General features: G+C 48.8%; 3 protein-coding genes across 3 annotated transcripts; 2 read left to right on the top strand and 1 right to left on the bottom strand.

The window, feature by feature from the left end:
* Nucleotides 1-11,885: 11,885 nt before the first annotated feature.
* Nucleotides 11,886-54,660, bottom strand: NDUFA10 (NADH:ubiquinone oxidoreductase subunit A10). The gene is made up of 10 exons (XM_068407499.1): nt 54,526-54,660; nt 53,236-53,404; nt 52,413-52,628; nt 51,089-51,175; nt 48,735-48,856; nt 46,011-46,090; nt 41,656-41,710; nt 34,740-34,825; nt 26,555-26,663; nt 11,886-12,341 (listed from the first exon to the last, which is right to left on the bottom strand). Exons 1-10 carry the CDS (start codon nt 54,604-54,606, stop codon nt 12,273-12,275), a joined length of 1,074 nt encoding a protein of 357 aa, XP_068263600.1. The 5' UTR covers nt 54,607-54,660; the 3' UTR covers nt 11,886-12,272.
* Nucleotides 54,661-60,940: 6,280 nt separating this feature from the next.
* Nucleotides 60,941-89,702, top strand: LOC137666976 (aryl hydrocarbon receptor-like). Its single transcript, XM_068407301.1, is given in 11 exon segments — nt 60,941-60,981; nt 64,823-65,010; nt 79,344-79,462; nt 83,180-83,269; nt 85,159-85,273; nt 85,775-85,905; nt 86,045-86,235; nt 86,996-87,105; nt 87,478-87,619; nt 88,050-89,653; nt 89,656-89,702. Coding segments are annotated over 11 exon segments (2,778 nt in total).
* Nucleotides 89,703-93,678: 3,976 nt separating this feature from the next.
* On the top strand, nt 93,679-121,567 carry LOC137666979 (aryl hydrocarbon receptor-like). The gene is made up of 11 exons (XM_068407314.1): nt 93,679-93,719; nt 93,811-93,998; nt 106,866-106,972; nt 112,277-112,366; nt 115,303-115,426; nt 115,710-115,840; nt 116,640-116,842; nt 116,973-117,082; nt 117,421-117,562; nt 118,261-119,878; nt 121,412-121,567. The coding sequence occupies exons 1-11, from the start codon at nt 93,679-93,681 to the stop codon at nt 121,565-121,567; spliced, it is 2,910 nt and encodes a 969-aa protein (XP_068263415.1).
* Nucleotides 121,568-142,404: the final 20,837 nt, after the last annotated feature.

Raw genomic sequence — 142,404 nt, forward strand, 5'->3', positions numbered from 1 at the left:
TGTACCCAGCTTGATTCTTCAAATCTCTGTTCCGTTGCTGGGCAGATCTTGGCTCCTCAGCTCTCCACCTTCCCTGCAAGGAGCTGCAGCCAGCATTCAAACCAGGTGCTGGGCTCAGGTGCAAGGGCACCTGCAGCTCCAGCCCATGTCCCAGCCTCTCTGGATGACACCATCAGGTGTGGCTTGAGGTCATGGCCTGGTTCAGTCCTTCCCTTTACTGCAGTTAAGGCAATAAACGGGTCTACAGCAGTAACGTGGTTGATTATCAAAATCAGCACTGGAAGAGGTGTGAAAACATGTGAAGATGTGAACACACAGCACCGGTCAGGGTAACACCAGGGCTTGGAAAGACCAACCCTTCTTTTTCCCAATCCCATTTCATATCAAGGGTTTGACCTTTTGCGTGAGGTGCAACGACTGCTGAGATCCTAAGGCATGCCCGGATTTTTTTAAATAAAACTACAGTCGGACAGAGGTTTGCACTGGGAACTTGTAATAGAGCGCATGTTGTTTCCCTTTCAAACTGCAGAGGGAGAACACACGGAAAGGTTTAGAGCAGAGGCTTGGCCCTGGAAGAGCTGGTGCAATAAAACATTACCTGCAAAAAATCACATGCTGATAAGAGCCCACAAATCCCTCCAATTATTGAAGCTTTCTTATGAGTACTTACAGTACATTAACGCTTTTTCTGGGGTGCCAGCGACGCAGACCCTGGGTACCCGAGAGCACAGCCTGGAGAGGAGAGGGGACGCTGCCGGAGCTTTCCTCGCTGCGTCAAGCCATCCCAGGCCGAGGGGCCAGCGGGGGCTTTTTGAGCTGTGTTACCTCAGCTTCCCTGCACTGCAGAGGAGACGGGGAAGCAAGAGCGAGGGGAGGTCACGTACACCAGCTCTGAATCACTGCAGGTTTGATTTTCTTGTTTTGGTTTTTGTTTTTTTTTTTTTAAAGCTGGTCAGCTAAATGTTTTGAGAAGACATATTAAAGCCGTGGCTGCTTTCTCCAGGGAGCTATCAGGATGATTTTATTTGGCCAGAGCACGGTAACAGGGTCAGGCTGTCAGCTTCTATTAAGACTTGGATGTGCGTCACTGAACGGAAAGCGCTTGGCTATATTGCTTCTCATTAGATTGCTTTATGATAAATCTCATCATTAACTTACTACACTTGGCCGATCCGAAGGTTATAAAGCCTGGCTCTGCAGCCACCCCAGCGGGCTGCAAACTGAACGCCTTCCCCAGGGAAGGGTGGCCTCACCGCGGTGGTGCCCGGCTCGCGACGGCAAACGTCTTGGCAAAGCTGCACTGACAGTGAGGCACTGCCCTCCCTGTTCCCTTGTCCCCATGGGATGTATCCGCCCCACACTTTCACCCAGGGGGATGTTTTGGGTAACTAAGGGGTACTCAGGTGCTTGACAGCTCGGCCACACATCACTGCTTCACACCTCCTTCCGCAGCCCCTCGCACAAGCCGTGCCTCGGCTCCCGCACCACTCCCAGGGCATCGCCGAAACCAGAGGTGAAAGCTTCCCTGTGTTTAAGTCGGGCTGAGCAGGTGGCTCTCACCCAGGTTTAAAACTAAGACCTGGCTTTTGGGGCAGCACAAGGCATCAGGTCAGTCCCATGAACAGACCTGGTTATTTGGCGCTTGCCGGTTACCTTGTGTCCCCAGCAGCAAGAAGGCCGCGGTGCACCCCGAGCTCACAGCATGGAGGAGCAGCACAGTGCGACACAGCCCTGGAAATGCAGCGGCAGAGTCGTCGGCCTGAATTCCCCCAGCCTGTGGATTTGACTTCTCCCCTCCAGCTCCACAGATCAAGCTCCTCGTGTCTCCTCCTACAGCACATCCAGGCATTGAAACCCCACTGCAGCTGGTACCCAGGGGTGTAAATGGGGCTGCTGGGGACCCACGCTGGGACTGACCCATTCCAGCACAGCAAGCACTTGCTGCTGCGTAAGAAAAAGGCAATGAGACCAGGGTCTCATCTGATCTGGGCTGGTGGCTTTCTCCCCAGGAATTTGGGCAGAAGGTCTGCCTCATGCTTTAACGCATCCGAATCAGGGACTCGCATCCCCCCCTTCATCTAAAGTAACAGAGTGACTCTTAGAACTCCTCTGACCACATCCTTGGTGGGTGTATGGATGGGCAGAGAGGTCCAGACTGGCCACAACTCTTCCCTCCTCTCCCAAGGGCACACGAGAGCACAGCCAGCCTTTCCCTGAGGAAACCTCTGAGCAGAGACAAGGGTGACTCAGCTCCCGCAGGGACAGGCAAGGGACCAAGCCACGAGGCTGCTGGAGGGACTGCGCCACCACCACGCAGCAAACGTGCAGCTCCCCAGCCCTCGGCTCCTCCAGCAGGCTCGGGGGGGTAAAACACACCCCCGGACAACACTGCAGAGCTGGGAGGCTTGCTCCACATGCCTTTTGATTTTGGTTTTGGCCAAGGCGGAGGCCCTCCCTGCCTCTGCAGTTCCTCTGGATGCTGAGCTTAATCCGCTCAGGCCAGGTCCCAGGGTGTCTGCCTCACATCCCATCGGCAACGAGGGCTTAGCATGAGCACTTCCCACCTTCATTTGTTTTTATGATCTCATGAATTTATCAAAGACAATTAAGCCACCCCTGGTTGAGGCATCCCAGATGAGCTGCTGGAGTCGTCCTGCTCTTCCAGAGCAGCTTCTCTGGGACAGGGAGGGCTCCTCCACACAGGGCTCAGCACCGTCAGCCCAGGCTGAAACCCAGCAGCAGCTTGGTGTGTTGCAGGAGCCTGTGCCCCATTCCCCAGCCTGGGCTGCACAGGACACCAGGCTGTGCCATCGCCAGGGTCCCTGCTGGCAAGAGACAAAAGATGCAAAGGCAAAGCAAATGCAAACAAGTGCTGAGTGTATTGCGCAAGGTACTTAGGGAGCTGCAGCAGGAGGGGTCCTGCTGGGAAACGCAGCCATTCGTTGTCATGTCTCTAAAGGGCATCAGTGGCTCTCTCCTGAACCAGCCAACCGCTTTCTAACATGCACAATTACAGGATAAGGCAGCTTAGCTGAATTTCCTCTCCTAACAAGCTGGGTGAAGTTTCACAGCCCTGGATTAACTTGCACACAGCAGCTTGGGAAGACCTGGGGACAGTAGCACACACCCGAAGCCTGAGAGGTGGTCGCAAGGGCCCAGAGGTAACACACAGCATGGGGCACGCAACCCTCCGGCTGCAGCAGACAGTAGAGCGAGTCCTTCCCACCTGCAAGCCCAACATCTCAGATACATCTGAGCAGAGAAGACACCCAGAGTGGAGCCACAGGCTCTCTGGGGATGCTACGGTAGTTTCCCATGCCTCAGGGCTCTCCCTTTTAGGGGTTAATTACAGTCACAGCTAACAACCTCTGTCTTTGTTTACACTGGAGGCTGGCACACCCTCCACCATTGGGAACGGGGCTGGTTTGGGCCACACCATCACATCTAAAACCACACACAGAGCTGCAGCCACAGAGAGAAGGAGCAGCCTCCCTGCTCCCCTCCCAGACAACAAAAGGGCTGGTAACGCAGTTCAAAGTTCTCCCTGGTACAAAAATGGTCTTTGAGGGTAATTTGTTTCAGCTCGAAAGCAGCTGAAGTTAATTGCACAGCAATGAAATATCACACTTTAATATTACTTAACACCCCTTGCCCGGGCTGCCATGAAATGCTGCTCTGTTTGAGATCCGGACCCAAGTGCTTTGTGATCTCCAGATAACGTGCTAGCTAAACAAGGGAGAGGCAGGTAATGAGATGCATGACCCGTCAGAGCCCGGGAGAAGGGGTGACAGAGCACGGGGCTGTGTGGGGGCACCCATCATGCACAGCCTTCGAGCTGGGTGGTGGCTGGGGCATTCGGTGCATCTGCTCTCGTGAGACCCCACCTGCAGTGCTGCGTCCAGCTCTGGGGCCCCCAACATAGGAAGGACATGGAGCTGTTGGAGCGAGTCCAGAGGAGGCCACAAAGATGATCAGAGGGGTGGAGCACCTCTCCTATGAAGACAGGCTGAGAGAGTTTGGCTTGTTCAGCCTGGAGAAGAGAAGGCTCCGGGGAGACCTTCTAGCAGCCTTCCAGTACCTGAAGGGGCTACAGGAAAGCAGGAGAGGGACTTTTTACAAGGGCATGGAGTGATAGGACGAAGGGGAACAGTTTTAAACTGAAAGAGGAGAGATTTAGATTAGATATTAGGAAGAAATTATTTCCTGTGAGGGTGGTGAGACACTGGCACAGGTTGCCCAGAGAAGCTGTGGATGCCCCCTCCCTGGCAGTGTTCAAGGCCAGGTTGGATGGGGCTTTGAGCAACCTGGTCTAGTGGAAGGTGTCCCTGCCTGTGGCAGGAGGGTTGGAACTAGCTAGTCTTTAAGGTCCCTTCCAACCCAAACCATTCTGTGATTCCATGATCCTCAACCCATGCTGGGTCTCTTCCAGTCCCTCATGCTTTCCCCGGGGAGAACCCATGCAGCCTCTAGCCCCATGCTTAAATCTCAACTCGTGGTTGAAATTCAGGCATCTCCTTGCCACCGATACATAGGGTGGCATACTTACACAAGTGATGCTCTATGTGGTCCATGAGTAATGCTGCTGTCTGGCCCAGCAGTCGTCATGGGAAGTCCCCTGGCCGCAGTCTGGCATGCCTGTCAGCACTTGGCCAGGTGAGCTCTTTACTCACCTGTTTCTTGAGCAAGAGCTTGAGCACCCTGCCCAAGGGCATTGCAGATGTGTCCCTCCATCCTCTGCAGGCCCAGGAAAGTCTGCTGAGAGGGATGCAGAGCAGAAGCCTTATCCTGTCTGAAGCTCAAGCTCAGGCAGGGTCTGTAAGGCAGGCAAGTGCATGGGGGCTTGCAAACAAGAGTTGCCCTGCTCACTGGTCACCCCAGAGAAGATAGTTGCCCTGATGCCACTTGGGCACTTTCTCCTGTTGCCCCGCTTGGAGATGACATGGAATAAGGCAATGGGGAACACCAGGCTTGTGGACACAGAGGCCAAAGCACTTGCAAAGTGAACCTGTGTAGCCCACGCAAGGGACAGGGCTGGCCCAAGGATTACCACAGACACCACATGACACATGGCACCTTAGAGCCAGGAGGATGAGACATCCCAGGGTTGTTCTTAGTGTCGTAGCCAAAGCAGAGCTAAAAGGGCAGAGTTAAGTGTGCTCAGAGCCTTGGCTGCCCCAGTCTACCCCACAGCAGTCTGCAGCCCCGGTCTGAAGCTCCACTCCCCCCCAAGCAGGCTAAAGCCCCTTGTTTGCTGCCATCACCCTCCAATGCTGCACAGAGGAACAGGCTGCATTGCCACCTAATGGGATGTGCTGGGAAAGCCCTGTGCATCCTACTGGGAGCCAGCAAGATGGGTATAATGGAGACTCTGCAAGACATGGAGTTGCTTACCCAGCTCCCCTGCACCGGCAGAGACCTTCTGGTCAGGACGCCCTCGACGCTGTAATATAAAACAGTGCAGGGGGCACAAATAAAAGAGGACGGGAGGATGTGAGCGGGTTTGTGTACGCAGAGCTGTACCAGGGAACACCAGCGTGAGGCACCCGCTTGTGACCCAGCAGTATCGCAACCCAGATCTGAGCACGCAGGGAAAAGGTTTATTGGGTATCAAAGTCATTTTCCCTTCACTGCCTCCACAGCTTGTAAAAGCTCTTGCCAGCAGAGCATGTTTAATATTAAGCTCTTGGAGGGAGCGCATACGTTGTCCAGTTAAACATCCCTCCTTGCCAAAATACTGCATGCAGACTCCAAGGGGAAAACCAGACGTGCAGGGTCTCCAGCAACAGATGCTGAGTCCGTGGGTAAGCAACAGGGCTGTGCTTCACCCGATCTCACAGGCCCAAAGGGAACCCCAAGGTTATGTGGGAGCAGCCCCAGGACTCACCAACCTGGCCTTACTTTGCACAGGGAAAACGCTGGGCTATCCATGGGACCGGCGGCAGGATTTGGGAGCTGCTCTTCTCAGAGATGCTCAGGGATACGTGCAGGTCATCAGAGAGCTGTCAGGCATGCTAGCACGCATGAGGAAGCCATACCCACAAAACTGAACACACAGTCTGCCTCCCCACTGCTCTCCATCACCACCTGGAGAGCATCATGGCACCGATCTATCCCAATACAGCACTGACCTTGCATGGTCCTTCACAGAGAGCTGCTGGAAGCAGCAAGGGTCCCATCTCTTGAATTAATATACTGGACAAAGTCACCTGAAAGCAATGCTTGAGCTGAATGCCCTGCCCAAAGGGTCTGCTCATCTCCCTTGTCCTGCCTGGGGACCCAGTGGCTGGTCTGTATCACCAGCTTCCAACCCAGCATAACCCAGATCGTGGTCAGGAAGAAGCAGTTAGAGCATCAGCTTTGATGCCTCACTCCAGCTTAGCCCCTCACCTCCCTTCCGCTCTGTCAAGCTGGAGTATCTCTTTCTCATTCATGCTCAGAGCAAGCACCCTGGGGAGAAGTTTGTGAGACCTCTCAGACTGTGGTGGCTTTGATTTCCCATTCTCATTGAAGGTACAGACCCTGCCCACACCAGCCTGACTTCCAGGACCATTTCAGCTGGCAGAACAAGCTCGGCTCATCCACCTCACCTCCCAGAGTGCACTACACAACAGAGGGAGTGGACCGAGTGAATCAAGGCTGGAGCAAAGATTAAAGGCTGTGCCATGATTTTGACCATGGTCCTACCACACACAACATAGGCCAGAAGTCCTAATCCCAGCTAACAACCCCACACCTCACTTCTACCCTGTCCTATATGCATAAGTTGCCCTCAGCCAACACCCCCCAAAAGATGCCATAAATGCTGATAACCTGTCAAGATCTCTCTCACCCCAGTTCTCAGCAATGGCCCCAGCAGCAGGCAGCTCTTTCAGAGCAGAAGGTCAAAACCATGTCTAGGTATCAACATTAATCCTCAAAGGAAAACAGACCAGTTGAATAGCTGCAGCTTTAAGTGTTGCAACCAGGACCAGGACTTTAAGTAGGAAACAGCTTCTGCAGCAGCCAAGGCTTCTAGGAAGGTAAAGCCAGGACAGACAGACTCCACAGTCCTCTCTCAGCCACTGAGGACAACAGGAGCCTGAGTTTTACCCACATCCAAAGATAAATGCAGCAAAGGACTTTGTCAAGTTCCTCCTTTCCTCATACTTCAGACACTTGGCTCTTCCCCTGTAAGCAGAAACCAGCACCCAAAAGCAGCAAATGGAGTCTCTGCTGTAATGGCAAGCCCCACCCTGCTCGGCGGCAGCTCCCACCGTTTCTGAGCACCCTCAGCTCTCACGGGATGACGAAAATCAACCTTGTCTCCCAAAACACCCAGAGACAATGGCAGGCACCAGCAAATGGGCACAGCCTGAGGGCCAACACAGGCCATGCCAGGGCTGAACAGGTCATGTCTGCTTTATCTTAGCACTCTTTGGTTCAATTTTTTGCACTCATCAGCTCCCTTTACACAACAGAAACTCTACCATGAAATTTATATGTAAGAATTTGATTCCCAAGAAGGAAATACGCTTCCACACAAAGTAGCAATCTGCTTGGACCAGCCTTCTTGTAAGCAAGAAGAACCAGCAAAGAGCAAACCTGTACCTCAGTGGCTCAGTAAATCACGCATACATCCCACCTCTCGAAATGCAGAGTGGCATTGCTGTGCTATTCTGGCACCGCAATGCAGCCCAACCCAGTCCCCACGAGCACTGAAAGGAGGACACCTGCAGCAGTGAGATAAGGAACCCAGAGAAACCCAAACTCTTGCTCTGCCACAACTTTTAGCCCACGGCTGGAGAAGCATGCTCCCATTCGGCATGCCTGCGACCCCACACCCAGCCAGCTCCACCAGCCATCCCTCCTTGGCCGCACACTCACGTTTCTCCACCTTACGCCTGTGTTCAGCCTTTATCCCCCATGCAGCACCGCTGTCTGGGATTGTGTCTCCAGGCCATGCTCCGTGATCCAGAAGCAGGTGGAGGAATGAGGTGCGGTGTCTGCCTCTCCCAGAGGGAACCGCAGCCGCTGCCACGAATTTCAATGCCCGGCTATCTTTGAAGACGCTCGGTACCCACTAAGCTAATTGAGATGAAGTTTTCTCAGGCAGGCAAGATCTAGGTATCGTTCGTACTGGGAGTTTTTGTTTGGGAGGGTGGAGAACACTGGCAGGAATCATAGTCAGGAGTGGTCCCATCAGATAGAAGCAGCTAGGCTGGGCTCCAGCACCTGCAGAGGAATTAGCCAGCACCGGCAGGCAACATGCTTGTTTTGATCTTGCTGTGAATATGTATTTGGCAAATAAAGACTTAAAACTGGGAACCTGCAAGTTTCATGCCATCCCACCACCTGCGATGCTCACACAATGACGCTATCTGAGCAACAGCTATGTAAAGAATGCTGCTCTCTTATCAGGGTTAAAAGGGTCAGAGCAAATAAAGTGCTTCTCACTGAGTGACTGCAAGGGGAAATAATTTCCCTTTTTCAGGAAAGCTCTCTAGCATGAGCTCCTTTCTCTAGCCTGAGAGATTATCTCCAACCCACAACACCAAAACTGGAGAAAAGCACTAACCTGCATGGCCAAGACTTTACTCAGCAAGACTGAGACACAGCACCTCCTCACCAGTGCAGCAGAAAGACAAGCTGGACCACAGAGCTGCACCTTTCTGTCAGGGAAACCCAGACCCTACTTCCCTTCAGCCCTGAGGAAAGCATCAGAGAACACAGTTTTGAATGCCTACCCCAGCTTTCAATCAGTGTTTTATGAGACACTCATTTCACTTACAAGCTAAGCAGGGTCATGGGAAGCAACACTGGCAGTTTTGACCAACACAGGTGGAAGCTCCTAGGGCCATGCACCTCCGAGAAGCTTACCCAAGATCACATGCAAGTCAACAGGACAGGAACATATAGAAGAGTCAATCTTTTTCACTGACCTTCGGACCTCCCTTTCCTCCAAGACCTCCTCAAATGCAGATGGCTTTTGAGGTTCTCCATAAATGCTCTGCTTGCACTAAAACTGAGCAGGCACATTTCTGGAGAGCAGCCTGTCAAGTTACTGTGTGCCACCCCACCTCCCCTCTGCTCTGGTTGCTTCCGTTAACTTTTGCACGAATGATTCATTTTGCCCAGTCTTTTGTAAACAGCATTCAAAGCCAGCTGGAATTTGTTGTGCACCTAAATTACACTTGCTCAGCAGGCTCTTCCACAGAAGGGATTCATTTCAAATCTTTGCTTGTGGTGGGGGCACAGCAATGTGCATCCTCTCATTCACTGCAGCAGCTCTTTCCTTTCACAGAACTGAAGCAGCACGGTTAACGTCAAAACCTCACTGCTATTAAAACATGAAAGTTACACCTTGAAGGAGGAAGGGGAAGAAGAAACTCACTGGATCTCTTAATCATAGCCCTGGGCCAAATGTCACTGCTGAAGAGCACAAGGTGGGTAGGGGGCAGGTGAGGAGTCAATACCTCAAGCTGAAGTGCAAAACATCAAGAAGCTCAGACACATGCAGGTATCTTCAGCAAAGAGGCTGACCTTGTCACACCCCAGACTGTTTCAGCTGTCCCCCAGCTGACAAGGAAGCTATTAACGAACACATTGGGAAAACACAAACACTCACCAGTCAACCACAGCAAAGACCAGAGGGTGATGGTTAAGAGACCAAACCTGAAATGCGGTAAGCCGAGTTTTCAGAGTGGGACAAGTGTTGGCATGAAATCACAGGCTCCCGAGGCTGAGAGGCAATCTTCACCACCTCATCTGAGGCTGCAGCGTGTCAAGCCCTCATTTTGGTGGCAGGACCCACTCCCACCTCCTCTTTCTTTTCGCCCCTCTTGTGCAACCAAAAAGTGAACCCAAGGGGGAGTTAGTCACTGGACTGACCAACTGCAGACACTGGGAGAGGCGGTGGTTCTGCCCATAAAATGCAGCCAATGGCTATAAATCAAACACCACCATTCCCAGTAAAGCAGGCAGAATCAAGCATGGGACATGACAGGCAAGTGGCAAACTTCCCTGTGCATTAACATAGGCAATGGGAACTCAGGATAAGAGGACAGACTGCAGATGATATCCCATGCGCACCTACGCAGAAGCGTGGAGAAGACTTGAGCCATTTTATCTTTTCCAATCTACCAAAGAACTGGAGATAGATTCATCCAACTGGCACAGCACAGTCTTCAAAAGCCAAAATCTTTACAGCTGGTTTGCTAAGAGATGTTTTCTTGAGGTGTTGGGAGTGGGAAGGAGGGAAGAGAAAAACACAGCTAACGCTCCTTCCTACAGCAAGGGGAGAGAAAGTTATTTCCTTCACAGATTTAGTTTATAAAAACAGTTTTACTTTTAAAGCAGAGTTAAAACCTGGATAAAAAAAAAGTATGCCCAACAGGCATTTTGTCGTACCACACTGCTTGCCATTCAAGCCAACGCTGCTTTTCCTGACTGGAATTAAACTCCTTTACATCCAATGCTCAGCGCAGGTCTCTGTGCGCTGCTGGAGAAGGCAGGGAAGGCTCTTAAAATGCTCTGCACCCCACTGTGCCCCACTACAGCAAAGCTGAACACAACAGCTTCACCAGCACTATACACAGCACAGAAGGCCTTTCTAGGAGATCCAACATCACATTGCATGCACATTGGCAAGTGAATTACAGCACCTGGAGAACACAGCAATACGGAGACAGAGAACACCTGTGAAAACAGATCTGGACTACTCCAAAGGGAACCTAAAGCCACAGCAGATGTTCTTTTCATCTTCATACTCATTACTCACTGCTGTGAGACTGCACTCTGGACAGGTAAAGAAAAGCTAACACTAACTGCTCAGGATCTCGTTGCATAGAAGACAACAGTGGCCCAGGGTGGCAGGTCCTCAGGCATGAGAGTACTAAAGATACACCTTCCTGGGAGAGTCATGGGGTAAGGAATCACATGGCTGAGCTGCAACACAGGTAGGTCCAGTATCCCCATAACCAGCCTCTGGAAGGTAAAAACAGACAAAGATCTTGCAATGGTTCAAAAAAAAACCACACAGACTTTCAGGACTGACTACACCATTTCTGCTGTGTTTCACACAAGTCCAAGGCACGGTGCTGGCCTTGCACCCCAGCACTTGTTCATCATGGTGAAGCCACCAGCTGCATCAGTGCAGGACGGCGCAGTGGCAGCAGAGTCAGTCCTTCTGCGACCAGAGATGAAACTCTAAAGCCATAAAACATGGAAACAAAGAGCTAAGAGATCAGTGAGAAGAGCCACATTTCTATCCCACTGCTCATTTATTTCGGTATCTAACCAGGCCCCCAAGGGTCTTGTTAAAGGAGTCTTCATACTAGTTTTGAAACAGGAAGGGGGCATGGGCAAGACTTGGCTGCTTAATTCAAAGGCATTGCCCTGAATACTGGAATGCCTGGCAGCACTTTTACTCAGTGATTGAAGTAGTTAGCCCCTTGCTGGAAATGCAGAATTACTGCAGACTAAATCTGGACAGCATTGCTTGAACCAATGCCAAGGTGCCTCATTTCTGTGACTAACTAATACCAGATGAATCATTTCTTTAAAAAACTCCAACTTGGACTTTCAGGGACTTGCAAAAATAATAATTATGTTTGTGTTTTATACCAAACAAACATTTTGATCCACAGCGCCCATTCAAAGGAAGAAGCTATAAGTACAACTGCTGGCAATTATTGTGGATATTTTTTTATAATTTTAAGCACAGATATTTTGCTGTTTAAATTGAGAACAACACTGATTTCCTTCTCTCACTGAACTTTGTTATGCTTGCCTGCTTTGATGCTGATGTCCAGTAAGAGGCTTTCAGAGCATGATGCAAGCACGGTTTTTTTAGCATGTGCACTCTTCTAATGAAACTAATAAAACACCATGTGTGACAGAGCAAGAAATTAACTTTGTGAGAGCCAGGAGGATACAGGTTTAATTTCTCTTGATTCAGCAAAACAACAATAATCCTGTATAATAATATGCCACAGTCTTGATGAAGAGAAAGCTCAGCACTGATCTTAAGTCTGCCCCTGTAATATCAGATGGCTTTGCTATCACACATTGACTATCAAACATCCAAAGACAAAGCACCCTGAATTCATCAGCGAAGAACAAACCAGAATAAAGTGATTTCCCTTCTAGGAGTCCATTCTCTTATGCTGTAAGATGATTTAACCAGCATTTTCTTCGCACTACATGGTTGATGGGGAGCAGGCACACTGAGCTCTGCTGCTTCTCCACTCAAGTTCTGTGGTCCGTTGCAGTTAGGACTCCAAAGGGAGCAGTTTTCATTTCAGCCAGATCCACTTGTCACCAACATCAGCATTGTAGCCTTGCCTAAAATTGCGACCAGGAAGCTAGAGAAAGCAGAAAGTTCAGTCAGAAACACTTCTCTTTTTTCACTCTTTATGGAAATTTTTAGATTTTTCTATGAAGTGCCTCGTGCTATCTGCAGAAGTGCAATATGAAATATGTTTTTACAACATCATGATTAAAACTTTTAGAAAAATCAGTCCCTTTGAAAAGATTGAGCTGTGCAGCTGGAGGGAGGACCCACAAAAAACACTACGCCATAATATATAAAACTGATGCCAATAATCTCAACAGCACATTCCACCTGGATTCATCCAACTCTTCTCCCCTACACACCCTTGTTCCCACCCAGTTTTAGTAAGAGACAACCCCTCTAACCATAGCACGTAGTAGAGGAATTGAATCAGTCAGTAGAATCTCATGCCAAAACAGGCACACATTATTAAATACATGAAATATTTCATGCATGAAATACTGACTTATTACTACATTAAATTAAACCATTCTAACAAAATTGCATATTTCGTCTTAAAGAGCTGAACTTAACTTCGTTAAAGCAAAAACAATATCCACCTGTCTTCATAAGCAAAGCCAGAAACCACCACTCACTGGAAAAAATGAAGTTTCTTGAACCCCCTACCCAAATTTCACCGGTACACCGGGACCTAAGCAACAGCCTTCACTTGCTGCCTCTGAACCTCACTGATCTTTCAGACTGCAACTCTTCTGCACAGACCCCTTAATGGTGCTGGGAGCAGCCTCCACCTAGGCGGCTCAGACACATAGGTTAGCCTGACCGACCTTTCTGTACATGTGGTTCCCAAACCAGGACTCGAGGAGCCACAGTGGTGCCGCACGAAGTCAACCCTGTGTACAGTTCATTGCACATTGCTATACAGAAGATGGCAGAGGGCTGGGGACCGCAGCAGGAAGCCTTTCCTTCTGACAGCATCTCAAGAGCTTGGACTGGTTGTACAGGTCACAAGAGGATCACGCAAGGAGCTGTTTGAGCCTAGTGAACCAAGAAATGCATTGCAGAGGGAAAGGCTGGATGGACTGGAGCGCTTGAAGGGGAACATCAGATGTACTACAAAAGCTGGAGGGTCTGTACCCTCACCAGGAAAGCAAATTGTCACCGAGATAACAGGAAACGGAGGTGAATAGCAGTAGGCTAAACAGAGTCTTGGCATTTGGGAGTTCAAGGAATTGCATCTAGACCTAGAGATGAGAATCTGTTACCTTCAAGTCTGTGAAAAGACATGGGAGACTGAAGCACACAACCCCCTTTCAGGTAGTCCATCTAACCCACAACCAAAGCCTTCCACAGGGTTCAGGAGGAAGAGGACACGTACAGCTGTGCAGATCGTGCATCAGGATGGAAAGCCCAGCCTGTCCCTCTCAGCCTGCTGCCACGTGCAGCCACATTGCAAAAGCACTCAGGCAGCATTACAGACACAGAAATTCATCAGCCAAGCCGTCCTACTTTCAGCTTTAAAGATTTGGGAAAAGAGGCTGTTTAAGTAGCAGCCATTTTAAGGGATTACAGATGCAGCACACGGGACTACAAGAGAAAGCCTGCCAGTACAGTTAAAATAGCAAACTCCCCTTGCACAGCATACGTGCTCTCTCTGCAGGCGAGGAAAGCGCTCCTCCAGGCGAAGCGGGCTGCCTCAGGTCAGCAAAAGCACGCCTATGTGACAGAAGACTCGCCACAAGCGTGCAACGATGCTGTCATCAAAATCATCTCCTACCAGCTCGCTTTGCAAAAGCGGCACGAGTTTTCAGTGCAGTTTCAGCCTGAATAAACATAAACCAGGCTCTGTACCCGGCAAGATAACTAAGCCACGGGAACAAAACCTGCCAGTGACAGGATCAGTGCATAAAGTAGCTACTTTGGGAATTACTCTGAACTTAGTGATCCTACAGAGGAAACAGGAGGAGATAACATTTCAACCTCAGAGCCTCAGGTGTTAAAGCAGTCCCCTTCGGAAAGTACCATGACCTGAAATGCCAGAGATGGTTAGGTCCCAGCTCCAAAAGCAGAGTCTCTTTCCAGAACCTCTCTTCCTATCTCCAGGAATGAAAAACAGACAGAACACAGCATTCACCTTCGAGATACAATACGGGAATCAAGAAGCAAACCATCATGAAAAAGCTAATGAGTTTTGTGAGAAAGTCTGAAGCAAGCAGAGATACTATAACAAAACCCTTCCTTTAAAAATAAGCTATCCGCTGGCAGCCTTTACAAGCTGGTTTCACACAAGACCCCTGACTTGTCCTGAAGATTTTTCCTTTCAAAAAACTGTAAGATCATCCTGTTTGAGAGCGCTGCCCCTGCAGAGAGAAGCAAGACCCAGTCTTGATGAAATCTATACTCGGGTCACAAAAACAGCTATTTAATCCAGGATGAAGCCTGTTGTTTTGAGGAAGGGCAGGGGGTTCTTTTTCTTTTTCTTTTTTTTTTTTCATTTGAAGGTCAGAAAATAAGACGCTTCTTTCCCTAAAACATCAAGGTAACAGAAGACTTCTAATTCCTTCGTGAGACATTCCCCACCCCGCGTTGTCACAAGCCATTACAAGCCGTTCTTGATTAGGTTTTTTAAGGTTTTTCATTTAAAGCTGTCTTTAATACCTTGTCGAAATATCAGAAGAAACCACGCAGTCCTGTTAAGAGTTACTCCTGCTGAGCAAGGCGGAGATGCAAGTTGAAAATAAATGATTACTATCTCTGCCCTGCAAATTTACAGTGGTGAGCAAGGGAGGACATCAGACCTGCTGTGACCAGCCTGTATCTATTAATTCTAGCACAAAAACAACTCTCCCTGGTCCTCTCCAGGCAGCACATAATTGGCCCTTTGATACTTCAGGAGATTCCCAGATAACTAGATTATTAAAGCAACAGGAGCTCTCTGGGAAAACACAGGAGTTTACAGTTTCGTTTCTGGGTAAATCTGCCCTCTTTAAAAGATGCAATATCAATCCCAACAGAATTCAAGTTCATTGTCCAAAACAAATCCCCCATGAGCCTTTAGTTAAATACATGCAATACATCAAAGTGAATTTTATAATAAGTATTCATCCATACTCGGTCATTCACAGGGGGCCTTGGCAAAAGCAGTCGAGTTTTGGGATACGTTACAGCCAGGCTTTCAAAATAGCCCCCCAAAAAAATGGGAAGAGGAAAGCACAGTAAACAAATCCCATATTATATAGCAAGCAGAATGATGTGAATTTATGTTCTGCGCGCTGTCTGCACCAGGTATAGGTAATACAGACAACTTCCCAAGAATGGGCTCTTCAAAGCTCCCTTTTTACAGCCGTGTCTGTGGGACAAAAGGTGCACAGCTAGGAACAAGGTAGGGCTGTCCCAGAGGGGAGGAAGCGAGTGATCTTTCAACACTTGGAAAAATACTGGAACAGGAGTCACTCCTGTCCTTGCAGTCTTCTGCCTCCCCTCCAGTTCTTCACGTGCCCACCTCCTGCCAGAACAAGCATTTGCTCAATGTCACAAGGAGCCTGGATTGAAACGGCCAAATAAAGTGTTGCAGCGACGTTACACAGCGTGGCTGAATGGACTGAACAGCGTGATGCCGACAAGAAGACATCCTACAGCACCCATCCTCTCATCTCTCTGCTGCACGGTCCAAGCCAGCTCTTCAGCTTTGCTGGATCATTCCACAAGCTCAATCAACCCCCTCGCCCAGCAAGAAGCTATTCATTACAGAATCACATAATGAACCAGGCTGGAAGAAACCTCTGGGATCATCAAGTCCAACCATTGCCCTGACACCACCATGTCAACTAGACCATGGCACTAAGTGCCATGTCCAGTCTTTTCTTAAACACATCCAGAGATGGTGACTCCACCACCTCCATGGGCAGCCCATTCCAATGTCTAATGACCCTTTCTGAGAAGAAATTCTTCCTAATGTCCAACCTGAACCTCCCCTGGCGAAGCCTGAGGCTATGGCCTCTTGTCCTATCGCTAGTTGCCTGGGAGAAGAGGCCGACTCCCACTCCACTACAACCTCCCTTCAGGTAGTTGTAGACTGCAATAAGGTCACAACTTCCTTCTGGCTGGGTTAGTTTTTGGTGACTCTGCAAGCTCAGTCAGCCAAACACGTACCAGACCACTGCAAAGAGCAGTGGGAGCACCAGGGAAGATCTGGGGATGCGGGGCAGATGGTAGGATGTGCTTTGGTGACCACAAATGGTTAAGTTGGTGCTCCAAACAGCACCCAGCTGAAGTTCCCAGCCTGTTGTGCCCACAGCTGCTCAGCCAGCACAAGGGCAGGGATGGGAACAAGCAGCCAGCCCTGAGGCTGCTGGTATTGCAGCCAGAAGAGGTAAACCATCCAGCCTAGAAAAGAGATGATGGAAGGGAGATAGGACGAAGCTCTGCATAACTTGCCAGTAGCTGGGAGAACACAGAGAGGGACTGAATATTCACTGTCTCGTGTCATCAAATTAAGCCAATGGCTTGAAGGACTCCTTGCTGAAGGATACTCCTGACAGAAAATCTAGAGGGTCTTGATGGGAACCCAGGCAAGTACTTAGAAGTGACTTGCAGTTTCCACAAGACTTGTGCATTACAAGGAAGTTTCCCAGTCAGAACTATATTAAAATCAGTGAGGCCACATCATTTGCAAGTGGCTGGCACATTCACGGGAACGCTCCACATGAGTTACCTTCAAATCACACTTGAGTAAGACCAAAGAAAAGGTGTGACTTAATGGCCATATTAAAAATAGTAGTGCACCTTATTATGCATGATTAATTATTAACAACACATTTCCACAGGCACATAAGAGCAGCGGCATACAGGCCCTTCAAACCCTCTTAGGTCCTCCAGTGACATTGGCCCAAAGACACCTACGGAGCCACAAACAGGTCTGTCCAGCACCAAGTGGCAGAGAACGCAGTTGACCATCACACCAAAGCTGAACCACCTTTCCCAGGAAAGTGAGAAAAGCCGTGTCATTATCACAGCAGCCATCTAGACACAGACCTGGCAACACAAGAATTAAGTCTCTGCCCTCAAGAGCTTACAACTGAAGCAGCACTGGCCAAGCAAACGGGAACAGAGATCCCACTAGACAAGCCCAACAGCTCACATGTGTCCCTGCAGCAGGAGGGAAATTCAAGCTCCTGCGAGGTCACTGCCAAGTAACACATTTTTCCACTCCGTGGAAACGGATGAGACAGAATCAAGTCTTAAGTCTGCTGCATTACACTGTGCAGAACTGAAAAGTTGGCAGCAAGGATTATCTCAAGAAGTACACGATAAAATCCACCACACAGAGCATGAAAGTAATGAAATGAGCTGGACCCAAAGGTAGAGCCGGCTCAAAAGAATGAGACTGCTCAACTTAAAAAGAGCATCAGTAAAAAGATGAAAACAAGATCATCTCATCAGTTAATTTAAGAAGTCTGCCACAGAAGTGTCTGTCAAAACTATAAACATGATGAAAAGCCCTATAAAGTGGTATAGGCTGCAGAGTAGCAACAAACAGCTTCAGCCAGCTGTTTGCTATACACTGCGGCTGCATTTCATAGCTCCTCAAAATAATTTCAAACCAGACATGTACAGGTAGAACTCTGGAGAGTTTTAACAATCTGAAAAGGTCTACATCCATCAGTTTAGAGTCTGTCTTGTTTTCCAACGTGTCAGGAGCAAAAAGAAGTACCATTTTTTCCCCTTCTATTCCTGTGCTGTTTTCTACTAATGGCTGGGCTTCACAGCTAAAATAGGTCTATAAATAGCATGTTTTGAGCAGCGCTGATCAAAGAGCACTTAAAAACAGAGTCATTACTCCGCAAGCATGGGCTCATTCATCAATATCCAAACCTTTTCATTTAGTGGCTGTTTATAACAAGCATAATAATAGCACCTTCCATCACTGCTGTTAGCAAAGACTCATGCTTTTTCCAGCAGAAATTCTGACTTCCAGTTTATTGGCAGTGTTTGTTATTGGCACACAGCTAAAATCTGAGGTAATCAAGGAACGTGTAGCTTCATATGTTGGCTGTGTTCTGGAAGGGTTTGGTTTCTATGTTCCAGCAACAGATAAAAGAGGGGAGGGGGATGCCAATACCTCCATACACACATCAAGGTGCATATGGTTTGGTTTCCAAAGGATTGGCATAGACAGATATTTGTTTACAGCTCGATTCCTGCCATTCTTGACTCAAACAAAATTATTAATGCTGTTAACATTCATTATAGCCCAAGTAACAAGAGTACTCAAAGGCTTTACCAAATTGAGGTTAAAACAATTCCAATTTCCTGAAGTTGTTCAATGAATGTTGTCCTACCCTTCATTCATTCCTTAAAAAGATAGACAAGACAGTAGAAATCTTTTGGAAAGAGAAGCGTCCATAAGGAGGACACAGCATATTTCTCTAAGACAGAAGTATTTTTTAATTCAAACAACATAACCGAGTTTAAGCAGGAATCTGATTTTGTAAAAATTAACATGACTTGCAACTTGAACAACTACAAACATAAAGAATCTAATGTATATCTCTAGCCTTCCTTTTGCAGGACAGCCAAAAATAAATAAGCAGAGTATGGCTCAATATTTTGTTGCAGCTCTTCTCCACAGTGCCTACTAATAATACCTACTTTAGTTTTTCTCAGCAAAGAACATGTTAGAAATGCCAGTTACCCACTACAGAGTGCAAACCTACCACAGGAAAAAGCCAAGTAACTACATCCAAGCTGGATAAAGCGTTACACTAACTGTAGACTTGCTTTTCTAACTGGATACATAAAAAGCAAAAAGCCTCTTACAACAGCTCTCCTTATGTTATGTTACCCAAAGTAGCAGCAGGTCTTAGCAATGCCAGTTCTACATTAAAAAGCCCAGAGGCACTTCTCAGCAGAAAAAATGCTATCAGGAAACAAGGAAAACAACATACTAATGCCATCCCACCCAAAATTGTACCACCACACCTGCACAGTTAAACACCTCAAGCTGACACTATTTCACAGTTTAAGACCCATGGAGATATCACCTGAGAAGCTGGAGCAAAGCAGGGAGAGCCAGAAATAGATCCAAGTATCCTTCTTACAGATTTTTCAAAATCTTTTCCTGATCTAGAGCATGATTTTCAAGACAAGATACCACGATGAAACTGTCCTCTGAGGGTTGGAGGTTTTTTTTTAATTAAAGTTTCCTAGGAGATGCAGAAGAGCAGAGTAGGAGCAACTTTTCTCCACTTTGTTTAATCACTAACAAAAGATCTGTCTTCCGAGCTATTTTCCTTGGGTTATAAACCCGTTTCCTTGGGTTTATTTTTGGTTTTTATTTAATAGAGGTCCACTCTGGAGATCACATTCCTACATGGGTATGAGACTGAGAAGGGTTTGGTAGAGGGAGGACGTGCTCCCACAAAAAAAATAGTGTTTTCTTTCATAGGGCTCAGTGGCAGACTCAGTGGCAGACTCAAGTTTGAAATGGATTATTTTAATGCCAATGGGATTTTACTGTCTTTTTGATTTACACAGACACCTAGTGCCTGGGAATGCATGGTTTGTTATCTAAAACAAAACAGATGCAACTACCAAGACCAAGATTTGAGATAGTCCCGAGGTCTTTCAGGTTCCTTCCTCCCAATATCTGGGATAGATATACATGCCAGTTGCCCATGGTATTTTTCAAGGGAAGCAGGAAGATACACATTTCTAAAGCAGAAGAGGGGCTGAACAAACCTCTCATGCTCTCTCCATACATACAAGAGTGGAGGAGGAGTGGTGAGACTGGAAGATAAGCAGATCGCATGCCTATACCCACCTCTTCCCAGGTACTCTTCAGGAACAACTTCATCATTCCTAGGTTTTAGTTATTCTTCAGGTTCTTCTGGTCTTAGCGATATTTAGCTAGGCAACATCTTGCTACTTTAGAAAGGAATAAAAATATTTTTGCAGAGATAAAGCAGAAAACCTTCAATTAAGCCTTTCCTAATTTATTGTGTGTCTGTTTTCATTCCTTCCTGGACTCAAGAGCAGACAGGGCTGGGCATTACAGCTGTCAAACACTTCCACTAAAATAAGAATTAGGAAAGGAGACCTTGATCCTAACGAAAAAAAAAAAAAAAAGAAAACTTCATCAAGCCAAGAAAAAAATAGCAGGAGAAAGAAACCAGAAGACTGTATCAAAGACAGCCACTATGGTAACAATCACAAACATGGAGAACAAAGATATCCTAACCTCCCTACTTCTGCAAAGGCAAGAGTACTATGGAAGACAATTGATGGCTTAGATAAGGCTTATTGCAGCAGTTGTACTTTATATATATACAAGGGTAATGTCCTCCGTGCATACAAGTAGAATTGGTCAAAGGGGTTTTTTTTAGAAGCCTGTAGCTTTTCTTGTAACCCAAAATCTGCAGCCAAAGGCCAAGACGTTGAGGACCCCACCACACAGTATCACCACTTTAAACCTCAACGCATCATTTTGACACAAACACTCCCTGTTGTTGATCCAGACTCTGGCTTCCTGAAAGCTCAAGTTTTCCTTTTGTAGTTCAGGGTATTTTAAATGGGGGATTTGTGTGTAAGCCAGGAGTGCTCTGCGCTCTAAGAGAAGATGGGAAAGCTAAAGCACTTCCTAACCCTCCCATTTGCCAGCAGCCATCTTCAGCATCTTGCAACCACAGCTGCCAAGAAAGGTCAGGGCTGCACTTCACATGCAACCTGGGCCACATCAAACCTGGAGAAAGTCTTCATGTTCTCCCTTTTGGCCTAGTTATGATCTTCACATTATAAACATGTGTTCTTACAATACTCTTGGGGTTTTTTGGGTTGGGGTGAGGCCGAGTTGACTAATGTTGCAGGCTCACCTCCCCATCACTCAACAGCTCGCTGTGTTATAGCTGTTTTCCTGCAACTACCTAAATAACTAACTGGAGGCAAGGCAGACATCCCACATTTGAGGATTTCCCCTCCCAAGGTTGCATCCTTATGAAAAAGAGGGAAATAAAGAGCCTGGGGGAAAAGTGTGGGACCCCCCACCCCTCCAACCTGCTGCCTCTTCTCCACTTGCTGCTCCAGAAGACTGCAGGGGATTGCCAGTCACACACCACCATTCAGAAGGCAGAAGGGAGGAAGATGAGGAGAAAGATATGAAGATGCAGCTTGACAAGGCAGCTGAGCTGGTGCAACTGCTGTGGAAATGCAGCCATTCCACCCCAGCCACACACTGCTACTTCCCCTTCCACAGCTCCAGCATTCACCTAACCCCAGCAACCCGTTCAGTTTGGCAATCTAGCATAAGACTAGTCCAGGAATAAAAAAGTAAATCCCTGCTGGGTTAACAAACTGAAGGGACTTGTCAGAGACACAATTATGGGAGCTGGATTGCACCTTGTAGCAGTAGCTAGATCTTAGACTAGCTCAAGCTTTCCTTGCCTCATGGTCAGCATACCCATATTCCAAAACCAATCTTCCACCAAGGGAAAAAGGTGGGGAAAAAGAAAATGAGAGCCTTCTCCTACCTTTCAGTGTCATATTTATTTGCTTTCTCGGTAAGTTAAACTTTAGGCAGAAAAATCTGAGCCACCCATTTTGTCTCTCCTTAATACGGAGCTGCACTGACAAGGATGGACAAAGCAGAATCAATACTGCTGCCAAATAAGCCTCTGCTTTCCTCACGTGGTGAATGTGGCACATGTGCAAAGTTTATCTCACCGCAGAAAGTGACACTGCACAATTAGATGGTTCGAAGGAGGACAATGAGAACCACCAAGGAACAGAGCCAAGGGATGGAGGCTAAAGTGTGCCAGGATCAGCAAACAGCCAGTGCACGGTGAAGAAAAGCAGTAAGAAGGTAAAGAAAGAAAGGGAAGCATGTGGCCCACCATTTCAATGCAAGAGCAAAAGGACACTTGACAGATGACAACTAAAACTGATCTAAGAAAGCCTTACACACAGACACATGCACTCACGGGAGCTGGAAGTCATATTGGGGTAGGAAGCATCTTTGAATGTAGTGCAAGAGTATGGAATAACTTCTTCAAAGAATTCATCACGCATTGTCTGCTTCAAGGGTAAGGTACACATCCCTGACTTCTTTTTTTCTAATTGTCTAAGTTAGGCTAACAAAAGATAAAACATTTTGATATGGGATTTGCTTTAGTACAAAAGGAACTTCTAAGTGCCTAGGTCTGTCTTGTCTGAAGAAGAATCTGTGTACCCAAGCATTTGGTCATTTTCTTTAATATACACCCCAGTACATATACTTAAAGAATCCCACCAAACTATAAAGAAGATAGGATACTCCTCCCAACGCACAATCTTAGCTCCCCCTGCAGAAAGGATGGGAAAAAAAAAAAAACACAAAACAAACAAATCCTAAAGCATGAGATACAAGTCACAGTTTTTAGCATACTAGTGAAAATAGCCCTCTTCATGATTTCTTAGACTTGTGTTTAAAGACATTGGGGCAAGCCACTGGACACACAGAGGAGCTGGGCTACATAAAGCAGAGTGGGGGTGAGTGGGCTAGCACACATCCTTTCTGCTAGGGCTGATGACATGAGAAAGGAAACGAGATTGTCACCATTTTGCTTTTGCCTGTTCAAGTCAAGGAATTCTCCACTCCAGTGCCCAAGTGAACACCAGCAAGCACTGGACTCCAAGCTCTGGTATACTTTGTGATAAGCAAGCCCACTAATTTTTTTTGTATTTTTAAGCAGAAAGTTTGTATAAATGAAATACTGATCATTTCCTTATGATCTGCAGCAAAGGAAGAAGTTGCAAAGACTATTTTAAAGTTATCCAGCTTTGTTTTCATAGGTAAAGATGTAGGTGATGAATATAAATCTTAGACAGCTGCACTTTTATGGATACAGAAAAGAGCATGCACATAAAAGAAGCCTTTTTTCACCACCCCTAAGAGATTCAGCAGGACTTGCCAACAGCATTCAAGAGTGTGAAGTACATAAGTACATTATTTAAACACACTGATTCCATTAAACAGAACCATTTGTTTTCGTCCTCTCTGCAAACACATCTGTCTAAGTGCTCCAGCTTCACGGGGCACACATGGAGTTTGGAGCATTATCCGTGGGGATGATTGTGCGCGGTTGGAAGAAAGCAGAGAGATGCAGCAGTTGTTAAGAAATAAAAAAAGAGTAGTCAAGTCTTTACTAGTCTGACAGTTCCTAAAATAATGTTGCTTCACTTAAGAATGAACATGCTTATCTCTGATCTACAGAACCTGACTAAAAGGTTACTTTTCTCTTGCCAGGAAAGCATCTTTAGAAATTTATGAATGCCTGAACAGAATGGCTGAACCCTGCCAGATGACTTTATGGTAAGAGAAGGCTGCAGAAAGCCACCTCCTCACATGTGAAAAGAACATTTAGAGAAGAAATTTAGAGGATATACATTAAAAAAGCAAGTTTCTAGTATCTAGAGCTGTATGTGGCTACCTCATTATTCTGTGGAAAGGCACACATACCGAAGTCTTGGACTCTGAAGAGTGTTTCCTCCTCTTCCTTCTCAGTTCCTTCTAGTATTTTGGACAAAAACCAGCTTCTGCCTGGAATTTGTAAATCCCTGAAAGCCACTATTACTAAGCAGCATGAATTGTGCGCATGCAACTCTGAAAAGCACAGCAGTTAGTTGCATATTGGTGTGATCAAGGATTTATGACTAGTTATAGGATTGCCGAGGAAAAAAATCCCCTACGCAAATCATTGTATTTATGTGGTAAACATCATTACACTAACTTTAAAAGCACGTATTTCCCACAAGGAAAAGTTAAAGTTCTGTAATTATACCATAATTAAGTCTTTACTTACAAGTTATGTGAGCCTAAAAATCTTTATCTGTCTTCAAATGCAAAAGTGGTAGCACAGCTGTAGCCATCCATGCATAGCCATGGGCAAGTAAAGGGTTTACTATTCCCTCTTGTTAGACCCAGCAACCTCATAGCCAGGATTTTGTAGGTCTAGAGGCTCATCTGCTTTTTTTTTGCCCGTGCTGGTTGGTCTCAAGCTGTATTACTTCTGAATATAAGCCTTGCCTTACAAAGAAATTCACACCTTCATTTGCTAAACAAAGTTGGAGGGGAAAAAAACATGGATCTTCAAAGTTTCAACACAAAAAATTAAATTCTTCGAACATAAAACAGGGGGTGGGCCTGGCTTTGTGCTTCCCTTTCCAGTAGCTACGGGGAAGTAGGAAAACTCAGCATCTTTTGCATTGTGCACCATCCCTACAGACTCCCCCTATACCTGAAGGATTGCAAGTGTCTAAGCATTCAGAAGAGAAAGAGAGTAGCTAGCATTGCCTGAATTTAACAGAACGCTTCATGAAATGTACAACTCCTCCTTATTCCAAAGGACATTATCACTTTCCACAGTACGTTCCTGACTCAGGGCCTAGAAGCATGCCTACAGAAGGGAGATTATATTTTGGCAATGTTTTTTTGCACTGACAGTGGCTCAGCTTCTGCTGTCAACTAACTGGCATCGAGCAGAGCAATCCAAGAGCCCAACTTTCCTTCCCAGGTATTCACATTCCTACTGCTAAGCATCCCCTTGCTACATCTGCAAGGCAAGTCACAATTTTTCCTAGAAGCCAGCTATTTGATGAGCCAGGGCATCCTGAGTTTCTTGCCAGTAGAAAGAGGAATGTGCTGTTGTACAGTTAGAGGGAAAAAAAAAAAAAAAAAGAGGCTTTCAGAAGTATTACCTCTGGTTCTCAGCACGCAGAACTGAGGTCACATCTAGCTGTGTGTCAGGCAGCCTCAGTAATTCCCAGCTCCACTGCAAAGTGACATTTCAGCCAAAAAAACGCTATCATCTTTGGGAAGAAAGGCACCATCAGTACAGATGGCTGTTGCATGCTGGCAACAAGTCATGCAGCAGAACCTTCTGAAATATGTGCTGCACACGCACAGACGTCTCTTGAAATGAAGGACTCCAAAAATCCTTAGTCTGAGCTTGAAGTTTTGGACTTAAAAATGTAAGCGATACCAAGAAGCACAAAATTCTGATAGCAATTTCTCAGATGGACCAGGGAGCTTTCAAACCCATTAGACAACCTCAAGGAGTACTGAGATGCTTTCTGCTGCTTTAACCTTTAGCTTTAGCCCCTTTTACAAGCTGGAAAGGCTACATCTCAAATGAGGCAGAACAGTGTGAATCCAGGAGCCTCTCCACTGCATAGTTAGCTGAGGAGGAACAAATTATGTTGAATATTCACAGGGACTTCTGAACTGACTATTCCAGAACAAAACGTTGGTAGTCCAGTTTCCAAAAAAGTCCACAAACCTGTATCTTACATTTTATTTTCAGTAAAGGACTGTAGACTAACAGAAACAGAAAAATGAGTGTAAACCATGCAAATCATGGTTTACAACAATTTATATAGATCTTCCTTCGCCTTCAGTGATAGCTTAAAAAAAAAAAAAAAAAAACACAACTGCAGCAACAGAGAAGATTTCAACCCAATTTGAAAATATACCATCCCCTGCAACTTCAGTTTGTCCAATCAGTATGAATTGTCATCATTTCCACAATTTCTCTAATGAGAATTTACAATACCTGGGCCTTAGGAAAACACCACATGATTCGAGAGGACCCCATGCCAGCTAAATAACAATAAGCCATAGGGCAAAGTGCTAAGTCAATTGGAAGCCGTTGTCTCCAGAATCAGAAAGGCAAGCAGCTAATTAAAACATTGTGTGGGAGCCTGCATGAGGTGTAAGAGAGCGCTGGGCCACAACAGGCTTTGGATGTGTGCCTGCGTACAGAAACACACTATTTAAAGCAACAAGAGTTTGGAGAAGCAATGTCACATTCGGACCTCCTCAGCCTACTCCAGAAAAAACACCCTCTCCCTCAGCGTTTTATAAGCGGTCTTCTTTATAGAAGTCACCATGGGTTTCTAATTTTCTTGTTTGACTGAAAGGATTATTTTATATTTCAGCGGGCAGAGACTAATCAGGGCAGGAGAAACAAAAACAAATGAAAGCCACTTATCCTTTAGTCCACATCTAAAGATCAAAAAAGAAAATCAGCTTACGAAACAAATAATTTGCTTCTTTATTGCTCTTGTGAGGAAGCTAGACTTCAAAAAACCTGGGGATATGGGCAAAATCCAGAACTTACTCTTAGAAATGTATATCCCTGTGCACAAAATTGACACCCAGGCTGTGCACAGGACAGTGATGAACGCGCTTACACCTTGGCAGGGACGGCTGCCTGGCTATCATACAACTGCTCCCCTTCCAGTACTACTTACCGATCGATACTCATAATAGATTTTATCATATTCACTGCCTCCAATCGTGATTTCTGGAATGAAGCGAGGGATGGCTACAGGGTCCAGCACTCCACCTTTGTCCTGAACACTGAAAGAACAGAAAGAAGGAAAGGAAAAAGGAGCAGTTAGTCCACATCCTGCCCCAAAGACAGCAACATCAATTCTGTGTTTGACCACACACTAAAGAGTTGCTTCTCTGTTAAATAATACTTCCACAGGTTTTGGCTGTTTTCTGGTTATGATGATACATGGTCCTTTTCCTCACACAGCTACTGTGTTTTTCCCCCCTCACCCTTGCCTCCAGTTTGTTCCTGCTCCAGCTTCTCCCTGCTTGTCTATTCCCTCCCCCAGGTTTCTCCTCCCTGGAGATGCTTTGTCATTCCTGGGAGCCTTCTCCATAAGGCACCTCTACTTTCTTGCTTTCCTGTATAAGCAAGGTAAAACCAGTTGTTTTATTGAATCCCACACACGGTCCTACCGTATCAACTTCATTTAATTGCCTCCTGTTCAATTAGTTTGCACAAATGAACCCTCACAAGGATTAAAGGTGGTGGTCTTCCCTAAATTCCCATCCTAAATGGATCAACACTGAGGCAATCACAGCATTTGGAAGCAGGCAGTGCCTCCAGCATCCTGCCTGGGAGCAACCAGGGGAAGGCTGCTGCAGCAGCTGTAACGACAGGTATCAGGATCCACCAGAAATACGTGCTGCATGGCGCCCGCACTTTCAAATACCCCAGATTCAAAATGCCTGAGAAACTGCTAGAAAGCCACCTTCTGCATACTGGTGTTATACATAGACCAACAGTGCCACCTATATGTATCTGGGGAAAAATACATCCGTTTGCAGTGGATGGTGTCCAGATTCTAAATACACCACTTGAAATTCTGCAAATTGTGTTGTTTTCAGTGAATTGCATTTCTTTACAAATATTTACATATACATAAAGCATATGCCCTGAGCAAAGCAAAGTTAATCATGTTTAAGCAGTTAATTTTTTTCCCTAAATCACAAATTTGGGGGCCTTACCTCACAGCACTGAACAGTTTCAACAAGTAAACTAGTCTGCTAATGTATCCTGACATGCATACTGTAAATTATCCTACTACAGACAAATTAGTAAGGAAATACAATAATCTAGTAAAAGCTGAGATAGGAGATGGTAAGGATAAATGCCCTTTTACAAGGCCAGGATGAACACCAAAGATGCTTCCTATAAAATACTACATTATCTATCTTCACATACATTAAATGGCTATTTCACATGCTGGAAGCCAGGAAAACGAGCCCTCCTTTGCCTCCTCACCAACACAGCAAGAGCTCTTTTCATGACATGCTAGCACTGGCACTCCTGCGAGCTGCTCCCAGCCTTCCCACTCCAGGACAGCTTGGAATAACAGAGCTAGGATGGAAAGAGCTTGCCCAAAATGGCGATCTGATGATGCAACCAGTTTCATTTCTGAACCCCAGCACACTTCAGAAAGAGCAGCTTTGCACCTGCTAAGTCTCCTCTCTTGGGGTTCTGCTGAGAAGGAATCAGGTCTAATACCCACTGTTAATTTAACCTGGAAATAAATAAACATACCCCAGCAGAAAGCAGCCCTTCAGGTACCAGCTCTTCATTCCTTAAGTACAGTCCATCCTGCAACCACACTTGTTTGTAATCAGTACTGACGCTATGAGCTTTAATCTGCATTTTCATTGTGCAGAGAGCAGAGACAGCAAGCTAAGAATTTTGATTTGAACAGAACCACATGCAGGCAATGTTTAAAGACCTTGCTGAGCTCAGGCTTAACAGCACAGGCTGTGGAAGATCCACTCATCTATCAGTGCATAAACATCTCTGTCCCACCTTCCACAGAAATGGGAGAGTCCGCTCCCTGCCAAGTAGCAGCAGATGTTCTGGACCTTACAAGTCTGCAGAAGAAAACAGGTAAAATTTGTCCAGGCACATATGAAGTGTAACTTGACACACACAAACCAAATCTAGTAGTCAACCGGTCTGCAGTTAACCCATTCCTTCATGAATCTCAGCCCAACGGCAACTGTAGAGGACAATTCCCAGGCACAATTTATTTTAATGGCCAAAATGGAAAAACTGCTGCTCTTAAAACTTTCCTCTCACAACCACTGCCTCCAAAGAAACCACTGCACAACAACAAAACGCAAACCTAATGCTACCAAAGATGGCTTCTCCAGGTTCAGCTCTGCTCTGTACCTTAAGAAATAACTTTGAACACTAACTAAAAGCACCACCCAAAGACACCTGCCACAACAATGTCTTTAACCACAAAACCACATTCGCTTGCCAGAACTAATTCACTGCTCAGCAGGAAGCATTTAAAGGCACCTTTTATGTTCCCTTAGTTTTCCCTCTCTCCCCCAGCACAAAATTATCACTATTTATTATTTTCTGGCACTTAACCATCTGTTCTTGAAGCAGCCCTCATCATGCAGTAGCACAGCTTCCCACAGCGTGCGTTACCTACCCATAAGATTATGTGACAATTCAAACTTAACTGAGAGCATGTAAGTGACTGTGTGGTCTTAATACTGTAGGAACATCAGATTTTTAGCTCACCACCACTGCAATTGTCCATAATCCTATTAGCTCTTCCCGTTGCTACATCGGAATCACACTCATCGGTACGTTACAGCAACAGGTAGCTCGTCTCTTCTCCAAAAGCACCTATTACACACCTACTTCACACTACATCCAGCACAACGTGCACAAGCAGGTACCTAGGAACCAGGACTGACACATTCCTGCCTCTTTTCATAGGAGGAAGTCCTGTTTCCCTTACAGGCACCTTACAACAAGGATAAACAAATTTTTCAGGGAATCTGCAGAAACCTGATGACACATAATTTAGCTTTTTTTTTTCATTTATGTATAAAACGAAGTTCCAAGATTGCCTACCACAATGAACATTAGAAAATCATTCACATATTTGCTAAAGGTGCAAGGCAGGGTAAAGGAAGTAGACTGTTTGGAAAAAAAAATAAACCAGTCAACCAAACAAAAAACCCAGTTCGCACAGCCTGAGCCATGATTTCTCAATAACTGATGTTGGCATAGTCAGAAAAACTGAAGTGACAATACACAGTACTAGAAAACCAGACTCCCTAACTAAAAGCATTCACTGGTGTAAGAGGCTTAGAGACAGCAACACAAAAGCATATCAAGGTTAAATTCTGTGTTTATACATGAAAGTAACGTGAGAAATAGCAGGTGGATCCCACTGGAAAACAGATTTTCTTGCACACCTGGAAACCAGCTTCTCACCGACCAGTTATTGTGTTTCAGGTTTGAATCTGAGTGAGTGGGTGGCATCCACGCCTCTTGCTATTCACACCCTTATTACCTCGGCCAGGGCTCCTCAACCCTTGCTGAGGTTGGCTTCCCTGTCTCCTGTGGGTAGGGTACAACACGTGAGAGTGAGCCAGTGAGCATGCGATACGCTTGTGGATTTTGCCCATGCTTGTGAGAGCAGGGGAAAGGAGAAATGCTCCTGACTCACGCCACAGGCACACAGAGCTGGGTGGGAGAGATGGTTCCTGCATCCAACTCTTACCGTACCAGGACAATCATAGGCTGTGTGTCCCCCACATGTCTTTCCTTGCCTGTCATTTCTTCCTTGCCCATCTTCTGGACTCCAGAAGTTAGCAAAGGCAGGGCAATGACGTACAGACCTCCTTCTGCCAAAGGGACTCGGACTCCACCGTTTGGTTAGGCAGAACACGCATGCCATGCCCAAGATGAACCATGGCCGCTCCCTTGACGAATAACAAACACTCACCATGAAGACCAAGTAAGAAAAAAGAGCTTTCCAAGAAAAGCACGTCTGCAAGAGAAGGTGAGAAGGTGCAACAGCAGCTCTTCAAATCTATAAAAAGCCACTGCAAAGAGAAAGTTACAAAGAACTGTTTCAACTGAAGCAAGAGAGAAGGTAAGGTGCTAAAGGAAACAGTTTTTAATAGTGCCAGAAGTTTTACAATGAATGGCTTATGAGATTTTGGAGTCTCCATGACAAGAAGTTTCAAAAACGAGTCCAATACACCTCTTGCAAGCACTTCTAGTCCTGCTATTTGAAATCAGACAAGACAAACATTCAAACATGGACACTTCTTCCCTTTGCGAACCATGCTTGATTATACTGTGAACTGTGCTGAAGGGTCACTCTCCCTCACTCCCGTGTTCCTTGTTGCAACATTTCATTTAACTGGAGCAAAATGTACAAAAAGGAAATAGAAGCCAAGTTCTGGCATTAGCAATAGCTCAAAGAAGCTAAACAAATGTTAAGAAAATTTAGAAATTACTTGTTACTGCACATACAAGGCCCTTCAGTAACAACCTCAAAACACATGTATGATGTCCCGCCAAATACAATACTGGAGGACTTACTACACAGGGTTTGTGGCACACCAATAGTTATTAATCCACAAAATTGAACAGATGAGAGTGGCAGACTATTTCATGGCCTGATTGTTTCCAAATGGGAAAAGATCCCTTTTTCATAAAGATAAAACAAATGCCAATACTTATCTATTTTTAAATGAAATTAGTGGTGGCTTAAGAAAGCCAAAAACTTGCCCATACAAAATATGTTCTGCTATAGCAAATTCTGAAGGAGTTGCGGGGATGTAACAGATTTAACTGTGGACTTGCCTGATGAAACAAGTCAAAAGCTCCCCCCACCAGCTGGTAAAGTAGCACATTACACAAAATACATCTCTTCATTCCAAAACATTATTTATTTTGCTACGCATGTAGACAGTGACACGATTTCATTGGGAAGGGCAGAGATAAAGACGTGCTTGAGAGCACAGTGGCAACAGAGGAACTCCTTGAGATATTTCAAAGACCCAGCAGAGTAGTTTCTGTTGGACACAGCGCTTGGAGAGGAAGGAAAGACATGGAAAGCAGCCTCTGGAAGATCCCTCCAGCTTACATACACACAAATACATACATTTTTAACCTTTTACCAAGACATGCCTCAGTCCCACAACCACACTACTCTCTATTAGGGCAAAGGAGAGAGTACTTGAGGGCAAGGCAGGGAGATAAAAGGTATCATTATGCAACTGATTTTATATGGGTGTGGCTGTTTTGATTACCTTATTTATTTGCATTACCAAAGTAGTCAGAGGCCCTGCTGAGGTTTCTGTGCATTAGACCCTATGTATGTGCAATCGATCCCCTTCACCCAGACACGCTGGTACAAGCTCAAGGCGGAAGAGGCGAAACTGCCAACAGCCCAGCCAGCCCCGAAGCAGGATGACGACTGCAATGCCCTGCCTCCCGCTGCGCTGCCCCTCTGACCCCTGGGCAGCATCAGATCTGAAACAGTCCAAGTCAGAATGAGCGGGCTGTGCAAAATGCTGGGAGATCAGCGAAGGAAGATGGAAAAACAGACCAATACCTGCTGCAGCCTTCCAGAAACAGCCACGAGAGGGCAGCATGTGCCAGCCTATGGAACAGGCAGCCCACAGGAACGCGCTAAAAATCTTTTTCCAAAAGGAAAAATTAATGTAGGCATGAGACACCTGCAAATCTGCAGAAGGCTGGCTAGCACAAGCTCTTTTCTACTTGGGCATTGGAAAAAGTGAGGAAAGCATCAGCTTTAACGTTCATGAACTAGCACCTGAGTTTGGCATTCGATGCTACGGGATGCAATTCCAACACTGAAGACACGCAGCAGACTCCCTGCAGTGTTTGTTCAGTCCTTACACATTTGTCCCCTGGCTGGCACTGGGCCTGACGTGTTTTCATGATGAAGTTTGTGCAAGCTGTGACGGGAGACTCATGTCTGTCCTGCACTTCTGGAGTTACCATGAGAAAAGATTATGTCCAAACTTACACATTTTTATAAAGTTATAAAGGTGCTCTTCCCAGGCTGCCCAACATATTGCCCATGATTTCCTCATTGGGCTTAGCAAGGCAAGAGCACAAAATTGGCACAGGATCTGTTGTTACATGTTTGATCAATGTCCTAATACTCCAGCACCAAGCGACAATTCAAAGCAAACACCAAGCACATTCATCTGATGTCTGAATATGAATGTTATCTTGACAATGCTATGCTGACAGCAAGGGGAAACAGCAAAACTCAAACCATAAGAACATTTAAATTAGCAGTTTGTTGCCTTGTAAGATCTTAAAACAACCACATGCTGTCAATAGAAGAACTAATTTCATATTATCTACAACGACAAGAGCCTTGTACAGGAGACCCTCTCACCTTCCCCCAAGCTTCAGTGAAAAATTGAGTCCTTAACAACGCAATTTATTCCCTTCTACAGCTGCAAAGCAGAACTTGCATACAATATCTTAACACACTGCTCTTTAATTGTATGCTTTCCTTTAACTTCCTCCTACACTCTGCAATTATAATCCTTTCTTAAACACCTGTATTAGTGTGAAGCTATAAGAAAACAAGTAACTGTATTTTCTCTTTCAAAGGAAATCTGATTTTGATAGTTTTGCAGGGTCTAAGTCACCAGATGCTATCCTTTAATTACTACACGAAGAAACTTCTTAGATACTTAAAGGGCACCCAAATCATGACTTGTTTCTCTTAGACGCCACCCAACACTGCTCTTCTGCGATCTACCTTCACCCCTTTATAGAAGTGCCATAGTAAAGGAACCTTATCTCTAATTTTAGGAGACATTTGAAGTAACAGCACAGAAAAGTAAAAGGCAAAGAATATCAGAAACCTGCAAAAAAGTTTAACTTGCTACTCCAATGCCTGTCACAATAAAGACAGATATTGAGAGGCAGATAGTCAATTTTAAAAAAAAACCTGTTTCTATTAAGCTGTGAGATAACCAGAAATCAATATGAAAAGAATATAATTCTTAAATTTTGTTTGAAAAAAATGTAGTAACTATACTGCACTTGCCACCTGCACATTCAGTCTAAAGATGAAGTTCCAGCAAAATGGGAAGCCTGTCTCACTTGAGTGCAAGGTTATCTCTATTAATAGTCTCACAAGTGTAGATATGTTCTTTATATGGGGTTATCCACAGAAAATTTTGTTCATCAACATGACTTCAGAGTGGCACTCCTGTCGCTTCATCTGTAACACATGGATAAAAGTGTATAGGTCTGACCTCACTTCTTCACATGCACATCAATGGTTTGCTTCAACGTATTTTGGAGTTCAGAGGGCTACCTCTCTTCAGCATTGCTCTGGGGACACAGGCAGTCCCACCAGTAGCACTCCGCGGTGGAATTGGAGGACAGGTACTCATGGAGTACTTGCAAAGAATTATTATAATCAAATTTGATTCTATTCCAGCAAGGCACTTTCCACTATCTGAGTTTGATCTCTTCACATCCAACTAGACAGACAAAGATCTTTAACAAAAAAAAAAACAAAACAAAAACAAGCCACCCTTAAACTGCTGTACTTTACAATTCACCTTGTTATTATGAAGAATAAACAACAGAACTGCAAAGCTTCATTCCATGAATTAGGATTAAAGCTTCTATCTAGGATTATTTACTGTGAGTCAGGGGAAAGAAGGAAAAAAGGACTTATTGAGCAGCCACCAAAGTTTGCTTGATTCCTTTTTCCCCCCCCTCTCTGTTCAGCCAGCTTCTTGACTGATGGAAAGATATTTAAAAGCAGGCAGCATAAGAAATTAGCCTAGTTTTAGAAAAAAAAACACTCTAAACACAGCCAATCTAAACAGCACCACATACAAAACTTGCTACAAGGTTGCCCTGTCAACAAGCTTTATTTGAAGGATGTCAGGCTGCCAGGGCAGCAGAGAAAACACCACACCGACTGCATCAACACTCTCTTTTAAAATAAAATGCTTTTTTGTGATCACCCAGCAACAGACGTGCTCACAAAAATACCTTCCTAAGGACCACAGGTCACAGCACTTAGGAAATGCCTGGAGAGTTCTTGTGCTTCATTAATGGAACAGGATCTATTCATCTGGAATCTCTCGTCTAATCAATTAGCAGCAGCAGCAAAATGCCACACCGTATTACAGTGCCAAGCACCAATATTACAAAAGCCTGCTATCACTGCTGACTTCTGACCAAAAAAACAAGTCAGAGTGCAAATATAAACACACCTTTGAGAACTCAAAGCTTTAACCATTTTCCCTGAGATCTGATGTTAAGATGGAAGACAGCATACTTACTAAAGTCTTAAATGATGGTAAGAAACATCATCCTGCTCCAGCCATGGCCCCTTGTCAAACTTCAGGTACTCGATGTCTTCAATTACCTGGAATCAGAAGATAAAAATCACACTAAGAGGTGGTCTGATCAGAACCTCCAAAATTAATGAACGCACCCCCCAAATCAGTGAAATAATTAAAATATATTATTAAACAAGTCACCCAGCAAAAAGGCTTCACTGCTAAAGCTGTATTAACAATGCAAATGTTTAGAGCTAACATATCATCTCCCACTTGTATTTCTGGAGGTCGTAGCCCTGCCGTAAGCACTGGGCAGACGTGTGGGGGCCAGTTCTGAAGTTCCTGGTCCTTTCAGCCTTAGTGAGCAGAGGCCGGCAGGGAATAAATCAACTGAGAGGTGCCTTGTTTCCAAATTCTTACCTGATCCAAAATACTCTTCCTCAACCTGCCATTGGGGCTGAAAGGAAGCAAAGAAGGTACAACCCCAACTCTAAGGCAGAATGAGGAGGAAATGAAAATAAGTCTAAATTTAACCCTCTTTTGTTGCAAACATAAACCATCCTACTACATAGGAAGCCTGTTTTGTTTGGTTGTTTTGTGGGTTTTTTTTTTTTTTCCAAAAAGACTCAGTGGCATACTGAGACAGGCTGAGGAGCAATTGTGGTAATTGCTTCTCAGTGTTGCTGTGTGTGGTTCACATCACAGAAATCAAGGCATGTTTCAGACTGGAAAAAACTCACACGTGAAGTAGCCGTACTGACCGAAGTCCAAAGGCTCATCGGTCATCAGGACCTACCTGTGCATGAATGCACCCCGAGCAGAAAGGAAAGGTAAAACTCACAGCTCAGCACCCAGAACCATTCAAACAAGTAACACCAGCTCAGCAAATCATTCCTTCAGCATGCTCAAACTTATCAGTCCCATATTTGAGCTTCAGTTACAGCCTGGCTCCACCGGAAAACACATCTTTGCTGGTCCACTGGGGAATCGCTTAACACGGTTAATTGCCTGAGGTCATCACGCATGACTGACTAGGTCTGAAGGAAACCTGAACTAGTGTCGGGAGGATGCTCTTAAGGTGCATGATGAGGTAGAGATAGTACCTTGAAGCAACTTGGGAAAGAATGGATTGTTACAGCTCCAAACATCACTTTTCAGAGGCCTTTTGCAGAAGGAAAGGATAAAGCTATGAGGTCAGGATCAAAATCCTGATGACACAAGTCGATCCATTGACAACAAGTAAGCCGATGCCAGTAATAAAGTGGGTGATAGAATAATAAATGAAAAACACTTCTATTCTTTACTGTACATTAAAACCACTATAATTATTCCCTGCAATCACAGCAAACACTAAAACCCATCTTTTAGCACTTAAAAGGCAATAAAAGTGCTATTACAAAGTAGTTTCGACTACAAAGGTCCACTCTATTACCAGTATTATGTTTTTATGGTAAGAAATAATGGCTTAGCAATGACTACATGACCATTTTCCTTGAGGCATTTATTTCTTAAAGACTACTTTTGCTGATAAAGACTTAAAAAATATGGTTGACATGACATCACCGAATCATATTTAAACCTTCAAGCAAGTTTAGTTGCTCTTTAACCATTTTTGATGTCTTACAAAGAGACAAAGCTGGCAAGCCAGATCCTGTAGCTGAGAGCATAGGAAACCTACTTTTCACATAAAGAAAAAAGGCAATGACAAATCCACCTGTTGATGGAAAAATGTTTGTCTTCAAAAAACACTACGGAAAACTGCACCACAGACATTTAGAAGTTTTCAAAATTGTACTTAAAAACTGCTTCTTCCTACCAAACTTCCGTAACATAACTCCCCAAGATAAGCATTCAATGATGTAAAGAGGAAGAAAGGTGTATGGTAAGTTAGTTCAAATATCCATTATTTATTTTAATTATTTAATTTTAAAACTGAACCTCCACCATACTTCCCATTAGCCATGCAAAAGCAATTACTTCTCTACTCCACAGCAAAGTTTTGGAAACTCACCACTGTGGCTGATGACAGGACTAATAATAGAGTTGCTAACAATAGGGGCTCAGAATATGTTGCAGGGGGGAAAGAAGTCTGTACCCAAATTAGTTTTGCACACTTATTATCATATCAGAAGATATCTCTCTCAGCAGCTCATTAACAATGGTATCAGCCTCCCAACCAGGCTAGAACAGCTTCTTAATTTATAAGGAATGCTCTGGCATCCCCTGGGAATTAGAAGCAAATGAATGATTTAAATCTGATGGCAGCACAACTTGTAATCAAGTCCAGGAGAGATCAGGTCTTAATATATTGCAGAGCATGGCAAGATTTAGAAAAAACTGTTCCAGTAATGAGACCCCTTTCTGTAATCTGTGCAACTAAGCCAATAGGAAGAGCTTACAATTTCTAAGCTTGTTTCACAGTGATCTGGCGAGTACTGTTGCTGGAAGAGCTGGAGGAGCGGCAGGCAGCAGGAAGTGGTGACACTGTTCTTATTCATATCATTTATGGGAACAAAAACACCAAACCCCAATAGGCTGCTCTGTGAAGCATCTTCACCATCTTCTCCAGTTTAGGCAAGCTGGTGATGCTGAATAAAACTGATATCTAAATACAAAACACTATCCACAAGCACAGAGGAATTGGAACAATTTTGGTTAAGTTTTTAAGCTATTTACTTTCTACCCCCACCTCTTCTTTAATATCCAGGGCTTTTAAATTTTTAAACACATAGCTAACTTTTTATTCCCAGTTTCATCCTCATGTAAAAGTAGTCTGAAACACCCTAACAAATCTCATTTCAGCACTTATTACTCCTTTAGCCACTCCAACCAAAGTTAATTACAATATGAAACCCCAACTGATCTTTTTAAAACACACTTCAGAAGCAAAAGTCATTTCTATGTTGGGTATGTCTGCTATGAGCAAATAAAAACCCATTAAACTATAAGGTCATAAAAAAACTAAGCTCCCAAATCACACAGCAAATAATCTGTACATAGAAGCTAGCTAACAGTTAAACACTGCTATCAACAGGATACACCTGTGTAAACAAGCACCCCAAATCCCTCCTGCCAACCCTTATTTCCAAATTTCAACTATTTCATTCCAAAGGTAAACTGAATCTGAACAGAAGGGAAAAAAACAACTTTATTCTTTGAAGCGGAAAGAGTACCAATCTCTATAGCTAACATCTAACAAGGAAAACGATACCATCTTGTACTTTGACTTCAAAATAATAATCCTTCCTCTAGTCCAGATTTGTCCAACCAAATTAAGAACTACATCAGTGCACGCTGATGACCCTACGTACAGCAATGACACAAGATTGCTGAGCTTGGCAGACTCTCTACTTGAACAATAAGAGCTTTAGACTGACTTTAAACCCTGATTTAAAGGATTAAAATAAAATCTCTAGCAATGGGGTTTACTACCAAAACATCTAGGGAGGAAACAAACTGCTTTATTCTAACCAGTTCAAGACATGCTCAGAGAGAAGGGGAGAAAACAAGCAAATAACCCCCCTATTCCAGCTTTCTCTTATTTCTTCTACCAAACATCCGTGGCTACATTCTTGAAACACTACAGTTCTCAAGTCTTACACTTTCTTTTATGTTATCTGGAAAAAAATAACTATAATTGTTCAATATTCCCATCCACGCCCTGACCTCTGGTTTTTATTCATTCCAGCTTCTTCCCATTTCATTATTTTTGTCCCTCAAGAAAAAAATAATAAGCTAAAAACAGGACAGAGAACATATTACTCCTGGGATGTTGATCCTTCTTGCCCCAGAGGATGCTTCTCACTGCAAAGCTGAATATTCACTCTGGCTGCAGGTGTGTGAACTGTGACAAGGAGCACCTACCAGCTGCTATGTGCCTTACCTACCACAGAAGCAAGGGCACCCCTACCCTGCTAGCACTGAAGTAATACTTTTATTTTTTATGCACATGAGAACAAGGCTGCGCTCTCCATTTTTCCACAGGGGTACTCACAAGACTGAAACCTCAGAGAGACAAGGAATATTTGGAAACAGTAATTTCAGAACTAAGATAAAACTTGAAGGTTTACACTCTTCTGTCATTTTCTCCCTTCCTGAAGAAGGCACAGAAGGATTCATGTCAGGATTGTCAGCTGGTAAAGGTCACAGGTAGCTATCTGCATAAACACAGTTGATCTCAGAACAAAGGGAAAGGCCTTTTTTTTTTTTTCAGCTTCCAAAAACATCTCATTTTCAGAGATTTTAGAAATTTTGCACTACAAATGCAAGCAGTTGCCTCCAAGAGTGATTTCACAGTGAGCTTCTATTTATCTGCAGTCATAGCCCTTTTTGTGGGTATAAACCCAAACTGCCTCAAAAATCTACTGGTTAATAATTATAACCTCTATAATCAAGTGTATGAGTGTTCAGAAATCCAGCCACAACAGGGCAGGACCCAAAAACATAGCACACAACCATATTCTCATAAAGGGAACTAAAAGGCCTACAAACACAGCAATGGAGCTAATGCAGGTTCAATTTTTAGGACTAGGAAAGTCCTTATCAATATTTTCTGCTTCACAAAGCTTTTGCATGGGAACACAAGGATATTAGGTGCAGGCTATTGTCATGCACAACACCAATGAAAATCCACACTTAATTCCTCCAAAGTCAGGCTTAAGAGAGGACAGTTTACTGCAGACTTCAACTGAAACAGATTCATCACTAACTCCAACAGCAGGAACCTAGCTCAAAGATCCAGGAGATTTTCCAGCCCCTTGCTGCCAAGATTGCTCTCAGCAACCACTAGTTTGGAAAAAAACTTCCCCCCAGTTTTATGGCTGACCATGACATTACAAGGTGTGGAATATCTCTTCAGTCAGTCCGGATCAGGTGTCCTGGCTGTGTCCCCTCCCAAACCTCTTGCATATCCTCAGCCTAATCACAGGGGGTGGAATGAGAAACAGAGACAGCCTTGATGCTGTGCAAGCACTGCTCAGCAATACCTAAAATACCGGTGCATTATCAACACTGTTTTGGTCAGGTGTAAAGCACAGCACCACATGGGCACTTGCAAAGAAAATTAACTTGATCCCAGTCAAACCCAGCCCATCAGTGAGTGAGCACAGCAGTAAGAGGTTGCCTCCTGCAACACTTCGAAATGTTCAAATATGCCTTTTTTTTTTTTTTTTTTTTTTTAAGAGCTCCATAAAGGCAGTAAGCAGTCAGAAACCTCCCTTGCTATGAATGCCAAGGTTGGGCTTAAGGATCTTTAGTTAAGCACTGACCTGGAGGCTTAGCTAGGAAAGTTTCTAAGACAAGTCCCATAGCAAGATGGAAGCACCCTTATGAAACTACACACAAACCTCTGCAGTAAGGTGGCCTGCTACCTGCTGAATATCGTACATAGCACAGGTGGGTGGACGGGTGCTGGTATACTGAAACAAATGTTGTTTTCCTTTTGCATCTGATTTGGGAAAGCCTGTTATGCTTTCCCAAACTTCTCCCTTTCACCAAACTAGTAAGTTTTCCATCTCAAAGTAATCACCCTGCCACTTCTCTCTTCCCAGCTGATGTAGGAATTAATCACATACTGCTGTGTAAAGGTCTGGACCTATTTCCTAAAGCAAAAAGCAATACAACCATCCTCATACTTCTTTTCCCCTCTAACAGAGAAAATGAGAGCATTAAGTAGACTCTAGAAGGATTATCAGAGCTTTCAAAGAAGAAACACAGAGGATGAAAATATTAAAATCAGCAAGACATGTCTGAAAAGGTATTTTTAGTGCAGCCGAGATCCTTATTGCTATTACAGAATTCAAGTGAGCTTTGAGGGATTCACCATGTAACTTTCATCCCTAGAACTGAAATGAGCCCACTACAAACCTGCCCAGAATTACAAAAAACTTGTTGCTCTTTTCAGCAGGGGACAGCAGCTACAGAGAAAAGTTAACAATGTGGAAGGAAAAGGTTTCTGTTATCTCTCTAGTAACCCTCCATGAGCAAGAATGTCTTCTGAAATAAGGGAAATATATTACACCCACTCCAAAACATAACATAGTTGAGCAGGAGGAAGCAGTGATCTCATGTTAATCCTGTCATATAACAGAGGGCTTATTTCTAGCAGTGAGAAGGCAATTTATCTGGCTTGGTCCAGGGCTAACATATTCTCCAAATGGTTTTGCCGGATAAGAATTGCAGTTTAGACACCACGTTCTAGCTCATACAGATGAATAACCCAGGATTATAAAGCTTAGAACTGCTCTGGTTATCCAGCTATTTGCTATAACCAAATAATGACTAGCTTTTAGAAAACAACAGCAATTTTATCACATCTGTGCACCAACCTGGATTACAGGAAGCTGCACAACAGCAAAAGCCAACAGAGACAGACCTTACACTAGCAGACAGTCTCAGCTGAATGCTGGGGGTGACTGACCTTTTGGTTAATACCATTAGTTCCCAAACTGAGCTATGCAGAGCCTTGCCCATCCCACCAGCCACTTCAAACAGCAATGCTAACTGAACAGCCAAACATGGCAGAGCCCAGCAGGGACTCAGAAATGCTGGTTCCACCTCCCTCACAGGATTTCCTTGGAAAAACAAACCAAATTTGGAAATACCCAGCGTTAAGTTACATCAGACAACAGACACTACAAAATTATTAGTGATAATCATGTGGTTTATAGGGGGCTTTGCTTGCTCAGACAGGCAGGTATCTTGGCAAAAGGGATGGAGGTGGGATTTCCACTCTCCTTGCAAAACAACACTCACTCATCAAAATACAATAGTACAGACCCAGCCCAGATCTTTGCCGTAGCAACAAACACTAAATGCATTAAGTAGTTAACTACGTTTGTTACCTAGGACAACATGTTCTCTTTACATTTCAGTCTTGGAAGTTTAAAAAAGAATATCAATATACGCAAACTCTTACCTTCTCCACATCCTCTGCCTCGTTTGCTGTGTACTGCAGAACTTCACTGGTCTCACTGCAAAGAGAAAAAATTGAATTCCCCTGATACAATTGTTCTACTCACCCTCTCTCCCATGCTCCAAAATGAAACAGAAAGAAAGTTCAAAGGCACAAACAGAACCAGAAGCGTTAAAATTTTTTAGAATACTTACGGAGTTCTTACAATAGAATTCTTATTAGACATGCAAGTTGTTTCTTTCCTGGTTCAAAATTGTTTTTAAAGAGCAAATGGCCCGTGGTATCTACATAGTTTCAGTCAAAAAAAAAAAAAAATCCCACGTATGAATTTGTTTCCATTCCACTAATGTGGATACTTGCCCCAATTAAAATTGCCCAATCTGTTTGAAGCCATGTGACGTTTTCAACCAGTCTAACCCAAAAACCTCAGTAGACTCTCCTTTTTACTAGTACATTAATACCTGTGGGTAATTTTTAAGAGAAGACTACATTCATTCATCATTATTTACTAAGACTGAGCTAACTGAACCAATACAATGCAGGCAGCAGGATCTGTAGGTATAAAAACATTTAAAACAGGTAATAGCATCCTGGTTACAAGATTGTTTTCTTATTCATACAGCAGCCTTCACAGGAAAGTCACTTGCACAGCAGGGCCACGATAGGAGTTCCTATATGAACGTGTTTCACTACTACATATGCGAGGCCATAACATTTGTTCCCAAACTTGCCCCAGCTGCCCTGGAAGACCTTTCCTTTAGCTAACAAATACTTAAGAGAAAACAAAACGGGTGCCCAACATGACCAGTATATCAAACAACACATAGCAAAGCTGAAGAGCATGGAGAAGAAATTGCAGACTTTTTGCTTAGCACAACCACTTCCAAGTTTAATCGGGATTAAGGCGAGCAATCTAAGTTGCTCTATGTAATCACATTATTAAAATAACTTATAACTGCTGTAGTCCAAACTAGTTCCTAGTCTGCATTAACACTGGTCAGTCAAAACAGCTCTGGTAAAAAAAGCTCATTTATAAAATGCCTTTTATTCTTACAAACCCCCAAGCTCTTGCAGTCAGCCATTCAACTGCTGCTCCCAGTAGGGGAACTACTTAAAGAGTTTGTTTTCAACTTGAGAACAAATCAAAAAGCCTCACACAACAATTCAGTCACAGAAAGAAAATAAATGGCCTCCTTTCAAAGGGAGCTGCTGGGACAGCATAGCGCACACACACTCACATCTCCAGTATCAACTGTCAGTAACCAATGGTAGAGGTCAGACCTCACCAGAGTCTTATACTGGCAATTGCATTAACAATGCAGATCAAATCACTTGATACTCTGCAGATTATTAGGGCTTTCATTAAAAGAAAACAGCTGCTCAGTGGAAGCACTATTGGATATGAAAGGGAACATTAGCAATCTTAAGGCTTTGGTCCAGGAAAAGAAAAACCAAATGAAAAACAAAAGCTGTCTGTTCAAAATCACGAGGTAGTACCTGCCACAGCAGCAGGCTCACAAATCACTATCAAAAGAAATATTAAAAGATGTTCATAAACATGTCAGACTAGAGAGGAAGCACCAATTTTAAGATAGCCAAATATCCACTATAAAGTACAACTCTTCAAGTAGCATCAAGTTGCTCCCATTAAATGGGACAAGGTAACAGGAATTTTGCTAAGTAACTGTCTCCGTTTAGCCTGCACCCAGGGCTAAACAGTAACCAGTTGTTCTATCACTCAAGACCCCTCCTCAGCTGAGAAAGGGAATTAGGAAAAGGAGGGAGACTCGTGGGCTAAAATTTAAACAGATTTAATAAAATAAGAAAACCAATACCGATACTAATACAAAAGACACAAAATTATACTTAGCTCAGAGTAGTGGCAAGTCCCTCCAGGGATAGTAACCATTGAGAAAAGAATAGAGGAGAAAAAGAAAGAGGAGAGCAGAGCAAAGAGCCCCCCATCCCCACAAGCTTTCCCATTTATAGTGACCCTGATGTTAATGTTATAGCATACACCTGTGGGCCAGCCTGAGTCAGCTGCCCTGGATTTAACTGCTAATGGCCATCCCACAGCTGGCCACAAACTGGAACAACACGTAACAGAAAATTGATTCTATAAATTTTATCCCTGCAAAACCAGGAAAGTAATAAACTAGACTATTTTCCTGCTGCATTTCAAGAAAATCAAGGGAACAAGCAAACATAAAGCTTGAACATGGAAAGTACACAAGAGTTTGTTCAACAGTCTATAACTCTTTTTAGCCTGTTTGAACCACATTTCGGTCATCCTCAAGAACTGGGGAATCAAATACGTCTTAGTCTGCCTAGAGACTAACAGCCAGGCATGAATATAGTTCACTACATCACCCTGCAAGCCAGCAAACAGTTACAGACAGTTGAAGCTTCTGTATATTTATCCAATATACAAGCCACGAGCGAGGTCCAGAGATGCGCAAAGCTGAAGTTTCACACATTCACAACTCCTCCACACCAAGGAGACAGAGATGTCCTTCAGACCCGAGCACAAAGATTGATCTGACAAGCTACTGTAAGCCCATCCGCTGATGAGGATGCCAACCAGAGGGTGTTTGCTTAACAAGTGTACTGACCATGTACAGACAAAGGGGAAAGAGTTGAAATCACAGCAGGACCAGGTCTAGGATTGAGCCTCACTAAACACCACGATATATTTCAGGGGCTTGATTCAATCCAAAGAAGCAGCAGCATTTTTCTCCTCACCAATAAATTTGAAACAGTTCTGCCCTCAGGGGGATGACAGTCCCAAGACTTCCCATCCTCCCTCTCCATCCTCAGCTCCCCGTTTCCTCCTGGAGAGCTGTGTGCTGGCAGCTAACCTGGCAGGGACGCACCAGGAGGCAGCTGACCATACATCGCACCAACAGCTTCTGCCCTGTATGAATGACAAGCTCAATATGAAGTTATTCAGTTCAATTGCTGACAGCGCAATTACACTGATTTACCCTGGGAGATGGAGCAAGAAAGCAAGGGGAAACAAGCAGGCTACATATACCTGAAGGTCTACTTTGACTTAAATGTAACTCAATAATCAGCTTCATGCACACACCGAACCTTGCATGGTTTTGACATAAAGTAGGCCAGGCTCTGTGACCTTTAAGAGTTTCCCTTCCAGAAAGCTATTTGTTTGTGAGGGACCAAGACTGCTTACATTCACGTGCTTTTTGTTTTTAGGACAATTTGATTTTTGATAGGGCTCTATTATAAGAATTGGGATGCTGGCAAACTAGAATGGTCTCATCTGAAGTTTACAGCGCACACATTCTTGCTTCCCAGATAGAGAAAGGCAGGGGAACCCAGAGAAGAGCAACTAGAGAAAGGCAGGGGAACCCAGAGAAGAGCACCTTTAGTCTCTCAGAGCAGGCAGCAAGGCAGTCTTTATTTACCAGCACCAAGAAGTCCATCAAATCGTTTTCAAATGTGGAAGGCTATCAGGTGTGTGCCTCATGAGATGGCGAAACAGAACTAGAAAAGGAAACAGTCCCTTACCTGAAAGCCTTTCTCCCCTTCCTCCATACCACTATCAAGAAACCAACCAAAGCTATAACAACTGAAAGGAGTTTTTAGATGAGAAAATTTCAAACTCTCCAAAAAGGCCTGAGAAAAGCTTATATTGCATCACGCTCTCCTCAGGTCATGCAAACAAACACACAGCTTTAGCTGTGGCATTTTGGACATCACTCCAAGAAAGCACTCCAACCACTGTTGCAAGCTAGCAGAAAGAGAAGCAAAGGTGTCAACGCCAACCACATACAGAATACTGTCAGAAAGGGAGACAGAGCTTGTTGTTGCAAAGCAAACAGACCAGATTCCTGGCTTCGCTCCTGAACTGTTAACTATGAAAAAGTTTGTGCTTCCTTGTATCTGACTCCATGACAGCAAAGTTGCAATGCCCCAAGACAGCAGGATGGAAAAACATGATGCAGATCAGGGCTCATTAACTTTGCAACATATTAGGCAGGTCAATTAATGCAATCCAATGAATTTACTATTGTACAACACTTGATCCACTCTGAATCTGTTAAGAGTCAAAAAACATTGCTTCATAAAGCTCACACCTAAAAAGACTTTCTTTTTAATATTCCAATATTCTAACACTGGCATCAGGCTTCTCAGATGCCAGAGGTAACTACACACAAGTATACAGTTATTATGCCATGAGTGCAATACCCCATCATTAGGGCATAATATTGTACCACGTAGCACAAGGAAGATTTCCCACATGACATGATTTTATTTGCTTAAACTGGCAGCGATTTTAGGATTTGCGTACATTTTTACTCAAAGGCTCAATAGACATACCAGTTTTATTTGCTAACCTGATCTCTGGTAAGAAGGTTTTCTTGTAAGCATCCTCAATGTTCTGGAGATACAAAGGAGACACCTTTTTCTCATATGGCTAAAAACAAACAGAAAACAATGTTGTGAAATGAGTTTTCTTTCTTTTCCCATCAGCACAGATTCCAGCCTAAGCAGAAGACACTGCCACACCATCTGCCAAGAGCTCACTCTTGTATTAGCAGTCAAACATCCAAGTGAACCACGTTACACATTAATGCAAGTCTCAAGAATTAAGACATTTCAAGTGTTTAGAATCTCTTATGTGGCATTCAATATCTAGAGTACCCTAAGGAACAAGTCAGTCTGCATTAATCACTGCTTTGCCCTGTACTATTATGTCCATGGTTTTAATGATTAGCCATATGAGTAAGATTCTTCTGATACGCCACTGAATCTAACAGAAAGGGAAAGGCAGGTTAAACAGAAGAATGTAAAAGCAAAAGCTTTCTTCCAATTTATTTGTTTGTTACAGGAATCACCTCATTTTCCCTGAGTTCGCATAAACTAAGAGAACCATACATCTACAGCATCAAAAAGATTAACTTTCCAAGGAGTGATCAATCCTAGCTACCTGCACCTTCAAGGCCGTTATATATAGTCATCCAGAAAATAGGAGAAGATTGCTTGAGTCTGCCTTTTCAACGAGAGGGCCAACGTGCATCCATTTCCAGTTTCAGACAAGTGCATGGACAACCAGCCACTTCAACTACGCACGCCAATAATCTTTCTTTGAAATTTCACGGATATCATACCTGCTGTTAAACAGTTCAGCTTCTGCACAGTGTACTTTAATGCCACACTTGCAAAATGCCAGGAATTTCTCTAATCTACAATGTGTTCTTTCAGTTCAATCCTAAAACTAAATTACATTTCCTGCTTGAAATACTCATCCAAGATGCCCATCATGTTGGAAAGATCTGTCTCTGCTTGTTGGGCCCGCTGGAGGGCTCTTCTTTTTCCAGTGCCCCGCGCAACAACAGCGCACTGAACACCAATCAAACACTCCATCAAGAAGGCAGAATTCCCAAAAATACCATCCCCAAACAAGCACTACAGTGTTCACCAGTGCCACTGACTCAAGAAGTTACAAGTTACACCAGCAATTTCTGCCTAAAGGTCTCAAAAAATGCCACCGACCTTTATGCTCACGAAGGCAAAGAAATCACGAGTTCCCACGACACATTAAGAAGTTTCTAATTCTGTCACTGAAGTTGCTAAAACAAAAAAGCTATGGTTTTCCCACACAAGAGTATCTTGTTCAGTAAAGCGCAGGGGCACATTCAGTCACAGCCCAAACTGCTGGAGGGCAGAAGGGGAGAGTCATTCTACCAGCACACTAAGCAATTCAGGCCACGCAGATCACAAAGCAGCGAGGGCAGCCTTCCATTTATGGCTTTGAAGCCACTTCCCTTCAGCAATCATCAGCCTCCCTCTTAAATGAGCAGGGAACTGCAAAACGGAACGCTCCTAGCTCACCCTAGCATACTAACATACACACATGCTTCGAGACAAGCAGGCATCGCCAAGCATTTAAGAGACCTGAGAATTTTTTCTAATAAGTCAAAGCTTTCTTTTAATCTATCAGGCTGTCCACAGTTAAATATTTCACTTGACTACAATTTCCCATAGCCTTTGAACAAGGTACAAGCTAAACATCATTTAATCCTCATAAAACATCTGAGAACAGTTATAAGCACATGTCCAAATATCATGGGGTGAAGGGCGGCGGTGGGGAACACCAAACCAAAAAACTTATTCAGATTAGTCATTATACAAAACACCCTCAGCTTTTCTCATCCAAAACTATTTCAATAACCCAGTAATCCAGTATGCTAATACAATGAGCAGGGTAATTTGAAGACAATATTACAGAAGTTAATTTATTTTCTTTTTTATCAGTTGTCTCCATCCAATATCATGACTTAAAAAAAGACATTTTGGAGAGAAACTATGCAACCCTCAAAAGGTTTTGAGAACAAAAGTGAGGATGTCCCACAAGTGGCAATGATCAACAACAGGTAGGAGTCATATATCATGACCTCAGACTAGACTGAAGTTGCCATAGTGACAAGACACAACTGTATTTCTTATTAACTTTATATTAAATTAGCCAGAAAGCACCCTGTATTTTGTATCTTGTGGAGTACCTATACAAAATTAGTTTTAAGTTTCAAATTGGTGGTTTTGCTGTGTTAACACAAAAGCACCAAGCAGTAATTTTCTTAATTTCATAAAGCTGACGGAACTTGCTGATCACAAGTGACCCACACATTAACATCAACACAGGTTTGAAAAAGCTGTCAGCTGGGGAAGCTGGAGACAGGGACCACAGCTGGGGTTTCCGGCACTCAGGAAGTACAGATAATCTTAGAGTATATTGCAAGAAGGATATTACCTAGTCGCAACTCCTGAAATGACAGCTACAAAGGCTGGTTTTTAAGAGCAGGTGAATTTTATAGGACTTCTCATTACAGAAATGACAGCATGCTGATGCAGTCAAAAAAAGCTGGGGTTTTTTTTGTTTTGTTTTAGAGCAAGCGTACCAGAATACCCGCAGTCATCACCAGCACAGTTCTTACACTTAAGAGGACAAGAAGCTTTTCTGAAACAGAATTTTGCATCAAACCCCACAGGAATCACACACAAGGGCATGATTACAACAGACATTAGTAGGTAGTAACAGTGGCAAGAGATAAAATTACCTCTCCCTTCTCCTGAATCCTCTTCTGCACCTCTGGGACGGGTACATCTATATAAATGACCAAGTGAGGCGGCAGGAATTCACAAATGCTGATCTCTTTGATCTCCTTGTAGTGATCAAGACCTGCATAAAAACAAAACCAAGTACACTGGAGAGCTAAAGGCAGCCCAGCTGAACACATACGCACTTTCCAAGTGAGGACAAGTGCAATAGGAACAGCATTAAAATTATAACCTATCAGGTAATGAATCTGCAATCATTTCTTGAGTGTTTTTCCTGTGTTTGCTAAACACATTCTCTCTGCAAATAAATCCCATCCCCCACTTCTGTATCTGTAGTCTCCTCTTCTTGTTTGATATAGCAAGTTTAGGGTAGGCTTTACCTCAAATAGGATTCAGAAGTTTTTAGGATAAATAATCTTCCAGAAACAAAAAGTAAAACACAATTAAACTAAGAAGTGGCACACACTGAGGTATAAGAGTCTAACATCAGCTTAACAAAGGGGAGGATTTATTTCTGACTTAAGTTTACCGAAATCTAGGTTTTTCCTCCATTGTTTAGAGACTGTCTCTCAAAACACCAGAGAGACTGTAACACTCAGGTCACCTGAGATGACCACTGGCTGGGGCTGCCTTCTGCTACAGCCTCATACACGAAATAAATGGCCCCATCCTAAGATGATAGCATGGCAAAGGTGGTAATGGAAAAAAGTCACGTGCTTCAAGACGACTTTGCAAGTACTCTGTCTCCCACCACGGGAGGAAACCCAAGGATCGGGCAGGCATTTGCCTTGCCTCTGATGCATACACAAAATCATGCTGGTTTAAAGAAAGTATTTTAAGAGGTCACCAACCCAGCAGTGTCCCTCCTCACCACATTGGAGGCATACTCTGCACTACTGTGATTCAATAGCTCTGTGCTCTACAGCAGACCTTCTCTCCAAAATCACGACAAACAGACTCCACTTCAGAGGACAGGACTAGAGGACCTCACCTTCCCATACAAAGAAATGTATCTGACAAGAGTTGATCAGCTTCGTACAACTGGGTACCACATCAATAACCTAAAGCATTTTTGGGGTAATAGCTGGGTGATTCAGAAGCCAGACATGTTCAGGGAAAGCATCTATTCAACATTTAAGTGGCATGAAGAGCACTGGCTCCATTTAACCTAGCTCAAGTGCAAGCTTTCCTCAATAAGGCTCACCAGCTTAGCTAGAAATGCAGTGCCACCAGGACCCCCAGGTCCTCCTCCGCAAAACTTTCTAGACAGTTCTCTCCCAGCGTATACAAGTTCCTGCAGTTACTCCTTCCCAGGTGCAGGACTTTGCATTCCCTTTTGTTGAACTTCACGAGGTTACCATCCAACCATTTCTCCAGCCTGTCCAGGTTCCCCTGAACAGCACCAAAAACATATGGTGTGTCAACCATTCCCCTCCCAGTTTTGCATCATCTGCAAATCTGCTGAGGCTGCACTCTGTCCTGTCATTCATGTTTTAAACCCAGTTTAAACCTGTTTTGGCCTCAGTATCCTCCCCTGGGATACACCACTAGTTACTGGCTTTTGCACTGCTGATCACAACCCTTTGAGCCCAGCAGTTCAGCCACATATCTAATCCATACTTCATCAGTTTGTCAATGAGGAGGTTATGAGAGACAGCACTGAAAGCCTTGCTTAAGATAAACAATATCCATTGCTCTCTGCTCATCCAACTGAGCTAGCCTTCTATGAGGAGCTCACTATCAGGTGTTTAAACACGATTTCCTTTTCATAAAACTATGACAACTATTCTCAATCACCTTGACATCTTCCTATGTTTGGAAATGGCTTCCAGGAGGATCTGCTCCATCACCCTCCTGCACATCAAACTGAGGCTGACTGGTCTGTAGCTTCCTGGATCTTCCTTCTTGAAGACAAGAGCAACGTTTGTGCTCTTTGAGATTCAAAAAGAAAGCCAGTCATTTAAGGCAAGTAGGCCAAACCTTGTTGACCTATTATCTACCTCCCACCCAACGCTTTAAGATCATGGTCTGCCTGAAGAACATCTGGTCACCTTCAGCATGCTCACCCACATTTCCAGGGAACTACAGGAGTCTGTGGCTGACAGGACACAAGCAATAAACAGAATACATGTTCTTTAACATACAAGTAGAAGCAAAACTGGGAAGTCTCATGGCTTGAGGTTGGTGCTTGATGCATGGAACAGCAAGGTGCTAAGCACTTTATAAACAACTCTGAAAATTTAAAGGAGTCCATCTTCAAGCAGGCTTTTTTTTTTTCTTTTTTAAAAACTAAACTACCACACTTCTGACAGATTACAGCAAAATAACTTCCTTTTGCACACAAGTAACTTACATCGCTTGTGGATGTAGCCTTGTTTAAACATCGCATCCAGAAACACAAAGTCGCTGTAGGGAGAGCGCTCCATCACCACACCTTGTCCTGCAATCAAAAGTAGGTTCAGGTCAACAAGGCTCAAAGAGATGGTCAATTTTCTGACTGCTTTTCTAGAAATCTTAAATAAAACAAAAGAGCGAGTTTTTGGCTCACACAAACACACTGCATATGTATGCTGAACACACCTGTCTCGCCCATACATATATTCTCCTCATGTGCCTATCACTACAGTAGCTAAGCACTACTATATTTAAGAAGTACATTTACATTTGTGTCTGGTACTTTCTGGGATTCACACCTTTTCATCTTTTTTGGAAAAGACTTGTTAAAACACAAGTAACAGGTAAATCAGTGTTGGTACAGGGAATATTTTCTCACCGGAAGACACTCAAATTATAACAATACCACCACAAAACAGTAATGACATCAAAAAGAATGAACAAAAGACACCATCAGGAACTAAGTCTAGCGAGAGTTTTAAAAAGGCTGTACAACTCACTGCTGTCTTGGTATGTTTAAAATGTCTTTTTGAAAGTAATCATTGGGGATTGCCAAATTAAAACTAATGAAATGGGTAACTGGTACATATTTCCTTTGCTAGAAATGATGTAAGATACTGATCTAACACAAAATATGCAAGGTATTTTTGTTGGAGTGAGACCAGAGGAGGCCACAAAGATGATCAGAGGGCTGGACCACCTCTCCTATGGATGCAGGCTGAGAGTGTTGGGGTTGTTCAGCCTGGAGAAGAGAAGGCTCCGGGGAGACCTTCTAGCAGCCTTCCAGTAGCTGAAGGGGCTACAGGAGAGGGACTTTTTACAAGGCCATGGAGTGATAGGACAAGGGGTAATGGTTTTAACCTGAAAAAGGAGAGATTTAGATTAGATATGAGGAAGAAATTCTTTCCTGTGAGGGTGGTGAGACACTGGAACAGGTTGCCCAGAGAAGCTGTAGATGCCCCCTCCCTGGCAGTGTTCAAGGCCAGGCTGGATGGGGCTTTGAGCAACCTGGTCTCGTGAAACGTGTCCCTGCCTGTGGCAGGGGGTTGGAACTAGGTGATCTTCAAGGTCCCTTCCAACCCAAACCGTCCTATGATTCTACAATTTTTCTAAATGAACTGTCAATCTTTGCTCGCTAAGGAGGGAAAATATAAAAAGCTTAACCATGTAACAGCCTTTCATTTCAAAATGCGGATACTAGCAAAGCACTTCAGAACAGCTTACTCACAACTTACACTCATAAGTCAATTTAGAAATGACATTTATTTACTGTGAAATCTAACCTGTGGCCAGCAGATGCTCCAAAGCATCAGCGTACTGTAAAACACGGTTACCAAACAGCCAAGCCTGCAGTCGATAAGAGTGTCCATCAGGGCATTTCGGATCAGTGTAAAATCTCTCTAGGTTACAGAAACCATTAAATTTCTCATCCAGCAGCGTTCCGTCTCCTGTGATTCTGTCTAGGTAATGGATGTCTGCTTCTGGGAAATATTTCATTCCTGACAAAAAAGAAATCCACAACGGAATACCAATCAAAATAGTAAGTTTTGCTCGTTTACAGTAAACTTCTATTCAGCTCACTTAAATATATAACTACTTTAAACAGCTCTTGAAAACAACACAAAATCCTTGGTCAATCACATCAGAGGGCAGAAAAACCCTAATTTGAGGTATTGCCACCTTTCACCTCCCCAGTGAGAGCTGAGTTATCATTCTAGGCAGAATCTTTTTGCCACCAATCCTCTAATCACCTTGACATGCTGCATACACTCATGCAGAAAATCTGACCTCTCGATTTGCAGTGACTCCACCGCAGCTAGGAGCTCAGTGAGCAAACCGACTTCATTACAAGCGAAGTTTCATTCACAACAAATCATACATACAAAAGCATCCCAGAGATCTGACAAGCGTCCCATCATCATTTCAAACCTCACCAACATTTTATTCTCCCCTTATAAGCCCTCCACATTAACTGAGGCATTGCCTAACTAATAAGTCGCTAGTCAAGAATTGCTGGTTTGGTGAACCAACTTTCTTTACACAAGAATCACAATTACACTATTAAATTCTAGTAACTCTTGCAGAAATAGGGAAAATAAGATGTACCTAGTTTTTCTGCTATTTGTTGTGCAAGCTTGCCCTTCCCCGAAGATAAGTTTCCCTCCACTGTAAAGATTTTGCTGTATTCAGTGAACTTTTTTGTAGCTCTGTCTCCCAACATATAAGCCAGCCAACCATACTGCAAATTCCGCTCAGGGCTGATATGAATTCTTGCCTGAAAGAAAAAACACCAGAAAATTAGCATATTTTAGCTTTCTTAGCTGAATTCAGCATGCCCAAAGAACAGCTTTTTCAGACCTTCTGCACACACAGGAGGATACACATTCATACATCTAATAGAAGGAATCTTCATAGTGGTTAGCACCACCATTTCAGCTCAGCAACTGAAGAAGTATTTAGGCTGAGCAGCTGTTTATGAAAAGCAAGATTGAGAAGGCAGAAACCATGGAACAACTCTCAGCGTGTTTAAAGCTTGAAGCAGGACTGCTCTTCCGGAACTCTGCTCTGAACCTACACAATGACTGAAACTTCCCAGACCTCCTGAAGGCCACAGACACATGACGTGCCCTGCGTTCCCAAGGGAGATCCTAGAGTAGGCTTTTGTTTGTCATTTTTGTTTGTTTGGTGGTGGGTAGAGACTAACACTAAACCCTCTCCCAGTCTCTCGGGACCTTCTCTCAGTCTCTAAGGAGAGTTACAGCTTCATTTCTGCACAACACAGTTCCTGGACAAAGGTGGAAAGAAATACCCACCTGGCCTGTAAAGCTGAAGGCAGTACCTTACTGAGCCCTGCTCAGCAAAGCCACCCAGAGACCCTCGTAAAAACTGAATAAGCCTTATTTTGAGCAATGCAGTGACCTCACTTACACACCAGATTTTATTTTTATTTAATGATCCTCTGCTTGCACCGAGATCACGTTCACATGCTGAAGATCACTGGGTCATCACACTCTGGTCTCAGGTATTTACTTGTGCCTCTACCTTACACCTCGCCCCCTCCCCCAAGCCCCTGCATTCGCCCATTGGGACTGTCCCCTTCCAAGGAGCCTCCCACCCCACGACCTCCCCTGCCCCAAGGCCATCCCAGCGCTCCCCGGAGCCACGCCCCCCCCGAGCACAGGAACGCTGCTGGGGGCGAGCAGAAGCCGGCTGGGGGTGCCAGCTACCAGCACCGCCCGCACAAGCGGCCAGCCCCCGCCGCGGGGAGGCCGGGGCGGCCCGGGCACTCCAAGGTGAGCCCGCCCGGCCGCGCTGAGGGGCGGCCGCCGCAGCCAGGGGAACCGCGGCTGGGCGTAGGGACCTCCCCCGCCTATCCCCAGCCTCGGCCCCGCTCACCGCCGGCACCACGGCGCTCCCCAGACGGCCCCGAGCGGCGGCGGCCGCGGCCGGGCCCAGCTTAGCAAACCACAAGGACATGGCGGCGCCGAGGAGACGCGCCCGGCCCCGCCGCGACGGGCGCGCAGAGATGACGTCACGGCCGGCCGTCACGCCCCTCTAGGCCGCGCCCACTCCACTCGCTGGTCACGCCCCTCTATTCGCTGGCCACGCCGCCGCCGAGCCGCGCGGGCTCTGCCTGCAGCAGGCGGGGAAGTGGGCGGGGAAGTGGGCAGGCAGGCAGGCGGGCAGGGAAGCAGGCAGGCAGGCGGGCAGGCTGCCTGCACAGGCTCTGCCCGCAGCCCCCCGCAGGAGCTGGTAGCTGCGTGACCGTCTGTCGCCGCTTGTCTCCTCCGGCACCTTGCGCCGGTACTGCCAGCCCCTGGTAGTCCAGCCGGGGCAGGCAGGAGGGCAGGCAGGCAGCAGGCAGGCAGGAGCGCATTGCCTCGCATGCCGTGGGGAGGGAGCTCCAGGGGCGAGGGGGGAGCCTTGCTCCTCTGGCAACAGGTTTTCCCTGGGGGGTCCTGGTACAGGCAGGGCTGGCAGGAGGGCAGGCAGCACCAGGAGCAAGGGAATCCTGGCCTCTCCCACTCGCGGCAAACCTGGGCTTCCTCGCGGCTAGAAAGTCACTTCTTTGGCAAATGTTGTCCCCTCGGGAAGTCCCAAGGTGCTGGGAGGAGAACCAGTGGTGGGATGATGACACTGCTGCACTGATGTCCCTGGTGTCTCCTCAGGCGTTGACCCCTCGGCTGATATAGACCGGAGGACTTATGCTAAAGCCCCTCACGCTCCCCCTGCCCACCAGGTCCATGAGTCAGGAGGAGTGGGATGTCCAGGGCTTGAGCTTTGGGGAAGGAAGCTGCTTATTTCTGGTTCTTCTGCCATGACAGGATGCGTCTGGACACCAGCCACCTTGTGTCCATCGTGTCACTTTCCATCAGCTGCTGTGTAGTCGGATGTGAAGGATGCAGCTCGTGTGCCCCCTCTGCCTCCTCACCGCTGGCCGGGGACTTCAAAGGCAGCCCCGATTCCTGTCCCCCCTCCTACCTGGCAGGGGGTAGGCAAGACTGCCACTCCCTGTTCCAGACTGGTGGGTACCTGGCTGTTACAACGAAGGCCTCAGTGTCCGGCTATCCACACCATTCAAGATTTGCAAAGCCAAAGAGGTGGAAATCAAGATCTACCTCCTTCTCCAGCTCTATGGGAGCCGGTGAGCTGAGACAGTTTCCAGTTCCCCATCTGAAATACTTCCTACCACATGCTTTGGGCCTTTGGTGAGTTACCAATGAGGTGGCAAAGAGAAGAGATGGGGGATAACTCACCAACGTGTGCTTCTGCAGTCAAGATGTGCTCAGCCTGTTTGCACAAACCCCACAGCAGGCTCAGGGCTCAGGTGACAGCAGCCGAGGACATGTGCATGCACCGGAGCTCGCTGGCTGCAGCTCAGGCCAACCCTGCCACTCCTGTCTGCAATTGGGTTGGAAGGTGCTGGAGAAAAGGGGATACCTTAATCAGACACATAGGGCAGGAGAAGACACTTCTGGGAAACCACCCTGATGCCCCCACAGCGGGCAGACCTCTGCGGTGGCGAACCTCGCTACTGCTCGTGGAGGTTTTGCTGGTCCTTGCCACAAGATGGGGCTGGGTAATGCTGAAGGAAAGCTGCTTTCTCCCTGCCTGCCACCACGGCTTGTCCCACAGAGCCGTGTTATGAGCGCCAACAGGTCCCCATCTTGCCCAGGGCTCGCTGGAGACTCTGGGAAAGGCTGCTGACACTGCTAACATCTCGAGGTATCACATTCAAAGCATCTTCTCTGTAGAAGCGGCTCCTGTCCCCGTACCGCTGCAATGCACGGTTGCTGGAAAGCACGTGGGCGGTTTTACTTCCCCTTCTTTTTTGGTTTTGCGCTCCACGTTTGCCAACAGGAACTCTGGAGAAACCGCTCTGCTCCAGGAAGCGTTGAGAGCAAATTTGCTTTGCGTCTGGAAAGATCCATCTGCCCAGCCAGCCTGACCTCCCATGTTGGTGAAGGAGTGGAAAACAGCAGAGAAACCTCTGAAGGAACCAGAGACTCTGGCTTTCTAACGCTCAGCTCTTGACTGAGCTTTGAGATCTTGGAAATGCCTCATTGAAACAAATGAGGAGGAAGAAGAAGAATCAAGGAGATGCCAGGGTGGGAAGGGATGGCTGTGCCCCATACCAGGTGTCTCCTATGTGCTTAGGACCACGGTCCCTGGGCTGGGGTTTCTTTCATTTGCTGGAAAAGAAACTCCTCCAGAAAAAGGAGCAAGTGGAGGCTTAGTGGTGCCTTGTGCTGCCTTGCAGAGCACATCCACTGCCGCTCTGGGCCAGCTTGGAGAGCTGGGTGGGCAGAAAACCATTGCTCTCACCTGCAGGGTTAGTCCCTGCAATGCTCTACTGACATGGCAGGACTCAGGGCTGCTCCCTAACCTGTGACCGGTCTCTGCCCAACTTCTTCCTCCGTAATCAGATTTCTTCATCTATTTATTTCCTGGTTCCAACCGTCACATAATTCCCAGCCTGTTGTCTCCGTGGGGACTCATATCAGCTGTGGGTGAGCAGGGCAGCTCCTTGTTGGTGCTGCCAGGGAGGTGGCCATGCTTCCAGCCCTGTCCTGAGCATCATCTGGCAGCTGCTGTGGGGCCTGTGCCAGGGTCCCTCTTGGCTCCCAGCTCATCATCTTGTTGCCTCCACCATGAGCCCTGGCCCTAAGATGCTGCAGGGTCTTACCCCCATGACTCCCCTGGATCTTGCCCCCCTTTAGTCCCCCAAACCCTGCCTACCTGTGACACTGGGCTCCATAACTACCGCCGGCCCTGGGGCTCCTCAGTGTTGACTCCCACCCCCTCCCCACACAGCCTCTGGGGCATCTTCATGACTTCCCGTCTCTATCACAGCTCTAAGCCCCCATGCCATGTCCCTGCCCTGGCTCCGTGTCACCCTGACATAGCCTTGTGGTGACCTGTGGCACCCACAGCACTTCATAAGGGACACCTCCCTCCATGAGGGATGTTGGTGGACCATCTGCCAGGGCTCTGCAAGCACCAGCAGGTCTTAGTGGCCCTGGACAACCTCACCCTCTGCTCACGGCTCTGTAGGCTCCATTTAATGTCAGCCCCAAGCACCTCGGCTTAGTCTTAGGCTGTACCTTTACCTGTGTCTATCTCTGTCCCTTTCTAACCTCCCTGCTCATAGGTGGACCTTGGACCTACGCTGCAGATAGCCTTATCCCCAGTCCTGTCTCCTAGACGGACCTTGGATCTACACTGTAACCTTGTCTCTTGTTCAGCCTTCATCTCCTGCTCCTCCTGGGCTCCCTCAGGCTGAACCACACTCAGCTCACCTTGCCCGGAGCTGTCACCAGAGGCTGCCCATGCTGCCACCACCTCCTCCCTTGGGTGCTCCTTTAGGGAGGGCATCCATGGCTCATCCTGCCCCCAGCTCTTGTTGCTGTTTGGCAGGGAGCTGGGGTGGAAGGGGATGCTGTCACTCTGCTGAGCACTGAGTCTTGAGCACAGCAAATGTTCAATTACACACTGGACCTGTTTCTATACTAGAGATGAGTTGTTTCTTTCCTTTTCAGCTTGAGCATCTCCATGGCTTCTGAACTGGACAAGAGAGTTTCCTTTCTACCATCTCTTGCTGTCCTTAAGGCCATCACAGTCAGACTTACCTCTAGGGATACTCTGGCCAAAAACCTGTGCCCTGCTGAGAGCCAGTAACAGATTTTGGACCCTCCTAGCTATCTGCTGGAGATGATGAGTATCACTAAAGACAAGGCAGCTCTACCAGTTTTTGCTGCCCTGATTAGGTTTAGTCACTTTCCTCACAGAGCACAACAGCGAGCATCTCTGCCTTCACACATCGCTGATTCCCAGCCCCGTGTTTGCAGGAGAGGTGGATACACGCAGACTGGTATAAACCCACAGATGTTCATTTCTGTCTTTTGCTTTGATCGAGACTCACAGCTGAGTTCCACAGTTGGTAAAATCTGGACCCAGGGATGTCCACAGCAAACTTCCCCATGGCTGCAGAGCAAGCAGCTGATCTCCACGTGAACTAACTTGTCTCAGTGAGCCAGTTTTGCAGCAAGGAGATTATTTTCTTCTGCCTGGGCTGCCATCTCTTTCAATATCTGTACACTCAGTTGTCCAAGTTCCCGCTGCACTCTGCTTTGAGTGCTTGACTGACATCTCAAATCTTTCCTGCCTGCAGGTGAGCCCACACGAACAGGCAGGGACTGCCCCAGTGACACCCTGTGTTGTTCACTCACAGGATTGTGTGCTTCAGATAACCTCCCTGCTCACCCACTTGGATGCCTCGTGCCTTTCCTGTGGCAGGTGGGAGGCTGGACTGGAAACCTGAAGAGATCCCTTCCCACCAAGACCTCCATGATTCTGTGTACAGATGAGCAATCCGAGGCAGGTGAGCAGGGAGAAAACAGGTACAGTTGTATGGTTTTGCTTCTTGTTCAGTGATTTTGGGACCTGGAGCTCAGGTATGACAGTCAGAGCCCTCTTCCTGCTGCATTCGGTAGTGCCAGAGACATCCTCGAGGGGTTCCTGTTTTTTTAGGCTTGAAACATGTGCAGTGCCCCAAACTTGATGCTGCCTTGCAGAAGATGCCTTACGAAGCCTGTTTGCTTAAAGCGGCTCGAGGTCTTGCATCTTGTTGGATGCCAGGAAAGTCCTCAGGGGAAGTATCAAATTTGCTTGCCCTGTCCTTAGTCTTCCTGGGGCTTCTGCTTGTGCTGAATACAGGACAGACTCGCCTCCCACCGTACCACCACTCTGTGCCATGGCACAGAGCTCCCTATACCACCAACGCAGCCATGAAGGTACATGGTTGGTTACCATGTTTTCCTCCCACTGGGACACGAACAGGCTTGATTTTTAAGACAAAGGATTTATGGTAAAAAACAAACCATGGTTAGATGTGATGTCTATGTGTCTGTTTTAACAGTCTGTGTTCATGGCTGCCTGCCTCTGTCACCCCTGTTTTCACAAAAGCAGCTGAAGGTGGCTCTTGGGTGGAAGAGCAGAAGCTTTGGGCACCATTAACACAAGGAAATGCAAAGCATTCCTGGATGGGGCCCAGCAGGGAGATCAGGCTCTGGGAGGTGGGGAGGCTTATCTTGCAAAGCCCTGGAGTCATGGCACGCAGGGGTACCTGCAGGGTTAGGAAAAAGGGAGGCTTATTCCATGGAGCGCAACAATGAAGGATTTCATTGCACCTTTCTGCTCAGTTTTTCATTTCTCACTGGTGACTGCATGACAAAACACCTCGATGTTGAAACAGAGCAGTAATTCAGGTGCCTCCAGTTCCGTGTTGCCTCTCTGGCTGTAGCTGTGGGGCAGGACCACATCTCCCAGGCTACAGCGGCCTGGCTGCTCTGGGAGGGGCTGGGGGTGGCGAGCGTGCCACAGGAGGGACAACACAGCCACCAAGCATGATGCGTGGAGACCAGCAACGTGAGCCTGTGGGTGAACGTTATCCTGCAGGCATTGCAGCGGGAGAGGAGCATGGACACTGGTCTGGAAGTGTCATCTTTTGCAGAAAAAAGAGGTGGCCCGTAGACATGGTGGGTCCCAGGACTTGGGACCCCCCCCATCCCAGTCGACATCACGGGCCTGAAGTTACTCAACTTTTGAGTTGCTGAAACTTTGCATTTACACCTGTAAATTTATGCATCGTTTAATTTATGTAAGATTAAATGTAATGTAAAGGACTTGGTGTCCCCCCTGCGCATGGCGGCTAACGGGCACAGTGGCCCATAGGCACAGTGAGCTGTGCACATGGTGGCTTTTGGGGCACAGTGGCTCCCTGAGCACAGCGATTGTCTGAGCATGGTGGCCCGTGGGCATAGTAGCTCCCTGGGCAGTATGGCCTGTGGGCATGGCGTTTCGCAGGATTTGGTGGCCCCTTGAGGACAGTGGCCCCTGGGCACAGCGTTTCCCAGGATTTGGTGGCCCCTTGAGGACAGTGGCCCCTGGGCACAGCATTTCCCAGTATTTGGTGGCCCCTTGAGGACGGTGGCCCCTCAGCACAGCGTTTCCCAGGATTTGGTGTCTCCCTGGGGACAGTGACCCTCAGGGCACGGCGGTTCCTGCCCGGGGTGGCCGCTGTCCCCTGTGCACAGCAGCTCCGGGACACGACAAGCCTGTGACCAGGCGCCTCGGATCCACCATCCCCCGGGGGCCGGTCCCAGGTCCCCGGGGGGGCGGCGGAGGGTCCGGGGCGGAGAAGGGGCCGGGGCCGCCCCGCCGCCATCTTCCCTTAAAGCCCGCCCGCGGGCGCGGCCGCCCGCTGCCCGCCCGGTGCCCGGCCGGTGCTCGGCGCTGCCGGTACTCAGGGATGTACGCCGGGAGGAAGAGGAAGAAGCCGGTGCCGAAGAGGTGGGTACAGCCGTGGGGGAATATTGGGCGTGCTCCGGGGGGGGTGTTTTCCCCGGTAACACCTGGTGGGCGCTGGGGAGGGGGAGGAAGGTGGGGTGGGGGTGTGGGACCGGGAGGGGGGGCAGAAAACGGGTCTGTGACAGGCAAAAAGTGGGTGTAGGGAAGTGCCTTAAGCTGCTCTGGTGTGAGCGTTGGAGAAGCAGAAGAGAGAGGGAGGCAGCGTGCTTGGGCTGCTCTGTTTTAATTAGGGTTAATTGGAGCTAAGGCTTTGTAGGCTCTGGCATGCTGGAGGAAAAATAAAAATCCTAATGATGAGTGTGCTGCATCCCCAGCGTTCCCATGCGGGAGCTCGGTGGGAAGTTGGAGATGCTCAGCTGTCCTCTGGTGTGAGTCGCAAGCTGGCTTACATTTCAGTGCCTGCTTCAATCAAACATTTGCTGTTGCCCAAAAGATCCCTATTCCGCAATAATTAATTAGCCTGCTGCCTAATAGCTGTTGCATAATGCCCCCCCACCCCGATGTGTCACCTACTTTGGGACCCCTGTGCCTCCATCCCTGCTCCAAAGTCACATCAGCCTGTTGACCTCAGGTTACCAGGTGTATAGGAAATAAAGGTATATCTATTTCTGGGAGCCGGTGAGGGGAGATGGATGAGCTGAGCCTAAACCTGGGATGGAAGAGGGAACATCGACGTTATAAATGTATGGTGAGATGTTAAGCTGAGCCTGGGATGAAGGAGGGAGCATCAAGGTTATAAATGTATGGTGAGAAGGTGAGCCAGAGGCTCTCTTGTGTGTTTATTAGGGACTCCTAAAGTGTGAAGATGTGAAGGGTCACTGCTCTACCTCAAACCTTTTTCCTGCTCACCTCAGAGCAGCGATTCTAGCCCTGTGGTGGGGCTGGTGTGGCCAGACTGAGGGTTTGGGCTGGATTCATGTGGCTCAGGGTGAGGGAGAAAGTATTTCTTTGGAGCAGAGGGGACTTCGATCCCTTGTGCTGCAGGGTCAGCCTTGGGAATGAAAAGAAATTATTTTTCCTCTGTAACTGGGCAGGTCTTGCAGCAGGGTCCAGCTGGGAGAGGCCAGGCAGAGCAGGGCTGTGGGCAGCAGGATGTGCGGCCAGCTGGGTAGGGAGGGAAGGATTGGGGTTAGGGAGTTGTCTGGTCCCTCTGCAGTTTGCTCAGGGCTTTTTACCTCTTAAAAAAATTAATAAAAATTAGGAGATGATATATCAGCTCAGGCAACTTCAGCTGTTGTTAATAGTTAATATCCCTTGGTACTTGCCAACTTGCAAAAGCGGTGAACTTCCTGCTGGGTTCCCTGTTCAAAGGGCAGCTGGGGAAAAACAACGCTGTGGCAGCGGCACAGCCTTTGCCCTGCCGGGAGCAGAGCTTTCCCTGCACCTCTGCTCCGACCTGTCTACGCAGGGGCCAGCAGCTTTTCTCAGCAGCTTCACCGTGAGCTCTGTGGCACGGCCGTGCTGAGCTTTGCGCTGTATCTGCGACTGTGCCGCACTAGGGCTCTTGCAAACAGGATGGGGGCTCAGGCGTCTTTAAAATGCCTTTTCCGTGCTTGTTGCGTAGGTGTTGAGCTGCTTTGTTGAACTCCAGAGTTGTCCATGGGTAGCAGCGCTCCCTGGGACAGCCTCGCATGGTGCCCGGGGCCGGCAGAGACTGCCAGAGCTTTGCCCTGCGATGTGGATAGAGACAGACCTAAGGGCAGGGAATTTAAAGAGATTTTAAACATCTAGACCAAGCTTCACTTTTTCCTGGAGGGGGGAAATGTTTCCTGCGGTGCTCACCTGTGCAGATTCTCTGGTGACTAATAATGAGGTTGTGCTCAAGCCAACGCCTCTCCCTTGGTGGGTGTGATGGGGGCTGGTGGTTTTCCTGGCCCTGCCCGCACAGAGCTTGAGGGAGCTTCATAACTGCCTGGCAGAGAGCGAACAGATTTGTCAGTGATGAGCAACTGGAAGCTGTTTTGCTGGGGCATCCCTAAGGTTGGAGAACTGGGAAGCCTCTGGCCCTGGGAGTTCCTAGGCACAGGGTGCAGCGTTTGCCCATGGAAACTGGCTGCCAAAAGAGCAGCCCGGCATCACCAGAGCCGTTTTCCTCTTGTTCATCCCCCCCTCGGGGCATGCAGGAGCAGAGATGTTGGGGTGTCCTCCTTTAGCCCTCTGGTGCTTTGCTGCTGGCTGTGTCACCCCACGTGTCTCAGCCAGAGCATTTTCAGTGCTTGGCCAGACTATCCAAGAGACCGTGTTACACCTCTGCATTTTGCCCCCTCCCATAAGGGGCAGCCCGTCTTGCTCATCTCCTTTTTCCTTTTCTCTTCTTTTCAGGCTAGATTTGGATAGTGAGTGAGTGGGCAGAGGACTTTAGAGGATAACTGATGAAACTCAGGATCATTTTTTTTCACCTTTTTTTTTTCTTTTTTTTTTTTTCTCCCCCCTTGACTTTGTCTCTGATTGAAAACTATTTCATCTTATTCCTTCCTGACGAGTGACTGATTTCAAAAGTGTTCGTTAAGCTGCTGGCTAATGGAGTATGTAAAAGCACCCATGCCAGTGTGTTTTGCCCAGCTTGTACGGACAAGTTTGGCGATGAGTTGTACCCAGCCTCTCTGAGAAGCAGGGTATATCCCTCCTGATGCTTCTGTTACAAAACAGCGTGATTGAGCTTTTCTGGATAAATGCTCCAATTTTCTGTCAGTGCTTAGAAGACCCCTTGGTAGCTCTCTGCAATGAAAATTCAACAGGCACCTCACTGCATCTCATTTAATCCTCATTTCCTCTCTTGTCAGACATGTGAGTGGTCCTGCCAGATGAGATTTGAGAGCGGTAGCACAGGGGAGATCTTAAATTGCTGCTAAATACTGGCAGATCCTGTTATCCGAAGCTGCTGTACGAAGCAAGGATGCCTCCGGAGAGGGAGTTTGTGGTTAGACAAATTACATCAAAACAATATGGGTTGCATGTTAGGGGATGCAGTCTAACTGAATACAGAGCCAGGGGGCCTGAAGGGTTTTTCTTCAAGCTAGAAAATTCAAATTGGCATGAAAAACCACAGGAGACAAGGTGACATCCAAGACTCATTAAAGTCATTAACTAACCTCTTGCTGCTGTGGCTGGGACTTCGGCTGTAGCTTGTGAAACAACTGCAGCTGATGGAGACAGGTCCCCATATATCTTTTGGGCCCTTCCCACTTTCCATTCTTGCTATTTGTTAGCATGCTCATTGCCAAGGGCTCCTTGATTCTGGGCAGGCAGAACAGCTGATCTGAATCCTCTGAGCAGCTCAGGGTAGTGCTTGCCATGGTGAGGACCTGGTGTGAGCATGTGGAGCATGGCCAGGGAGAGAGCTGCTGCATGGGAAGGGTATGGGATGAGGAAGAAGAGGAGAAAGGATGGACAGAGCAGAGTGTGGGTGGAAAAGTCTAACCAGACCTCCAAGAGATGCTCTGATGGCTTGTAGGTCTCTGCCCTTTGGTGTCTGTTTCCCTGCCAGGGCTCAGTGGTGGGAGCAAGGATGGGAGCCAAGCTGTAGTATCCAGCTGAGCGGTCTCAGCCAGGCTGCACATTAAGGTGCCCATCTGAGGATCACCCCACACTTCAGCTGGAGAACATCATGCCTAGGGCTGAACAAGGTGGCCAGCTGGGATGGCCATGTCTCCTCCAGCTATTGCCTTAAGGGCTTGCTGGAGCTTGCTCTTGCTGCAGCATGGCCTTACCTTGGCCACCTGATGTTTTACTGTTGTTGTGGCTGCACTAAAGTCGACACTGGGTTTGGGAAAAGCCTGGCGGACAGGCCCAGTTTGATTAAACTTTCCTTTGCTTCTTCCAGCCCCAAACCACCACCCCCTGAGGGCGTGAAGTCCAACCCCTCCAAGCGGCATAGAGACAGACTCAACCAGGAGCTGAACAAGCTGACTGGCTTGCTGCCCTTCCCCGAAGATGTGCGCACCAGGCTTGACAAACTCTCCATTCTCCGGCTCGCTGTCGGATACCTGAAGGTGAAGAGCTACTTGATGGGTGAGTGTCTGTGTCGCAAAGGAATGAAAAAGCTCCTGGGGTCAATCTCCACTGTGTGGCTTGCATCTGACCCTGAGCTGTATTTGCCTTGGGATGGAGAGTTGTGACTCCTGAAGGTTGGATGATGATGATGATTTGTGATATCAGATCCTTGTTTGTTAATGCATTGGTGTTGGATCTGTAGCTGAGATACTCACCTGAAAATGCTCTGGAAAACTGGGGAGGATAGTGCCACGTCTCCAGAAACGTGGAGGAGTGGTGGTTGCTGGGAGGTACTATGCCCATGGGACATCTACCCCTCAGGCCTTTTGCAGCCATAACACAGATTTTATCCATGTCCTCTCTGGAAGGAATCCCCTTCATTTTTGGATGCTATAGACCCAAATCTAATCATCTCCGGTCAGTTATGGGTGCTCGGTGTCTGAGAAAAGCAAGATCCTTGGGAAAGTGAGACCACCTAGTTCGGTCTTGGAAACTGAGTCACGGAGATGGAGAGGAGGCAGGTGAGTGATTTGGGAGGGGCGGGGGGGAGGTCAGGAGCAGCGCAGGGAGCAGAGGACCTTGGCCCCATCACTTGCGGAGGGGCTGTCTGACAGAGAAATGGCGCTGTGGGTGGAGTGGAGCAGCTTGGGTGCCTGCCCAGCAGCTGACACCTCCTGCAAAGCTCCTCCATCTCTCATTAGCAGCCATGCCACCCCTCCTTTATGTCCAAAAACTCTCCTGTGTCCCACTCTCACCAGCCTGTGGTCAAGGGAGCAATAGGTAAAACAGTGTGTGTCTTGCTCAACAGCTATGTTTCCCTCATTTGATTTGATCTGCGGTTTATAATTCAATTAAATTGAAAATCCCCAGGCTCTGTGGGCTGCTGTGTGTCTCCTGGGCAGGCAGGGGTAGGAGGTGTGACACAGGCCTGCGCTGTTCGTTGGGGATGGCAGGTTAGACAAGGCTGCTCCTAAGGGCCCTTGTTCAGTTTGGCATCTCTTCAGCTCATTTTTCTCCTCTTTCTTCCCTGGGCCGGGGGGGATCTCATATGTTGGTGGTTTGCTGCTGCGCTTGCCACCCTGGCCCTGCCAGGCTCAGCTGTGGTGGGTCTATTATTACTTCTCTAATGAGTGTTTCTATGAGATTGAGGGTGATGTCTCATACCCAGGGACCCCAGCTCATTTTTGCAGGGTGGAGGGTTGAGCTGATGTGCCTGGAAAACTGATCACCTTGTGTTTGCCTCTCTGCAGCCCTGCTGCTGTGGAGACCCTGGTACAGCGCAGCAACTGCAGTGGGAGAGCGATTGTGGCTGGACATCGCTGCTTCTTTGCTTCTGCTCTTGGCACCAGGGGCTTTTTGGTGTGTTTCTGCCTCCATGTGTGTGTAGCTGCCTTCCTCCTGCTCACAGATCACAGCTGCGATTGCCCTCTGGATTTCCAGCAGTCGTTGAAGTATCTGAGAGTTCGTGCTGGTGAAAATGCTTGTGCTGAGGGCTCCAGGTTTATAATCATAGAATCACAGAATGGTTTGGGTTGGAAGGGACCTTAAAGATCATCTAGTTCCAAACCCCCTGCCACAGGCAGGGACACCTTCCACTAGACTAGGTTGCTCAGAGCCCCTTCCAACCTGGCCTTGAACACTGCCAGGGAGGGGGCACTCACAGCTTCTCTGGGCAACCTGTGCCAGTGTCTCACCACCCTCACAGGAAACAATTTCTTCCTAATATCTAATCTATCTTATTCTGCAGATCTTGGGTTTGAGGAGCAGGGATCCTTTGTACATGCTGCCCATCACCTGATGTAGTGCTGCCTTTATGAGCAAGAAAAATACTGCAAAGAGGAGGCCAGCTGAGCTACCCTGGGTGCACAGACCTGCTAGCCACCCTCTTGCCCCAGCCATAGCCCAGGGAAGTTTTGTGCTGATGTGCTCATGCCGTACCCTGCTGAGGAGCCTCTCCCAGGCTTAGGAGTTGTGGATGGTTCAGCTTCTGCTCCTGAAGCTGTAGCTTACACATGGGGCTGCAACAGTGGGATGTCTCTGGCAGAGCTGGTCGCTCAGGTGGGAACCAGAGCAGCTCCCTCCTGCTCCTCCAACTCTGTTGGAGTGTTGGCAGTGTTGGAGCATCACAACAGTGTGTTGCCATTGCAAAGGACTCGAGGGTGGTTGGTGGACCACCCAGTGTGGCTGTGAGTGTGATGGACCCTCATCTTGCTCTGGAGATGCTGCCTGTTTGGCCCCAGGCACTGGCCTCACCTCTCATGATGTTAACTGTTCCCTGAGCACCTCCTGCATGTCTTCGTCAGCGTTGCTGACTGCTGAAGGCTTTGCTGAGCCTGTACTGGTACCCAGGAGGTTCTTCCTTGGAGCAGGACCCCAAAGGACATGATGGGGGTGTGAAGAGGCACCTTGCCGCAGAGGGAAAACATCTTGTGCTGGCTGCCTTTGCACAAGAGGGGTGATTGCTGCGTGCACAGCATTGGATGTGCTTTGGATGCTGTTGGGCTCCTCAAAGGCAAGGCTGGACTGAGAGCAAGCCTTGCTGAGTGTCTCTTCCTCCATCATCTGCTTTTTGGGGGACAAACCTGGGAAATAGGATTCTCTCCCTGCCTATGAGATGCAGGGTGGGTAGCTGGGTAGGCAGCCTAGTGCCGTGATGGCAAGATGTGATGCTTTGGGGATGCGACAGGTCCTTCTCTCCGAGGTGGTGCTGGCACAGCATTAACCTGCATGGCTTTCTCCATGGACGTTCAAAGAAAGGCAGCAATCAGCCCTCCTTACTGATACGGCCAGACTCTGAGGCACCCAACACGTGTATGGGCTAAGAGGGGAAATGGAGCTGGAGGGGTAGTCACCACGTGCCCGTGCGTGCCAGCAGGACACAAACTGCAGGCTGCAGTGCAAATAAAGCCTGGAAGGCTGCCAGGGATTGCTTTCATAACCCACTTACAAAAGCAGTTGCTTCACCCCACGGAGCAGTGCTTGAGGGCTGGGGTGACTCCTGCAGCTGAGGGAGGCATGGACTGGTGTGGGTGCGTGGTGTGGAGCGGGGTCAGGATGTATGGATGGGGACATGTTTCATCTCCAGTGCCTTGGGCTTGATGGAATGGCTGATGGAGCCTGGTGAAGGCAGAGCATGTGGAGGCCAGGAAGCCATCAGCATCTTTCTATACTTAGAGGCTCCTATCATGTCTTCTTTCCCCCCCTGACTGAATAAACTTGGCTCCCTTAGCTTTTGCCCCATGCCCAGTCCCTTGGGGCTCTCCCAGGGCCCTCTCCAGCTGGGGATGCTGGTCCCCAGGAGGAGACCCCTATGCCAAGCTCTCCAGCTGAGACCCCTGCCTCCAAGCAAGAGCTGTTCTCACTGGATGCACTCAGCATGTGCTTCCCAGCGTGAGAGCTGCTTTGGCAAAGCAATCGTCATGGAACAGGCTTGTGCTCCGTGGCAGCCTTGCCCCTCCTTGGACGCCTGTTCTGCCAGGCCAATTACTCCCATTTGGCTGCCACGCCTGTGATTTCCAACTCCCTCCCCTTGCTTTGCCCTGAAGTTCATCTTGTTTGACTTTAGATCATCCCACCGTTGCATCAAGGTCGACCTCAGTTCGAGCCCTGCCTGATGAAGACCTGTGTCATCTGCAAGTCACGGCAGCCTGTTCATGGTGTATCACATCAAGCGTTTCGGAGTGGGGAGATGGTGAAAGCCCTTGTGCTGTGCTTTCTGGTTCAGTTTTGCTGTCGTCTGCTTTCTGCTTCATGCAGGCTCCTCTCCTGCACCAGGAGAGCATGGCATTGCTTGGTGAGCATTGCTTGGTGAGCATCCCTGTCCTCTGCTGCCTCAACCTCTCTCCATCAGCAGCCCAAGCCCATTGTCTTGTCTCTGGATGCTTTAATTGGTGCCATATTGATAAAGAGTTCCTATTTTTAAGCATTTCTATTGAGTCCAGGCACTTCCCTTTCTCCTAGACAATGGGTTAGAGTCTACATGGAGCCAAACTACGTGGTTATAACCAGTCTGGCAGGGAGGTGGATGCCAATGGGTGACCCTGGATGTATGTCTGCCCAGGCTATGTCACAGGTGAGAAGTGAAAATCCCATGTACTGCTAGAGGTGGTTCTTGCAAGAAACACAGCACGTGCCAAAAAGCCGACCCGAGGCTCTGCCTCCTCTTGGCTTCATGTCTTTGGAGCAGATGTTCAAGTCTTGGGGGCAGGAGACAGACAGATTGTTTGTGAAAGGCAGGAGGAATTAGCTGCTTCCCACTGTTCGGTGTCCTCTGCTACCTCTTCCTCTCGTCAGGCCTCCTGTACAGCCTACCTGGGAGTGCTGCTGGGAGTAGAGACGAACCAAACTGGGTTTGGCTTTTTATTGCTGGTGGTGGGTTTCTTGGCTTTTTTTTTTTTAATTTTCAGTTCAAATGTTTGGGGAGAGACAGATGAGAGATGGACGATGCTGCTTCTGAACCTCTGGTCCTCATCAACATGTCTGGTATTTCCTCCTGCTGCCCCTGATACGGCTTCTGCTGGTTTGGAAACTATCTCAGGAAGACTCTGTGGAGGTGGCAGGTCTTTGGCTGGTTTCTTCTTGGGGGGGGGGGGTGGTGGTGGAAGGACCCACACACCTTCCTCTCCAGATGGAGAGTTAAACTGTCCTGCAGAGCGTGCAACACCCACTTGAGTTATCAGTGAAACTTCACTGGTATCTGGCCTAGGTTGAGCCAGCTAGGCTTTGTGCTGGTGTCCAGAAGCTCACTTTGGATGTGCCAGGTTTGCATGCAGGCTGAGCTTGTCTAACTGCAGCCCTCAGTCAGAGCTGTTGAGTTATCCCATTTTGACTTGCCGCAAGGCCACCTGAAGCAGGAAAACCAGCACACAGGCTTCCCTGGATGGCTTCAGAGACCTGTGTAGATCCAGCATGAGGGTTTTGCTGGTAACTTCCCAGGAACCTCAGGCTTTCCTGAAGCCCTCCTCACTGATGCCAGTGGACAAGGCTGCAGTAACCAGCAGGCTCGTAAAAATGCATGTGGCACCTGTAAAGCTGGCCCAGGTCAATATAATCATCTGCCATGCAGATGCCATGGACAAGCAGCAGCTGGTGGAGAAGGATCTGCTTTAGAAGTGTTTTAAGAGACCTCTTCTAAGCAAGACAGAAATGTTATCAACTTCTGTGGACAGACAGAAAGCTCAGCAGGGATGGTTAGTGTTTTCTGACAAGCTCTACAGCTTTTCTGATCTTTTTCTGATCTTGTGCTGGTTTTGGGGTTGACTACTCTTCATGGAAAAAATGACCAATTCCTGGTGTTTCCACCAGTTTGCGTCTCAGACTGAGCATGGCTCTGATTCTGTGATTCTGTGTGACTTGGAGGGAAGGAGCCCAGCTCCCCTTTTGCATGTTGGATTTAGAGCTGGGTTTGCACAGATTTTTGTGCATACTGTAGATGTTTGCACAGTAACTTGTAAGGTTGCTTCAACAAAGCAGACAGGATTTGTGATGGGTTCATGTTAAAGGCTTGGTGACCTAGAGGTGAGTTTTGCAGCACCATGCAACTGAATCGGTCATCCTTCTGGAAACCATGCTCTGTGGTGGCCTCTAAATCTGTCTGCAGGCTTGGGTTTATACACAGTGTCCAAACTCTCTTTTCTTAAAGGAAATTGCAAGTGGGCTCAGGGCGATGCCCAGGTGATGCTTGTTTTCTTGTGCTGCATTTCTCATGCTCATTCCAGCCATAGGACTGAGCTTCCCTGTGTTGTCTGCAACTTGCCTGGCTTCTTCCACGAGCAGAAATGTGAGGAAGGTGTTTCCAACCTTTTCATCTTCTCTGATATTTCTGATACATGGATGCTATGTGCCTGTGGCTTGGACAGACCCATAGTGGATTTGGATGCTGGTACCATGCCTGCTTACATGGTGGATATAGGGAAAGGGACTTGTCTCACGTCATCTGGGTGGGATCAGACCCAGGTCATCCAGGGCCCATACCAGAGCTCTGCCTGCCCCATGTAGTGGGCTGGTGCCAAGCAGGCTGTGTTGGCTGGGGTACCCCTTCCCGCTGGTGTTTACCCATCGCCATCAACAAACTCGAAGCAGAAAAGGAATCAATGGCCAAGCTGTCCAGGAAATTTGCTCCCAAAGCTCGGGCTTTCTAGTGCCTGCCTGGTGTCAAACTTGCATGTCCCCTCCTGGATATCGCTGTGTTACTCCTCCATAATGCTGTTTTTAGCTCACCATCACCTTTCTCGGGGTGTGACGGAGAGCTAGTCGGGGGGGCACAGCAAGAGCAGTGGCCAAGGCCACAAGAGCCATGGGTCAGCAGCAGATGCACAGGAGCTTCTGCATCCTCCCCTTTCCCACCTGGGGAGGATCATGGTTATCATGATTTATGCTTGGGGTCTTCAGTTGTATGAACAGGCAGCAGGACTGCAGCTCGAAACTCACAAGGATTTGATTTTCTGAAAGGTGAAAGAAAGTGCTTTTGGGATTTGAACTTGGTTCTGGAGCACAAGGCTGTTTGGAAACCAGGAGATGCTGTTGCAGGGTAGTGGTGTGCTGGATCATCTTTTAAATCTGCTTTGCTTTTAAATGTTCTCTCTGTTCTGTCTGTGCTTTAACGAGAAACCAGAAGAACTTGTAGTTTGGTGCAAATTACAAGCTTCAGGCATTGAGAGGAAAGCTCGCGAAGCTCCATGCCTCTGTAGGCTCGTTTGGGGCACACAACATCTGCTGTAACTTGTCTGTCCCCTGCTGCAAGCGCTACAGATATTGCACAGCTCCCTTCTGCCTGTTATCACAGTCTTCCCTGTGCAAATTTAAAAAATTTGGCTTGGGAGTTTGGAGTCGGGTGTTCAGGGAAATCGTCTGGACTGGCCATGCTTGTCAGCTCCTGAACCACTGCCTCCCCTGGGGTCGGGTGGGACTGGACTTGGAGATTGGTAGCTAAAATCTTGGCATACTTTATCCAAGTCCTTCTACAGTAGAAAAGCTGGTGGGATTGGTCTCCCCACTCTCCTAGGAATAGCGTGGCAGTTGCACAAATCACTGCTGGTGAAGCTGATGGCAGCCCTGTCTCAGGTTTGGCATATGGCAGGTGTGTGTCTCGAGCCATAGTGGCTCGCAGGTGCTGTGTGCCAAGTGCCAGCAGGATAGGATGGTGGTGGCTGTGTCCCCTGGATCTGACTCTTCCCCATGGCCAGGAGGAGAAATAGACCCAGAAATCCAGATTTCCCTCTTCCTTTGCTTTGCAGCATGCGCTTGTCCCCAGCTTGTGGCTGATGCATACCCTGTGCAGTTGGCTGTACCTCAGATGGGGACCTGCAGTAGTTGAGCAGTCCTGTGTTTACTCTTCTGAACTAGACAAAGCACCTCCATGCTCCCAGGGTCAGAGCCTGCTTTGAGCATCAGGAAAGTTTCAGTCTTGCCCAAGGTTATATGGGTAAAACATAGAAAGTTGGAGGTTCAGGGCTTGGTCTCTTCCAAACTTTGCTCATCAGATCCAGCCTTTGAGTGCTGGTAGATAGTGATCACAACTCTGATGCTATCAAAACCTGCCTTAAAGGCACTTAAACGTTTTGTCACTTGTATAAAAAATGGCTGAACATCACTGCCAGACCTGCGCTGAGCTTCTGTCTGCAAACCGATTTGCAGTGGTTGCTACTTGGACCTGTGTCTGATGGTCTCACAGATAAATCTGGAGTGACTTTGCTGATCCCTGTCTCTTTGAGAGTAAGTGCCCAAGGAGAAAAGCTTGTCTCTACATTCGCAGTGCTTCTGGCTGCTGTGATGCTCTGGGCTCTGTATGGTGTGACAGGAGCTCCACTTGCTGCAAACAGTGAGACCTCATGAAAGCTTGGATGGATTTATTTAGTGCTGAGTGGCTTGGAAAACCTCCAGCTAGCTGGAGATCTTTGCTGGGGTTCGTTTCCTAGGGTTCATGTAACAAAAGAAGCAGATGCTGGGGGTTGCAGATGTGGCTCTGCCAAGGGTGAGAGCAGCAAGAAAAAGGGACTTAAAATGCTCTGCGAGTTGGAGGGGGTGCGCTTAGGGTATGTGCTGCCATGGCCTCTTCCTAGATTACGGTCACCCAGGTGGTGAGGTCTGCAATAGAGAGAACCAGTGGAAAACCCTCTCCTGGTACAAGACCATGCTTTGGAAGTTGGCAAAGCCTGAGATGACTAACAGCTCATAACAAATGGTGAATAGTGGGGTACCTCCCTGTAACCCACTGGCCCACACCCAGCCCAGTGTCAGCCTGGGGCAGGAGATCCTATTTTCCACGTGTGCATTTTTGAGAACGTGTGGTCCACATATGTGTCCTTTCTCTATTTCATCTCCTGCCAAACCTCCACCAAACACCCACTCTGGGGCATAAGGGAGGGCAGGATAGTGTCCTTCAGGGGCTGTGACCCGACCGACACGTGGCAAGCCTGTCTCCTTTGCAGGCTTCACTCTGCACCTTGCGAGCACGGCTGGAGACCTAGAGGTATGCCTACAAGGTTATTGGGCATTTTGACTTGGTGGAGAGAAGTGGTTAAGGCTGCAGGCAGGAGCTGCCCAGGTAGGACCAGCTTCAGGGGCTGTTCTTTATGCTGGTGCACCAGAGGTGGCAGGTCATAGGCTGTGAAGTGGAGTCAGTGTTGCAGCTGACATACATGTATGTGGATTTATTTTTGGACTGCAACATATTTAGGATGAACCTGGGGAAGGTCTTGCATAATGCAGTCTTTCCCCTGGGCACCTTGGGCTCTCCAGACAGCCATGATGGGATCTTCTGCTTGGTCTGTGCTGAGCAAGACCTCATCTGTGCCAGGTTTGAGTGGTCCTGGCTGCCACCTATCAGCCATGATGACAGCCTCTTAGCTCCACAGCAAGGCCTAGACCTGCTGTTTGCAGGCAAGCATTTGAGCACCAGCAGGTACCAGCACAAGAGATGGATCCTATGAGGATGTGCTGGGTGGCATGGTCCTGCCACCACAGGAGCTGGAGTTCCGGTGGGTCTCCGTTCACCTGCCCATGGAGGAGTGCAGGATGAATCCTCCCAGGTCTGTGCTTCCCACCAGCAGTCTGACGTTCACTGTCCCTGCGCTGGTGCAGTTAGGAAGGTTAGATCCAAGATCCCCATCTGCCATCTGTGCCAGGGACTTCTCATGGTCCTGGGAAGCCTGCTCTGGCTGACCCTGCTCGAGCAGGGGCTTGGTCTAGGAGATCTTGTCAGGTCCCTTTCCACCTCTGCTGCTGTGCAACTCTTCAATGCTCTGCTGTGGGGCAGCTGGCAGCAGGTTTCACCAGGTAATCTCACTGCAGTCAGCATTAAGTTAGGGGGGTTTTTTTTGTGTTCATCTCCTTGTTGTTTGCTGTTACCACGGGCCAGAGCTGGAGAGGTCTGGACCTGAAGTAACTGATGCAGTGGAAGGAATGAAGCTGGAACTAGATGATCTTTAAGGTCCTTTCCAACCCAAACCATTCTGTGATTCTAAGCTTAGATCCCACCCTGGGCAAGATCCTGCAGGACCGCATGGGAGCGTTTGCAGCAGATTGGAGAGGTTGGCGTGGGCTTCAGGGCTGCCAGTGCTCCCCTGGGCATTTCTGTGCTCCTCGGAAAAATGCCAGGGGACTTTTTCTAGTAGGTTTATATTCTGTGGTTTTGGCATTTGCCTGTTTTGCTTGCATGGCATGAGCCTGCTCTGCTTGGCATGATGCCTTTGTTAAACAGCTGAGGCAAAGGTTGGGGCTAATTTGACAGGATTTGGGACTGGGTCCAAGAGCAAGACGGTTGTGCATGGCTTGGTGTTGCTGGAAGAGCTGGGAGCTCCTAGTTTCTTGATGCCAGGCATCTCTGCAGTCTGTTCGAAGAGAAGTGCTTGCTGTGGGTGAAGTCTGTCACCTTCCACTGGTGTAACTCAGTCCATGACAGCAGAACTGACTCCAGGATCTTTTACCAATAACGTTTTTTCCAGTGACAAAACTATGCCAGAGGCAAGGGATGTGTTAGCCTCCATGGCTGCGTCTGTGTGTTTTTCTTCATTAATGTGATGAGCAAAAAGTGAAGAGATTAGATTGCTTTGCTCCTTTTTCTTTCTTACTCATGCTTGAGGTCTTTCCTCCATGTTGCAGGGCTTAGACACCTCCTTGCAGAGGCAAGAAAGCCAACCCATGGGGATGCTCTTGGGGATGTACAGGAGACATCCTGATTCATTAACACTGAAAATGTTACTGATCCTGGCCGATATCTCCCCTGGCTTCCTTTTGAATGAAAGCCTTCCAGTCTTTGGGGATCACATGAGCAGCAGGAAGCCTCTTCCAGTGCTTGGCTGGTGTAGGGGTTCAGGACAGAGCTGGATTTCCCCCTCCTGTCTTAAACATTGCACACATGTATCCCAGCACTTTGAAAATATAAATGATCCCCAAATTGCTTCAGCAAATGCCTAGAATTTGTCTAGTAACTGCAGATCACTTTTGTCGTGGTCTTTTTCATCTTGCATTAGTTCCCATTAATGCTCAAAGATGAACAGCAGGAGACTGAAAAAGCTGGGCACAAACAGCAGATGTGCATTGTCCTTATATCTGTAGTTATTAATTTTACTGTGGGTATATTATAGCTTGTAGACACGTTGGACCTGTTTCTTTTAATCCTATTAATTTCATGGTCTCAGCTGCTTCATGTGGAAGTGACTCTCAAGATGTAATGGTCCATTACAATGAGTATCTTAATGAGGGGGTAAATTAGCCAGCTTTTATGGCTTGCCACCTGCTTTTTCCTGCCTTGCAGCACACAGGGATCTCCTCTTCTTCCTGCTGTCAGTTATTTTCAGTGCATCTTAGCCATCAGCCCTTTGGAGAAAAGACTTCATCAGGCTGAGGGACCTGGGCCTCTCAGTGGGCTTCCAGGGGATGGCATCTCCCCATCACGTAGCCTGCTCTGCTGGGGTGGAGAACCCTGGCTGTCAGTCCTCCCCACTCCTGGTAGCGCTGGCTTCAGCTTGACCTTGCCACAAGCTTGGCTCCAGAGCTACACCACATCCTGGACATGTTCTCTGCATCACCTTTGCCCAGCTGTGTCAGGGAGCCAGACGGAGGGGAAGGATGCTCCAAGCCACCACCCCGTGTCATCAGGAGACGGAGCCAGTGTTGTCTGTCATGGGCTGATCATCCCACAAGTTGTTTCTGGTGAGTGTGGATTTATGTGCTGGTGAAATCCCTCAGAGACAAATAACTTATCTCAAGCAAATGGGGGATGTTTCAAGAGCGATCCCTCCCTCCCATGAGGTTACCCATTGAGGTGGGGTTTTTTTCTGCACTTTGGTTAAAAGGATTTTTTTCCTTTCTGAGTCAAAAAGTGACTGGGAATAGCCTCTGTGCCCCTGGTGGTGGTTACATGGGCCTGGAGTCCTCTCTCTGGGTGTGCTCAGGCATCTCTTGGGACTGTTCCCAACTCCTGCAGTTCTTGGCAAGTTGAGTGAGGATGAGTTCAGAGACCAGTTTGGAGGGGGAGAGTCACAGGGACGCTTTGCTCCTGACTTCTTGATTGAGGAAGACACTCAGTCATGACACATTTGAACATGAAGAGAGTCATCACCTGAAAATGGGTGCAGGAGGTCTCCAGAGCATCTAGACCGCTGAGGAATGGCTGTGCCTTCTGAGAGCGGCCTCAGCCCTGCCTGTCTGCTGGATGCTCACTCCACTGCTGGCCATCCCCAACAGGGTGGCTGTCTCGTGAAGCAGAGAATCCCTCTGCAAGAACAAGACCAGGCCACAGGTGTTGAAGTGATGATGAAAGTAAGGAGAGCTCATATCACACATTCCTGGGTTATTTTGGTGGGAGAGGGCCTTGTGTTTTGCCTCATGCACTGGCCTCAGCATCTCCTTAGCCTCTGGCCATGGATGGTGAGGACTGGGTTGGATGTGAACACCAGCTGCTCTACACCAATACTTAGAAGCACCATGCCCTGCAGTTAGGACCTTGAAACCCCAGTGCAGTGATGCTTGGTGGCAAAGCAGTTGGAAGACACCATCTCTTTGGGTTTCCTACCCTCCCTCCGTGCTCCAGGCCTTCTCCCCAAGCCAGGTCATCATAGTGTGTCCCACAGGAGATAGATTCTGCAGGATTTTCTAGCTCAGCTGTGTAGAAAGGGACCACTCTGTGTTTCAGAGTAGATGAAGTGAGCATCTCAGATGGGAGATTAAAAGCCCCTTCCTAAGATTGGTGGGAGAGTTGGAAGAAATAATTTTGCTGAAAAGCACAAAATGAGCAAATTCGTGTTGGATTCTGTAAGCCCACACCAGCTCTCCCCAGCTCATTGCAGCTCTCCCTGCAGATGCTGCTGATGGACACTGGAAGAGAGCTGGAGACCACGTGCTCTTGGGACGTGCACCCTCTCAAAACGCTCTCTTGCCCTTTTGGAGCTTTGTTTTGGAAGAACTTGATTTCTCTTTGAATTTCCTTGCCAGCTTGCCTCATTTCAATGCTTTGTAGAGGAGTCAGCCTTTCAAAAGAATTCAAATTTAAAAAAAGAATCGATGTTTCAGTTTGAAACTATTCTGCTCCATCATGTGCAAATCAAAGCCATACCCATGGTCCAGATGGGCTTTGGATGTTTTTCTTTGGGGATCACTTGGCGATTGTGCGAGGAGGCTTTTTGCTTGGTGGCTGCGTCAAACCTGCCCTTTGAAGCTCCTGGGAATATGCCTTTTCCTTGACTGATGAGCAAACTGAGCGCAGTGACTGCTTTCCTGGTGTTGAACCTCATCTTTACCAGAGGTCTTTCATCCCCTGGGCCGGCTGATCCACCTCTTGCTGATGCGGGAATTGTCTATGCAGAGGGTCATCTCCTGCAGAACTGGGAATGTGAGCTTACGTTGGGGACAATGCAGGTTTGTGGCGTGGGCTGAAGTGACCCAGAGGGGAGCTGCCAGGGAGGGGAAGGCATGTCCCGTGGGACTTGCCCACAAGCTGGGCTTTCCTCCAGCGAGTGAGGATGCAGGATGGAAAGGGGAGAAGATGCAACTGCTGCCTGAGCATCTCCAAGGAGCACTTGAGGTTTGGGGGAGGCTGAAGTAGCCCAGTTCTATCAGCGACAGAGATTGAGGCTAATTCTGCTTAATGGGCTCAGAGCATCCTCTCTGCTTTTACTTAAACCTGTGTGACTGCAATGATGTGGCTCCTCCGTGTCACCTTATGCAAGACCTTTACATCACTTTATGCTAATTACCTTTAACCATGCGCCTGGTCGCTGAAAGCACGCATGGGCGGGTGCTTGTTGTCACTCAGGCTTCACGTGTAAATAGATCTGAGCCATGTTCTGACCTCAAAGTGGTTATTAATGCAAAAATGCGGGTCTGTCAGGAAAAATGCATGCGAGCCCTGGCCGACCTCAGGATGCTACAGGAGCTCATGGCGGTGGCAGAGCTGGGGCGATTCCTACGCAGGGGCTGCTTTCAGGTTTTCCTGTGGCATTTCAGTTAAGTTGGCAAAAAAACCTGCCTTGAACATTGTCCTTTGGTTGGAAGCCGAGTTTGAACTGAGTTTTTCCAGGATAATTCCCCAACAGATGAAGTACCGTGCTGGGGATGTCCCTGGGAGCTGCCGTCCTTGTTCGTGTTCCCTGAACAACTGGTTTTCTCTGTGTCTCATGATGCTGGAGGTCCTGCAATCAGGGCAGGAGGTTTCACAGCAGCTGCACCCACGGGTGTTGCCTTGAAGGCATCTAGCGAGGAAGTGTAAGGCAGCATGTGAATCAGCCTGGGGAGGTCATGGCAGCAGGTCCTGGGATCAGAGAACTGCTCAGGTGTCTCACCGGGAGCACTGTGGCTCTCACCACCAGCCCTCTGATCTGCTTCTGAGCAGCTAAAGGCCGAAGGGAGAAAAAAATATGGGTGCTTTGATGGCATCTCAGATGGTTTGGGAAGGTTTGCCCCTGTCTTTTGTCAGCCCTGAATGGCAAGAAAGCAGACATTGTGGCACTGAGGTGGCTTGAAGCCAACTCCAGCTCTACAAGGCTCTACCGTGAAGACTTCTTGCTGTGTTGGGTAGTGTTTCCTAGCCTGGGTGGCCCAAAAATGCTCATCTCCCCTCTGTCCTTCGTGTCTCTGCCTCAGACCTTGGGAGAAGCAAGGTTTCCCAGAAATGGGACCAGGCAGGGGCTATTATCTCTTGGAGGAAGCATTGGGCGAGTTAGGGCTGGCTCTGTAAAGGGTCTCTGCTCCAGCTCCCACTAGTCTGATCTTCCTCTGAGCTGGGTCCAAATGCGTCAGGTAGCGTGGTGCAGCCATGCACGAGCAGCACTGGGGTGGGGAGGAGGAAGAGGAGGAGGGAGAGGCTCCTGGCTTGCCCCTTCCATGCTGATTTCTTGCCCTCTCACTTGCAGCTGCAGCTACAGATGTTGCCGACTGCGTGCTGGATCAGCCCAGAGCCCCAGGAGGGAATGGACGGACGGAGCCGCAGGTTGACAAGGAGCTGTTTCCTGAGGGGGAACTGCTGCTCCAGGTATCGTGCTGTAGCTCAGTCATTCAGGGTCTTCCCTTGGCTCCTGCCATCCACCGGGCACGATGGCTGGTCCCTGTCTGCTGAACCATACAGCTATGGGGCATGGGGTCTCATCTGTGGAGCAAGAGGAGACCCTGCCTTGCCAGGAGCTGCTTCGCTGTGATTTCTGCAGGCACTGAGCACCCTGGGACAGGGACCAGTGACACTGCCTGGCTGGGATGGGTCCCCATTCCTACCGCTCCCTCCCACCCTGCACCGCAGTTTGCTGCCCCTTTAGTTACGCTGCAGTGTTTATGTACTATAAATGGCATCTGTGAACAGGGCAGGGCTTGGGGTCGTGGGTTGTGTCCTTCTCGCAAAGGCATCAGGTGATATCTGCGCCTGTAGCTTGCAGGTATTAGCTGTCACTGAGCCCAAACCTGGTGTTTTTCCTTGGGACCCGCTACAGCTCATGGACCCAACTTGCACAAGATTATCCATCCCAACCAAGAGGCCCAGGGGTATTGTACAGCAATGTAGGGATTGATCCCTGATTAGTCTCTGAGGTGGTGGGTTCCGTGTGCTCTAGTAAGTGCCAAGAGGAGAATGGTGATAGCTGCAGGTTAAAACATCTGCCAGGAACTGTTCACCCTACCTGGGGTATTGGATGAGCTCCCTAGGATGAGTTCACAGCCTGCCTGGGATGGAAGAAGCCCAGGTTCAGTTTGTTGGTTATGGGGGGAAAAAAGAAGGGAAGATGGATCTTGGAAGACAGTGGTGGGCAAAATCAGTAGGCGGTGGGAGCTTTGCTTTGTAGAAAAGCCAGTGTGTGTCTAATGAAATAGGTCTTGATGAACTTCAGAGAAGAAGGAGCTGGTGAATTGGCTGGCCAGAATGCTGTCTGTTTGGGCTGCAGTTTATAAATGTAAGCTGGAAGGAAATGGGATAGAAAGGTGTCATGGAAAGGCTGGTTGCTGAATAAACATCTGGGCATGTCAACTTAAAACGTGCTGCTCCTTGGGGCTGCAGGGCAAGCCTGTGCAAGACCTTCAATCTTTCAATGGCCGTGTTCCTGACATCTCATGTGTCAGTGCTTTCTGAGCCTTCAGTCCTCCCTTCTTCCACCTCTCCAAACGCTAGCAGATGGATGCTTCCCTCTCCTTAAAGTCTGACTTTGGTGCCTTCAACCCTGCTCCTTCACAGCCTTGCACAAATGCCCACTGTTAAGGACAGGCAGGCAGGTGTGAGCAGAGCACCAGCAAGAGCCCCCATGGGGGATTTTGCTGAGGGGGTGACTCCTGGGAGCCCAGTGTGACTTTTGGCAATGAAGCCTGGACCACATGAAGTCTCCCATGTGAGCTTTGCTCCCAGGAGTGGTCTCAGCTGTCTGCAAGTGTGATAGTCACAGAGGAACAGCTGGAATAACATGATAACCAGGAGGGAGCTCATGGTGGCCCCAGTCCCATGATGGAGCTGCTCCCAAGTGCTCTCCAGGGGTTTGGGCTGGACCATATGAAGGCAATTTGTTGAACCACCAGAGCATTGGCAGCCTTGGGTGATTGAAGGCATCTGGAGAGCTTATGAGGTGTTAACGTGACAGAAATCCCCCAGCTGAGCTGCCTGATGTTTTTTTTTTTTCCTTTTTTCCCTAAAGAGCATTTTAATCAGATACCACAATTTGCAGAAAACTCTGACTCGGGGCCCCTCGGGGGGGCTGCAGCACACAAAGAAAAGGGACTGGTCCCTCTGCAAGCTGGATCTGTGCAGTATCAGGCAACATGCTCCATCCATCAGCCTTTCAAATAATCCGAGTTACTAAAAAAAGCCAGCCCATGAGAGCCTCAGTGTCGCTGTAAACGGGCAGATGCCTGAGCTGTGTCAGCAGGTTGCTCCTGCCTTCTCTTTGGATGGGGGGGAGAGGGTGGCCAAACCCTTCTCTCCAGCATGGTCTCAAGCAAACGGCACGTCCCATGGTCTCCCCGAGAAGCTCAGCATGACTTAGTTGGGCAGCCAGGGCAGAGTCCATGTTTGTGGCAGGTCCTGGCCTGATGCTTATGAGACCTGCCCACATCTTGATTAAACCCAGACTTCCACTTAGGGTTTTCCTAATTTCTCTCCTTTTATTCACTAATAAATCTATTACAGACAACAGCAGGGGGCAGGAATTGCTATCTAGTGAAGTACTTTCCTGGATCTTCCTCTTGCCTCTTTTTCTGGGTATTCACTTGATGCGTGAGCTCCCCTCCCTCCACCCTAGCCATGATCTCCCAGATTTTTTGAGTAGTTTCTCTAATTTGGCACAGGTTTGGTCTTTTTTCAAGCAAGGAGCTACCAGTTGCGTATGGATTTAGCTGCAGGCCATGCATATGTAATTGCAGGTTGCAAGGCGAGAAGTGAATTTGGCAGACAGTATGAGCCCAAAGGTATTTTTTTATAGAGATTTGGGGGTTTGTGTGTTTAAAGTCTTATCTTCTGTCATCTAGAACATTGGCAAGAGGAGAGTAATTATCCCAGTATGGTATCTCATAGTGGCAGTTCAATGCCAGGACGTATTTGAGGGGCAATGGGGTTTGTTCCCCACAAACATCTTAAGAGCAATGGGGCCTCTTGAGATGTTTGTCAGAAACAAGAACAAAATCAGATGAGAAGAGGTTGTGGTCCTGTGTAATGCGAGACAGATGAGAACTGGATGCTGTCACCTCCTCGAAGCTGTGTCAAATAGTCTGCATGCTTATAAGGACCACAGGGTGCCACGTCAGGCGTCGCAGTTGTGATGTCAGGGCATTCACAAATCTGGGATCTGAGTTTCCAGATTTTTCCACCTCTTTTGCTTTCAAGGTGGGTGTTTGTTTTAGCTGCATTCCCATCTTTGAATGATAGCAGTGGCTGAATTCGGTCTTACTTCATGTACTTTGTGATGAGTTGTTCACACACCTTTGGAGCTGAGAGCAGGATTCTGAGGGACAGCGATGTCCTTGTAGTCTTCAGATGCTAAGGATTAAAAGGCAGGTTTTGGGGAGCAATTGGAGAAATTCTGGGGAGAAGACATACAGAAATGCAGAAATAAGCTTGTGTAACCCCCTAACTGTAAAACTTGGAGTGAAGAGCAGGGCCCAAAGTTTCTTTGGAGGTCATCCTTAAAATGAAAAAGTGGATAAACATGTCAGGTCAGTGACTGACTGCAGTTCAATTACCGTCTCTGAAGGCTTTGTTATGCTTGAAGTGAAGCTAGGCTCCTCCTGGAGGCACCAGGCTCCTTCATGGCTTAAGGCACATCTTCCTTCTGCACTGCCTGTGGCTGTTTGTTGTTGAAGTCATAGGCAGGTTTGTTAGAGGAAATCAGGTCTGCCAGCTGAAGAGCCCCAGAAGAGCATAGCTGTACTCAGCTGGTACAGCTGGAGAGAGGGGGTAACCAGCTCCAGGTGCTCTGGAAACCTCTCCTTTGCTTGTCCCTCCTGATGCAGGAGATGGCGTGAGGTGAGAGGACTTCAACAATGGGTCTAGAAAAAATTGTCAGTCCACCTTTGATCATGCTAACAGTGAGGAACTCCTCTGCAGCTAACCAGGGTTAAAAGCCTCATGTGGTCGACAAGGTGCTTTCCTTTTTTGTGTGTTCTTTGTTGACAAAGAAGGTCCCTTCCCATCCCTGAATGCTGAAGAAACACCTGGAGAAGTTCATCTTTCAGCAGCTGGATTGAAGTTAGGGAGGATAACTCTGGGCTCGCCTTATGCTTTCAGGCACTCAATGGATTTGTCATTGCCGTGACTGGAGATGGCTACATCTTCTACATCTCCCCTACTGTGCAGGACTACCTGGGCTTTCATCAGGTGGGTACCACTTTGTTCCTGGCTGTAAGCAGATGGCTGCAGTCCAGGCCTGGGAAGGAGGTGCTGATAGCCATACCAGGGCTTTCTTTTCTTCTCCCCTCCCAGCTCCCTTGGGTTGTTTTTGATGTACGTTTTCAAATGAGTCATGTTCTCTGGGGGCTGCGAAAGCCAACAAGCATGCTTGTGACTTTAGTAGGAACAGATGCAAGCTGAGCAACGGCAGGCTCTGTATCCTCTTGTCTTGGTGTGTAAGAGGGGTGTGAGATTTTTCTTGTATCATGCTGTTGGGCACATAAGCTCTTACTTACAGAGGGCTGAGGCTATCTTGCTGGCAAGCAGTGTCAGTGCTCTGAAGTACCGTGGGTTGCACGGGATGCCAAGGAAAAGCAGGTCTCTCCCCACATCTGCCCTCTTATGTCCAATTTCCCTAATGTCCAGCTCCTTTGGCCAAAGGACTGAGTAAACAGGAGGACTGTGAGGCTGCCAAACCCATTTTGTTCCTGGTGCACCTGCAGAGACTGATGCGTTTTCTTCTTTGTCCTTTCTTTGCACCCTTTCCCAGCTCACTGTAGAAGGATCCTCATGGGCTGATGCCCCAAGTCAAAACAGCTGTCAGGGCAGGGAGTGGTTTTCTCAAAGTACCTGTATGTCTGGTTAAGCAGGAGGCTCTGCTCTGGCACATTTCTGAGGGCAGGGACATGGCAATCGGTGGCCTGAGCTGCGCATAGAATCAGAGAGTCATTTTTGGTTGGAAAGGACCTTTAAGATCATCAAGTCCAACCGTTAACCCAGCACTGCCAAGCCCACCACTAAACCATGTCCCTAAGCACCACATCTGCTCACCTTTTAAACCCCTCCAGGGATGGTGACTCCTCCACTTCCCTGGGCAGCCTGTTCCAATGCTTGACAACCCTTTCGGTGAAGAAATTTTTCCTGATATCCAATCTAAACCTCCCCTGGTGCAACTTGAGGCCGTTTCCTCTTGTCCTGTCACTTGGTACTTGGGAGAAGAGACCGACCCCCACCTCACTACAACCTCCTTTCAGGTAGTTGTAGAGAGCGATAAGGTCTCCCCTCAGCCTCCTTTTCTCCAGACTAAACACCCCCAGTTCCCTCAGCTGCTCCTCATCAGACTTGTGCTCTAGGCTTGGCAGGGTCCACGCATGCAGGACCAGGATGGGAAAGGCTGGTCTAAGACATGGCCCTAGAAGAAGGGGGCTGTGTTGGGAGGCAGGTAATGTGAGGACTTGCTGGTGTTCCTGCTGCGTGGCCAACCTTACAGCCCAGCATCAGCATGCCTGTGTTTCCTGGTGGCCCACTGAAGGGAGATAGTTTGCACTGGGATACAGGTTCCCATGGGTTTGGAGTAAAACCAACATACAAAAACCTTTTCTAAAACAGCAAATCCCCCTGCATAAGTCTGAAAAAAAAATAGTTTGGTTTGAGAGCCAGTGTGAAACACCTGTGGAAGGGCTGGGTGACACCAGGAGAACCTCGGCCTTGCCAGTGTGGGGAATGGGGTGGAAAGCTCTGCTTAGTTATGGCCAGGGGACACTGGGGGAATGGGTGGTGTTGACAGTCCTGAGCACCCAGGGTTATTTGGCCATTTCTATTGCTTCTAGAAACCTTGGAGCCATTCCCATGATTTCCCCAGGCAGAGCCACTCTGCTCCTTTTTCCTCCTTCCTGAGCCACTCTTCCCAAAAGCAGCCGGTTCCCAGTCCTTGCTCTCCACACTGCATACAAAGCTGGTTGTGTTTTCCTGTTTCTTTGCACTCAATCGCTGCCATTTTAGTACCCACAAAGGAAGTCCTCCTGCTGTGTCCTCCTCCAGATGCCTCTGCCAGGCTGGGCAGGAGCCAATGCTCTTCTCCTCTTGTGTCGTTCCAGTCTGATCTCATCTACCAGAGCGTGTACGAGCTGATCCATGCGGATGACAGAGCAGCCTTCCGCCGCCAGCTGCACGGAGCCCCAGAGTCCCCCAGCACCCAGCATGCTGCCAATGGTGAGTGCCGGGACAATCCCCAGTGGCAGTCCATGGGGACCAGCCAACCACCTCTGCATGGCCTGGAAAACCTTCCCGGTGGCATTTATAGCCACCAAGCACAGCCCTGTGCTGAGGAGCATCCCATAGCCTCCCCATGGGACTCGCAACCATCCCAGGGGTTAGCATGGCTGCCTGTCACCAAAAGCAGCCAACAGCAATGATGTGCTGTCCTTCTTTGTGCTGGAGGGATGGGGACACTTCCGCCAAACCTCTTTGCTTTTCAGTGTTTGAAATCATATTTTTTTCAGTGGGGGCGGCTTGTTGTCTTGCTCCCATATGGGAGGCAAGCAGGGACCAGAAACTATTGTGACCTGGTAATTTCCCATGGCAAGGTCTTACTCATCTTATGAAGACCACGGGTTCACTTGAGCAGCACAGTCTCCATCAGGAGCAGGTCAGCAAGGCCATGAGCTCGAGGTGCGCAGCTTGGAAAGATTCATTTTCCCTTTGGTTTCGCAGCCGTTCCTAGTGACCAGCTGCTGCCAGCTGGATGCAGCCCCCAGCACCTCCGCCCCGAGAAGCCCTCCTTTGTGGAGAAGAGCTTCACCTGCCGCTTCCGCTGCTTGCTGGATAACTCCTCAGGATTTCTGGTAACGCAGCCCCACACCAGGACACCCCTCTGCCCCCAGCGTGTTCCCTAGGGGCCACTCGTGTCCCATAGGAGCAGGAGCATAGCTGGTTCCCATCACCCTGTTTGCTTCACACCCATGTTTTCTAATCCCCTCTAAGGCCTTGAATTTCCGCGGGCGCTTGAAATTCCTTCTTGGGCAGCAGAAGGTGGCATCAGACAGGTCCCCGCTTGCCCTCTTTGCCATCGCAACTCCCCTTCAGCCGCTCTCCATCCTGGAGCTTCGGACCAAGACGCTGATCTTCCAGACAAAGCACAAGCTGGACTTCACTCCCATGGCCTGTGATTCCTGGTAGGGCATCTCATACCTTCCCTGTGGCAAAATCCATGGCTGTAGGTGCTAGACAGAAAGCCAGAGCCCATGGGAGCAGGACACTTCCAACCCAATTCCTGTGGCAAGTTGTCTGATGCTTTTGTCCATCTGCTGCTGGGTATTTCTGCAGTCTCCCATAGAATCACAGAATCATTTTGGTTGAAAGGACCTCTAAGATCATCAAGTCCAACCATTAACCCAGCACTGCCAAGGCCGCAACTATACCATGTCCCTAAGCTCCACGTCTACTCATCTTTTAAATCCCTCCAGGGGTGGTGACTCCACCACTTCTCTGGGCAGCCTGTTCCAATGCTTGACAACCCTTTCGGTGAAGAAATTTCTCCCAATACCCAATCTAAACCTCCCCTGGCACAACTTGAGGCTGTTTCCTCTTGTCCTATCACTTCTTACCTGGGAGAAGAGACCGACACTGGCCTCGCTACAACCTCCTTTCAGGTAGTTGTAGAGAGTGATAAGGTCTCCCAGTAATGTAGGGGGCAGATTAACTGGGTGCAAGCACTTCTTGGCTGCCATGTTTTAGCCCAGCAAACCCAATGTGGGGTTTTTGTGGAAGAAGGGATGGAACTCAGCCCAGAATGGAGAGTTGCACCGTCTGCAGTGGGAGACTCTTGCTGGCTGCCAGGGTGTTGGACAGGGAATCATGTCTGGCCGGTGAGGTGCAGTTGGAGGATCCCTGCCTCCATCCGTCGCTGTCACTGAGCTTCTGCCCACTTTCCAGGGGGAAGGTTGTCCTGGGGTACACGGAAACGGAGCTGTGCAGGAGGGGCTCCGGGTACCAGTTTGTGCACGCGGCCGACATGATGTACTGCGCAGAGAACCATGTGAGAAGTGAGTGCTGGGGGGAGCAGCAGTGCTGGCTGGGGGGGGCCGTTGGGGTGGGTGTGTTCATGGGGGCCCTTGCAGCTCCCTGGCACTGGTGCAGCTCTGGCTGTGCTGGTACTGTTGCTCCTTGGTGGGCCACATGTCCTGGGTCTGGAGTGGCTGTGGTAAAGGCTGTCCCGTCCTTGGGTGATCCCTGCTCGGGGAGCTGGCGGTGGGACAGTACCGCATGTGGCATTGCGCGCTGGGTGCGTTCTCCCTGTTTGCCCCTATAGCATGAGCACGAGGTGATGCTCAACTTAGTGGCATCTCGCACATGCTATTTGTCTGCCCCCGTGGAGTAACCATGTCTGTGCTGCCTCTCTTCTCTCTCTGCCCCAGTGATGAAGACAGGGGAGAGTGGGCTGACGGTTTTCCGGCTGCTGACCAAGAAGGGTGGCTGGGTGTGGGTGCAGGCCAATGCCCGTCTGGTGTACAAAGGAGGCAAGCCCGACTGCATCATTGCCCGGCAGCGGGCCCTGTCGTGAGTATCGTGGGGTCTCCCGCTGTGTTTCGCCTGCTCTCAGCATGGGTGGCCGTGGGCCTGCTCAGGGCACATGGAGGGAAGGGTGGTTGGGTTGCACGGTTGGCACGTTGCAGCACGTGCCCTCCTGTAGCAGGGAGGTATGAGCAAAATGGCTCTGAGAAGGTGGTTGCAGACACGCTCACTCCTGCCTGGGATGAGCCCTGGATGCGCAGCCCTTCCCTGAGCCATGCAGACCTCCCGCAGGCCTCCAAGAGCCCCAGTCCTCCACCAGCAGCATCGTAGCCAGCCCAATCCAGCACCCTTTTCTTTAGAAAAGCCAGGGCAGGGCTGTGAGCTCCCATCTCACTGTTGGGAGGGTGGTTTTGCGTGGCCCGGAGAAGGAGCTCATGCTGTTTCTATTTCTCTTTTTTTTCCCTCCGCCCTGAAGGAATGAAGAAGGCGAAGAACATCTACGAAAGAGAAACCTGCAGCTGCCTTTTAGCTTTGCCACAGGGGAAGCAGTCTTGTACGGGAATGACCTTCCCAAGTTCCTGGACTCCTTCCAGGCTAAGGAGGAGTTGCAGACACAAGCAGTTTCCCACTCAAAGCAGTGCTCGGTAGACCCCAACTCTCTTCTTGGGGCCATGATGAAGCAGGATGCATCCATATACATCTCCCATGCTGATAACATGCCTCAGTTCTCCTTGCCAGATCTCATCACTGAGCCTGATGGACCAAGCCAGAGTGAGGAAGTCGGTGATGCCAAGGAGGACAGTGACTCCCTCCTGGTTGTTATCGAAACCCTCTTTGAGAAGAGTGAAGTGGATGGAAACATATGCCAGACCCTCCAGAGCCTCAACGTGGACAATGCAGAGCTGCAGCAGTGGGAGGAGGCTCTGCTCAGCTTGGGAGCAGAGGAGGAGCCACCAGCTCAGGAGGTTAGCGAGAGGCTAGGCACTGAGGTGACTTCCTCTGTGGAGCAGATGCTCCTCAGGGAGGACATTGGGAAGAGTGTGGACTTCCCATGCTGCAGTGCATCACCCTGCAATGAGGAAAACAGTGCTGTGGCTCATTTCCAGCACTGCTGGACAACTAATTTAATGTTTCAAGCCCCACCACAGCCCCAGGCACTTGGTGCACAAGGCCAAGATGCTGTGGTCTCTCTAGTCTCCGTTACATCCGAGGTCAGCTCTGCTCAACCAGAACAGCAGGTCCTGTTTAACCCAGCTAGGATGGTGGAGGGGACTGTTCTGGATGTCCCGGGCTCCAGCAGCAAGCCCTCTGTAGCACTTCAGCTGGCAAACCTGGGACAAGTGCTTCAGACAGAAGCTACCACCTCTGCTCCTGTAAGTAGTGCTGTTCCTGATGATCAGAGCCAGCCCAGGTGCGAGCTGGTGGGCTCAAGCTGCCCACCTCTGTTGCACTCAAACACACTAGTGGCTCAGTGGCACAATGTCCCGGTCCAGGCAAACCCAGCCAATGCTTTGGGTCAGATTGCTTCTCCTGGAGGTTGCCCATTGGGGGCTTGGATGGCCACAGCTCCAAAACAGCTGGAAGCAGCAGGAACACACCTGGAGTCACAAACTCTGCTGGCTGGCAGCCCTGAGAGCAGCCCAGGGGCTGGGCTGTGGCCGCTGCCCTCCCAACCCACTCCTTGCCCTGCACAGGGCTTGGATGAGTCCTTGTTCTCTGGGGCTGGGGACCTCCATGATGAGGAAGCTGCTCTCCCTGCACAAGCATCAGCACCCCTGGGAGTCAGGCAGCTGCCAGGGGACAGTGGCTTCCCCACACAGCCTCCGATACTCCCCCCGGAGCCCAGCTTTGCTTGGGAAGGGGAGAAGGAGAAGTGGTTTGTGCAGCGCCAGCCATGGCTGCTGCAGGCTGGGGCAGCTCCTCGGAGGTGTGGTGGGGCAGGTCCAGTGCAACACAGCGAACTCCTGTTGGGGTCCAGCATGGGTCCCAGCACCCACCAGATGGACCACGTGTTGCTGCCTGAGTGCCAGTACAGAAATAACCTTTTTGGACATGAGAGCACCTTTCTTAGGGATGCCTCTAAAATATCCCATCCCGAGCAGCTGGGCACTTTGTCTTGCCCCAGTGAGAGCCACGTTGGACCATCACATTCCTCACCGGGCTCGGTTTTGAGGTGCTCAGCAGCTCTCCCTGCGAAGGTGGGTGTAGGAGCGCTGCCCTCCTCATCTGAGCGGGGCCCTGGCTTCCCACCAGCATCCTTTGTGGGTGGGCAGCCGCTCTGTGCCTGCGAGGTCCAGCTCAAGGTGAGGTGCGAGGGCTGCAGGACCTGAGGGGTGCTCCGGCTCGCACGGATGGAGTGAGGCGTGGTGCCATGGGGGTGCAGGCACAGCGTCGGTGGTGGGCAGCCTGTTTTGAAGCCTCACTGTGAACTAGGAGCCACGTTTTGAAAAGCCACCAGCAATTACTAGCCCTTCTGGCCATGCAGACCTGCGAGCGGTGCCCCGCGCTTCCTGGTCACTCAGGATTTTGTCTTCCAGTGCCTGAAACGAGGTGCCCTAGCAGAGCTTTCAGGCAGTCTAGGATGAAGTGGTTTGTGTTTTTTTCCAGGAGAAGTCTTTCAGGGAGATGCAGCGATGCCGGTGGGGAGGTTTGTCAGACTCCTGGGGTCCAGGAAAGGACACCCTGCTTGCTGGCCTGTGCACTTCTGGCAGCCTCTTGCAGGCGGACCCACTGGCCTTACAGGCACCACAGCACTGAATGGGTGTTTCTTCATGCAGTGTGGTCTCCTCCCTCATCACCTGTGTGTGTGGACCACCCTTGTCATGTTGTTGTTTGGTCACCTGCATCATCTCAGCCTGCCTGAGCCCCTCTGCTCTGCTCCTTGCTCCCTCCTGTGCTCTCCATTCCCTCTCCTCCTCAGATGTTACCAAGCACTTTGAGAAGCTCAGCAGCATTTGAAGGGCCTCTGTAGGAGGTGGAGTTGGTGAGAGCAGAGGCATCTTGGGATTCTGGGCTCCTCAGCAGCCTTCCCAGGGAGTTTGGGAGAAGCGGGTACCAGGCTGTGACCTTCCCTTACAGCAGGGTGGGGAAGGTCCAGCCAAGCTCCCCTTGGGTTTGTCACTGGCTTGTCCTTGCCTTCCTCTCCTGTGCTCAGCAGTGCCATTGGACGGAGGAATGATGGGGTTTACTCCTGCAGTTGCTCAGGACGGTGTGGATTTGCCAAAGCAGTGAGAAAGGAAGGCAGGAGGGGATGCGGTGACTCCAGTCTGCCCCTCCACTTTGGGCCACAGAATGAGAGACCAGTTGGGGTTGGAAGGGACCGCTGGAGATCATCTAGTCCAACCCCCTGCCAAAGCAGGGGTGTGTCCAGGCAGGTTTTGAATATCTCCAGAGAAGGAGACTCCACACCCTCCCTGGGCAGCCTGTTCCAGCACCCTCGAAGGAGGTTATTTCTCATATTTAGGTGGAACTTCCCATGTTTCAGTTTGTGCCTGTTGCCCCTTGTCCTGTATCTGGGCACCACTGAGAAGAGTCTGGCCTCATCCTCTTGACACCCACCCCAAAGGTATTTGTAAGCATTGATAAGATCCCCCCTCCATCTTGTCTTCTCTAGGCTAAACAGACGCAGCTCCCTCAGCCTCTCCTCGTAAGAGAGATGCTCCGGTCCTCTGATCATCTTTGTAGCCCTCCCCTGGACTCTCCCCAGTAGTTCCTTGTCTTTCTTGAAGTGGGGGGCCCAGAACTGCACACAGTTACTCCCGGTGTGGTCTCACTAGGGCAGTGTAGAGGGGGAGGAGAACCTCCCTTGACCTGCTGGCCACGCTCTTCCTAATGCACCCCAGGACACCATTGGCCTTCTTGGCCCCAAGGGCACTCTGTTGGCTCATGGGGAACTTGTTGTCCACAGAACTCCCAGGTCCTTCTCTGCAGAGCTGCTTTCTAGCTTTGTGCCCAACTTTGTGCTCTTCAGCCTGTTATCCTGGAGATCAGCACAACTACTTTGTTGAATTCCCTAAGACATGAATTATTTTTTTTCCCACCATGGGGCAAATTCTCACAGATCCATCAGGGAAAACCCCCAGAAAAAGCAATGATGAGAGGGGCGGATTTGTTTCAAGATCAGATGTAGCAAGCCAGGTTGGTCAGAGAGGTCAGAACGGTTGGGGACCTCCACATCTTCCCCCCGCCTTGCACCTGTCACCCTGAGTATCACGTCTGCCTCTCACACCAGTATTAAGCATATTTACCAAGCGAGTAAAATCAGGTAATCAGTGCAGGGCCAGCCCCACAGCAAGCCTGCACCTGTCCTGGTGTGGGGTGACCTTATCTCCCTGGGTCTCTTCCTTCGTTCCCTGCTTTTGCCTTGCTGCAGTGGGGCTCCTGGGGCTGCTCACAGGGCAAGATGGAGCTTGGGAAGGGTCGAGGTCCTGGCTGCAGGCTGGGAGCAGAGCAATGCTGGAAACACACCAGATCCCTCTGAAGTGTCCTGGAGGAGCATGTAGGATGGGGCAAGGAGCTGACTGGCCATGATGGGGAGCCTTACAGATCAGCAGACCCAAAAAGCAGCAGGATGGACTGTGCTCAGCAGCCTTTGTTGTCCTGGCACCCATAAGATGACATGAAACAGTGCATGGCCTCAGCTGGGGGGTGCCGAGGGCTCGCGGACCTGCAAGAGGTGCTGGTTGGGGCTGAGACAGACCCTGGGTGCTCCTTTACTTGTGTCTTACCTCTTTATACATTGTGTCTGTGCATATAGCGTCTGTTTCTGTGGCAGCGTCTCGTACGCTTTGTGATTTCTTTGTATTGCTGTGGGCAGACCGCAGGATGCCGAGGAGAAAAGGATGTCCTGAAACTCACCCCCTGTGTTTGGTTATGTATTAAAAGGCAATTTGCTTTGTATGGTGGTGACCATTTGTTTTGACCGTAACAGCGTCTCTCCATTTCCCTCTTGACTGAGCAAGTGTTTGAAAAAGCCTCCTTTCGGCTTAGCCCCAGGTCCCATTTCTCTGGGCTTTGGCTGAAGGAGGAGGAACAGCCTGGCTCACCCGTTCCTTCTGCACCCCGGGAGATGTGGGACTAGGATCACAGATGGGGAAGGGCTGTGCCTTGCCCTGCTTAGGGTAATTGGGAGGAGGAACGCAGCCCTGTGGACACCCTCTGAGGTTACAGGCAATGAATACAGGGTGCTGCTGTCTGTGTTTGTGCTCTGACCTTGCTCCATGCCTGGCCTTGTTGCTGGATGTGACTCGGTGGAGTGTTGTGGAAGGACATTGCTGGGGGGACCAGTCTGGGGCACGCACACACCCCCTCCTTGCGGGTGAGCGTGTGGCCGTGTGCGCCCAGCACAGGGTGGGTGTGTGACACACTTGTTTGCATTGTCCCCAGCCGCTGTGGGCATGCACGGCAGCGGGGGCGTGCCAGCGTCCCCCCTTTGCACCCCCGGACCGCCCCGTGCGGCGCTGGGGATGGCAGACATCTCCCTGGGTGTCACGGCCGTGCACGCTGCTGCAGACACACAAACTCTCCCACGCACACGGACACACGCCCTCGCGGTGCCACGCACGCTGACATGCACACAGCCACGCTGACGGGCACCCCGGCATGCCAACGTGACTGCAGTGACACAAGTTCTCGCGCCCCTCACCCACGAGGGTGCTGGGGCTCACTGCCCCATTTCCTCCCCTCATCCCCCATCCACCTCTCATCGCCCCTACCTCCCCCCTCACCTCCCAATCCCCCTTTAGAGCCCTAATTCCCCCTCAACCCATCATCCCCCCCACATCCCCCATCCCCACTCATCCACCCCTCATCTCCCTCCCTCCCCACATCCCCCCTCACTCCCCTCCACCAGCCATCACCCACACTTCCCCCCTCACCTCCCAATCCCCTTTCAGCCCCCTTTACCCCCTCATCCCTCACCCCCACTTCCCCCCCCACCTCCCAGTCTCCTCCAGCCCCTAACCCCCCCCCTCCGCCCCTCCTCACCCCCAGCCCCTCCTCTCCCGGGGCGGGCCCGCTCCCGCCCCATCGCCCCGCGGGGCGGCTGCGGGTTGCGCGGCTGGTGCTGCCGGGGGGATGCACCGAGCTCAGCCCCCGGCCCGGCCATGTACGCGGGGCGCAAGCGGAGGAGGCCGGTACCCCGGGCGTGAGTGCGGGGCGAGGGGAAGGGTCCCGGGAAGACGGGGGGGGGGGGGACACACCCCAGGGCCCCCGGGTAACGCGCCTCTGCCTGGCAGGGCCCGGCCGGGGCCGGCGGCCGGCGGCAGCTCCAACCCCTCCAAGCGGCACCGGGAGCGGCTGAACCGGGAGCTGGAGCGGCTGGCGGGGCTGCTGCCCTTCCCCGGGGAGCTGGTGGCCGGCCTGGACAAGCTGTCGGTCCTGCGCCTCAGCGCCGGCTACCTCCGCGCCAAGAGCTTCTTCAGCGGTAAGGAGAGAAACCACCTTCCCCCCCGCCTTTTTTTTTTCTCTGTAACTGCTTTTTTCCCCCCATTTCTAACACCACATTTTCTTGCTTGGCAATCTCCAGCTGCGATGCTTCAGGATGTATCCTAGAATGGTTTGGGTTGGAAGGGACCTTAAAGACCATCTTCTTCCCACTCCACGGCAGGGACACCTTCCCCTAGAGCAGGTCGCTCCGAGCCCCAGCGCACCTCGGCGAAAGCAGAGCTCGGGTTTGTTTGGGATTAGAGGGATCCGGCCAGATGATGAAGTTGATTTTGTTTGTGGGTTCCGCTGAAGTAGAAAATTGAGGTTTAGGCTGGAGGGTTTTAGCGTGATCCCGGGCTGAGGCTTTGGCCGGCACCGCTGTGAGGGGGAGCAGCGTATTGTGCAGCTCAGTTGGAAAGTTTCACCACACAAGTGACTTTTTTTTTTTCTTTCCCCCCCTGTTATAATAAACCGGTGAAATGCTCAGTGTGCTGACAATGAAGAATAATTGCCTGTGATGTGGTTACAGTTTATTTGGGAACCTTTTGAAATAGGCCGTGTTAAAGGCACGGCTGCATTCCACCGGGCTGTAATTGTTGTAACTAATAGGAGCCCACAGGAGGGTATTTAGGCAGCCCTGGATTTTCCCGGTGAAATAGCAGTGGCTTGAGGATGCTGCATATGACCTCAGCAACACCATAATTTCTCTTTTTGACTCCAAATCACTGAATGTATTGAATGCCCTTTTATTTTTTTTCCTTTTAAACCCTGCTTGTAGGATTGGCAAGCGCGTGAAATGAAAAATGCATGGCCTTGGAGAGGAGCTGTTTGCCTTGCAGCATCAGGGCAATTTGTTTGACACTATTGGCTGTGTTTTCTGCACTGGTTTTGCCATGGGAAGGAGCTCTGCTGCGTCGTCAGCCTTTGCAATGCTGAACGTGTTGCCCAAAACCCATCGTCTGTGACAATGCTCTGAAGCAGAGGAGGACCAGCGCGGTGCTGGTGTTCCTGAAGTACGCTTGTTCTTGCATAGGGTGGAAGTCCGTGGTGCAGCACGGGCCTCACTCTTCCCCTGACACATTAATAATTTAAAGTTTGCTGCTTAGAACGTATAAAACGGAGGAGTGGAAGTGATTCCTTAAAACAGTGGTTTTGAAACGGCTGGTCTTGTTGCAAAGCATCATAACAGGAGTTGCTTTGGGGTTTGTCGTCCTTTCCGGGGTGGTTGTGCCGGGATGGGGAACAGTGAGCACAGGGTGACTCGGGGCGGGGGGGGAGAGTCTCCCTGCCCTGCGAGCACCCTGCGAGGGCTGCGTGTCCTGGGGTTTGACGTACCTGCATCTCCAGCACTGCGGGTTACTTTGGTTTTGCATTGTGAGAAACTGGGAGATCCCGTTCTGAGATTCTCTCTCAATTTTTTCTTTTTTTTTTTTTTCTGTCATTCCATCTGGTTTGATTTCGTGGTTCCAACTTCCCAACCACTGAGCGCATCAGCGTGTCTGAAGCTACGGGATGGTACCCATCTCTGTCTGGTTTAAGGGCAGGACACAGTAATTCAGGTGTGGGAGGGAAGGAGGAAAGCCTCATCCTTTTAGATGCAAATAGTGATTTCAGACCTTCTTGAGTCTCTTCTGCAGCTTTTTTTAAAAAAAAAAAGGAGCTCTGGGCAAGCCCATCTACAAAACCAAATTATTTTAAGTGACTTTAGTCCCTTTCAGAGTGAATGCTGGAGTGATGTTGCTCTCTGAGAAGCTGTGCTTGAGCTGAGATGATGTTCAACTTTGGGAGGCTGCGGTTCAAAATATTCTGCTTATTCCTTGCTCACCTTTTTCTTTTTTTTTTTTCTTTTTGGTCATCCACATGTTTAGGTTTTTTTCCCCTTGATCTGTCAGGGAGCAGGGTTAGAAGGGGCAGCGGGGGTCTGTCTGCCTGCCTGCTCGCTGCTGAGCCGGGTGAGCTCACCTGCTCTGACTCCTGCTCAGCATCCTTGGATGTGTGAAATGGGATCCCGAGGAGGCTGTTTTTAGCTGCTGAATGCTGACAAGTCCTGTGTGAGACACGATCATAAAACTAAAGTGGTTTGGGGTCTTTTTGTGTTTATTTAGAGCAGCCAGCCTGTCCCAGAGCTGCCAGAAGGCAGCTCAGAACCAAGTGGTGCAAACCTTGTATTGATGGGGGAGGAAGCAGGAGCTGGCCCCTCCCTTGCTCGAGTGTGTCCCTGAAAGAAGACCAAGGAAAAGCAAGGGCAGAAACTAGAGTGTGCTGCTGTGCCCTGTGAGGAGAATCATCTTCACAGCATGTCCTCCTGGAGCAGGTCTCAGGTGGTGAGAACGATCACTGACATCAATCCACCCAGCAGGTTTATGCCAGCTGCTGCTTCTCCAGCTCCTGTATTAAATAATTCATTGTATGTCTCCTTCCCCTGGCTTTTTGAAAATCAATTGTCTTTTAATTTTGTTTCAGCACCTTGATTTTTGCATAGCTTGTGTATGGGGAAATCTGTACGGGCATAAGTGCTTAAAACCCAGGTGGGTTCTAGATCTTGGTCACTGGCAAAATCTTTGGGAGCTTCTCTCATTCTGTTTTGGGCTCCTGATAATCTTCTGGCCACATGATAAATTCTTCAAAATGCAGAGCAGGCTTCACAGCTCTCGTTAAACACGTACCTGCGATTGCATTGCAGTGGCCAGTCTGCACAGTTTGGGGTGGAGTGGCTGAGCTGTGCGGTGTGAGCAAGCCTGCTGTTTAGCTGTCGGAGAAGGCGGAGGAGATACCGCATGCAAGAAGCATCTGCATGTGCTTTTGTCTGAACAGTGGAGTTTTAAACGTTGGTTTGGGGAGATATTGCCAGGATGTCTTTGATTTTAAAAAAAAACAACATTTTTTTCCTTCATGCATGAGGATTTTTATATTTTATATGGCCTAAATTGAAACCGTCCCTGCTCCCCTTCTGCTTGTTTGGGAGCATGATTTTAGGCCTGCAGTTGGGTGAGAGAAATCAGAGGATTTAAGACCATTCAGTGTTTTGTTCTTTAATCTTTGGAGTGGTTTAGAGACCATCAAACATTGTCTTTGTTAAGCAGGGTTATTTATCTAAACAAACATTTCCTCACTGCCAAGTCCTGGGTTGGGTGTCTCTGCTGTGAAGCCCCTGATGCCAGACTGTCTTCTTCCAAAAGACAAAAGCATCTGTGTGTGTGTTTGCCTGCTAATTCTGTTCCTTTTTTGCAGTTTGGCAAATCTTTCAAGTTTAACAAAGCGGGAAGCAGTTTAGTGCCAGGAGTTTGCCATGTGCGCTCAGCATCTCTGGGCAAGGAGGGTTCTTGGCCGTGATAGCTCTTGGCCATGGTCGTCTTCTGGAAGGAGGCACTGCTTTTTGCCTTGTACAGCAATAATGATATAACACTGTTAAGATGAGTGTCGGGCTCCAAGTTGGGTGGATGGGAGTCCTGATGTCAGACAGGAGGTGCTCTCTGATTTTGACCATCTGAGGGACCTTCTGGCTCTCAGGACGTAAAGCAGCAAAGTGCCTTGGGATTACAGAGTGCCAGCCCCAGGACAGCAGATTTTCCTGTGGCACAGTGCAGGGCCAGCGAGCATGGTGGGGAGCCAGCTGTGCCACCAGCAAGCACACCCCAGCATGCCAGGTTTGATCCGTGGTGGGGTGGAAGAGGCTTCTCTTGTGATGGAGCAGCACCGCTGTCCTCAGCGAGATGCCCAGGTGCCTTTCTTTCACTCTGTTGTCTGGCTTTGCAGCTCAAAGCATATACAAATGCTTTCCATCCATGGGAACGCTGCTTACCATGACAGAGGTGAACTTAGGCGGGGGAACAGGGCCACAGGAGGACTTAAGACATTGGGAGAGATGTCCTGCCAGGGAGGTGGACTCCAGTGAGGAGCCCAGCCCTGCCCATCCCACATCCCGTCCCACTGGGTAAAGCAGCACTGACCCGAACCCAGCACCATTAGTTTGGACCAGGAGGACCGAAAGGAGCTGAAGTTGGCTTCCAAATCGAGGGTCCTATCCAACCTTCAGAGCAAGTTGACGTAAGAGCTTCTGCCTTCTCCTTTCCTATCCAGGTCTCTTTTCTTCTACAACAGTCCCCCCAAATGTCTTATTTCTTTATTCCCCCTTGGTGAGACGCATATTTTTAATTCTCATTCACCATCTTAGCCTTCCTCCCTGCTCTGCAGGAGGCTCTTGCAGCGCGTGTGGCTCGGTAGAGGTGGGAGCGTGCTGCAGGGCTGCTGCTGCCAGAGCTGAGGAGCCAGGCGCAGTGGTCTGCATCTCCCCAGAGCCTGGGACCCCACTCCTGTCTCCTCCCTGATGCTGAGGACTGTCCTCAGAGCGGTGCAGCAAAGCCAAGCCGCCGAGCAGCCTTGCTCCTGCCATCCTTCTCTCCCTCCCTCTCTCATACCCCACGTCCTGCTGTTGGGCGGCCGGTACCGCCGTGCCGGGGTCTGCACGGCACATCCTACCACATGAGTGCCGGCAGCTTAGCCCAGTGGTGCCTGGCAGGCTGGTCCCCTCTAATCCCTCCCCATCTCTCCCCTTGATGCTAGGGCCCCGCAAAAGCTGCTGGCTTATGGGAGGGTCCTTGTTTCTTCTGCCTTCTTCATCCTCTGGAAGCCGGGAGAGAAGGGAAGATACTCCAGGGGAAGGTTTGTCGCTGCATCTTGCGCTGCGTGGTGATTTGTTAGCAAAAAGGAAGATGTCTCAAAGGTGCCTTGCCATGTGGCTGTTGGGTAATGTCTGTGTTGCTTGTCCGCTTAAACACCCGGTGGGAAGTCAATTGGCAGACCTCAAAATAGGCAAGGGCTCAGTTCAGAGAAGTGTCTCTTGCAGTTTGCTCCTGCAGCGTGCTGGGAAGGTTGTCCAAGCTGTACTTCTCACCCTACAGCGAGCCTGGCCCATCTGGGGTGTGACAGCTAGCCCCCGCTGAGCACTCGCTTGCCCTTGGGGGCCAGCTCGGTGTCCCGTGCTTGTCACGGATCTGTGCCCGCGTGGCTGTTCCCAGGTGCCTTCACACCGGCGCTTTGCCAGGACCTAGTGGTTGCCTGAACCGATCTCAGTTGGGCTTTCATGGGCTTGTGCTGTTTCGGAGGGCTATGACGCAGCACAGCTTTCCCAGCTGTTCCTCAAACTGAAGCTGGGGAGGAGGCAGCACGGGGCGGCACGCTGCTGGGAACGCACATGTTTGCTCGCTCACCTTAAATCAAACGCTCTAGGGGTGGCTGTGGTTGCTGTGGCACCGACGTCCAGCCATTGACCTGCAGCCTTTGTTTCACATGAGGTGCTGAATCGAGTCTGGGGTCTATAAACCATAGGAAGAGGGGTAAGAAAACCTTGGTCCATGGTGCGGAGAGGTGTGTGCTTGAACCTCACTGCTGAGCCTTGCTGTAAGCCAGTCGTGGGCTAACACTGCTTTGAAATGGGGCTCCTCAGGGATGCAGATGTACCTCTGCCTGTGTGCAGCATCCTACCCAGAGAGCTGGGCTTGCCGGCAGCCGAGGCACTGCCTCTGGGCAGCTCAGAGACATCGCTGGCTGGAAGGAGAGGAGGAAAATACCCTGGCATGTATTGTGGCGTTAGAAATTTTTGGCTCAAGATGAATTATCATCCACACAGTCTGTTGTCATGGATCAGAGGGTAGATGTAACCTTCGTTTTGGGCTGTATGTGGTTTTGAGCTATGCATAGTGTGTTTTATGTGGACGGTTAGTGTTGTGTATCCAAAACCTGAGCAGTTTGCCTCTCCTACGTGTTTTTTAAAAAAAATAAGGTTTGGGGGTTTTCCTGGAGTCCTCTTAAAATCTCAGGGGGCACCTGTAGGATCCATGTGCGGCCTCAGGGCTGAGCCTAACCCTTTGAACTATGGTACTAAACAAACAGTTATTGCTAGAGCTGTGATGGCCCAAAAAGTGCCTAAGCTGCTCTCTGGCAGTCGAGTCAGACTGCAAAAGTGCTTTAAAATATATAGTTGTTATAGACCATATAACTGTGCCCCTGAAACCTCTGCTTAGGGGTGAGGGCATGAGACTGGGGCATGCATTTATTAATGTGTGGTTGTTTTGAGATGATTAACGTTGCTCATTTTTCACGTCATCTGCTCTCCCACTTTATGAGCTATTGGGCCATGTACTGTGGATAGCTGTAGCAATAAAGCCCAAGGGTTGGTTTAAGAAAACAAAGCCTAGTCCTGTGATCACCCTGCTCTCTTAATTGCCTAGGCAATGAGCTGGCCTTGGAGGAGCAATTCAAGCTGGGAAAGTCTTGTGACTTCCCTTAGGTAGGCAATTTTCCTGCTGCATGCTTTTCTTGCTGAATATTTCTCCCTGGGTCTCATGAGAGTAGGTGGTAGGAAGCTGTCGGAGGTCCCTGGGGCTTACCCTGGGCTCTCAGTGGCTGCCTGCTCTGCTGCCTACAAGCAGCCAGGGTCTCTCGAGGCTTCTCCAAATGCAAGCACGGGAGCAGAGCTGGCAAGAAACTCCAGGTTGAGGTTTCAGGCTGGGAGGACATGCACTTAAAGCTCCTGGGGGATGAGTGGTGGGAGCGGGAGGGTGCAAACTGCTGTTGATACTACAAGAAAGACATCAAGGTGCTGGAGCAAGTCCAAAGAAGGGCAATGAAGCTGGTGAAGGGTCTGGAGAGCAAGTCTGATGAGGAGCAGCTGAGGGAATTGGGGGTGTTTAGCCTGGAGAAAAGGAGGCTGAGGGGAGACCTTATTGCTCTCTACAACTACCTGAAAGGAGGTTGTGGTGAGGTGGGGGTCGGTCTCTTCTCCCAAATACCAAGTGACAGGATGAGAGGAAATGGCCTCAAGTTGTGTCAGGGGAGGTTTAGATTGGATATCAGGAAAAATTTCTTCACCGAAAGGGTTGTCAAGCATTGGAACAGGCTGCCCAGGGAAGTGGAGGAGTCACCATCCCTGGAGGGATTTAAAAGACGAGTAGAGTTGGCACCTGCGGACATGGTTTAGTGGTGGGCTTGGCAGTGCTGGGTTACCGGTTGGACTTGATGATCTTTAAAGGTCCTTTCCAACCAAAATGATTCGGTGATTCTAAGAAGAAGGGAAAGCCTGGCAATTCCTTGTCCTGTTTGTCCTTGTTTAAACCGCTGCACATGTTTCTCCCTTTGAAACCCAAGTGCCTTCAGAGATGTAACAGAAAGCTACGCATAGTCCAAACCTCCTTGCTTTTAAAAGTGCAATTAGATCTTTTAACAGGCATAATGGGACACATGTTACTAAGTGCGTGTTCCTGTTCTTTGCTTCTCAAAATAGTTGGAGGCATGTAAGCTTGCTGTAAAACGTGGATTAAATAACAGAGCAATGATCAGATTTGGCATGCCAACAGCTTTGGTGCCATCAGAGAAGCCAGAGAGGAGGTCGCAGTGCTTCGCCTGCCTTCACGACAGCAATTCAGCTTTCCACCGGTTTGAGCACGGCAATCAAGAAGGCATTTAGGCCAAATTTTGCTCCCTTAGCACCATGCCGTTTTTCCCTGCATTGCATGCTCCTGCTGAGCTGTGGCTGTGTCACCTGTGGGGTTCCTGCTGGTGGAAATGAAAGCTTTTGTGCTGGTGTCACTGGAGCATTGCAGAATTCCTGTGTCGTGATAGAGGGGGGGAGTTGGGCTCTTCTTCAGCTTTTTTGGGTGCAGACACTTGCTCTCATGGGTGGATGTGGCAGGCCTTGAAGGATGTCCCCAGCAGTGCCACCGGGGAGGGTGGCAGGCAATGCAAGTCCTTGTTAGTGGGGGGAGTCCTGCCACGCCAAGGGAGGAGGGAGATGAGTGATGTCTGATAGGGGCAACCTCAGGCTGCTGCGGTAGGGAAGGGAACTCGCCTGCTCCCATGCTGACAGCGCGTTGTGGCAGCCATCACCTGGCTCCTACCTGGGACCCGTGTGAGCTCATCAGCAAACTGCTCTTGTGGTGGAGGAACTCCGTCATTTATTTATTTTAAAAGGAAAACATCATTCTGACTGGGGGGGAAACCACTTTTCTGTTTAAATGACCCTTCTAGATTAGAAATTTAGATTGAAAATGAAGCAACCTCAATTTATGCAAAAGAAACCTGAAGAGGTTTTTTTTTCTAAATTTCCAATATTTTTGTTTCTTCTTTGCAATAAATTGCAGGAAAACAATTTTGAGGGGTTATTTAATGTGAGGGTGTGTGTTCCGAGCAGCAGAGCTGCAGGTCCCTCTGTCCGTGAGCATCTTGGAGCTGGAGAGATGGGTGGGAAAGGAAGATCTGGAGGTCTCTCATGGTGAGGTTTTGACTGCTGTGTGAGTGGAAGACCTGTTGTTCAGGGAATTGGCACAAATGACAGAAAGAGAGAGGTGGATAGAAGGCAATTTCTTTACTAAATAAATCAAGCCATCTCTCCTTCCCCTGGAGAGTGACTGATATGCCCAGGGGCATTGAGCCCTGTGGCAGAGTGCTTGCAGGGAGCACCATTACCAACACCCTGCTCTCTCCCCACCCAAGACCTGCTCAGACTAATAGCTGCTGTGCAGATGTCCCTGCCATCACTTGCAGCTGGGTTTGCTATTTCCTTGCTTTGTTCAAATGGTGCCAGCAGTGGTGGGGAGACACGAGTCCTCGCTGCTCTTGGAGAGCCATGAAGCAGTTGGGTTTCCTTCTGCTGCTTCTCCTGCATCAGTACCTGGAGTGGATTTGGGACCAAGTCGTCTAATTTTCCTCCTTGGCAGTCAGCGGCCGATGTGAAAGCCTGTTCCCACTTGGAGGTTTTGCCGTGTGGAGGGAAGGGGGCAGGGATATATCCTCTCAAAAATGTTAATACCCACTTGTTGGTGCAGAGATTTCTCAGGTCTGCAAAGTGAGGACCACCATGGTGCAGAAAGCATCCTCCTCCTGTGGGGAAGCAGATGCAGGCAGGGAGCTCATTCCTTGGAGATGGGGCCAGGCCAGGAGGGATTTTCTTCCTCTCTGCTAAAAGCCTTTTTGTGGCAAAATAGCCTGCAGGTCCTGGCAGAAGATATTATTTTCTTTTTCTGAAGAAACAGCAGGAAAAATGTGCAAGCCTTGTGTCCTGGTTTGGACTAAACCAGACCAATTTTTCTTTCAGAGATTTTTCCTTTCAGCTATGTCTCTTCTGAGTAACTGCACTTTCTGAAAATAACTGCATGTTTTGCAGACAGTGTCTGCTTCTAGGACTGATAACGCTCGAAGTTTATAGTTATCACTGAGGCACCGGTAGGGATGTTGTGCAGTAAGGCTCTTGCTGTACTTAGTCTTAGAGAAACCAAGGCCACTGCTAAATTCCTCACTGCTTAAGAGTGAAGAGCCGCAGGGGGGTCGCACCTGCAGGGACAAGCGGACAGGGCAGGTGACCCAAAATTGACCAGCAAAGGTATTCCATCCCATACACGTCATTCTCGGTATAAAGTGGGGGGATCATGAGGGTCTTGCTCTCTTTCTGCTATGGCCGGTGTCCAAGGAGGACTCCGTCTGTTTTCCTGCTGCCCTCGATCCCGATCCGTGCATCCCTGAATCCAGCTCTCGACCATCGCTGGGCCCAGCCTGGGCCTTCCCGGAGCCTGCCCTGCAGTGCTGGTGGTGACGTGGCTGACATCAGGGAGCTCGATCTTGGTTTTGTATATATTTGTATATATTTGATTATTCCCATTATTATTATTATACTCCTTTTCATTATTATAGTTCATTAAAACTGTTCTAACTTTCCAACCTGTAAGTGTCTCTCCCTTTTCTCTTTCCCTTCCCCTTCTGGTAGGGGGGAGGAGGGTTAATAGAGAGCGTCTGCCACTGGTTTAGTAGCCAGCCCAGCCTTAAACCCTGACACCTTGCTGCTTTCAGATGACCAGCTTCCCTCTCCTCACCTTCCTCCTTGCACACCTGCCAGCAGCAAGAGTGATGCTGGTGGCCAGAGTGAGGGAGCCCAGGAAAAGCCACTTCTCTCCTTTTTTTTTTTTAACTTCTTTTTCCTGTAAATGCCTGTCCCCACTTACACAGTGAGGGCGAAGACTGCACTTTGTCTCCCTGCCCAACGTGAAGGCAAGTGCTGTGTTGGGAAGGCCATCTTTCCCCTGGTGCTGAGCTCGCCCTGTTCCTGCCTTTGCCCTTCCCCAGGGTAGCCGGGGAGGATGCCGTGGTGGTGGGGAGGATGCCATGGTGGCTCTCCAGCTCGTCTCCGCTCCGTCAGGCTGATGCACTGTGACAGTTCTGCTGAATTGCTGACCCGAGGGGCTGCACGGGGCTATTTATGGGGAGACAAAGCCAGGGGACACCAGGCAGGAGGCCAGCCTGAGATGTCCACAGCCAAGAGCAGGTCATCTTTGGGGTTCCTTGGGTGGCTTGGATGAACAACATGGTGTTTGGTGAAGGTCATGGGAAAAGCCCCAAGGGGTTTCTGGTTTATGTGAGAGCAGCCCCTCGGCCCCAGTGGTTTGGTCCTGTTTGCAGGAGCAGGCTGGGTTTGGTGGCAGGTGTTTGCATGGAGGACAGTGGGCCATCCTCAGATTTTAACTTGTGTTTCCTCTGGCCCCACAGCTTGGGAGCAGCCCAGATGCTGATAGCAAAGTCTATTTTTAGACAGCGGTTGTGATCAAGTTTTCCTTTTGCAGGGAAATATCAAACCATTAAACCAGGCCTCTGAGTAGAGGGCAGCACCCTTTAGCTGCTCTTCTGTCATCCAGGTTTATTTTTGTCTTGCACCTCCAGCACAGCAGTGTGGGAGCTAGCAAAGGAGGACTGAATAATTCATAGCTCCTACATTTTGCTCACAGGGATCAGAAAAGCAAGTTGCTGGAAGGGCACTGTCAGAAACCTGCCCCATCCACACAATAGGACCCTGCCTGGGCGATGCAGCCGCCGTGCTGGCACAGTGCTCTGCTTGATGGCCTGCAGAGTCGGTCTTTGGGACGGTCCTGTGTCTGGTGGAAGGGCATTCTGTCCCCAAAGCCTCACGTGCATACCAGTGAGGCTCTGCAGACCACAGATCCTTCCTTGCTCCCACTTACTTGTGAGCCAGCGCTTGGCAAATGCCCACTGAGGATGCGGAGGACTTTGGGGTGGAAGGTGAGCCCTGGCAGTGGAAGAGAGTGGGTCTGAAGGGGACGGCGTGCCTTTGCTATGCGCTTGCCTATCCCAGCAGAGAGATGCTGACAGATGGGGAATTCTGCTTTGGAGAATGAACCAGCCCCTCTGCTCCCACTGCCCTGCAAACACGGGCCGCTGCTGGGTTCGGCTTCGGACCTCGTGGTCCTGGAAGGCTCAGAGATGGGTCTGGAGCATCCACCTTTCACAGTGGCTGGGAAGCTGCTCACCCATGAGCCTCTGAGGTCCTTCAGGATCTGCTCCACACAGATGGAGAAGCTGAGTTTCAGCAGCTGCTTTGGCAAAGCACAAGGCAAGCTGAGCGCTACAGAGCCTGATTTTGTTTGTGCGCTGGTGGTTGGTGCCTTCTGACTTGCTGCTCTGTCTCAGCTCGCAGCTTTGCTCCCGCTGACAGCTTTATGGGGTGTTTAATGACTTCCAGGGTCCACTTGATGCTCCTGTTGCATCTGAGCGTGGCAGCTCCTTGGCACGTGTAGCACAGGAGCTGGGAAAGGCAGATTCAAAAGAGCTTTTGCTCTCTCTGCGCAGGAGCAAGGGAGTGCACCGGGCAGGCTGCAGTGGTTACTGCTGCTGGAGCCTCACGCCTTTCCTCCCAGGTACTGAGGGGAGCAGCTGGTTTATCAGGAGCCAAATGCTGTCCTCTGTCCTTGTGGTGCTTGCAAGAAGCTTCCCAGCTTTGCTGCATTCTCCGCAGTCTCCTGGACAGGCCTGCCACGTGTAGGCTTTTTGTCACCTTACTCTTTAAATATTATCCACCCTAAAATATCCCCAGTATTTGTTCTCTTGGGGAGTACGGTACAAAATTTACAGACAGATCTTTTAGTTAAACTGAGCAATGGATTTCCTCATCCATAGTTATTGTGCATCGATCACTATTAGGTTGCCTGCGATCTCGGGTGTATATGTTTGTATCCACGTACGTGTTTTTCCGTGTTGTTTTTCTCTCACTGTGAGCTGTGGCTTGCCTTAATTTGATTTGATAAACCCACTGTGTTGCTGAACTGTAATGAGACATCATTGACTGGGTTATTGGGATCGTACCCTTCGAAACGGCTTGTTCCCTGTCCTGGAAGAGAGTGGGTTTTGCTGCAGTGCCTGTCGTGTAGGGCAGGCTTTGGCTGCTGTTGGTGGGCTGTCCTTTCCAAAGTCAGGGCACACAGGAGCTGATCGGCTCTGGCTCAGCATGGCAGAGAAACGCCAGGTGCAGTGACTCCGCCGGCAAGAGCAGAGCTGTCGCTCTGCCACGGCGGGGGGCGTGCGTGGTGTGGTACCCAAGGGCTGGCTCTTGCTCTCTGCAAGGAGTGGTGCGAGGCATTGGCCCTGTGTCCAGATGGGGACTGGGGACTTCCACGGTTGCTGTTGCTAAATGATAAGAGAGATTTCCAGCTGGTGAGCTCGCTAAACGTCCTTTTGTGCTACTGGTTGCAAATAACTGTAAACACAGGACCTCATAGTTATTCTGCTGATGCCTATCTATCTGCTTTAATCATCCCTGGCTTTAACTGCTCTTTACCTGTAGGTTGTTAAAGGCCTGGGAAAAAAAAAAAAAGAGGAAAAAAAAATGTATTTGAGAGTATTGGCTGGGTGAAAAATGTCCTGTTAAAATCAACTCTTTTGAGGAGTGAAGCAAAGGGCTGACTACCTCACAGCTTCGCCTGGCAGAGTATTGCCCAGCTTTGCAGCCAGGTCCACGTTTCAGATGTTCATGGTGGTGGCTTGCATGTGTTACTGCGGCACCGAAATCCCTTCTCTTTGCTTTGTGCAGTTGCTCTAAAGAATCACGGTGCCAAAGAAGTGGAGAGGGATGGAGACTGCAGCAATGGACCAGCTTCGGGCTTGGCAGCGGTACCGGAGGGCGAGCTGCTCCTACAGGTTAGTGCTTCTCGCTGGCCACCTGTCCCTGTGAGATGCCTTCAAGGGCATTTTCCTCTTGTCCCCTTTCCAGCTCCTTTGAATTTTACCCAAAGAGCAGGCTGTTCTGTTATTGATTGCAGGATGTTTTGGTGAAGCAGTGATTCCACATGGTGTAGTTCATAGTGTTTTGGACCGAGCAGAGGTTTAAGACATCTTCAGGTCCCTGGGGCAGAAACTGTGTTGCTGCTTCTCTCCTTTTTCCATCCTTCCTAAGAAAATTGCTGCCTGTGTATCATTTGGGTATCAGAACCCCCTCCATCTTGGTGGAAGCAGTGCTAAACCTCTGACCACAGAGATTAAGCTCTCCTGCTTCTCTGCCCTCGTGTGTAAATGGGCCATAGGTGTGACACAGGAGCCAAGCAGAGCGAGGTGTTTTGAGTGTGGTTTTCAACATGGGCACACTGGTCCCAACTTGTGGGTGTTGTCCAAACACTGGTGAAAAAAGGGAAGAAAATGTTATGGAAGTCTTCCCTGGTTTTCAGGCAGTGATGCACAGCACCGAGTACATAGATAGGTGCTGATGGGCCATATGCTCAGCCTGTATACACAGGATACGTGGATGTATCCCAGGAGCTCTGTGAGAGGCATATAACTGGCTCCTCTGGTGATGCTGGAGACAACGCTGGTGATGCTGCAGCATGGTTGGGCTGAGCCTGCTGCTTCCACGGGTTATTCAGAGATGCCAGGAGATGACCTTCTGTCTACAAACCCCACACAGTGAATAGGAAGAGGGCAGGCTCTGGCAGTGCAAGGTTCTGCAAGGACATGGGTCTCCCTTTCCCTCCCCACCTGTCACCCAAGCACGGGCTGCACCACTGTCCCCTGCCTGGCTGTCGTCCAGAGCAGGGTGAGCATGCTGGCCAGCCCCAGCTCCTATCCAAAAGCTCACTGAGCTGTTAGCAGTAAGTATAATTACTGTCCTGCTTGAGAGCTGGGGAGCCAGGATCTCGGTGTCTAGTGAGAGAAGGGCTAAAGCCAAGCTGGTTAATAACCAAAACCCTGAGGTTTTTCCACTGTGGATATAACCAAACCATGCTCAGCAGGGCTTGCCAGGGATTGATGTCCTGCTCATCAACTTGATGCCATCCTCACAGAGGTACGAAGCTGGGTGTTAAAAGCTCTGGGTTTATGTTTGGCCCTTCCAGGGGCCCGTCTGTGTCATGCTGAACGCAGCAGGAGCTCAGGAACTGCCTCTGTGCCACGAGGAAATGCTCCTACATGTTTATAAAACTACTTCTGCCCAGTCTGTTACCTTTGACATCTAAGCTTCCTTTGTCTCATCTCTTGGTCCACCCTAATTCTTCCCTTCCCCTGCTCTAATTTTCCAGCCTTACTTTTTTGGTGTGTCCTTCTGCACCAAGGCTCTCTCCAGCAACAATCTCAGCAGAGGAAGGTATCTTAAACTGGGGTTAAGCATGAAAACCCCTCTAAAGGAGCCAAGGCCTTAGCAAGGCTGAGAACCAAGTGGACTACCTCTGCCCAGGTGCACAGTGATGCAGGTACACGTCACTGGCTGCAGGATATTAAATCTGCCTGCTGGTTGGTGCAGTTGGGGAAGGACAGAGTGCTGCAAGATGCTGCTTGCTGCTGCTGTGGCAGAGCAATGCCTTTGAAGCTGCTCAAAGGGTTAAAGTGCATTTGGCAGCACTAATTAACCTCTGCAGCAGATTCCCACACACTGAGATCAACCCCAGTAAATAGAGAGAGCATTTGTGCCCAGAATAAAGGGAAAGAGAAAGGGAGAGAAACACTGACCTGGACAATGAAACAGGAGTTGGCAGCAACAATAGCTGGACTTGGCTGAGACTACACACTAGACCCTAATTAATCCTGATGTCTCTACATTACGAAGTGGGGGAAGAAGGCCAGGGCTGGCTACTGCAGCTTCCCTGCCTGCAGCCAGGTTAGTGGAACAGGGTGGTTTTGCTCTGGACAGCCATAGGGCTTCTGGGTTCTGCGCTGCAGGAGGACCCCTGCCTTCTAGAGGGCTGCTGCTTGGAGCTGGCAGGAGTGTCCCTGCAGGGATCTGTTGCCCTTAGGGAGGGGTGGCTGGGTAGTGCTGTCACGGCTGTGAAAGCTGTTCATCTTCTGGAGAGCTAAACCAGTGATTTTCTTGGGTTTTCATGGCCTTTTCTCTTAGGCAGCACTGTGGGCTTGAAGGTGTTTACTGGAAGTCTATCGGGATCATTTCAGAGCTGGGGAAACTGAGTCACAGAGCAATGCCTACCACTCAGGGTGAAGGGGAGACTCCTGTGGGCCTGCTCCCAGCCCTGGCAAAGTGATGACATGGTCTTCAAAGCACTGGGCTCGGCGCCATCGAGGCTTGCCCCCACGGTTGGCAAAGGCTGGTGCAGTGCCTGCAGTGCTTAGGAGGGCTTTGGGGTGCTCACCTGGATCCTGATGGTGCCTGTGTTAGCAATGCTGTCACGGGAATCACCTCCTACCTGGTGCCAGAGAGCAGGGATGAAAAGCCAGGGCTCCTAGGACAGCAGCTGCACTCCCAAACTGGTAGGGAAGTTCCTTTGCACCTTCTAATCTTCATGGATCTCCAGGTGCAAAGGACACTGCCAGACAGGACCCTGGTCCCTTCTCCCTGGTCCCTTCTCCCGTGTCCTATCTTGCCAGCCCTGGCTTGGAGAAAACACCCAAATTACTTCCCAAATTTATTAAGCCAGTGAGCTCCTCTTGAGGAAGACGGAGGCTCCAGTCAGCTCAGCCCATTCCTGCCTGGGAACGCAGTGCTCCCTTGGATGTTGACTTTGCAGTCCTGGAGCTCGAGGAGAGGATGGAAGGGCTGGTGAACTGTAAAATATGTAAGTTGTTTAGCATTAAAAATGCATCAGAAACTTTGGATTGATGGCTGCATTTGCTATTTTCTGTGGGGAGGGCTTAGTGCTTCGAGCCTGCATGGGCAAGGGAGCTTGAGTGAAAACAGCTTTTTTTGTGAAAACAGAGCACAGCGTTCAGCCTGTTTGGGTGGAGGGTGTGCACGAACGAGCACGTGCTCCAGGACAGGATGTTTGCATAGTGTAAATCTGTACACCACACAGAGAGAGAGCTCCAGAGGGAGAGGAGTGTGGCTGGGAGCATCCCCGTGGCTAATGTGTGCATCCCAGGTGCAGGTGGCTGCAGACACCCCTTTCCCCTGCAGACACTAATGCCTGGTCCTTTCGCTGCCATGTGGTGCTTCAGAAGGACGATGCTGTGCAGGTTGCATGAGTGCTTTGCAGCAGGTTGTCGCCAGGTGTGAGTTTGGGATGAATTGTTTGTTTGCCCAAAGGAAAAGGTACTCTGAAGTCAACCAGTGATTCTGTGGTTTCCCCTTGTCACAGTTTAAGGCTGGGCTGGCTATTAAACCGGTGGCAGATGCTCTCTATTAACTCCTCCCAACCCCCAGAAGGGGAAGGAAAAGAGAAAAGGGAGAGAGACTTATGGGTTGGAAAGTTAAAACAGTTTTAATGAACTATAATAATGAAAAAGAGTATAATAATAATAATGTAAATAATTAAATGTATACAAATACATACAAAACCAAGCTCAGGCTCCACTGGCGCTGCAGGGCAGGCTCCGTGAAGGCCCAGACTGGACTCAGTGACAGATGGAAACTGGATTCAGGAACACACGGATTGGGATCGAGGGCAGGAGAAAAATGGACAGTGTCCTCTTTGGCCACCGGCCAGAGAAGAAAAGAGCGAGACCCTCGTGATCCCCCAGCTTTATACTGAGAATGACATGTATGGGATGGAATACCTTTGTTGGTCAATTTTGGGTCACCTGTCCTGACCGCTCCTCCCTGGAGGTGCGACCCTTCTACAGCTCTTCACTCATAATCAGTGAGGAATTTAGCAGTGACCTTGGTTTTTCTGGGAATAAGTCTAAGCAAGAGCCTTTCTGCATAACATTCCTAATACCATTCCTACCGGTGCCTCAGTGATAACTATAATCTTTGAGCATTATCAGTCCTAGAAGCAGACACTGTCTGCAAAGCATGCAGTTAATTTCAGGAAGTGCAGTTACTTAGAAGAAGCTTAGCTGAAAGGAAAAATCCCTGAACAGAAAATTGGTTCTGTTTTAGTCCAAACCAGCACAATTCTGCAAGCAGTTCTGAGATTTTTATTTGCTCTTCACATAGAATGAATATAAATGTCCAATTTGAGCCTGAGCGTCCCCTCCCAGGACGGAAGCAAAGTTTTCCATCAGTTCGGATTAGGGTACGCTCAGACAGCTGTACGGAAGAGCTGCGTAACCTCGGAGAAAGCCAGCAGAAGGTACCGTCTGTTTTCTTGGTGAGCATAGCCCTGCTGATGTTGATCCCCCTTTTTTCTCTGGCCAGCCTTCAGCTGGTGGAGTTTACCCAAGCAAGGCAGGGCAGAGGATAATCTGAGAATGAACTGCAGGCCTTGACCTCTGCTAGGCAGAGCAGACTCCTCAGGTCTGTGAAAACCTGTGTTTTAGTTGCATGTGCTCTGGCACCACAGCAAGGAGCTTGCATAGAGGCAATTGCAAGGATGGAGGTGTCTGGTACTGTTCCTATCCTGCAGGGAGGATATGAAAACAAGAAGGTGCTTGAACAGTGTATGGGTGGATTTCACAGAATCACAGAATCGACTAGGTTGGAAGAGACCTCTTGGATCATTGAGTGCAACCTTTGACCTAACACCACCGTGTCAACTAGACCATGGCACTAAGTGCCACATCCAGTCTTCTCTTAAACACCTCCAGGGATGGTGACTCCACCACCTCCCTGGGCAGCCTAATAACCCTTTCTGTGAAGAAATTTTTCCTAATGTCCAACCTGAACCTCCCCTGGCGCAGCTTGAGGCTATGCCCTCTAGTCCTATTCCTTGTTGCCTGAGAGAAGAGGCCGACCCCCACCCTGCTAAAACCTCCTTTGAGGTAGTTGTGGAGAGCAATAAGGTCTCCCCTCAGCCTCCTTTTCTCCAGACTAAACACCCCCAGTTCCCTCAGCTGCTCCTCATAGGACATACCTTCTAGACCCTTCACCAGCTTTGTCGCCCTTTGGTGAGATCCAAGGCAGCGAGATGCCATTGAGAAGGTCTTCCTATCCTTCCTTCCAGGGCTTCCCCTGCTTTGTCTCCTCTCCTACACCTTTCTCTTGGTGGGTCAGCAGCTCAGCTGCCTGCTATCTGGGACCAGCCAGGACTTGGGTGACTAATGTCTGAGCAGAATGAAACCCGCTGTCCAGCTAGAAATGGGTGATGTGAGTGTGGCATGTACCTGCTGATCTCCTCTCTCCCACAGGCACTCAACGGCTTCGTGCTGGTGGTGACATCGGAAGGACTGATATTTTACTCCTCGCATACAATTCAGGACTACCTGGGATTTCATCAGGTTGGTGGGACACCTCTTACTGTGGTGGGTTTGCAGAGTGAATTTTTCCTTGGTGGAGAATAGCCCTGTCGCGGAGGAGAGCAATTAAGGTTTAGGTCGCTTAAGGAATCGCCACCAAAGTTATCAGCAAAAGTGATTTTTAATATGAATTTGTAAAAGCGTGACTTAACAAAGTCTGAATGGCAAAGTTCACTCTTACTTACTACAAAGGGGAAATTGAGGTAGAATTGGGCTAGAATGATTTATACAGAGATCGAGAATGGCCAGGGGTAGAGGGGAAAAGGGTAAGGGAAAAGAGTAAGGAAGACCCTCCTGTTGAGTCATGAGGTTCAGAAAGGATCCCCTTGCTTTCTAAACTCCTTCTCAAAGAGGAGTCTGCGTGCAGCTGGATCCAGTCCTAGTCCCAGACTTGCTCAATTGTTTATGTCTAAGGGAATTGGATACAGGGATTTCAGTGGTATTGATTGAGTATGGTGTTGTGTTTTGCACAACTTTGGGACAGCAGAAATTTAACACTATTAAGGTATACCATAAAATTAGATTATATGATTTTCTAGAAATACTTAATTGATAATCAACAATCTGTTATAATTGATACAGTGATTTAGTTAAAGATTCAACAAAGTTATTTAAATTAAATTGCGTATACACAAACACACACACAGAGATATAGATAGATATAGATATAGAGGTTAACCTACAATTAAGATGTTTCCCTTTCTGCAGATCATAAAATTTTGGGACTCAATCTTTGAAAATCTCATGAAATTGAAATATAGTGAATTACTCAGTATATGTCAATTTTAACGTGATGGCATCCTGGGGTGTATTAGAAGGGGTGTGGTTAGCAGGTCAAGAGAGGTTCTCCTCCCCCTCTACTCTGCCCTGGTGAGGCCGCATCTGGAATATTGTGTCCAGTTCTGGGCACCTCAGTTCAAGAAGGACAGGGAACTGCTAGAGAGAGTCCAGCGCGGAGCCACGAAGATGATTAAGGGGGTGGAACATCTCCCTTATGAGGAGAGGCTGAGGGAGCTGGGTCTCTTTAGCTTGGAGAAGAGGAGACTGAGGGGTGACCTCATTAATGTTTTTTATAAACATGTAAAGGGCAAGTGTCATGAGGATGGAGCCAGGCTCTTCTCAGTGACATCCATTCACAGGACAAGGGGCAATGGATGCAAGCTGGAACACAGGAGGTTCCACATAAATATGAGGAAAAACTTCTTTACAGTGAGGGTAACTGAACACTGGAACAGGCTGCCCAGAGAGGTTGTGGAGTCTCCTTCTCTGGAGACATTCAAAACCCACCTGGACGCATTGCTGTGTGACATGATCTAGGTAATCCTGCTCCGGCAGGGGGATTGGACTAGATGATCTTTTGAGGTCCCTTCCAATCCCTAACATTCTGTGATTCTGTGAAACCCAATAATAGTGAATTACTCACTCTTTCCCTTCATCGGCATCTATCAGCAAATGGTCTAAAGTATCTCATGAGTCTATCCTGGACGTCACGGAATCTGCCCTGAGAGGCATCCCAGCTCAAGGGGAGATGCAGGGTCACAGCCTGCTGCGATCCCCAAGAGCTCAAAGGGATCACTTAGGATCAGTATTTATGGGATCACAAGGTGATTGACTTGGGTCAGTACCTTTTCGTGGTGGCCATTATTCTTGTCAGCCAGTCTTGGCACCTTTCAGAGTGGGCAGTGGTCTGTGCAGGAGGAGTTTGGGTACATTTCCCAGCCAACGGGAGCTTTAGGTTGGCTTGGGGAGTGCCCAGTCATCCCAACTCACTGTTCTTGTCCGTTTCTTGGGCAGCAGGAGTTGCAGGTGTGGTTTGGGAGTGCCTTACTAACTCACTGTACTTGTGCCCAGGATAGGGAGGTACCAGATCATCTCAACTCACTGCGCTGCCAGACAGGATCAGAGAGCACCTGGTTGTTTCAGACCACTCACTGTTCCCTGATTAATGTTGGCTGATCCTGACATTACGATGTGGCCTGGTGGTGGGAGTGGGTCTGCATCACCACAAGCCCCAAGTTCCCTGCGGGGAGGAAGCTCTGCAGGGATCACAGAGTCTCAGGGGCTCCATGGGGCTTTTCCTTGGTCTTGTGAGTTTGGACCCCATGTTGCCAGACATGATTGTGGGGAGATGTTAAAGCAATTTCACTAGCCCACAGATGCTTTCCACCAGCCACATTGACAGGCTATGAGGTTCATGGTCCCATTGTGTAATGCCATGGTGAGATGTCTGGGGTTCCCTGCCCAGTTTGCCTTTGGGCACCCACTCCTCTGGGCAACCCCTGGTAAATCCCATAAGGCTCCAATGCTTTGTGGTTATCTGGGCACCCAGGTAAGCTGGAAGACAGTAGGTCAGATTTATGGGGAAGTGGGACTTGACTTACCTACAGTCCTTTAGTTACTGTGTGTTGCTCCCACACAGCTGGCTTTCCCCAGCATCTGGTGTAGATGAGGACTGTCCACCTGGGCAGATGGAGCAAGTTCTGGAGGAGGTGCCTTGTTCTTTCAGGAACAGTGTAGGGACGGGGTGGCTTTGCTGTTGTTTTGTTCCCAAACCCATGTTTTCATCTCATCCCATAAGTCAGCACTAGGATTTTGAAGGACACCATGTTATGGGGATGAGCGTGTTAGAGTGGAGCTGTATTACTGCTGCTAGTGGCTTTTTAGGATGGAGGAGGGGAAGATCTGGCCAAACCCGAGCAAGCAGCCCTCTGAGCCAGATGTGCTGCCTGTTCCCACCAGCATCAGCTTTGGTGGAAGGTGTCAGACCTCCTTCAGCCAGTGTGCTAGTTGAGCACTGGGGGAATTGGGTGGGATATGATGCAGGATTTGGGCCCGTGACAGGCTGTTTCCAGGTGGGACATGAAAACTGGTGCCTGGGGGGCAGTCCACAGAGCTCATGCATTGCTTTTTTCTTCTAGACAGATGTCATGCACCAGAGTGTCTTTGAGCTGATCCACACCGAAGACCAGCAGGAATTCAGACGCAACCTCCACTGGGCCCTCAACCCACCCCACGCTCCTGAGGGTGAGCCTTCTCCAGAAGGTAAATGCAGGCTGGGAGCCAGGCATACTGGCTGGCACAAGGTGCGTAGCTCCCCATGTACACCGGGGAGCCCAGCTCCCTGCCGTCGCTTGCATGGGGCTTGCATCCTTGTGGCTCAAGCCATGGGTTCATCCAAAACGCTGTAGCATTCCATGGGTTTCTGTTGCTGTGCTCATCAAACTGCCACAGTCCCTGGTGCTGGGGACCTCCAGCCCTTGTTGGGGACTCCCAACCCTTCCTGGGGACCCTTGCTTGCTCCTCTCTCAGTCCCTCTCTCCCATAGGGGGGAAGAGTCTCGGCTCTTCTGCTGTCACCTACAAGCCAGATCAGCTGCCCCCAGAAAACTCTTCCTTCCTGGAAAGGAGCTTCGTGTGCCGCTTTCGCTGCCTCCTGGATAATTCCTCCGGCTTCCTGGTGAGTACAGACCCACGCTGTGATCTCCACAGCAGGGGGGATGCAGGCTTACCCCAGGGGTCTGTGCCACTGCTGGAGCATAGAAGTGGGCCTTGAAAGACCTGGCGTTCCTTTCTGCCCTGTGCAGCACCTGCCTGTCTCAATCAGGAGGTATTTCTGCTGTCTTTCATAGGTTTGGTCTCTACCTACAACCTTTCCATGTGGGTTTTTTTCCTCTCCTCTCAGAGATGCTGAATCTTGAACAAAAGTGCTTTTCCTCTACACATTTTGCAAGGTTTTTGTGTTAAAGGCATGTCTTAAGACCAAGTAGGTGGCATTCATCCCTCCTCCTCTCTGCTGCAAGTTAGTGGGGTTCTTACCTTCAAAACCACAGGTGTAATGATGCTGTTTCTCCCTCTCATCTTGCTTCAGTCTGGAAACTCAATAGGAAGAAAAAGCCTTGGTTGTCCATTGTTTGGAAGCACACTGATCCCTGATGGGGCTGTGGTATAGCTCTGTTAAAGTGCAAAGCAGCCCATGCATTGCATGATGCCCGTGTGCTTGGCCCTGCAGCTGCTGTGCATCTGAGCTCCAGGCTGGCAGCGAGCAGCTGCAGGGGGAGAAAGCAGTGGGCTGCTGCCACAGGGAGCTCAGCGTAGCGTCCCTTTGATCCTGTGTCTTATTTTTGTGGGGAGCACTGGAGTCGCAAGGGATTATTTGCATCAACTCTACAGCAAGATGCCTTGCTTTCCATGCAGCTCTCCACCCTCTCTTCTCTCTCCATCAAATTTTCTGTGTGACACTGAACTTCTCTTCCCAGGCTTTAAACCTTCAAGGCAGGCTGAAATTCCTTCACGGGCAGAACAAAAGGTCTGAAGACGGGTCTGCACTGCCACCCCAGCTCGCTCTCTTCGCTATCTCCACCCCCTTGCAGCCCCCGTCCATCCTGCAGATCCGAACCAAGAACATGATCTTCAGGACAAAGCACAAGCTGGACTTCACCCCCTTGGCGTGCGATGCCAAGTAAGCAGCAGAGCTGATTTGGGGGGTGATGCTGCGTGTTTCCAGCATGCTGGTCCATACCCTGGCTTGCCTGGGTGATGTCCCACCCCAGCTCTGCCTCTGAGCTGGGTGTGTTCTTGGTCTCCCGCAGGGGGAAGATCGTTTTGGGCTACACCGAGGCGGAGCTGCGGATGTGCGGCACTGGATACCAGTTCGTCCACGCTGCTGACATGCTGTATTGTGCCGAGAACCACGTCAGGAGTAAGAGTCTCTTCCCTGGTCCCTTGTGCCCACCTCTGAGGCAGATGAGTGGGCTGGGCTATGGGCAGCTCCGTTGGCTGCTGTGTCAAGCCCGGCAGCTCTTTCCCTGTAGGATGCTTTGCTTTATGCCTTCTTGTGATGCTCCTGTCACTGCAGGGAGCTTGGGGTGGTGTGTAGTGAAGGGTATGTAGCTGGGATGGTGTCCCCTGCATGTGCCAGCCGCGCTACTGCTGTGACCCCACCTGCTTGTCCCAGCTGGAAACGGCAGCATCACTGGAGGCAGCCCTGGCTCCGGTGATGTGCTGACAGCCCTTGGTACGTGTGCTTCCTCCCGGCAGTGATGAAGACGGGCGAGAGCGGCCTGACGGTCTTCCGCCTGCTGACGAAGGAGAACTGCTGGAAGTGGGTGCAGGCCAACGCACGGCTTGTCTACAAGAACAGCAAGCCCGAGTACATCATCGTCACACAGAGACCCCTCGTGTGAGTGCCGTCTGGGTCAGCCCAGGCTGGGATGGGGACAGGCTGGCTTTTTGCATCAATGTGAACGATGGGACGCCCTGAGCAGGGCGGGATGTTCGATCTGTCATTGCTTCTTGTGCCTTTTAAAGGAGCAGCCATAGGATACTGTGCTCTGATGCTGTTCAGCCACATCCCCCTCTGCAAGGCCAACCCACAAGTAAGGGAGAGCGCTGAGCAGTGCCCTGCACCTCACATCCCGGCACTGGTGTCCTGGGCACTGGTCCAGGCTCACCCTGGGGAGACTGGTGGCTGCTCTCCAGCAGCTGTAGGGACATGTGGGTGCAGGAACAGCAGGGACCTCAGATGTGGCTGCTGTATGGCAGCAGCCCAATATCCCTGTCCTAAGGGGTGGCTGCAGTGTAGATGAACAGGGCAAAGGTGTGACTGCTGTCTGGCAGAGCTCTGTTACCCTTTGCCTTGTAAGTATCCTCTTGGTTATGCTACAGATGTGTGTTTTCACATGTGTGTATATAGAAATATGTGTGCATGTATTTGTACGTAAATGCATATGTAAATGTATGATGTGTGGTTCTGCTTGGTACATGCATGCTGATCATAGCAAAGGGGCTTTGGCTTGCAGGAATCAGTTATCCATTGCAGCATTTTGTGGTGTGCGTTTGCGCATATACAAGCCCCAGTCTCCTCTTCCTGCCCTGCAGAGATGAAGAAGGAGGAGAGCACCTTCAGAAACGGTCCATGCATCTTCCCTTTACCTTTGCTACAGGAGAGGCAGTCTTATACCAAAGTGCTTACCCTCTCCCAGGCTTCCCTGACCCTTTCCAGAGCAAAGGGAGAACCAGCAAGTCCAAGAAGACCTCCCACAGCCATGGAGGATGCTCCCAGAAGGATGGCGTTGATCCCAGTTCTCTGCTGGGTGCCATGATGCAACAGGACAAGGCAGTGTACATCTCCCATCCAGCTCCTGCACCTAACCACTCCTTCAGCAGCAGTTCTGTGGACCACCTCGATGATGTGTCCTTGCTGGATGCAGGAAGAGATGCCTGGAGTATGGGCACTGCTCCAGTTTCTTCAAGGGGGGACAGCCTCAAAGAGGAGCTCGTGGATTTGCAGCAGGACCACCCTCTCTCAGCCACCCTGGACTCGCTCTCGATTAAGAGTGATGAGAGCTGTTTCAACAACGAGCTCTTCAGTGCGCTGGAGGGCCTGGGGTTGAACGGTGAGGACCTGGAGCTCCTGCTGCTGGATGAAAAAATGGTGATGGTCAATACGGACCCTGACCGCAGGCCGTGCCTGAATGACTGCCTCGCCAGCAACGAGATTCTCTCCTACATCCATGCCACTCTGGTGAACAAGTACGAGGGAGGACAACAGGTCTGTCCCCTGCCAGGCACATCCCCGAGCCCCCATGAAGGCACTGCTACGTACCAGGCCCACGTGGAGGACGAGGACTCACAGTGCCTGCCCCAGCACGTGGTGCAGCCCGGCATTGCCCCGGGCCAGCCCCCTGCTCCACTGTGGGAACAGCCCCTCCACTCTGTGCCGGGGCAGCTGTCCCCGCTGCTGCCGGTGCTGGCCGAGGAGGAGGAAGAGCCGTCTGATGGCTCGCAGTGGAGGCCAGCTGAGGAGGAAGGTCTGCTCCGCTTCCTCCAGCCGGAGCGGGGTACCTCATGGGACAAGGTACCCAGGTCACCCCCGGGAGCCCCCTGCCTGCGGGAGCCACCCAGGGCCCAGCAGCTGGAGGGTGACTTCACAGCCATGCATCCCACCCGAGAGAATGCTCGCTGGTCCTTCTCCCTGACCAGCCAGTGCCAGGGCCATGTGGGACCCCCCGGCCAGCTGAAACACCGTCACTTGCCAATGAAGGGGTTGTGTGGCCATAGCCTTGACCCCACTCCACACTTCCCTCCCAGCAGCAGCCCCAGCCCGTGGCAGGACTATGTTTCCTCACTCCTGGGGTCCCCAGCTCAGTCTGATTTTCATGGTATCAGCCAAGACTTGATCTCCCAGCATCAGGGCTGCATGGGTCCAGGGCCTGGCGCGCCGACGGTACACTTTAACCTGAACGGATTATACAGCATGGAAACTGCAGGCAGCGGGGGGGCCCAAGCAGAGATGGCTCCGTACTCTGGGTTTTTCCCCTCCTCCTCATACCAGCTGATTCCCGAGAAGCAGCCGAGCCCTGTTCCCTCCATGCCCCAGCACCCTTTTCCGAGCTCATCTGCAGAGTGCTTCAGGAGCGTCAGCAGCCCATCAGAGACTCCCGTGAACTCCTATGGGACATACGCCTCCACGCTGAGCCAGGAGAGCAGGCACAGGGTAAGGGCCTTTCTCCACTCTTGTGCTCAGTTTTTTTCTGTGCTGGTATTTCCTGGGGGTCTCAGCACAGGGAGGCACGTGCTGCCTAGTTAGTAGACAGGAATCACCTTGCTTTAGCTGGTGCATGGCCAGAAAGGAAGACTTCAGGGGGTCTTCTTTGCACCAAGAGTTGAAGAGCAAACCACCAGAGTGTGGGTTCTTCCCTTTAGAAGGTGGCTGTCTCTGTGTCTGATTTCCATATGGTTTGTTTAATTGCCATTTCTGTACAGGGAGTAATTCCAGCCATGCACTGGTAAGCTTTGATGGGTGGTACAAAGCATGTGTGAGATGAAGATCTTTTGTACCATAAGGTCTTTCCCTTGTGGAAGTGTCACCTGGCCTGTGTACAACCCTTATCAAGAGCCCATCCACCTGCTGCTAGCCCACTGCCATCACAAGGCGAGGTCTGCAGCATTGGATCTGAGCATCATGGTGCCCTTCAGGGCTGTTCTCACACATGAGTCCTCTGGGATCAGGGCCAACAGCCCAAACCGTGGCTGCTTGCGGAGGACATAGAGAGTGAAAGCTGCCTGGCCCTTTCCCCTCTCCCTGATGCAGATGCCATGCATGTCTGTAAGGGGCGTGAGCTTTCTGGGCTGGGGCTCATAGTGTGGAGAGCTGGTCTAGATCCTGGAGGAGCCCATCTCTGCAGTGTTGCTTCCCTATCCTGCGGCACCACCAGGCAGGGTGAGATGTCTAGGGTGGGTCTGTCCTGCCTCCCTGCTTACCCAGCCCTGCCCTGGCAAATTACTGTCCCCAGGGCAGCTTGTTCCTCAGTGCCAGACATCTTTTGCTACTGGAGTGGTGCCCTGCTGTCTCACAGGGTTCTCTGTGTTAACCTCTGGAGCCATCAGATGCTGTCAAAGCATCTTCTGTTTCTTCCTGAAGGCCATACTCTGCGCCTCAGGTCCTCCCATTCTCCCATCTCCTTCACTCAACACACCAGGCGTCTTCTAGCTCTGTTGAAGAGCTTGACTCTCGTCCTGCCTAGGGGTTTGGGAGATTGTAGGACCAGTGAAGAACAGCCCTGACACATCTCTAGCGCTTGGTGGCCACCTCTTGTGGCTGCTGTGTTTTTGGCTTGCCAGTGCAGCAAGGGTGCAAGACCCAGGTGTTTGGTTCAGATGCAGTCCAGGTGCCCATGATTTACAGATAGGTTTCATGAGTGAGCTACAGGGCTGTGACCTGGTCAGGCTCTGCAAAGGTCAATTAGCAGGTCAGTAGGTGAAAATTAGTGCCGAGGAGGTTGGATGCACTTACCCTCTATGTGCTTTCAGCCTCTTGTCAGTGAAGCGACCAGTCAGCATTTGCGAGAGAGGAGCTGGGGAAGGTGTGGGGATGTGTATGGGGTCACTGCTAAGCCCCTGTACCACCGGGGGTGGTAGGGCAGGAGCCGACCTGCTCCCCCTCCTGCCAGCCTCCTCTGGGCACCAGCCCAGTCAGTACTAGTAAAATGCTGCAAAATGCCTCAACACCATTTTCTCTCTCTTCTAGCCTGAAAGCAGCTGTGTTTTGCCCAGCACTCCCATGGGACTCCCCAGAGACCACCTGGTGCTGGGGGGGAGCCCAGTTCCCCCCTGCCAGCCGCATCCCCGGGCAGAATTGCAGCCAGATCACCCTCATGCCTCCAGCAGTGACTTCTGTCTCTAGGAGAGAAAGACTGGACTGGACAAAGCAGGAGTATTCCTTGGGGAAGGAGCTGCCTTCAAGTTGCAGATAACAAACTTTTCCCTTGCCACAAGTGTCCTGCTATTGCTCTTTATGTCGGTTGCTTTGGCTCAGTGCGGGGGGGGGAGTTGCCTTTTTTTTAATCTTATTTTTTTATCAAATTCCCACCATCCTGCCCCTGCCAAGGCTCCCTGTGCCGGTCCTGTGGAGGTGTCTCTGGCCTGGGGAGGGCAGTGGCTGGCACTGGGGCTGGAGGGCAGGTTTCCCCAGGGCATGGGAGAGAGCTGGGCTGCGATGCGGGTCAGCTGGTGTGTGTAGCCTCATCTTTATCTCATGGTGTCCAAGAGTTGTGTAGGTCTCTCAGAGCACGTTTGTCACTTGCTGTCTCTCATCCTACCCGCCCGACCTCCTTGCTCTTGTTTCTCCAGTGGGTTGAATGTCTGCCCATCTCGCCTCCATCTTACTGAGGGTCAGCTTTGAAATATTTGGGCCTTTTATGGTTGCTGCTCTCTTTTAAATGACATTTGGAGACTAACTGTTGCTTTGGAAATCAAAAAAGGATTGCTCTCTATCGGCAGCCAGGCTGCTGTGTTGAAGGTGTGACGTTCACGTGGCAAATCCCACCCTTCGCCAAGAAGCCAGGGCACAAGCTTTCCATTGCACCAGTCTTTGAACTTCTGCTCTTAATTGTGTGCGGGTTTTGGTGTGTTTTGCCAGGCTGTTGGAAACCCAGGCTGCTTCCGTGGCTGTCGCTTGGCTCCCACGGTTCAGTAGTACCCATAGTGTGGTTTCTGATGGCTAACATCCTCCAGCCTCACCACAGTTTTGCCATTACATGCATGATCCAACACAGATGCAAAACTCACACATCCAAAAAAAACAGAGAGACAGGAAAGGTTTTTACCTCTGGTATTAAATTTCCTGCCATCCCAGCCAGGCACCTGTGGCTGTGGCCACATTGTACAGATATTGCTTGTTTCATGAAGAAAGTGAACCCTGACTTGTGTTCTTGTGTTGCACCGGTCCTTCCCCAGTGCCAGGTTTCCCTGTGGTGTCCCAGGTGTTCCCATTTGTCAGGATCCAGATTAGCAAAAAACAGACCCTGGGTTTTGCTGTACTGTATGTGACGTGCCCAGGTTGGCTGATAAGCAGTTTTTTCTCATGGGTGATGGGGTCTGAAGTACCTGAACAGGCAGTGGGGATCATTCAAACAGCAGGAGCAGGCTGGCCTATAAGCCATACCTTGCCTCTGTGCCGAAAAAGATTGCAGATAAGTAGTGGAGCTGCCTAACCTAAGGAGGTGATTTCAGATTTACTGTACAAAAAAAAGTTTTCAGTAAGATAAAGAAAATAATTAAAATAATACTTAATGTTAATTACTGATAGAGTGATATTTTCCCACAGAAAATAAATACAGCCCATACGTATGTATATAATATGAGTGACAGATTTATTTTTATGCCACTCCAGTGGAGCAAAAAAAACCCCTCTTACCTTCCCAAAGTAGCATCCTATGGGATGGGACAAAAAGGCTGCTCAAAGGATCAGAAATACAGCACCCCTTTAAGAAACCTGACAAAGCATCATCCCTCCTCCTGTGTGTCTGGCTTTGGTTTCATGTGAACTTTCTATCCTTGTTGTTTCAATAAATGGTTTTGGACCTCAGCCTCTGACATCTCCCATGCTTGTTGTGTGTCTTCCCCATCTCAAGCACGTCAGGGTTTGGCTGGCTGCAGCGTTGGAGCCTGGGTCCTGCCACTGGCGACCCAGGACAGCAGCCACATGCGTGGGAGGCGGGCAGGGCTCACCCCTGCGTGATGGAGGTGGTTGCAAGCTGTGCAGTTGAGGTGGTTAAAAGACCTTCTTCTGTGTGATTCCCCGCACCAGAGGAAGACTGAGCCCCTCAAAGGCTCCTACAAAGGAGTTTTCTCAGCTTGTACCTGCTTTTCTTTGTTCCTGTAAGTGCACTCAGGTCATACAGGGGAGAGAACCCAGCCTGGGGACCTTTGTCCACTGCCTTCGGTGAACTGCTGAGGCTTACAGGGCTGGAGAAGGAGGCAGCTGAGCTTCCATGTGAGTTTGGGGTGCAGTCTGACTTGGGCACTAGGCTCTGGCTCCTGCTAGCCCTGCCTGTAAGAAGTCCTCTGCTCAGGGAGATCCGAGCTGCTGCTGGGTGACATTCAGCCCCTGGAGAAGAAAATTTCCTCTGTGTACAATTGCTCTTCGTTCTGTATTGTTGTCCCCTCTGACACTGGGGACTGCCACGTGCAGGACGCGTAGCTGGGAAGAACTGAAGGTGAAGCCATTGTTGGGATGGCAGGCGCACACCACCCGTCTTCCAGCTCCTGCCATGGACGGTGCCTGCAGCCTCCCATGCACCGGGGGGGCACCTTCCAAAGTGCTGGAGAGGTTGGTGGGCTGGGCAGGGCTGGGCTGTGTGGTGGGCACAGCCGCTGCCTGTCTGTTTCCTGAACATCATCCCTTTATTGTGGGAGCATCTTTGGGCAGCTCCAGCAGGTGATGCCACCTGGTCTTCAAGGTGGGTTGTGCGTTTGTACAGCCTGATGATGTGGCATTTCAGAGGGCTCATGGGACAGCCCAGAGGTTGTTTGTGACTTCTCTCTAGAGAAAGCAGGCTTCATGTGCCCCTTCTGTCCTTTGGGAATCAACAAGCACATGGAGAGGGGTGATGGGGTGGGATGGTGAACCCCGGTCTCTCAAAAGAAACAAGCAGGTTAAAAGCAGCTAACAACCTGAATATTTATTTAAATCTCAGTAGGTTTGGAGAGCTGGTACCCAGGAATATTAAAAGAATCAGCTGAGTCTCTGATCTGAGTATCTGATGATTTTAAAGGAATGGGGAAAAAGCAAATATTCTGCCAATATTTAGAAAGAATCAGGTGGGATAACTGGAGACCAGCAGGTCAGGTGGGTTTATATGGACCGGGGCAATTTCTCCAGAAGGGCAGTCGGTTGCTCTAAAATGAAAAGGTTACTCTTATTATTCAGTGTGGTCTTTATGCAAAATAAAATTTGGGTGGGTTTTTTTTTTGTTCCATTAAAAAAAAAAACAATATGAGAAACAAGTTTGAAATGAACTGAGAAATTTGATGGAGAAGGGTGATGGAGAAGTCTTGACAGACTTCTGCAAAAGCTTTTTGCTCATCCTGCATGACCTTCTGATTTCAGAAGGTATCTGCAATACGCAGAACCAGAAGCTTCCTCTGGGCCTGGCCAGGAAAGCTCTCCTTCATACAGGAGTTTGAAATGTGAGTTTTGCTCAGGTTTGGGGTAAAAGTGCAAAGTTTTCTGAGATCAGTTGTGCAGCCTTGTGTATATAAAAATATATAATTATATAGAGATATATCAAAATATACAAAACTATATTATATAGACATTTTATATATATAAATGTCTTTTAGGACAAACTAAATGATACTTTTTCCCCACGTTGGTCTTTTTCAATCTGGAAATTAGAGAAAACACAGGTTTGTTTTTCTGAATGTTAAATTTTAGAACATTTCCACCCCTACCTGGCACCTGCTTTTCCATAACAAAATATGGCAGTATTGTAACATTTCTCAGGTTTGATGGAGACATGCTGGGAGAATGAGATCTTTTACGGTTTCTCTACCCTGCTCTGCTTTTTCTCCCTTTTTCTTCCTAAGGAGCTGGCTATGGACAGCACCACACACACCAATGGGGATGGAGGGACGGCCACTCTCAGCACTGCGGCGCAGGCACCAGAGCGTCCTTGCAGCTGCAGGTCACTGACTTCCAATGGTCCCTTGAATCCCAGGTGCTGAGAACAACCTGACCGCGAGCAAACTTTCTCCTCGAGCCAGGTCCTGGATGTGCAGGCAATTGTACCATCACCAAACACCCTGACTAGTTTCTCCTCTTGCTTGCCGCTTGTCTCCACAGCCCCAAGAGCTTCCCAGCAGCCAAAGTGACCTAGGGAGGACTGCAGCCCTCCTGGCTTTGTCACCAGGGCACTGTGCTTTACTGAACCATGGCATCAGTCTGTCCGGTGCTGTGTTTCTGTGAGGTCCGTGGAGCAAAAGCCACCATCTCTGCAGTGGGAAGTACCCTGCAGCAGGTGCCCTCTGCTCTCCAAGGAGGCCAGCACATCCATAATTCATTCCCATCCTCACATCAGCTGCTGCTTGTCCTCCTCTGGGCCTTATGGCAATGACTTGCAATGCACCAGGCCAGCCTGGGGAACCCGGCTGGAACAAAACCTCCCGCATGAGCTGCAGCAAAGGAGAAACCACCGTTCTGCATCCCGGCATCTGCAGCCTGCCCGCGGCAGTAGAAAAGGGGGGTCAGGCAGATGTGCTGTTGCACTCTTGTTCACACAGCTGGGGTGAGTGCTGTCTCGTGGGATGCATTCACCCCTGAAGAGCTGGATGAGCCTGAGGAAGGTGTAAGAAAAGAGGATGCAGAGATTTGGGGATGCTTGTGTAGCTCTGGGCTCAGCTCCGTCTGGGGAAGGGCAGGAAGAGCTGTGGTGCCTCCTGGCTTGAGCCTCCTTGCAGCAGGGTAAGATGTGTTTGGGTGGCCTTGCTCCAGCTGCACTGGAGAGGTGAAAGTCCTACACCCAGCACTCTGCTCCGCCTACACCCTCGTAGTCCTGCACCCTCCATGCACTCTGCCCTGCCTCCATGCCCCAGGCCTGCTGTCAACTCTGCCGTGTGGTTGTGGGCAGCCAAAAATACATGACTTATGTGTGGATCCAAGAGAACTCATTGTTAGTCAAGCTCATGTTTGAACAACCCAAGCAAAAACTTACTTAAGTCCAGTTATGGTCCAGTCAGGTGCCTTGCAGGCACTGATGAGATGCAGCCTCCTCGCATGGGGAGATGGAGGTCAGCAGAAAGGAGGGGCTGAGCCCCGTGCCCTCTCAAGGAACAGCCCCTGGTGTCCCCTCACCTGTAGCAGGGGATGTGACTGACCTGAGAGTGATGGTGAGAGCATCAGGGCTCTGTTCATGCCCTGGGGGGTTATAACTGGGGAGGGAGCAGACTTAGCACTTTTAATGGCACTTTTAATGGCATTCATGCAGGGGAGGAGGAGAACATAAGGGCTTTGTTTTATTTTTTCTCTGCGTCTTTCTCCTTTGCCCTCATGCCCACCGTTTTCCTAAGCTGCAGCAAATGCCAGCCAGGGCGGGGAGGTCTGTGAGCCACAGCCTGCAGCAAACAGAGGCTCTGGGCTCGCGACAGCTGGGAGAGGTAATGTCTGATGCTGCCTGCATCCGTGAGGCTGAAAGCACCGGTCCCCAGGCAGCATCGCAGAGGCCAGGAGCAGATGTATCCTAGGGCCCCAAGGCAGTAGAGAGCAAGGTAAATATTTCTATAAAAGCTCAGCCTGATGTTTGCCCACATGCAGCACTATACACGGGGGCTGGAGCTGTGGGCAGTAGAGCAGAACGCTTTCTGATGGGTCGTGCATTAAATAGAGATGAAGGAGGACATGGGGAGGTGTTGTTTGTTCACGCCTGACCTGTGTGCTCTTCGCTGGCTGTGGCTCAGTGCCAGAACTGTGCCAAGCTCCCACAGCGGGCGAGAGGATAACCATGGACGGGTGCCACATCCTGACCTGGGACAGTGGGTGTAAAGTTAACTAATGTGTTCCTGGGGAACAGCTGAGACACCTTTAACTTTGATTTAAATAATTAAACAAACAACTCAGATGAAGTATGAAGTCTCTTCTAATACTCAGGTACTTCAGCACATCTGGAATTTGCAATGCTTTGTACTCGATACTGAGTTGAGTGGCCAGCCATGTACACAACTCTCTGTGCCCAAGAGTTTCATGTACGATAGGCATTAGATATCAGTCATCTGCCCAAAGAAATACATTTCTGTATCCTTTCGATAGGTGCGAAGCCTTTCCAAGCCTGGCTGGTGATACAAAGAATGGAGGAGCACATTAGCCATCATTCTGGAAGGAATAACCAGATCACGGTTAGGAGGTACTTTTGAATAATGGGATTATTATTATTATATATTGTTATTATTAGTATTTCCTGGACCTAGGAAAGATGGATTTGGATAGGCTGAAACTTTTCATGTTGTTTGATAAATGTGTGTGTCACAAAAAATAATCTCGAATCGAATGTGAAATCTTCCTAAAGGAAAAGTTTTCAGCTCCCCTGTTTACTTATTCCATACTGAAACTTAAACTTCAGTTTAATTCACGGGTTTTAGAAAGCTAGAGTCAAAACTCATCACTCTGTTTAACCTCCAGTGAAGCATTTCTTTTAAACCCAGAGCAGGTTAGCTTTCCTTTTGTATTTCTTACCTTCTGCAAAGCTTGAGGAGATTTTAATTTTAGGTGGGCAAGAGGAACACTTACATGGGAGTGATCTAAATCACCAGAGGTGCCAGGGGACCAGCAACAGTGTGTCTGAGACAGGCAAGGACCCGAGCTGCTGGCATATCTGTAACCAAAGATGGCAAGAGGGTGAAGTCACCCCTCCTACCCCCGTCTTGCTGTACACCAGCACAGCGCTAGTAGACTGGGGAGGCCAAGAAGGAGCATCCATCCTTCTTTGGCATTGATTCACGGATGAGCACTGTCAATCAGTCTTGCTTGGCTAACGTGCGGCTGTGGTGGGGTGGTTCCTTGGGAATGCAAGGCCTGGCTTATGCAGTGTCACCGCTTTTTCTCAGGGTGGTGAGGGGGGCTGCATTACTTTGTACCCTCACAGCATCACTGAGGTTGTGTCTGTTGGCTCCCTTCTCCTGAGACTTTGCTGTTTCAGGAGAGAACAGAATTAGCTTTATGCTAAACTAACTAGCATCTGGCTGTGTTGGAGTCAGCTGTCCCTGGTTACTTTAACACTGTTTGTTGGCTATAACCATGTATTGCTGTCCTCGCCCCTTCTCCCGACGTGTGGGCAGCCTGTTGTTGTTCTGCAGCTGTGAGCAGCTCCTGCCTTTGCTAACAGATGTACTGTTGTTGTTATGTTGCTGATATGTCTCCCAGATGTCTTTCCACTGAGCAGAGAGGTGTTCCAGGGCTGTTTAGTGACCAGCTGTCAGCAGTGGTTGCTAAACCTTCAAACACATCTGAACTGATTTCCAAACTGAACAGGTGAACCAAGTGTCAAGTCTACCTTGCACAGCCCTTTGCATTGGTGTTGGGCTCCAGCCCCAGCTGCTCCAGCCACCTCTAGAGGTTTTGGCTCTCCAGGGGAGGAAATCGCTTGCCCAAGAACCATTTGCATCTCTGTGCTTGCTGCCTTTTCACAGGACAGTTCATGCCAGAAAATCCCTTGGCTTGAGTGTGAAATAGCATTACTGTTAAAAATCCCAGCCCAAGCTGATGGTGGCCTGGCCACACGAGGGAAAGAGAACTGCAGCTCTCAAGAGAGAAGAAAATCCATTTGCACATCGGCCCTCTGCAAAACCAATAGCTGGAATTAGTTTACAGCAAGCAGAGCCCAGCAGTAAAGGATCTAGCAAACAAGCAATGCAACGTCTGCATACAAAGCGGAGGAGAGGAGCTCAGAAGTGGATTGAGGTCTACATCAACCCTAGGGACAGAAGTGACACCGACCCTGTCATCCCTGCTGCTGGTGAGGCCGGCGCAGTATGTAGTGTCTTTGCAAGATCCTTTCTTTTGCTCAGATCTTGTTGCCCTCCTGTGGGGACAGTGGGTAGAGTTCTTTGAGCTAGTTTGTGGAGCATAACAGACACATTGGGCTGGACTCTTCTGAGGTGCTCTCTGAGTTACGGTGATCCCATGTGGTTCAGTTCATCCCCAAAGGGAGATTAGCTGCATTTGGCCAGGTCAGCTTTACCTATGAATAGGAGCCTCTGCAGAAACAGACTTCTCCTCTTCCACCCCTGGAGGAGGAGGAGGGTTTATGGGTTTAATCCTGGGGTTTAAAGATTTGATCCTGTCCTTCAAGTATTTGCCTGCTGTTAATTTTAGAGTTGTTTTCCCAAGGTGTCCATATGCCTGCCAGCAGTTGACTCAGGGATCTTTTTCCCAGTGCAGGCAGGAAAGGAGCACTGCCGGGAGCGTGGTGGGATACGGATGGTGCAGAGGGACTGGGCAGCCTCGGGCAGCCAGACAGCCAGGCATGGAGAGGGGCCCTCCAGAGGCTGCCTGCAAAGCATCCTCCATGGGACGCAGCACCCGAGGGAGAGCAGGAGGAGGGTGGTGGCGAGGAAGCTCATTCCTCCCTTTCCCCTCGACAGGAGTAAAGTTCCTGCAGTGAAGGAGGCTTTGAAGAAAGGTGGAAGGGAAGCCGGGCAAGACTGTGGCAAGCTGGGAGAGGAACAGGCCAAGCATTATATGTGCTAGCTGCGCCCCTGTAGAGGTAATCTCGTAGTTATTTTAGACTCCAGCTGGGAAGCAGCTCTGATCCCAGCTTTTGCAATATCCTGCCAAGCCCGTGCTCCAAATCTGCTCTTGCTGGCTCTGAGCAAGGCAGACTGCGCAGTGAGAAGCTGCCAGCATCAATCGAGGGGAAGGACCTTTGCACTGCTCCGTGCTGCTGGGTGTGCATTTGTGCCTTCCCAGAGCTCCTGGGAAGAGGCTGTAGGACCTTGGTCTTGGTTTTTTTTTTCCCATTATATGCAGATTCAAAGACAAAAACCAAGCCGTTGGATCCATGCCTCCTGATGCTGAGGAGTCCCTTGCTCCCCAAAACCATCCTGCACAAACATGGGAGCTCCCTCTTGTGGGAGATGCTTCTTACCGGGATTGACAGCAAAAATAGACAGCATTTTAGGGCTTTCTTGTGCTAATTATACCTGTGGCAGAGCTGGTTCACTTTCTAAATCTATACAAACACAAGCAAAATCCAGCCCCCTTGTCTCTATGTGTTTCACTGAGTTCCTTCGCACACAAAGTGTTCAGAGGTGTTCAGCATCACTAAAGAAATGCAGACTGGGTGGCATTTGGGCATCTCCTGCTTGCTTTTGGTCTGTGTCCTGGAAATATATGAGAAGGGTGCAAAGAAGCTCAAATCTGAGCTCCTCCCTGTTCATCAGCAGTGATGGCCGCTCCTTCAGCAGTATTTCTGTACTGTTGGTAGGTCTGGAGTGAATTACAAGCTCGCGGTGAGATTTCACAGTTGTGGATCATATCTCCTGGGCACACTGGCTACTTGCTGTAAGCATACTTTGGGGGCGTTCAACCTCACTGATTTCCTCAGCGATGCTCCTCAAGCAGCAAGACCAGGTTGAGTCAACTTCAATGGCTGCTGGTCCTCAGATCCCACAAGGACTTGAATCCTTACACCTCTTGCCCAGTTTCCACTGGATTGTGCTTTGATTTGGTGGGTTCTCAGAGCTGGATCAAGAAACACTTTTTGAAGTTTGTTTTTATTCTTTGTTTTCAGGATGAAAAAGCAAAACTCAGATGGTTTTGGGGAAAAGGGAGGATGGAAAGAAGATGGTTTAAAGCAAACTTTGCCTTCCTAGCCAAGTTGTTTAAGCAAGTTAAGTCTCTACATCCCTTGAAATAGATTAAGTGTGGCTCCAGGGGCCATTGTGGAGACCCAGAACTGTAAAAAATGCAGATTTCAGGGAAAGCCTTATGCACTGTGACAATTTAAAGTACCCCCAAAGGGCGTTCGCTCAGGCAGAAGCACACTTTATTTGAAGCAGATTATGAATGAGACAGGAGAACAATTTGTTTGCTGGAGATGGGCAGTGGATCAATTAAGCAGAACAGAGGGCACAGAGCAAGTCAATTTGCAAAAGGGCAAAACACAGAGGAGCTGGCTACATTCTGTCTGGCTTCCAGGGTGTCCTTCTCTCCACTGAGATGGGGTTGAGGAGCTGGGCTTCAGGATCCTGAGTGTCTGTGGCTTGTGGCATCCCTGGATTCATGTGGAGATTTGCCTGCCCTGAGGAAGGGGCCCACCATTGTGCAGGGAGACCACCAAGCAGCGGGCACCCATCCAGGGACATTGGGGCATCCCCTTGGCTCTGCTCTTCTTCCTGGTTATCCTGATCATTGGGGCTGCGGGACATTTCTCAGTGTGTTTTGACATTTGCTGTGCTGTGAGCCAGCTGCTATGGTCCAGGACCTGCTCTCCAGGTGGTAACAGCTCACTTAGGGCATACCATTATCTGCAAGTAAATATTGGGAAACCAAACTCTATTAATTTATGGAAAAGGAAGAAGGAATAGTGCAAGTCCTTTTGTGGTTTTTGCGTTGAGGAGGGAGGCTAACTGCATGGGATTTTAGTTTATCTTCTTTTTGAGGGGAAGGGACTTTCCTTTGCTAAGGTAGAAGGCAAAGTGCTGAGAACTACAAAAACTTATTGGATGCCAAAACCAGATTTTATTAAACAGAAGGAAATATCTGAAATTCTCCATCTGAAAAATAAAGGAGTTTGTTTTTTTTTTTTCTTTTCCCCAGAGCCTATCTGAAAGTGGCTAGGAAAAAAAAGCAAGATTATGGTCTTTTAGTCCAGCTGCTTAAAACTCATTAGATGTGCATGTTTTTCTGCGGACTCTCTGTGTGTAAGAAACAGGATCTGCGTGAGTTAACAACATCATGACCTCAACTATGACCTCAAGGACCAAATGCATCCTTCTGAATTTTGAGAAACAATGAATCCATCTGAGTGCTCGTAAGTTAATCAGAATGGGGTGGTGATGAACTAGCCAATCATAATACAGAACAAGGGCCTTGGCTATGAGACCAACAAGATATGGGAGAAGTTGAAAAATAAGAAAGAATGCTGCACCTGCAAGATATAACTTTTTAGCATAAGCCAATCAGAACTAATATAGAGGCGCGTGAACAAAGCATACTAACCAATCATAATAGAAATGACATGTACACACAGCGTGTACAAAAACAGAATAGTATAAATGTACCCTCAGATACGCGAATAAACGAGATCTGCTTAATGATCATATTGGTCTGCGTGCATTTACTCCGTGCCTTCTCAACAAGTGGCGCCCGAACAGGGACTTTCCCCTGGACCAGGGGCCTTCGGCCGGAGACTGCGGAGAAGCAGCGGACAACGGCACGAAAGAAAAGGGTGAGAGGAAGCCAGCTGTAGAGTGCTGCCCCGGCACTGGATTTTCGCACCGGCAGGAACGGATGCGGTAAGCCTGAGTTTTGCTAGCAAAGGAAAACCTGGGTAGGGCTTCCCAGGCAGCTGGGGGAGGAATGGGGTCTACTGTGACCAAGACAGAAGTGGCAGTGGTGAAACTCCTCCAACATATACTCTCTGTGAGAGGAATTAAATATGATGAAACTGCGTTAAAGCAGTTACTGTCTTGGGAAAAAGATAAAGGACATTTTACAACCTTTAATAATGTCTTTGAAGTGCCTTTCTGGGAGAAGATTGGTGACTCTCTCTGGGATGCGGTGTCAAGTGGTGATAAGGAAGCCTATAAATTGTCTACTACATGGAGGCTGGTTAGCGAAGCGTTAAAAGGAATAAAAGCAGAGAGAGAAGTCACACATACAGCTTTTATGGCTTTAGGACTGCAAGCGCCTACTACCCCCTCACTGTTTGCGGGACCAACACCTCCCACGGCCCCAGTGGCTGTACCAGTGACAGCTCCTTTATCGCCGTCGGTACGGGCGGCTCCGAAAAAAGCTGAGGAGCGGGGAGCGAGTAACATAGATACAGATCCATCAGAACCGGTAGTGTGCCCTAAAACACGAACTCGATTTGGACTAATTGATTCAGACGCTGAACAGGAGACTTGGCCGAAACCCCCTCCGAAACCCCCTCCTCCGCTCATTGATCTCTCTACGGATGAGGCTGAGCAGGAGGACAAGAAGGAGGGTAAACCTGCTTCGTATCCACCTTTACCGGATTCGGCGTTTCCTGAGTCTGTTGAACAAAGTTTACATTGCGGCACTAAACGACCACCGTTAAAGTCTCCATTTACAGAGTCAGCAGTACCAGAGTCACAAGGATTTAAAGGACCATTACCATCACGAAATGGACATGAACTTGACATGACAGAGCTTGGTAGACGACTGGAAGGATTAAAGACGGAATTACAGCAACACCGTTCAGCCAACGCCTCGGGACACGTGACTATGTCTCCCCCAAACCCCCCTCTGTGTTCGGGACAAGTATTAGGGCCACCTCAACCTCCTTTGCAATTCCCTACTCCACCTTTAGATCAGGGCGGGGGGGGAGGTCTGCGTCCATCTGGTAATGTGGGAGGTGAGGCAGAGGGTCAGCGTCCGCCTGCGTACACAGGGGAAGAGGGGGAGGAGTGAAATGGAAAGGGATCATTCAAGATGCGTTATTAGAAGGGGTTATAATTCCACAAGCATATCCGGTGATTGTGGGTGCGGGTCCTGAGGGAGGAAATATTTGGCAACTGTTAGATTGGAAAATTGTAAAAGAAGCATTGTTATTACAGTTAGCGAGGGACAACACAGATGAGGACTGCAGGAAAGTTATTGCAGGGATGGCAAATCGTGGCCCCACCTTAACCGAGCTAATGGATGCTTGTGGGAAAGTAGGAAACACCACATTTCAGATGGAGCATTTAGCAAAAATTTTTGTGGTAGCAGTTAAGGTAGTTCATCGTTGTTATACATGCGAGCAAGAAGGTCACTTTAAGAAAAAACTGCCTTAAGAAGTTGAAGCTGAGAGGGACAGATAACTCTGTTTTGATGTGTCATTGCTGTGGGAAGCTAGGGCATTTTGTGAAGCTGTGCAGGTCTAAGTATAATGCTCAAGGTCAGCTGATAACAACGAGCTGCAGAATGCAGGGAAACTGGAGAAAAAACGAGGGGAGGAACTGTGTGCTGACACAAATGAATCTTCCCAACCAGTTCCAGGCCTAAGCAGTCAACTCGCAGCCCAAACCACAGGGAGCGCAGGACTGATGTTTCCACATGGGGTTAACCTGCGCGGCTGCCAAGCCTTGGATCTGTGGCAAACGGCCGTTATGGAACGAGTGCAAGTGTGGAACATAAGGCTCAAGTTATGGCTGCGGCCGTACTTGGGGCTTACGTCGTCACAATTGCAGTCTCTATTTCAATTGTTAGCAGGGGACACAAATTTAACAGCACCACGACAGACTACTGCAGAGGTACAGCAACTGATTACAGAAATAGAAAGCAGGCTACATTCCAAATTTGTACATCGTATTGATTTGAATCAGGAAATACAAATTATCACTTTGTTTGATAGGCAAATTCCGTATGCAATAATTGGTCAATGGAATTCAGAATGATCAAATTCGTTACATGTATTGGAATGGTTGTTTCTACCTTTAAGAACAAAGAAAACTGTTCCCCTGATTGCAGAGCTATTGGCACAGATTATCATCAAAGGTCGGATGCGATGTCAGGAGCTTGTGGCCAGAGATCCTGCATCACTAACCGTTCCTATTGCAGCTCAATACTTTGAGTGGTGTATGGCTAATAGCTTTGCTTTGCAAACAGCTATGGAGAATTTCTCGGGACAGGTTGTTTACCACTTGCCCTCCCATCCTGTTATAAAATTGAGTGCGGAACTTCCAATTGCCACGAGAGTGTTGCGTACGAACACTCCCGTGGATGGAATTACCATTTTTACGGATGGATCTAGAACACAGGCAAGGCGGGCCTTGTCTGGTATTCTGACGGCAAGTGGGAATCTATGGTAGTACAACAAAAGGGTTCACCTCAGGTGATAGAATTACAAGCTGTATTAGAAGTATTTCAAAATTTTCCCATTCCCTTTAATTTGGTTACTGATTCAGCATATGTAGCTGGCGTTGTAAAAAAATTGGATAGATCTGTTATAGACAATACATGTAATCAGTGTGTTTTTGAATTGCTGCGAGCTTTGTGACAAGAAATTCAAATCCGAACTGCATTGTTTTATGTTTTATATGTAAGAAATCATGCTAATTTGCCTGGGTTTATTGCAGAAGGCAATGCCCGAGTGGACTCTTTGGTTTCCAGAGTGGAAGCAATAGCACAATTGCTTGTCAAAGTGCATAAAAGAATTACAGACATTACCGGACTAGACTCAGATGTTATCTATTTACCTATCAAGAAGGAATATCTACAGTGGTTAACAAATCAGTCAACTATTTTTCAAATGGCCTTACAGGACTTTACTGGACAATTGTTAACACATTTACCAAAAGATAAAAAGCTACAGTTTATTTGCAAACAGGATTGGGAAGAAAAACCTATCAGATCAGAGATACCTGTGACTGGACTAACTGTTTTTACTGATGCAGGAAAGCGATCACATTCAGCAGTTATTACCTGACAAGAGGATGGACAATGGAAACATTGCAAATTCTCAGGACAAACTGAGGACTCATTGCAGACACTTGAACTTTTTGCAATATACCAGGTCTTTATAAAATGGAAGGACTTACCTGTAAATATTGTAACAGACTCTCTTTATACAACAGGCATTGTAAATCGAATTGAAAGAGCTTTTATACGACCAGTGAAGAATATGCAACTTTACACCATTTTGCTACAGTTGCATCAGGCAATAAACCTCAGAGAGGTACCTTATTTTGTCACTCACATTCGTAGTCATCAATTTGATCAAGGTTTGAGCATTGGCAATAATAAAGCAGACACACTTGTGTCCTATATGCAAATATCACCAAATTTATTTGAACAAGCGCGCCTATCCCATCAATTCTTTCATCAATCAGCAAAAATGCTAGCGAAACAATTTCACCTCACCATGGCACAAGCATGCGAATTGGTCAGTGCTTGTCCTAGTTGTCAGAAAATTGGCATGGGAATTGGAATAGGGGTAAATCCTTGAGGACTGAGTGCGTTGCAACTGTGGCAAATGGACGTTACTCACATTACAGAATTTGGAAGACTCAAATATGTTCATGTATCTGTTGATGTTTTCACATGTAATATGGACAACAACACAAACTGGGGAAACAGGTCGTCATGTCAAATGACATTTACTTGCTTGCTTTGCAAGTCTTGGGGTTCCACAACAACTTAAGACTAATAATGGACCAGCATATTGTTCACAGATTTTTCGTCAATTTTGTCAACTATGGGGTATTACACATATCACTGGGATTCCGCATTCGCCTATGGGTCAGGCGATTGTGGAACGTGCTCATAGTACATTGAAACAGCTTCTGCAAAAACAAAAAGGGGGAGAGGTGACTGAACCTTCTGAGAGACTTGCAAAAGCTGTTTATGTACTTAACCATTTAACTTTAGCAGGAGATAAGGAGCGACCCCCAATTGTAATACATTGGGAGGCAGTTCGACAGAGAGTAGCAGAAGACAGCAGGGCAATCAGGGATGCAGCAGAAAATAATTGGCTCAACAAAATCCTGCAAGAATTAGGTGGATTGTCTCTAAAAGGATAGTTAGCCGCATTGTTAGAGGGAATAGTTTATGTAGTTGTGATTATAGTTATCATAGGGATCTTCGTGGGTTGTGTTAAGACAATCATTGAGAAGAGTATATGGAAGTAGTGAGATAATAAATCTAACTACTTCCAAAGGGGGAAATTGATACCGGATGGTTTAGCAATGGTTTAGCAAGAGTAGGCCTCAGATCAGGCTCTAAAAGGCCTGCTCTGTGTTACCTTTATACAGAATCAGCTTTCCTGTCAGTAATTTTCCTTTCAGCTAGAATAATAGAGAATAACAGTATGTTCTGAAGCAAACTGCATGTTTTGTAGATAGAGTTTACTTATGGGAATGTTTATAATAGGCATTATCCTACTTGTGTTACCCTGTTTGTTTGCATGTTTGCAGAAAACTGTGCAACGAATGGTCAATACAGCCTTTTTGACACAACAACAGAGAGCAGGATTTATGGGTAACCAAGGCTGGGATTCTCGGACCGGGCTTTGCGAGACACGGGGAACCGGGTTTGAGTAAGAAACAAAGACAAAAAGGACGAGACAGGACATAGCTCGTTCAAAAACAAAAAGGGGGATTTGTGGGGTTCCCACGGGACAACGGTCAAGTACTGAACGAGCTATGTCCAGGCATGTCCAGGGGGTGGTAATGGGGTGGTGATGAACTAGCCAATCATAATACAGAACAAGGGCCTTGGCTATGAGACCAACAAGATATGGGAGAAGTTGAAAAATAAGAAAGAATGCTGCACCTGCAAGATATAACTTTTTAGCATAAGCCAATCAGAACTAATATAGAGGCGTGTGAACAAAGCATACTAACCAATCATAATAGAAATGACATGTACACACAGCATGTACAAAAACAGAATAGTATAAATGTACCCTCAGATACGCGAATAAACGAGATCTGCTTAATGATCATATTGGTCTGCGTGCGTTTACTCCGTGCCCTCTCAACATCAGAATATGAGAGTAGATGGAAAACCATTTCCCTGTCCAGTGTATGGTGTGAAAGCTGGAATGGCATAGGAGCTTTTCATGTATGGGCAACATGAACACCACTGCTCAGTCAGGGACAGATGACCCAAACTGACCAAAGGGATATTCCATACCGTATGATGTCATGCTCAGAAATAAAAGCTCACAGAAAGGAGGAGGAAAAGCTCACTGTGAAAGGAGGACATTCATGGTTATGGTGAGGCCCCGCTTCCCAAGCAGTGGCTGGGTATGTGCCTGCAGATGGGAAGTCGGGATTGAATTCCTCTTTTGCTTTGCTGATGCATGCAGCTTTTGTTTTTCCTGTTCAGCTCTTATTACCTCAGTCCACAAGTCTTCTCACCTTCCTTCTATTTTCCTCCTATCCTATGAAAGAGAGGAGTGAGCAAAAGACTGGGCAGGTGTTTGGCTGCTGGCAGGGGTCAACCCACCACACCCAGGTTCTCCACTTGGTTTGATGTCTTGGTGTTGTCTCCCATGGAGGGAGTGTGTGACTTCGTCTCCCTAGAAATGTAGTATCAGCTGCTAAGCCTGTTGTTTTGCACGAATGAAATGCATGCTGGCTTGAGAGACGCTTTGTGTGTGCTGATGAAGTCATGTCATTAGGAACCATAGCATTACTGGTGTGAACCAGGAAAAATGAGGGCTTTCAAACAGTCCTACTCTGTGTTACTGAGTTGGTGAGCCAGAGAAGCTGCCTTAGCTCTTATGAGCCACTCACTTCAAGGATCTGCTTCCTGGGATTTGAGCTGACAATCTGCCTGGAGGAACGCAGCCTACAAGAGATCTGCCTGGGCAACACAGGATTTGCTCTTCATTTCATCCAGACGTTATTCTGCCTCTCCTTAAGGGCAGGACTTGCTTTGGTGCTAAGGGTTCTTCTAGGACGGACCCAGAGCAATATGCATGGAATAGGCTGATGAAGGTATCTTTTCCCATACTTAACAATTACAGCTGAGGTCTGCTGCTGTCTGGTTAAATGCAAGATGTTGGAAGGCCTGGTGCTGTTGCTTGCAGGGTGCCTCGTGCAGTTTCTAAAACTGGCTCCTTATTAGCTGCTGTGTCCTAACCTTTGAGTTCATTGCATTAATGCAAGATCAGCCTTGCAGTGAGCTCAGAGCTGTACAAATGCTGCACACTGCCATCCCCTGCCATTCGGTGCAGTCTCTGTAATAAGTACAGCCATTCTGCTGCTCCTTCTCTTTAAGGACCCATCTAGGGGCAACTGAAGGCTTCATTCAACATGAGATGGGCCCTCAGTTTCCTCCTGTGGCACCAGCCTCTAGCAAGAAACTGCTCACAATTTTAGGAAAGCTGGTGGGGTTTCTTAAAAGGACAGCTATTCCCACTCCGTGGGCATGCAGGTGCCTTTGCGGATCCCTCCATCGATGTGATAACATACCCATCATATTGTGCTTTAGCATACATTTGGTTCGGCTACGCTGAGATTTACAGCCCCTAGAACTCCTGCTGTCAACCTCAGTGGCTGAATGTCCCCAGCCCTGGTGACTGGCTGTGAACTGGCAGCTGGAGGGGTTTTAACCTTTGGTCTCCTGATCTGTACTGGGATCTCTGTGGTCAGCACATCCAAATTTTTCAACCATCTATTTAAGATGTACCCTCAAAATGCCTCTGCTGAGTGAGACAAAAACTCCTTCAGAAGTAATAAGAGAAACCTACTAATAACCTTCTGGGGACCTCAGCTTTTCCCACAAGCTTCCCCTCCACACTGGTCCCTGTGTCGCTGAAAGCAGCAATCTATAGGCTTCCACTGAGTCCTGAAATGCAAACAGCACAGCAGCTCTAGCAACAGCCCTTCCTCTGCGTAAGTAAACTGGCTATCACTTAAAAAGCCACAGTGCTTAATGAACTGTGACATGGGCAAGTCTCTGCCTCTACTAAACTCTGGGCAAACAGCTGCCAGAGGCAATTACAAACTCTGTTTTTTTATCAATAACCTTGTCAGTAGGCTGGTTGTTCTGCTTGTTTGGGTTTTGTTGCAGTCTGCCCTGACACACAGTGACGTTGATGGCAGCGATGCCAGACATTGCCCTCTGAGGTGGGGGAGATGGAAGGGGAGCCCCGAGCCTGCTGCCAGACACTGCAGAGCAGGGAAGCCAGCGCAGGATGCCTAGGGCCAACGCACTCCCCGCCTGGCCAGGCACATGGGGACACCATGGGGAGTCTCCTCTTTGTGATATGTATTGCTCTGGCCTCCCACCTCTCTGTGCGGTGCCTCTGCCCAAGCACCACAACCAGGGAGATGGAGTGTCCAACAGCCATGAACCACCTCATTGCCAGCTCCTCCCTGCTCTGAGACCCTCTTAGAGAGTGTAGTTAGGTGGTGCTGCAGGACCAGCATGAGATTCAGCCTCTGTCAGCTGGCAGCAGAGCAGTACTCCAGCAGAGTATGGAGTGAAGGGATAGAAAAGCCACACGGAGTGGAAAAGGGAGAGGAGGCTGTGGCAGGAGGGAGCTGTGGCCCGTCAGTAAAATGCATGCAGCAAATACTCATCCTAATGAAACAGATTTGTTTCATTATAAAACATCTAGCTGGAAAAAGAAAGTCAGATGCACCCAGAGCAGAGCCAAATGGACTCAACCTTCTGAGAATTTTACAGCAGGCTAGGCGGGACTGTGACTTCTATCAAGCACCTCTTTATGTTCTCTCGCCCCATTGTCTAACCCCTGGGGGAAAAGCACATCTGATAGCCCTGAAATGAGCAGTTCTCTCAGAGAATTAAGGCTGTCTTGCTTCCTTGCTAACCTTCTCTACTTGCCTCCAGGCTGTAAGTTAAACTCAGCAGCTCTCCAAATGCAAGTGATTTGATGACAAAGATCAGAGGATGATTTGCCCTACAGACTGCATCCCTCGGAGATCCTGGGAAGCAGGACATGCATTGACAAGCCAGTTACCTTCTCAGACACCAGCCACATCCAGTGCACACATGGGAACCAGGGTGAGCTGCTTGTATTTTATACACCAACGATATCCATGCAGGATCTGCCTGCAGGCAGGTCCCTAACTGTGTCAGACAGATCATGAAAGGCTATTCAGATGTGAGCTGGCGTGAAGAACAAGACGATCTCACAAAACTTAACCTTGCAGGTCCAAAAGCCAAGGCTGCACTTGGTGACTTCCTACAGGAACATGGCAGAGCGGTCCTGGGTGCCAACATGGCAACACATTTGCTGTCAGAAAGTCACTGAAGTGTTCCCTGCAGTGCACCGGTGCTGACCGGTGTATTAACAAGCAAGCACTGAATCAAGCACTTCCAATTTTGTTTCCTTAAACCTAGTCAAAAGTTAGGCTTTACCATAGGTAAAAGTGCTTTGTTGTGACTTTCTGAACCTTTTGCTTCCATTTGACATGATGCTGATGTGATTGTGTGGCTGTGGTACATTAAAATCTGCTTGGATTTTATGGCAATGAAGCATTTGGTGCTTTTGAACCACAGTCTGGGGGAAAGCTTGTTGTGGGGATGGCAGGTGCATTCCCTCTCTCCCTTTGCCTTATCTGTTTAGCAGGGGAAATTCTGATTTGCAGCCAATGCTTTGCTCTCTGTGTTTGGAAGAGATTTACACACAGGACTGGCAGGGCTAGCCAACATTTTCCTTAAAAAAAAAAAATCAGAGGAAACTGGGTTTCAAATGCAATAAATGCTCAATGAAGAGTTTCTTGTTTCCAGGGAAAATGCTGACATTTTTGCCAAAATGGACATTTAAAACAGGTTTTGTCTTTCAAAGGGAGCTGTTTTGTCTTTCTGTCAAGAATCTGAAATTTATTTATGATCTCTTCTAGATCCTATGTCCTACACATTCTATTTTCACAAGCTACAAGTGAAGGTCTTTACGGGTTTTTATCCTTTGTTTCTGCAGAAGTGTTTCTCCCAACTCTAGGAAAGGTCCGAATGTTCCTTCTGTGTTTCCCGTGTACTGTTTCCTAGAGTCCTTTTTTTAATAGATGTGTTTGAAATTCCGAGTAATGCATCTTTCTGCCTTAGTAGTTAGAACTGAGTCCAAGTGATTTAAAGCAAAGACTGCCACACCTCTCTGCCTTTCTGGAGCTGGGATGTCAGAGAGGTTGGTCACTGCAGGAAGGCTGTTTCCCCTGAGTTGTTCCTATCTCCAGTGGAGGCACGAGGCATGGTGTACCCATGCCCATGGGATAATGAAATCTCTCATAGTCTATGAAATTTGGGCAAGTGTCTAAGAGAGCGGCACAAGAGTTTGATACTGATTGTTTATTTTTTTCCCCATGAGCTTTTGCCCTGAGGCAAAGCTCTTTCAGGCCCCAAACCTGCCATCTCCCTGGGACTGTATTCAAATCTCCAGGGTTAGATGCCAGACACATGGCTCGGCCTGAAAAATCTCACCAAAGGCATCACCTTTACTGCGTGGGGTTGTTAATTTGGTAGCACCTACCCCTCTGGGGCCATCTGTTTGGAAGTAGCCACATTCTCCTTGACATTGCTCTGGAAGAGCCTTGAATCTTTCAGCAGAC

This window comes from Nyctibius grandis, chromosome 9 (assembly GCF_013368605.1).
Source record: "Nyctibius grandis isolate bNycGra1 chromosome 9, bNycGra1.pri, whole genome shotgun sequence".
Classification (NCBI taxonomy): Eukaryota; Metazoa; Chordata; class Aves; order Nyctibiiformes; family Nyctibiidae; genus Nyctibius; species Nyctibius grandis.

Excerpts from the sequence above, each read along its gene's own strand:
- NDUFA10 (XM_068407499.1), bottom strand. The coding sequence starts at position 54,606 with ATGTCCTTGTGGTTTGCTAAGCTGGGCCCGGCCGCGGCCGCCGCCGCT. Across the intron at positions 26,664-34,739 it reads TACCATCATTTAAGACTTTA|TGTTCAGGACAAAGGTGGAG; the intron begins GTAAGTATGCTG and ends CTGTTCTTTCAG. Across the intron at positions 12,342-26,554 it reads TCTATTATGAGTATCGATCG|CTTCCTGGTCGCAATTTTAG; the intron begins GTAAGTAGTACT and ends TGCTTTCTCTAG.
- LOC137666979 (XM_068407314.1), top strand. The coding sequence starts at position 93,679 with ATGTACGCGGGGCGCAAGCGGAGGAGGCCGGTACCCCGGGC. Across the intron at positions 115,841-116,639 it reads ATAATTCCTCCGGCTTCCTG|GCTTTAAACCTTCAAGGCAG; the intron begins GTGAGTACAGAC and ends TTCTCTTCCCAG. Across the intron at positions 117,563-118,260 it reads GTCACACAGAGACCCCTCGT|AGATGAAGAAGGAGGAGAGC; the intron begins GTGAGTGCCGTC and ends CCTGCCCTGCAG.